Raw genomic sequence first — 144,179 nt, 5'->3', positions numbered from 1 at the left:
ATAAAGTACCTATTCTAAAATATCATTATGAAAATATATAATAATAATAGACTTACGACATATATAGTTTTCTCTATAGATTTTATGTGTATGGGTGATTTGGTTAGTTGAAATTTATTTCTTATTATAGTATCTTTTACATAAAAAGGCAACAAAATATAAAAGTATGATATACGTATATGAAATATATTAAACCGTTTCAACACAAACATTATTTAATATCAATATGTAGAAACAAAAAAGGTCTGATATTTTAATATATTTTAACGTTAAATAGTATTGCGAGTACGTATCAGCATTTCCAAAGTCTTTAAATTTGCAGAAGTCAGATAATCACCACATGTAGCACAATGTGATGGCCAGTAATTCGATGAGGACAGGACCTAATAGAATAAGGTACTTATATTATTTAGTAATCACAATTTTTCTTCATAATGTCTCTTGATACCCAAAGCAGTGTAGATTATATTTTTAGTCATTATTAAATACAACACAAAACACTTGAACAGTTTATTTAAAAAGAAGGCCTAATTCCAAAGCAAACAGAATTTCTAAATTGGTTGTTTCGTTGCATTTCCCTTTATATTGCAAAGATTGTCAATGTTCACAAAATTTCTTTTCCTTATTGAAAAGCTACTAAACTTGTGTTTTGGGTTGTTGTAATCCTCTCTGTGCCCAAAGCGTGAAAAGAAAATCGGGTTCAATCATATGGAAAATTATAAACAGTTACAGCAGTTTAGGATCGGTCAAAGTTGAAGAATAATTAATTTGTTATGAGAAGGATTTTCTAACGTACGTCTTCCAGCAACTTTCTGGATTTTTTGGTCAGGCTAAATATTTAATTTATTTGAAATTAGCGTATTTTACTGGACTAACATTGTTAATACCTAACTAATTTGTGTTTGATGTAAATATAATGTTTGATAATTAATGTGAAATACGGTTTCCAAAACTTTTGCAGAAAAATACAGTCTATATTTCCAAATTTATTCAGTAAGTTAAGTACAAAACCAAAGCACGTACCCATAGTATAAGTGATAAGACATAGCTAATAAAAATTATACATTAATTATAATTTTAAATTAAAATCCATTTCTATCTTCTAATAGTCTCCTCCCTGTAACGAATAATAATTTACCTGTTTTTTCATGGCAAACTTGAATAAATCATTCAAATACAAATGGATCAGCAGAACTTCTAAATTGAGGGACACCTTTGTCAAGTAAACCATACCCCGAATGACCCCAGTACACAACTTTGTTTAGTAATGTGAATTTCCTAACAGTATCAATACCTACAAATGATAAAAGAAGTATACTGTTTATTTATTTATTTTTTATTCTAAGTGATATATTACTGGTTTTATTTCTGAGAATAACATTTTAATCACATCAGATTATAAAGCATTTATTAATGGTTAGAACAAATACTTTTAGTTCTGAGCCCTTACATACGTGTACTTTTCGTAAGTTTTGTTGGTTTTAAGTACTTGAAGCATCAGAGTTCAACCTATCGACTTTGTTTCATATTTGTTTTACAAAATCTACCTTAAAATATAAATGCTGGTCTGATAATTTTATGCCGTGATAGAAATGCTTCTTGGCATGTTTTAAATTCTAAGAGAACTCTCAAGCAATGAGCAATGTGTAAATTACATATATTATTTACTAAGGAGCTGATAATAAATGTCTCTACATTCGTACGCAATGTAAAATGTTTTCACACTTTTCAAGACTCTATTTCCAGCTTTAAATAACAAAACTTGAAATATATATTACAAATTCATAGGTATAGAACATTTCTGGATCTTAATGTACTACTAATAGTTAGAAATGTTACCACCAACTGTTTTTGATGAAAGGTTCAATTAAAAGGACCACTTAAGGGTAGCCATAGGGTAGCGTCCTTTCTCCTAGTTATGGACGACATATTTAGGTTTGTAAAAGTAGTGGGTCTTTTCCCACAGGTATATGCGGATGAGCGGACATGATAATTCTTGTGAATGGTAAGTTTATAAAACCACAGTTACGGAATCGACCAAAGCAGCCCAAAAGAAAACAGTTAACTGGTGTTATAGGATTGGTCTTAGTGCTAACCCGGCCCAGGTTGCCCTTGTCACATTTGGAAGGGGGAACATTGGGGGTCATCGGTCTTTTTATTACCAAGGAGGCTCTACTATCAAGTTCATGTCTATAGTTAAGTTCTAAATGTTGTTGACAGGTGACTGATTTAGGGACTACAACTGCGAGGGGAATGTAGTTATTTATACAGTGCAGTCTTTCGATCGGAGAGTCTTGCGATATTCAGCCTGAGCTATTGTAGTGTCTTTATATCTCCGGGATTAGACCTGGACTAACGTTTGGGGCTGTTGTCTGGTGGTTAAATACTCATCCTCACGTGGGCTGGCCTGCATCCTAAGGATAATCTGTCTCGCAATAACCGGAGGTACCCCACAACTGACCCGGCTATTGGCTTAGATGGTTGTCTTAATCTAGATCGTTTCTGTATTGTAAAATTAAGGATGATTGTTGTTTCCCTTCACTAGGAAGCGCCTTACCTACTCTTAAGCTATAAATGAGTTTTTGAATTACCATGCAGATTCAGTGTATAGTGTGCTACACATGATTTCAAGTATATCTCAATGATTTACCTTTGACAAATCCTTCAGGATTAGGATGTACTCAACGAATATTTGTTCAAGGGGGTATCACAGATGAACACCATACACGGTGATCCATTTTAATTTTTTCTTTCTAAAACAATAACTAAGACAATAATACACATTTAAAATTTTGGAAATTGTGCGTAGCAAGATTTTATTTACAACAAAACTGAATCTGTAATAATTTTATGGGAAAATGGTCTCGAATGCTGACATAAAATTTAATTATATTGATAAATAATATAAGAAAATAGTAATAATCTATAATCTGTGCTTTAACACCCTCATAAAAACTCTTAAGAAAAGCATAAATCTGAAAATTCCTCTTTTCGATTTTCATTCTAAAACGCACACTACAACATAGCGGTTCATAAAGGTTTTACTAGCAAATAGTTTAGTTATAACAGTTTTTTACCTGATACGCTTACATCATATGTAATTAATAATATCTCCAGTGTCTCAACTCTACTTTGAGGTATTACATTTATTATGAGGCACAATGATTTTATTTATTCATAAGGAATTTATTTCTATTGTATGCTGATGAATCGACGTACAATATTATTATATTAATACATTGAATCACAATGCAAGCTTATTGCCTATTTAGACACTCGCTTATTAAATACGTTTTGTGGAAATGCTCAACAAGCTAAATAATATAATATGCAAATTGTTTTAATATGTCATTGGTGCCATCTATATAAATACCATATTATCGTACTTGACATTACTATTTTTATCTAAATACGACATTTGATTTTTATTTACTGAAATAAAAAAAATTGGGATAAATTGCATTGAGTCATATGACTAACAGCGAAATACTATATTGATAATTTTAAATCTAAATACATGTTGAAGTTTTAAAATGAAACAAAAATGTAAGGAAATATTTAGGGAATATTTTAAAATACAAATGCGCATGTTTTCTTTATACCTAAGTAATGGACATATCAAATTTAGTCAAATCTATCTGGTAAGTTTAAAGGGAATATTACACATATAAAAGTTTGCATATATAATATAAAGGTAAATAAGATTATTGACGAGTTATAGTTATGCTACTTACTGAAGTATTTTTTGAAATTTAAATCTACATATTACAGAATAATTAACAATAGTGAAAAATGTCATGACGCATAGTGTCCTGAATATTGTGTTTAATCAATAATAATGTAGCAGATAAATCATAACTTGAGTCTAGGGACAATACTCATTAAAATATTAATAACTATGTTTTATTCACACGTTTGCCTCCTTAAATGTATGTGATGTGCTAATCAGTTAACAAGCATTCTGATTAGTGTTAGTAGTAGTCGTGACGTCAGCGATATAAGGTGACAGATGAGACGTAAGCAACAGTTTACATTAAATATTATTTTATATCCATGGTAACAATACAGCATTTATATAATTTAATGTTTTTAAATAGTTCTAAAGTGTAATGTCACCTGAATTTTCAAACTTTGTTCAATTCACATTAAGTCCCGGAAATGCCACTAGGAACACGGCGGGACAGCTAGAAACAGGACCAGGATCAGGATTTACTTGGATGAGTTACTTTAATTCTTTATTAATTAGAATTATTTTACCCCCTATCTCTCGTTACCTAAAGCGATATTTGTCCTATTTTTAATGACTATTAATCACAGCTCCAAGCACTAGAACTGTTCATCGGTATTGCTAACAGTAATACAAATTAAATATAGTTAACACAATTCATTTTTATGTTTCGTGTAAAAGCCCCTAATTTGTGTTTGGTGTTGTGTATAATTCTCTCAGTACCCATAGAGTACATGGAGAATCAGTTATCAATATTTCATAGCATACAGTACACACTCATCCAAATATTTTGTGAGTTTTCAAATCGTTTTATTAAAAATATTTATATATCCGTTTATGAGAAACATTTTTTAACTTTATTTTTTGTTATGTTGTTTTATGGATATCTTTGTAGAATTTCTAGAAAGCAAGATATTTTTTTAATGAAGTGAAATTAGTTCTTTTAAATTAATATATAAAAACAATAAAATTGTTTTCATTAGTAATATTTAATAATTTAAATTCAGTTCAAAAACATTATACACATAAATATGTACTAGAAATTTCAAGTCATTTTATTAGTTACTGAAATTCACGCCAGATCTCTCTTCCACAGTACAAGAGGAATTAAAGGGGCTATTAAAATTATGGAGTGTTAACAAAGTCTGATTAAAGTTCTATGTTACATTTAAATATTGAATGCTATCTTTATACCTAATAATAATTTAATTTCTGCTTTATGATTAAATATAAATATATCGTTTTGGAGAATAATGTTTGAGCTAAAATCGAGGGGGCACCCTGCTGGATTGAACCATTGCCTGAATAACCGAATCACACATCTTCGTAAACAGTGATAGCTTTACAACAGCATCAGTGCATCTTTAAACTTGTCAGAGAATTAATTTAATTTTTATTGAATGATAAAAATACAATGTTCGTTATTAAAGTTTCCTGTATAATACAATATCCCCTACAAATACAGTTTACGCGTACTAAAATTAAGTTGTTGCCTTGTATTTAGTAACATCTCCCGAGCTAATGTTCCTTCTATACTCAGAAAAAATAATTTAAATATAAAAATAATTCTTAGCAATTTTTTATTTTTAAGAGCACTTCTATAAAATGGGTCTGTTAGTGCAGGAGTTTAAAGCCAATTCGCTTAGTATTATGCACTCAACCTGGATATCACTAGACAAATTTACTATAAAAATAAACCAATCAATACTTTATGCCAGTTGTTGTGGAGTTCGAAATAGGAGAGAAAAAAGGGTGAAAAGTAAGAATTTTATTTTCTTTGCTTAGTACACTTAAAAACAAGTTATACGTAAATAAATTTTCAATTAATGTCAGCAAACCATCATATACAGTCCGAATATTGTCAACTTCATATTGTCTGATTGTAAATAGCTGTTATTTATGCGTATCTTGATAATTTTTAATTGTGTTAAGTTAAGAAAAATGTATCTCTGATAAAAATAATTGTTGATATGTTAGATTCCTTCTTCTATTATGGGATTAAAGATTTATTAAATAACACACACGTTTAAGAATAACTGATTTATTAGGATAGTTTAGCACACTACATTGTATATCTCACATTGATACATCGACAACTGGATCTCTGCTAACAGTCCTTTTCATATCCGTTAGTATTTCAGTGATACCAAAGTGATACTTTAATTAACTAGGGTTTTCAAATATGTTATTATATTAAATATATAACAGATATTTCCTTGATTTTCGATACTCTACGATTTCGACTTCCTCTAAGTTTACATTAGCTGAAGATACATACCATTATAGTTTTAAATTTTTATTAAACCACATCGTCAATGAAATAAAACTTGGTATGAGATTTTAAGAATTACTAGGATTTGTTACTATAGTGTTATACGATGATATATGCCAGCCGTCTCTAATAGTAAGTTAGTATTTATTATGCGGAGGTTATCATGTATGAATGTTACACTGGCTGGGAGTTATAACAGTTTGTCACATCAGCAATAATACTATCAACGTTTCACACTGAATCAGTTAAAATGTGAAGGGTTCGATATATTTACAGCTTTAAAACAAATATACATTACTTTGTTCATGATCAATGAGGATGAAATCGTAACAGTCAGATTAGATTTATCGAAGACTATAACTCGGGAAGATATAAAATTGCATATCTGACTATCTGTATGTCATGATATATAGAACGTTAACTGTCATATTTACTTCATAATTTAATTTTGTTCTATATCTGTGTCATAGGGATAAACCATGGAGTATGTCACTTGATGGGATTTGGATGAGTGTTAGCGAAAAGTTTTTAATTGTATTTATAGATGATTGTAATGACGATGGGTAAATCGCAGGCTAAGTAAACTGGTAGAGTACTGAAAACATTTAAGGTATTTTAAAGTGTTATATATTTACCAAAATATCTTAAGTTTTTGAAATAGAAATTAATAGACAGACAGCCAGGCAGACAACCATACAAAGAAACTTTTACATTACCCCAATCAGGCTAAAGAAAACCTGAGACACCATTCTAAGTGATATGTTTCAATGATGGATAGATGGATGGATGGTCGATCAAAAAACGCATTATTATCTATGTAATAGAATAGGTTTATCTAGCACTTAAAATCAACGTATGTAATCTTTTACAAGAATCGTAAATCTTAATGAATCATAATAATAATTTGCTGACTAATTCATGAGATTATATAAAGATTACGTAATAAGACGTCAGTAGTTGTCTGGATATCTTCAGTTTAACAAATAAAATTTTAAATTTATTTAATTGTGGTTGCAAACTGAAGTAAAATAATGTACAATGTACGATTTGTGAAATGGATGTTTCTTTGTTGTCTTTTGGGTGTTTTGCAATGTTAACTACAAAATTAATTCATTCGGCGGATCCAGTTTTATTATTTACGTTTTTTTTTCGTTTTTGCTGATCATGGAGTTATATTCAAAACATGTAACTTTTGACAACAGTTTAAATCTCCTTTTCACTAATGTTTCAAATAATTTATTGTTTATTTAATAACTTATAAATGTATTAACTTGTGTATCATAAATAACTGTAGAAATGCGGTTCAAATTCAATGTAATGTATACTACTGGAATTAGATACATCAGAACAAAAACTTGGATGAAATCTCCGTTGGTTCTTTTAGTTGCAGATATACTAGTCATAACATGACATCGAACAGTGTCTCTGTATACTGTATCAAAACAGTAATATTTAATATTTACACACTAATGTAAGACTAGTAACAAAACATACTGCTCTCAATGTTATGTATGTGATTGGGTAATCAGATAACAAGAAACGGTTTATAGCCGCCGTACACATGACGTAAAAACCACGTTTTTGCAATGGAAGTAAAAGTAAAAACTAAAATAAAATAAAAACAGGCGAATAATAAATAATTGTTTTTTAATTAATATTTGTTAATTTCTATGGAAACAACAAATGTCAGGTACTTCAGTGTTTATCGATAAATTGATAGTGTAGTGTATAAAGTCCGTTGAACTTATTAAGATGAGTTTCAAAAGCAGGACCAGGAACAAATGCGATGGCTAAAAGTTTGACGAGGACCATGTCATTTTTCAATTTAATGTTAAAAGTCCTGAACCACGCAGAACGAGGAAATCTACAACATAAGTACGAAGGCAAAGATTAATATCATGCCAAGCACTTAAAGATGAGTTACTTTTATTATTTTTTTTTTATATACTTTTATTTAGAAGCCAAAGATTTTTCTCTAAATATTCTTCTTGCCAAAAGTAGTTTACATCGTAGTTTTAGCGATTATAATCACAGCAACTATGTAATAATAACGTGTTTACAATTAATAGGATTTAATATTTAATCTTTAGATTGCAGAAATCCATCAATTGCACAAATTCAAACCATATTGTAAATATAATTTTCTCAAAATTACCAGATTTCCTTAAGGTACCAAATGTTTACAAACCCAACACTTATTAAAATAATGTAATCTTTTGGTCACTAAAGGTGAATTATAATATTTTATAACTATGTACATTAGCTAAAATGTTGATCCTATATTTATCAGGATAATTGAAAGTGGGTTGGCGTATGCTAGTGTTATGATTTTGTAGCTTTGTAGGATTGTGTGTTGAGGGAGAGTGTCTTTTGATAGTAGTAAATGTAGTGACAGGAAGGGGAGAGAGAGAGAGATATATTATGTTGTGTATTATGTTGCGTGAGTATATAAGTGTGTGAGAGGTTTCAAGTCTCCTAATAAACTGTTATCGATATAATCTTTTTCTTTGGTGTAAATTAAGTTCATATTTTCTTTATTATTTATAAATCATTCATTATCACGTAATCATTTCTGTTATTATTAGCTACAACAAAGCATTAGCGACAACAGTAGCAACAACACCTTCTTCATTAAAAAACTAGCCGTACGTTTACATATTTCTTTCTTGCATAAACGTAAAAATTATAATAATACTTAACCAAAATGTGAATTACCTTACAAAAATTGTTTAGAGGATACACTTATTAACGTTATAACATCCGCATACAGATAAAGTAAATATATTTTCTATTCTAATATGGGTGGAAAATTATTTGCCTAAAAAAATTAAACCTGAATTATGTACGCTTTAATATAAATATTTAACTTTCAGAAACGTTATATACAGTTTATGAATAAATGTTGGAATATTCTGTGTTAAATGTTTATAATATTACATATCTATTTTATGTATTTTGTGGTTCTGCTATAATAATTAGTATTTAGTTTTTATTAAGTGCATGTTTTAGAGTAATAGTGCATGGAATAAACACACAACAAGGCTGTTGTAGTTCCAGACTTATGCGTGTCAACGCTTTAGCTTTTTTCATTACTTTAACCTAGATTGTAGTTAGAATGATTGAATTGTATCACTGAGCAATGGAAAATTTAGGGAATAATCCTGTTTCCTTAAAAAATGTTACTAGTAATTCGTGAAGTAACGTTAGGAATAATTCTTAGAGGACATTTAAAAGAGCATTGTATGGCAGACTACTGGAATGTGATATGATGTTATGTAGGTTTTGTAGATGTAGTTCTATAGTAAAAAGCCATTTCAAACGTGCAGTGGGTTGGATTTCGAAACAAGCATGATATAAATATGTTTATTGATGTATTTGTAACTAGAGAATGTACGAATATGTTGTACAGGAATTTTGTTGCCTTTCAGTATTAGACGTAGCGTAAGAAATGCCTACGCAGTTAAAAATTAAAAGAAAATAGGGAAACAGCTGAAACATACCCAACAGTAAAATATGTACAAATTACGTATATCCATGGAAACAAAAATATATAGGTTATATTCAGTAATTGTTCTATAGCTCAGATTTATGATGAAAATTATTCTATTTCGAGCGAGTCCGGGAAACTCCTCCAGGATACATTATGGCCAGGACCAGGACCAGAACTTACAGATGAGTTACTTTTTTTATTTTCTTAGAAATCACAGCATATGCTCCTCGATCTCTCACTAACAAAGCAGTTTATACATCCTAGTTTTAGTGACAGAACATCGGAACAGTTGCATTGTCAACACATTAACTAAGTAACAACATTGAAATACGAGTTAATCATTTCATTGAGAACTATACCTGCACCTTCTCATCTATTGGGCGCACGCTAAAGAAATATTACATATTCTACTGTCTTGGTAGTATGTGTTTACCGACTCGGCTATACCACGTAAAGGGTCAGAGTTTAAGTTCCGAATCGGACGTTCTATTCACTAACTGGTGTACTTCCTGACCTCCAGCCTGCAGAAGAACAGAGTCCGGGCGGTGTAGACATCAGTAGGAGGCCGGAGCCCATCGCCTCCACGGAGGGTGATGAGCCACAGGCTGGTTGGTTGTCCACGTCTTGTCTTCAGGAGCTTGGCCTCCACGATGCCATAGCCATCTCCTTGGAAAGCCTCGACGACCTCTTCCGGCGATAGGGTGGCTGGGAGACCTTTGATCAACACCTTGAGGAGGCGCTCAGTGGTCATGGCGAAAGTGTGGAACTTCAGCCCCTATATTAAGCTAATTTTTATAACGACATCGAGCCTTGAGGAAGCTGCAGAGTCCTCACCGTGGTATCACATCCGTGAGCTTCGCGCCCAGGAGGTCCCCCAACTGCCCAGGAGGTCTTCCATGGATGACTGATGACATCGACTACAACTTCGACTGCACCACGACACTTCACCCCACTGACAGGTAGCGAAAGCTACTAGGGCTTTCGAGTCACAAGGCAAAAGCCTAACTGGCAGAGGCCTTGAAAGATGTGGGGGATCCATCCCCACAGTGACAGCGACTTGGACTTGGACTTGGACATTTAGATGTGATTTTGTATTTGATTGTAAACTGATTCATTCTGTACACTTAGAGTACTTAAAGGATTTAAATCAATACACCAGGGGTTCTTTCTGTTTGGTCACGAAATATAAGAAAGTTATTTGTTGATTAAAGCCTTCAATAACAAATACAATATAATAATATTGTATTTCCTTAAAGATTAAAATCCTGTTAATAATTACATTATTACATCGGAACTGTTTCAATGTGTTTTTCTGTAATTATTAATCGCTAAATCTACTACTTTGAAAGAAGAATGGTTAGAGAAAAACATAGAATTGTAAATAATTAAAGTAACTCATCTATAAGTCCTTGTCTCGATCCTGGTCTTTGCTGTAGTGGATGAATCCCGGTGTAGATCTTCCACGTCCTGCGTGTCTAACGACGTTACTTATTATACTGAAAGACTCCTGGTCCTTATCAAGATTTTTGCTTAATCGCACCTGTTTTGGGTGGGCTTCTCCAAACCAACGTGGTGTGTTGAACGACTTCTGTAAACAATTTTTAAATTTACCGAAAAGCATGGAATTACATGCCCTTTGTTGTTTCTATGGATATTACAACAATATTATATTCACACTGTTTTATATGTTTCACCTGTATCTATTTATTATCATGTCGTGTATTATACACTATAATAGGACTGATAAACTGAAGGCTATAACTGTTTTCATAATCACTCTGCAATGTTCAGACTACTGCCACAACACTAGAAGGGTTGTCCTACTAGCTTAATTAACTCCCCATACTTATTGCATGGTGTACATTGATTACTTCCCTGTACTTTAACTAATTATAGTTTTATTATTATCAAGCAAGTTTCCGCAGTAGCATTTTTATTGTTTGAATATAAAAATGTAAACTATGAAGACTATTTAAAAATACATAATTTATTTCTCAGTATAAGTATAAAAACATTAGAATAATTAAAAATATTATGCTGTTATATACTCGTTTTCGGGTTTGAAGAGGTCTTTGGGCATATTCGCACAGGACGTAAAGGAATTTAGCAATTATACTCTATCTTTTTATGAAGAAACAACTTGTATTAAATAAAGCTATTAGAAGTTTCAACTACAGTATTCAAACACTCTTGATTATCAAAAATATGACTAAAATTTCACTAAAAATTTAATGATATTTCCCAAATTAAAATGGAATCTTATATTTAATGTGGAACTTTTTAACTATTGCGAATTTGTAGCTTTCATTTTTATAGAACAAATGTGCTATTTACCTTTACTGGAAACGTTATAAGAATTAGGTCCTCTTTCGCAGTTAATTTGCGAACATACAGTATAAATACTAAATTACTTGTAAATTCTGTCGATATTCTATACTTATATTAAATTTAATAAACAATTTACTGTTCATATCACTAATGACTACAAGGTGATTTAATGACAACATTACAAGAGGGTTTTACGGTTTCTAATTTAAACCATTAGCGCATGGTGTGGTATATGTGTGTAAAACTTTAAAGTGGCAAATACAGTATAATTATTTCCCCACCACACTAACGTCGATGAAACTTCGCACTGGGAAAACTGCTTTAACCGAATTAGTTCATTCCTGTTTCTATCTGTATGTCTATATGTCTCTCTGTCTGTATGTATATCTGTTTCACTGTCCGTATCTGTTTTATGTCCACATCTTAAATACGAACTGACTTACAGACAAACTGTGCATTAAGCTTCACTACTATGTATCGAAAATTATAAAAAAATATGATCACTGCTTGAACTTTTTGCCGCACGGTCACAGATTTAAGACTGGAACTAATCTAGTGTTAGCACACGTTCAAAGTCTTTGCGTGACATTAATTATTGTCAGTACCATCGGCCTTGTATTTGTTGATTCTCCTCCTTCTTCTATATGATAATATCTTCACATAGGCCAGTGACCCATGGAAATAGGCGTGACAAGCCTTAAGAGGCAATCAGCCTTTCTTGTAATGCAAAATTTTCAATGCAAGGCGTAAGTTATAACGACATAAAGATCCATAGATGAACATGTCGGCTGCCAGAATTTAAGAGCTCAGTGTGTTGTACTTGCTAGTGTACTGTGCCGCACTGCCTGGTAGCTATAGTGTAAAAGTAGAATTTTATAAAATTTCGTGTAAAAATGTACCCATTTAAATGGCTTTTTATAGTTTGACAGAGTGTGCCAGTAAAACGGGTTAGCTTTGAAATTTAAAACTTTTGTGAAGGTTCAAAATAAAATAAAATCTTCTGAAATAAATAAAGTTCAAACTAAAATAACACTTCTTCTAAAAATAATTACTCGAAATAAAATTAAAACAAAAACTTTCTTGATGAATTTTAAATTCAAACTTGTAATATATTATTCACTCCCAAAAATGTACAAAGTTCTTACAGCTAGTCTTTTATTCAATTTTCAAAATTCAAACATTCACACTCTAATCTGATCTGGCAATTCTTCACTTTAATTTATCTCCAAAATTAAATTATATTTCTTACTAATTTTCTTTATTTTAATTTTAAAGTATTCTTCAGTGTTCAGAGATTTAATAAATCAAAAAATTCTTCACGGTTAGAGATTTAATAAATCAAAAAATATTGCAGAAAGCATCAGTAACAACCACAAACCCTTTTAGTATTTTTACATAACATTTTATATACATGTGTTCACTGCACCAACAAGTTTTATATTGCACCGATCAAAAGAACAAGTTCCTAAATTCCCATTAAATTTAATTGTTACAATATTTCTTTCTCAAAAATTATTCCAAAATAACTAAGAATGTATATTGACTGGACTCCAGTTAAAAGTTCACTTACCCGCAGGTTCGATGACGATTAGCAAAAATACTTACTCTAAGCACTGTTAACTCTACTCGTTACAATCACTTACGATTATCTGAGACGGAGGTACGGTACGTCTACTTCACCCCACCTCTCAATTCCGTTATCAAACACTGCCATCTGCGATGCGCGCCTCGCCGATAGCAGCCTCTTTTGTACAGTCCAGTCCTTATCATTCATCTGGGCCTACTCCTTCCACCGGTAATCCAGTTACCCCAGAATTATTATTTAATAGAATCGGTAAAAGAGGATTATAAACTTTAAATTACTTTTTATTCACAATTTACTTAGAATGTACGTAAGAAATGAACTACACATTTAGTGTTGAATTTTTATTAGCACCTTATATATATATATATATATATATATTATAAATATATATAAATATTAGCACCTTATATTTATCATGTATCTTTCACGCGTATAAAGTAAGTATAGTAAATAAAGAGAGTATGCATGTAAATTAATTAAATCAATTAAAGTAAGTAAAGTCTTATGTTACCAGACTTTTGTTGTTGTAAAAAGCATTTTGTTAAGTAAATGACAACTTTGGTACATGTTTAAGGATTTCAAGTGGGATTTTATATTTTATTTCCAGTTGTTTCCAAAAATTGTCAATATTAAAATTTGTGTTCAAAAAATTATTTTGTCTTTATTTTTGATATTTTGGGGGTGTGTTTGGTAATATGATAGTAATATGCTGTTCTAAATAGGAAAAAAATGCGTTTTTTAAACTAATGAAATATCGGTTGATTGTAACTTTCTTATTCTACAGGTTTTGCTGCAAAAAATTTACATAATATTTTACACTTTGTTCATTCTAATAACATTTGCATTACCAACCGTAATCCATATATGAAGTTTATACTTAAAATCATTCTGTCCAAACAAATTTATTTGCTGATTTCTTTAAATATGGGCATTTAAATATTAATGTAATAAACTGAAGCTCATTTAAATCTCACAAACATCCGCTCAGCTGTATAACCGCTACATTACGAGAAAGGATATGTGTAGTATATATTCAGTTTAGTCTAATCGCTTTTTTACTTTGATTTCTCAAAAATAATATATAATATCCATAATATTTAGTACGATTGACGACATATGCCGTACAAAAACTGCTACTTTTTGAATTTATTATTTAAGGTTATGTAAAGCTATTTAAAGGAACAATAAGGTATATGCGCAATCTCGTTTTTCTTGTGGCATTCGAACTTAGAGGCGAGAGCTTTTTATTTACATCTTTAAAATTTAGTTATTGGTTATAAATTATCTGAAGGCTGGGTTTGCGAAGAGTATAAAACCCTATGATATATTGTTTCGAAAAACTAAAATTATACATGTAGAAAAAGGCAAATAAGTCATTTACTCATATTTACAAAACATTTTTTCTATATTCTGACAACACCGAGATATGTGAATATAGTTAAAATTAAAACTTTTAACTAAAAAATCATTGGTGATAACAAACAGTTTGAATCAAAGAAATATGATATTATAATTATTTTACACGTTTTAGAAATTTAAAGCTAATTATATGTTCATTTCTTAATGTTTTTAATAAAAAAGTCAAGGAGTAGTTGATTCTTAACAGCAGTATCTATATAATTATATAATCTGATTTTGGTTTCATGTACTATGAGAGTACCAAACAAAATAAGGTAAACTATTGTTTGTTTTATAAAATGTTTTCAGTTATATGAAATACTACATATTACTAGCAAATATAACTTAGGTGATATTATTATTAGTCAGTTATTGTCCACTACTTAGAACTCACTGTTAATATTTAGCACACTACAGAATACCAGAAAGATGGCATTAATTCAAGTATAGAATTTTTAAAAAGGTTTTCGTAGTTACATTTTAATTACTAAGCTAAAGTATATATTTAAAGGCCAAAATGAAATATAATAAGTTTTTTCTATAACTGTATAATTTTATAGGCCATTTCAAATCTAATGTAAATTGGAAGAGAGCTCTGGTGGTAATCTCATCAACTAATTGAATAAATTAAAAGATATAGTCCTTATTTCTCATCAAATATGTACAATTCAGTTTTTAAGAATGATTGCGTTTAAACAAATTAACGCAACATGTTATGAATTTTATATCTTAGTCAGCTAATATACACTAATTTAATATTATTTTCAACATTTACACTACTCTAAGACGCCTAAAAGATGTTTCTAAGTCACATGTAATTAAATAGTTCTCTTAGTAATCCTTAAACTTTGTAGAAAATATGTATGGACGGATTAAATATTCTTAACAAAATACTTTACAATTTAATACAAATTATTATAAACTGATTCTTTCTGTACACTTAGAGTACAGACAGGATTATAAACCATAAATCACAAGTTCTTCCTGTTTGCTTACAAAAAAAAGAATTCTTAACAGAAAATAAGTGTTTATATAACGCTGTATGAACACCCGTGGGATTTGCCTGTTCGTATTTATAAAACTCCCGTAGGCCGGCACAGTTTCCCTTTTCTTGAAGGATTAAATATCTGCAGGACTTAAAACTCTCATGCAACCTCAGTGAACCGTGGTGTGACGTGGCACTACCTTGTACTAGACCAGTGGAGGAATCGATTACAATGCGAACGCAAGGTTACTTCGAAATACCTCTAGCTAAGAACCAGTCTTCGTTGGAAGATAATACTAGTAATATAGAGTAATCGTTAATATACGGAAGAACCGGTTATATTTCCAATCGCAAGCATACAATTACATTCAACAAAACAGTGCTTGAAAAACAGCAAGGTGTGATAAGAAAACGCCTTAGAAGTAACCAAGAAAGAAATCTACTCTTCATATTAGTCAATCTTAAACTGGCGAATACATAGTAAGCTCTTAAGTTGAGAAATATGTTTTACATTGTTTTTACTTAAAAGAAAGATATATGTATATCAACTTTATCCGATTATTTGAAATATTCACAGTATTTTAGGAAAACACTGATTTTTTATTTGAAGAACTGCAAATTGGAACTGTTGAAAAGATAGTAGACGTGATAAAGGTCATTAGAATATATTTCTCACTGTTTTACTTGTTTACTTTCTAGCTTCCTAAAAATATTGCAATATTTCTTTGAGAGAATAACACGCAAGTATAGCATATGTAAACTCTTATGAGACTTTACTAAATATTTGAGATAATAAGATAGTAGCTAAACAATACCGATCATTCAGTAATATCATTAACCCATCAATTTTACTTAATAAGTATATAACGAGCATAGTCTATATGTGTAGTTATTAAATAAAAATAACTCTTCCGATATATGTTGGAGACAAAGAATGACACAACATTCTTTAGGACATACAAGAGACTGAAAAATTACTTTAAATATACTTTATACTACCGCAGTGTCTTTGAATAACCTTTCACTTGTGGATTAAACATACCAGAGTGAAAGTGTTAGTTAAAATGAAAGATATGAAAATCCGAGGCCAGCGGCACTTAATGTACTTTAACCTTTAAAGCGATTTTTTTTTAATTATACAAGTTAAACCCTAATGTTTCTGAAAGGTAATATTCGTAGGAAAGTGTTTTATACAAAAGATCCACAGAGAGTATACATAGAGAGTATTTATACAACTACTACTCCACAAGTTACAACATTAAATCATGTCGATTTACTAAACATAAAATTTAAAAAAAATTAAAATAAATTATTTATCTAATATTTATATAACTATGTTGATTCCTACTGTTATTTAGTGGCATAAACGTTTAAACATATGTAAAAAATTATTTACAATTTTACTATATAAAATAAAAAATATTAGTATCCAAAATTTTTCAAATGATGATTAAATAATTACTTAATACAATTGCTTCTGATATTGTATATTATAAATTATGATATACATTTGGTGGATTAGATGTTCCAAATTTGGCTATCATTTCTTATAAGGAATACCTATAAAACACCAAATTCAATCGTTTTACTAATCTTTCAATCATAAAAATTACTAAGGATTCTCTTAACTGCTCAATAAAACAAAACTTAACACCGTCGTATGATAACACTGAAAATCATTAATTAGCAATGAATATGTATCGCACTATAAAGTACATTAATTTTATTCAAACTTATTTGCGTTTTTTATGTACTTAAGTGAAATTACTCTTTAACTATATTAAGTAACTATAAAGGTGTTGTTATTTACGATTTATGTTATGTTGTGTAACTCTGAACAACGGTATATTTAAATTTAAGATAATGACACCAATACTTAAGCAATAAGAACAAAGTAGAAAATTAGTCTGGTTTACGAGAAATAAAGCCCTTCTATTTAACGATCTGATATGTGCATCAAGGTAAACCGTTGGCTGGTCCATATTCACACACAAACAAAGAAAGCAAAATTAACCACCAGTTATGAATGAATACTATCGCAATTGATATGTATAGTGAAAAACATAAGAACAAATATACGTGTAAGAAATACTTGGCTATTTTATACTTTTAAAGAAAATGGTTTTAAAATGTAAATTTGTAACTTTTGTAACACTCTATTCTCAAAAAAAAAATTAATTTCTTTTGAATTATATCTATTTATAGGATCTGAACTTAAAAATTTAAACTTGTAATTGACGCCAAATATCGCTTCTTTTCCAAGAAGTCATCGTTTCATCCTTAAATTTAACTTAAACTCTTCATTAAGCTCTTTGTAATATCTCCCGTTTATAACGTGTCAAACAGCTTTTTAAATATTTAACTGTCATTACGGCAGTCTTAAAGTTTCTGACTGCTGTTAAAAATAAGGTAATTATTATTATTTACTGAATAAATTTCACAAAAAATATACTTATATGCCTCAAAAATCTAATATCTCAAATTTATATTTAAATTCACATTGTCCATAGTTGATTTTGCTCTACGTCCAGATAAAAAAATCTATGCAAAGAAAAACTTGCTTCGACTAACAATTTACTTTCGGCTCTTTTAGTATAATTTGTATCAAATATATTTCAAGTACCATAATTACAGTTTGCTGGTTTGTTCCAATGAAGAAAATATATACCTTAATTTACCTACGACCAAGAATTACTGAGCAAATAATTTTCAGTTTCAGCCACTTCAGTTCACTTCCAGTCTGATTCCTTTATATTTCTACATTTGGGTTTATCATGTGACCAAAATAATAGATACGCATGTGGGTTTTGGAATCCAACTTAGATTAAACAGCACATATTACCAGCCTACGATACTTCTGGTGCTATTATTGATTTATATATTTTATCCCAATCAAGAAAATATTTGCATTCACGAGCTTAAAACGACTACTGTGGTTAAAAATCATCTACCTGTGATTGTGTACATTTCCAGTATAATGGAAAGAAAGTGCAATCCCTTTAAATGTTCAAGACTCACATTATTTATATAAATATTGACCATCGATGGTTACCAAGGTCCTGACTTGACGTCGTTGATGCCAATAACCCTCGTAACATCAATGACTGTAAGAAAAAAAATCCTCGAAATGGAAGTGAAAACTTGTAGTATAACCACATTGAATTTCATGGACAGTTTTGCTTGCTAGCGCAGTAGAGGACGTAACTGCACAACATAATTTTTCGTACGTGGTATACGATCATGTTGATGATTAATGTTTGGGTTTTTATTTAAATAATTCTCTTAATTTATATTTCAAAACCGGCGCTCTTTTCGAATCACCCTTTATAAAAAATGTGTTTGCCTATTTGGTGAACCTCAACTGAGTTAGTTTTCGTGTTATTTAATTTAGATTGAGTTATTTAAATATCATAATTGTAAGTTTTAAATGTTATGGCAAACTTTTCCTATTTAAAAAGTTTCTCAGATTACAATGGACATATTAAAACAAATTAGTCAAATTAGTCCACCTATTTTGGAAATTAGCGATTAGCAACAAGTTCAGCGGTTTATTTTTATTTATAAAAGATAAAAGTAACTCATCTATTTATGTACTTCAACTAATTATTGTCGTGCTTCTACGAATTTCGGTGAGTTGAACGTTCATTTTTTGACCTCGAACTAAATCTCAACTGTGGATAAACATTTTCTCGCGATGTTTCCATGGATATTAATAATTGTAATCTAAGGTGTGTTTCACTTAGGTTCCTTAACTTTGTTTTTACTTTTAATTGAGTATTTATATCAGTTATTACTTAAAACATCACACTATACATTACAAGAAATTTCAATATTTATCACAAGAAAATATTCTTGATATAATTCATTAATTAGCCTAATTACTACATGATGTTTAAAACAAAGCATCTAAAATACTACAAATTTTTTATAATAAACTTCACTTAATTAAGTAGTGCGCACGTTATATCCATCTAAATAATAAAGATCTGATATATTTTACTGATTGTTTGCTATATCTAAATATAACCCCATCATTCCGCACATAATTAAATCCATAGACAATCATTAATTTATAAATTTTATTTATGGGTACTCGTACTATGTGTGTATAGTATTTCCTTACTAGTTTATCTGCCTATTAATCATAATTTTACTAAGACAATTGTATCTAACAATGATACTTTGTGTGTCTATCATTTGTTAGCTGCAGGTATGACAAATATATCTAAGTTCCACTTGAGCATATTACCCGAATTAAACCCAGTTTTACAGTAATAAGAACAGTCCACTAACACAACACAGGTTAAGTTTTACAATAACTCGAACTGAATGTTTTTGTTGGTTTATTAAAAATACTAAACTCCTAACACCTAAGACAATTGTTTGGAAGGTGACGGTGGAATTTATTTTACAGTTCTTGATTTTTATTTACATCTAGATACGTAATTTGACCTTAATTGTTTAACTCTTGTATACATGCCTCATAAAATATGCCATAAAACTGTGAAACTCACAAGCCGAGGATAAAATCTAGTTAAAATACATGAAATATGGTAGAAGCAAATAGCAACGAAGTCCTTATAACTTGTAACCAATTAATTTTACTAATTTTCATCAGTTTCCTCTGTAAGCAATATAGTAAAAAAACAAAGTTTAATGCAAATTATTAAATTTTTAAACATACGCTATCACCTCTTGAACGACTAGTTTAGATTTATAAAGTGTAAACCTACGGTATACGCAATCGTAAGTCTTGCCGATATGATTGTGGATGGGCTGAGAGGTCGAAATAGTGCAGTGGGTTTGTTTCTAGGTTTTGATCGCTTAGACCACTTCATACTACTGGCAATCTAGAATATTATAAAAATCGAGGTAAGCCTCTCTTGTGGCTTGGTTTAATTTCTAATTCAAATAACTGAAGTAATCCAAATTTAAAACTATGTATTAAATCCCATTAAGATATGCTTTTGTTTCCCTAAAGTATCTATTCTGAGTCCCATTCTCCTTCTGATTTTTGTGTCACAAAAATTCATCGCTGACGCATGGTACAGTTGTTCAACTCTGCTTCGTCAAAATTAAAAATTATGTTTTGGAACAAAACGCCTTCACTGGTGTCAACAACTGCGTTCAACATTTCTATAGCCTCAATATAAATACAAAATCTTCAAAGGCCAATTTCTGAAGTTTAATTTGAGCTCGGTGACATTGATTGTGGTCTAATCATAATGTTGGCAAATACCAGACTAGATGAAATTGACCGAACATCGTCATGTGTCATGGAATTCACTTAGGTCGACCCTTGGTATTGAATGCTCGCGTAGATCACGTCTGCTCCAAATTTACCTCAGCGATTCATGTTTTTAGGTTCTTAGCCTAATACTTCACTACTCAGGTTCTGAAGACGGCTTACTATGGCTTGATTGTCCCCCGCTTAACTTATAGACTGGCTTTGTGGTGTACTTCATCCAACACATCCGTGTAATTTTATAGTTCAGAGAGCCGTGCAGGCTGCTTTCAAAAGTTTGTAACTGTTCACTTTTCTAAGATCCTAAATTCTGGAGACATCATTATACTGTATGAAAAAAGTCCATTGAACAATGGCCCATCCATACAACAGTCACATACTACAGACAGAGGAACTACCGGACTGTGGGTCCTCGCAGGCTGCGGTCCATTTGATCAACAGATTGCCAATTGATATAAAATCTTCCTGATACTCAACGCGTTTAAAACTAGTTTGACATGCTGTTTAGCGCCATACGCATTTTATAATTTAGATGAGTTTTACCAATAAACTGGGAGACCATTATAATCATTAGAATTATCTCGGATTAAAGGGTAAGGAATTGGTAATGAACGAATGAAAAGAACAAATTTAATTTTAATTTTAAATTAATGCCTATGTGAAAGAATTGTGATACGGGTAACCTGATATCAGTATAACTGATTCGACATGACTTTTGGTATCCAATTGTATTGTAATTACGATTTAACTATTGACAGATTATGAGGAATAATTTTGATTTAATAAAGTTGATATAGCGTTTATTCCAGAAACTGGATTGTAAAAACTTTTATATATCCATAGATTTTTTATATCTCTTCGGAGGAACGTTGATTCCATATTCTAAATCTTTGATAGCATCAGATTTCAGGTGCTGCACACTAAGTGGAAGGTGAAATTGAGCTGAACTCAACTTTCGAGCGGCTATATCAATTAATTTATTCAATCAATAATTTAACATAAATCTATAAGGCATAGTTCATATTTTTATTTATCACAAATTAATTTCAACTCATTATAATAATTTTGGGGTAGTACATATTATCATAATTATGGTTGTTAAGAAAAGGTCTGACAACGTCTCACTTGAACAGACAAATGTATTTTTGCAATTATGTAAATACATTTTTAGAAGAATAAACTGCGTATAACACTTGTTGCTTTTTATAATTCGTATGTAAACTTCAAATTAAGAAAATTCATCTTTAGGTTAAGGTAAATGAAATAAACAAAAATAGTAATTTAAGTCAATTAGTGTGTTAAAACTACATTGGTTGATACATTCATTATTTATTTTAAGTTTAAATAAATATTATTTTTTTGTCGATTAAATAATACATTTTTGTTATAAGCTTTTTTCAGTTATTAGCTACATCAGAATCTATTCGGTACTTTTAACTATTTCAAAACATTCCTAATTTGGCATTAGGCGTTTTTTATTGAATTTGTAAAAGAAATTAACAAAACATATTTTCAATATATGTGAATTAATGGCCAGTATAATTTTAAATGTTCCTTAATTCTAAATCTAGAGTTTATACTACTAGTATGTAAAAATAAATCCACAATTTATGTTCTTCCATTTATATTGTAAAAGCTTATGCTCAGTGCAAAAGAGATTTGTAACAGGCCGTACAATAACATTGACGATTACAATTTTGTAGATTAATAGGAATCAAGTTTGATATAGCTTTAAAGTAGAGTAATGACTTGAATATAGTATGAATTTAACATAGTATATATTATATACATATTCAAAAGGACGAATCGCCATAGTTAGTTACCAATAGGAATTGTTTAAGGCTAGATAAAAATCATGTTCACGCTTTAAATTCTATAATTTCAATGATGATAAATGTTTACATTTTTACGTATAAAATACAGTTTCTAGTGTAAAAAATTATTGGGCTAAACCAATAATGCCAGAAAACATTTAATAGCAATCTATACTAGCATTTTTTAGGTGTAAAGTAAATTGTGAGCGTAACTTCCAGAGCTTCAGTTACCCCGGCATCTGGGTAAAAACTGTAACACCTCTAAGTTTAAATAGCTCGTCATTTCTTAACAAATATTTAGCCTTTTCCCACCTGAATTTGGAGTGAATTTCCTTTACCGAATATTCATTACTGTTAATATTAATATACCCAAATAATAACAGTCTCGGTTTTTTTTAAGTTTTAAAATAACTAGATCTGGTATTATTTTAAAATATGACATATTTGAACTTTCTACATAGTTAAACTACAGTTAATAGTGAATTAAATATTTAAAGGCGAAAATGGATGTAAAAATGTTGTTTCTACAACTATATAATTTTACTCTGACATTTGTAATCTCTTTTAAAGTGGAAGAGAGCTCTGGTTTTTAATCTCATCAACTAGTTGATAAATTTAAAGTAATAGACCATATTTCTCCTCAAATATATACAATACCGTTTTAGAAATGATTTAGTTCAAATAAATTAACACAATACGTTATGAATTTTAATTCCAAAGTCAGCTTAAATTCGCTAATTTTAAATTATTTTCAATATTTACACTAATACAAAATGCTTGAAAGATGTATCACAGACGAATTTAAGTAAATAATTCTCTTGCTTTACTCTTTACACGTTTTATAAAATATCTACGAACGGATCGTAAAACATCTGAGTTCTTTAACAGCGATAATAATTGTAAACTGATTCTTTCTGTACACTTACAGTACTGAAGGGATTTAAAACTATAAATCACAAGTTCTTTCAGTTCGTCCACGTAACATACAAAAGTTAAAACAATAATAAATAATAATAAAAAAATAAAAGTTGATAAAGGTAAAATAGAAATAAACTCTTAGTAAAATTCAATAAGATTTATATCCTGCTTATTTTAAACCTATTACAATCACATAGGGACTGTTTTTTAAAACTGTTTAGCTGTGATCAATAATCGAAAAGCTAGAATGTAAATTGCTTTGATTATGAAGAATAGTTAAAGAAACAACTTTAAATTGTAAATAATTAACTCATTCATAAGTCTTGTTTCAAAAACTGTGGTTAGTTGTACCGATGTAGCTTCAACTCGGTGCAGTTCTAGGAAGGAACTGACATCAAGATGCCAAAGAACCTCCTGGAGACGTTTCTCAGACACATTGGTTTAAATAATTCTCTTGGTAATCCTTATACTTTTTATCAGATATGTTTGAAGGGGTCTTAAAATATTTGGATTTTTTATAGTTTATTAATAATTTTTGTACAATTAGAGTACTGGAAGATTGTAAAACCATTCATCACACAAGTTCATTCGGTTTGTCTTCTGTTTTCTTTCAAATATAGGATCGATAAAGTACGATGTATATCGTGAAGTATTTTTTTAAGGAGCTTTATGAGAAAATAAAAACATGTTGAACTCCATATTTACCGTTATAATTAAATGTTTTTGTTGTTATCTTAGGGCAAGAAGCTTAAAACAATGCACCTAGTCCTATAGGAGTGCGCCGCTTCTGGAGTGACCGGATATTCTAGATGAGTAAGGTTAGGGGAACCGGCTGCCTCCTGTCAAGATTCACGAGGAAAAATTTAGAGCACTAATCTTAAGCTATGTCCCCTCGTAAGAAGGGAAAGCCAGCTCTGAACTAGCCTCTCCAATCAAAGTAGGTTGAGGGTGGTACACCCTTATGTCTATGCTGGCGAGAACCTTTGACTTTTAGGGGACGAACCCTACAAACTCCAACAGCCATATCCCGCAGTAGACTAGACCTATCAAATTATCCTCGCATTCCTGAATCTCGAAAGTAGAAACAAATTAGTTAAATTGTTTGTTTGCTAAACTGTTCACAGTTAAATGAATTATTACATATAAGCATTTCAAGATAACTTAGTTGGGTGTTATTAATATTAGTTAGATTATAAACACTACTTTAAACTTACTGGTAATATTTAGCATACTGAAGAACACCTAAAAGATCGCTGTAAGTCATTCATAAAAAATGGTTTTCTTAAACAATTATATGCTCGAATCAACTGTGTAAACCTAATCCAAAATTCATAGCATCATTCCATACTTTGTAGCAAACCGTTAAGCTGATTATACATTTATGTTTTGTGTACAGAAATATTTATGAACAGCCCTAAACGCAAATATAACAGAAAAACTTACCGTTGATTTTATGGAGAACGTAGCAGTTGGGTATACATAGTAATCATCCTAATACAAGGTATAAAAGGAATGAAAGCTTCAACAAACATTAAATTACAGTTATTTTTTTATGACTTTATTATTTTTATTAATTGTTTAAAGATATTTATTTTAATGATTTATGTATGCACTGTTATATTAATTTATGCTGTAAATAATTTTGTCGATAAAACTAGGATGTAAACTACGTACTTTGTATGCCAAGAGATAATGAAAGCAACTATGATCTATAAACAATAAAAATAACTCACTGTAGGTCCTGGTCCTATTCTTCTCTCTAAGCCTCACACCGTGTTCCTTGTTCGGTGGATCTCCGAGGTGCTGTTTTTAGAATGACTTAAAAATAATATTTAAAAAAAACGAAAAAAAACCTAAATCATTATTTCCTTGTTTTCGTGGATATAAGTTAATTTAGATATATATTTCTGTTGGAAACATATCAGCTGGATGATTGTAATAAAATTGTCCATATCTACTCCTACGCAAGTGCCGTTCTTTATAATTTTAGAAACACCATCATAAGATTTCTTTGCATTTCACTTTTAGTAAAAGGGCCAAGCATTTAAAAATATTGCAAACAGCATTGAGTTTCGTGAAAATTGATAAAATTTTGCACCTAAAAATGTAATTTATTGTCAGCCAAACTTAGCTTTCATACGTAAACAACTACAAGAGTAAAATGAGCTATAAAGATGTAAAAAAGTATCAAGCATAATTTGTATCAAAGATACAAATTTGTTTCATTAAAAACATTAACAACCAACCTTCAGACACGTAAAGCATAGTGCTATCACAGTCCGCTAACGATATGGAAAGACAAAATTAGCCATTTTCAGCCAGGTATTGTCAAACATTCCAGTATATATATTATTTATGAAGGGTGACCTATGATACTTGAAATATGTAAATTATTCTTTTTTAAATCCACTAGTTTACTTATTTTCGTCCTTAATTCTGATCCTGATCATAAAATGTTCTCAGAGAGTCCCAGTCAGACAGCTGAGTATGTACTATGTGTTTTATTACTACACAGCCAGGCAGCTACAAAGTGAACTAGCTTTTGATTGAGTACTTCCATTACATGAAGGATTTTGTTGGAACTCTTTTTAATACAAAAAGGGTTTAAAATATGATAATTAGTACAGAATATCGTGTCTTGAACAAGTCAGAGACGTAGCCTGGCACAAGTTTGGGCGGGGGGTGCAGACAACTGATATTTTGCCGGAGTCGACATAGAGTAAAGGCCTCAATTTGTTGCATAGAATATTATTGATCCGTTTGTTTGTTCAAAACGATATTCCAGCAATGCATGTCAGTAATACTGAATTATTAAGTAATAATTGTCGATTACTAATGAACTAAACATTTTGTTTTAATTGAAAGTTTTGGGGTACGGATCCCTAGGGGTCACTTTGCTAGATACGTCTTTGGTTCAACTTATTAGTAGTGGATTTACTATTACGACATTTGAAAAAAAAACATTTTATAACTCCATAAAACCTATAAATATTTATCAAGAAAACATGTAAATATAAAAGGTGTTCATTTGGCAAACCGCTATACCTTCTATCATTTTATTACACATTTATAATTCAAGTGAATACATATTACATATATAGGTTGAAACATCTATACATAATTCATCACATATGTATGTAGAGTTATTTGTTGATTTTGAAACGCCTTAGTCAGTAATGCAGGGTGTAACACGGACGTGAAATAAAGAACTGCTCTGCCAGTTGTAGTTAGAGACTGAGTTGGAACCTTGCACTGTTATGAGTAAACGGTATTCCAACTTGGGAAGATGATATGATGTTACTGTAATAACGTTTACAAAAGTATTTCACAGGAATTTAATTTTTAGCCAGGTTTTTTCTCGCATACGCAAAATATTTGCAGAAGTATATAATGTAGCTACGAATATAGCCTACTTTTAAATAAAATATAGCCTCCTGCCTATGCTTCATTAATTACTTAAAGAAACGCATTGACGAATGTATTTTTTATCCAATTTCCAAGAGAAAAAGGCTGAGAAAGTGGATATATCTATTTCCTGGAGAGAATTTATACTTTAAGCATTCTTTGAAAATATTTTGGTCTAATGGGTTTACGTTTAACCATATTAGAAACTGATTTAGGAGCTCGTGTTATTATCCTTTACTCTATGGTTGGTCTGTGGTCACTTGGACTTTTAGTCTGTTTTGTAGACGAGATGGGAAGTGACGTGGGTGAAAGAGGATTTGAACGAAAAAAAAGAGTTGGGTTTAGAAAGCTCTCTCTTGTCACCCGTCTCTCTGTTTGTCAGCACAGTCTCTAGATCACACTGGCTGAGGGTGTAGGGTTATTGATGGTAATGATATAATTTATTTACTTTAAACATATTTGTTACTGTTCTCGAAATGGGATATTTTGAATTGGCACTTCACTTCAGACTTCATAATATTTCAAAATATTTAATGATATTAGTGGCATACGTCAAGTGTCATGGAACAAGCTATGTTGTGTTCGCATGCATTATTTTATCTGTAGTTTATTTATTTTATTTTCGATATATCATGCGGAGAGATAATCAGACAAACAATCATCGCAGAAAAGAAATGTTTACATCTTACGGAGGCAAAAGAGAGATCGAGTGAGCTTACTAAGTGATAGGTTTCTGTAACGCTTCCATGGTTGGACATGCACCATTATATATAACTCATTATCGTCTATGTAGAAATTTCTCGCAAGGTTTTATACCAGTTTTATGGTAAGCAGGCTTCGATACCATAATGCAAGAATACGATAGAGTTATATATTGTCACCAACGTTCTACATTGACTGCAACATATTATAATTAATATTTATTCTGCAAATGAAAGTTTTAATTCTTAAAACCTTACAGCATAGTACTCAGTTTCATTAAATATTCATGTAGTCTACTATTTTCTCATTTCAATCATAGTTACCTATAACTACTTTGCAAAAGAATTCGGTGACGCTCATCCAAGTCCCTTCGGTTAACATACAGTAATATCAAACGCATTGTTCCACAAATAAAAATTAAGCTTCATGCAAATTTTCAAGTCTGTAGGTCAGTTCGTTTTCGGTATATTTTGCCGACTGACAGACAGAAAAAATTAAAATATTTCAAGCCTCAGGAGTGATATGTTTCGATAACGCTCAGCGAATTACTTATTTTTTTAATATAACAAACTTAAAATAAGTGGAATACAGTGTGACAATATAAAGTCGCAGAGCGTCGTGGGTACCACATCCTAAATAGCAAAATTATCGCACTTATCAGTTAAGTTAAGTAGGTAAAGTTTAAACTTTACATTTTTGTCAATTGTGTCGTATAAATTATATCATTATCAATTAAATTATTAGTGGAATTAAGGGCGTAAACTTTTTTAAGGATTTTAAGATTAACATTTAATTTGAAGTACCATGGACATCACCTGTAATAATAAGCTAAGCACTGAAATTAATTTTAAGAATTAAATGTCACAAATATTTATTTGTTGTAAGCTTTATAATGTTTTCAATTGATAAAGATTGTTACGTATTCTAATAACTATTTTAAAGCAATACAAAAATGAAAATAAACTTAGGCTAATATGCTTTGAAGTCATTATGCGAGTTACTTTATCTTCATCATCGAAATCGTTACGTTTTTCAATAACATTAACGAATGCAACGTTTTCATTAATTAGAAATCAAATCTGATAATGACCTTTGTCGAGGGAGGACATTACTGTGTATTTAATATATTGTGTTTTTTTCTACGAATTCAAAAGAATGCAATCACATCCTCATGTTCCAATACGAAATGTTCGCTCTTTAAAGATCTAGTTTGCAATGTACACTATTTTAATTAAAAGCTAATTGAGTTTTACAATTGTATGTATAAATTAAAGATTATAGTGCAACACAATATGGCACTCATTCATTAACAAGAAAAAAAATTGAATAGCAATTTTTCGTAGAATTTAACATTTTTAAAGTAACAACCAGAGCCTTAGTTACCCCGGTATCTGGGTATAAACTGTAACACTTATAAGGTTAGATAGCTCGTCACTTCATAACAATTATATTAATGGTTCCCATCTGATTAAATGCAGGAGGTTGGCTTTCCTGACAGGGTGTGGTGGAAATTATATCCCGATAAATAATTTTAGTGAAAAGTTTTTCTATCAAGTAGATACCGGCATTATTTCCAGTTATAGAATTTTCATTTACTTTCTTAAGAGGAAAATTATCATTAATAGTGTATTTGAACTACATGGTGACATTGAAATCTAAGAAATTGTTTTTTATAACCGTATAATTTCAATTGGTAATTAAAATCGTATATTTTAAAGTGGAAGAGAACTCTGGTGGTAATCTCATCATCTAATTGAAAAAATTAAAAGATAAAGACCATAATTCTCTTAAAATATGTACCACCTTTTTTTAGAAATCATTCAGATTAAACACATTAACGCAATACATTATAAATTTTAATCTTAAATGAGCTAACATTTACTAATTTAAAATTATTTTTAATACTTACACTATTATAAAATGCCTGCAAGATTTCTCTCAGACACATTTAAGTAAGTAATTCTCTTCGTAATCTTTATACCTTTTTATAAAATATTTGACAATAGATTTTAAAACCTCTGGCTATGTTGAAGAAGATAGTTGTAAACTGATTCTTTCTGTACACTTAGAGTACTGAAGGGATTTAATACCATAAATCACAAGTTCTTTCGGTTCATACACAAAACATACGAAAATTTCTTTTTGTTCAAGATAAAACAAGAAAATAAACTCATTGTAAAATTCATTAAAAATGATAATCCTTTTAACGGAAAATGTTCCATTGTATGCTGTGGTTAATTATCGCTAAATCTAAAATGTAAATTGCTTTGATTACGAAGAATAATCAAAGAAAAAACTTTGAAGTATAAATCATTAAAGTAATTCATCTATATTTCCTTGTCAAGATCCTGGTCTTCGTCAGCGTACTCCGAATGTAGATTTTCCGCGTACTGCGTGTTAACCGAGTTAAACATTAAAAGGAATAGTGAAAAAGGTCCTGGTCCTTGTCAAGCTTTTGGTCGTGCTTCTATAACCGTTTGTTCAACAAATTGTGTAAATGACACTATTGAGTTTATCAAAAACTTTGTAGTACCTGTTCTTTGTTATTTCTATAAATATTTAAAATACATTAATATGTACACTGTTGTCTGTTTCTTTTTAATTTTATTCATCTTTACTTGCTTGTTTATGTCTTTGACTATTATTAATATTAAATCGATTTTTGTTATCAGATTACCCGAACAGATACATACAATAGAAATAAACATGTTTTATTTCTCGTCTTACATTAATAACAACGTGATTATTTATCATAATTTAGATCTAACATTCAGGCACAATACTCGATATGTAATGTCGTTGCTAATTAGTATATCTGCACCGAAAAGAACCTTTGCAGATCTGAGTTTTCACTTTGATGTATCTAACTTAAATGGTCTACACAACATTCTATGCAGACCTGTAACATACTTTGCATGTGTAAAGTTCCATAGATCAAATAACTTACTATAGCTATAACTTATTAAATAAACAATAAATTATTTGAAAAGTAGGTTAGAGAGGATGAGGATTAAATACTATTACTTATAATTTTGAAACAGTTTACGCCGATCTGCTTGTACTAATCAACACCTGTATGCCGTGGACAAAACTTAGGCTATAACTATTTTCGTAACCAGTCTGCAATGTTCAAACTTCTGTCCTAACACTAGTAGGATTGTAGTACTTGTTTAATTAACTTTCTGTACTCATTGTATAGTTGACATTGATTACTCTCCTGTACTTTAACAAATTATTATTTTACTTTATATATGTTCAATATTTAATTTAATATAGATAAGCATAATCTAGCCCAGACGCATTTAGGTATAAGAGAGAGAGGGAGCGTGGTCCCAAATCAGTCGTCCGCTGTTCCAATCAGCGCCACACCCCCTGATATCTTAAAGGGTCCTGTCCTTGAAGTATTCTGGGCGCTCTTCCGCTTTGCGACTGCTGCCCGTTCGGCGAATAGCAGATACCCCTCTAACCAACCAGGGCGATAGCGTCCCCTGGAGCGAGCCGCTTCCCGGCATTTCTGAGTGGAATCATCGGCCGGAGACCATGTAGCTCTACAGTTCGTGGGTCACTCTTTGTGCTCGACCCTTTCGTATTGACTTTGTTTTCAAGTGTTTTTCTTTAATGTGCATTACCATCCTCCTCCCACACTCCTTTGGAGGTAATTTCAGGGTATTAGTGGAGAAGACAGTGTCCAGTGCGGATTATTCGTCGTTCTACTACCGCGGCCGCCAGCGGTGACGCCCGTTCGCTACGCGCCAATTACGTCGCGCCTAAGCACTCCTGTCGTTGCTGCTTCCCCCTGTGGATCTCTACACACAGCGAGTTTTCCAAGGTACTGTTAAAACTCCATCACTTGTGTTGTATTCTCCTCTCACCTCTTGTTACCTGCCCACTTTCCCGCCATTCTGCACATTGTTTTATTTTTATTTTCATAATTGGTCCTCCGATTATTAATTTTTAACTTCTGCCCCGTACATTTTTGGTCCTCCGGGCCGGATGATTGTGAATCAGTCCTGTAGATTACAGTAATTTGTGTTGTAATTAATTAATTGTAACAGGCGTCGTTACGCCATTTTGAATCTGCCGTACCGACGCTACCGGCTTGTAATGGTGGCGCTGCGAACGTGTTGTACTGGTAACATTGTTTCTTCTCTCGCGCAACTGGATCGTTGACGTCAACAACTATTACGTAATTGTCCGTAGGCAGTCTAATTTTACGACCGCCCCTCAACAGCTGATGGCCCGATCGATACTTGAATGCACGGCCTCCGCTGCAGTCAGCTGTACCGGTTTTTGATACTGCATTTCTCTCGCCGTAACGGAACTCTGTTTATATCTCTGAATAGAGACTCGGACACGAGTCCACCCATACTCTCTCTCACATTAGTAATATACTAGTAATGTATTTAGTTAACAACAGGGCAATATCTGGTTTAGTTAATTGACCACTCTTTCTTTGATAGTATTAATTAACTCACAATAATTCTCCATTCCATTAATGTAACTTTGTGCTAGTGGAAATTTAATTGTTCCTTGTAATTGTTTCTAAAGCAATATATTGCTCACTATTCAATTTGCTATTGAATAACATTTCGCTTTGTTCCATTGTAATTTACTTGTTAAATAAGCAACCAATTAATTGCCATTCTAAGTTCTCATGTCAATTTAAGATTTAACTTGAACTGATTTGCTCTCCTTTTCATTTCAATTATATCATTGTTGTTTCATGTTCTAGCGTAAATTATGTTAAGAAGTGTTAGATTAACTCTCTGATCGATAGTATTGGTGATTGTAGGTCAATTCTATGGTGTACTCTTGCCAAATTATTGAAAGCAACATTTCTTATCTCTAACCTACATATTAGCTACTTATTTCTCTACACTCCATTGTATTTTGTCAATTTTATTTTAAAAGGTTCATTCACCGTTCTCTACATTGTGTCTCTTTATCAACCTGATTAACTTAGGATATCTCTCACGGGTTACTTAATTGTTTAATAACAATTATCACTGTCTCTCTTATATTATTTTTACTAATAATTGCTCCATTTAAAATATTTTCTCGCCTTAGGGTTACATAACATTGGTACTTAGATTAGCTATTAAGGTAGCTTAGGTGGACATACCGGCACTTAATGTAATCTAATTTTGTCTTATCTCAACTTAACTTGTTCCCCCCTTTCGCTTACATTGATTTGTTTACATTACGATATCCCTCCATTGTTTTTTTAAATTATCTTTGTTAATTGTCTCATTTTATTGTTTTGTGGCACTATCGGGAAACCTTTGGTAATTCTCATTTGTAAAACTGCTTTGCCCCTTTCGATATCACAATGGCTCCCAAGGAATTCAAATACGAAACTTATCGTAAATCAACAGATCTTATCAAATCTCGTTTTGCTTCTCTTAACGAAACCGTCACGAAAATCACTACCAGCGCTCCACCTTTGACACCAGTTCAAATCAGACAATTAAACACAGTGTTCGCGGAACTAAAGAAGAAACGCGCGGACTTTGAACTTAACCTTCAACGTGTCATCGAAGGTGACAGTGAAGCAGCGGATCAAGATACTCTTTCCAAAGATCAGGATGAGGTTAACGACCTATATGTCGCTATTTCTAGCTTGATCGAGGTTCATCTTGTCACTGAACCCACAACTCCCGCGTCCTCATCACATTCTGATCATCCCGCGTTGTTCCCCACGACGGTAACTGGAGTCAAGTTGCCTAAATTAAACTTACAGACGTTTGATGGTTCTCCTATGAAATGGATTTCATTTATCAACCTGTTTGACACTACAGTACACCGCAGTGCTTCACTCTCTAACGTCGCTAAGTTCCAGTATTTACTGAGCATATTGGAAGGCGAACCTCTGAACTTAGTGAAGTCGCTCAATCTCACCCCCGCCAATTACCTCATTGCTTATCAGTTGTTGCGGGACAGATATCATAACATACGCCGCCTCACTACTCTCCATCTAAATTATATACTTGACATGCCCGCAGTCGCTAGCAACAATGCTAAACAACTTAGAGCGTTCATAACAACATTTTATGAACATTCAGAGTCCTTGAAAGCCCTGGACTGTGATATCGCCTCTGATAATCCTCTATTGTCAGCTCACTTGTTGCGCAAACTTGACAGCAAAAACTGTCCAGAAATTGGAACAGTATCGTGAGTCCCAAAGAGAGCCTGGCGCCGCTCCGCATTCCCTCCCCAAGGTCACGGAGATTATAACATTTTTAAATCTGGAATGCTCCCAGATTGAAGACGCTAGCCTTCACACCCACTCTGAGACGAAAATACTGTCTACCTCTTCCAGACCGAGGGTTGAAAAGCGTGTTCAGTTCGCCTCCCCCAAGCAAATGAATTTGTTAGCTACTGACGCTAAAATTAATTCAAACTACGAAGCTCTTTGTTTTTGTTGCCGGAAATCTGGGCACAAAATTTACCAATGTCCTCTGTTTAAGGACAAGTCTCCTAATGAGCGGTACAACCTCGTTAAAGGTAACCAGCGGTGCATTTCATGCTTGGGAAATCATCCGATTAAAGAGTGCAGATCCAAGAACACATGTTCGACTTGCCACAGGAAACACCATTCGCTTCTGCACTTTAATAACAGTGCCGATAGGCCTAGCTCTTCCGCCACTGCGCCTCTACCCCCCCCCCCGCTAGCTGTCAACACAACACTGACTTGTGCCGCGCGCTCCACCTCTCTCACTGAAACAAGCACCGTGCTGCTCTGTACAGCACTGGTCAAACTCACTGCCCACAATGGCCAGTCATATATTTTCCGCGCCTTATTGGATTCTGGCAGTATGTCCGACTTTGTTTCTGAGCGTGCTGCTCAGCTGTTAGGCTCACGTCGCCAGCCTTCTAACCTCACTGTCATTGGGTTAGCCCAAAACATGACTAACACCAGAGGGTCACTAGATCTCAATCTTGAAACATTATCGGGACACTTAATTGCCCAAAAACCATTCCTTCCATGTACTGGAAAAAATCTCTCTCGAACTTCCGCGGGTAGAACTTAACCCGGAAGTACTCATGCGAACAAAATCTTTTGTTCTCGCGGACCCGACCTTTGGCAAGCCTGGTCCAATCGATGTCCTCATCGGCAACTCTCTCTTCCCTCAACTGCTTACCAATGAGCGACACTCTCTCGGGGCGAATATGCCTTCTGCTCTTGGCACTATTTTTGGATATGTGATTGTTGGAAGTGCGCCGTGTCTCTCTACCGCGCAAAGAACCTCTAATCTCGCCATCTCTCTCCTCTCGACCACAGATACTGACCTCCACTCCTCCCTTCAACGATTTTGGACACAGGAAGAACTTCCGATCTGTAGTAAAAAATCGGAAGAAGAAATCGCGTGTGATAAACTGTTTGAGACATCGCATACACGTGACTCGGAAGGTCGCTATGTAGTCAAGCTTCCCTTTGTTGACAACCTCGCCCACACTAAATTGGGAACGTCAAGGTCAACCGCCGCTCATCGCCTGGAGTCTATGGAGAGGCGGATCCACGCCAGAAATAACTCCCCCCTGAAGGCGCTCTATATCGAGTTCATGACCGAGTACGAGGCGCTCGGACACATGAAATGTCTTCCCCATCCTGATTTATCTGCTCCGCATTATTTTCTCCCACATCATGGGGTAGTGAAAGAGTATAGTAGCACTACCAAGCTTCGTGTTGTTTTTGACGCCAGTGCCAAGACCGGCTCAGGCCTATCCCTCAACGACGTACTTCTCACCGGTCCAAAGTTACAAAATAATATTTGTGATATCCTTCTCCACTTCCGGCTGAAAAATTTTGTTTTTTCGTGCGACATCCGGCAGATGTACCGCCAAATTAAGATTCATCCAGACGACCAAAGGTTTCAGCTCATCCTTTGGCGTGAAAACCCCTCCCTTCCGCTCTCTACTTACCAGCTGACCACGGTGACGTATGGTATGAACTGTTCACCCTACCTCGCCATAAAAACTCTCCGACAATTGACACAAGATGAAGGTTCCAATTTCCCTCAGGCAGCTCACATTCTGAAACACCATAGCTATGTGGACGATTTGATAGCCGGAGCGTCCACTGAAGACGAAGCTCTCCAACTTCAACATCAGCTGATCGAGCTTCTCCGCTTAGGCGGCTTTGAACTGAGGAAATGGGTTTCTAATTGCCCAAAATTACTTCAACCATTGCCTGCCTCTCATCAAGAATCCCCTGTGTTTCTTCAACCTTCGTCGGACCCTCTGTTCTCCATCTTAGGTATCCATTGGTCACCTGTGACAGACTGTTTTAAATATAACCTCAACTTCACATGTGATGCCCCGACTAAGCGGAAAGTGCTAAGTCTGATCGCTCGGATTTACGACCCGTGCGGTTTTTTGTCCCCTTGCATAATGATAGCAAAGCGCTTCATGCAAGTGTTGTGGACTTCCGGTGTATCTTGGGATGAACCCTTGTCTCCGGACCTCGCGCTAAAATGGCGAGACTTTGTGATCGACTTAAAAAACATTGTTGAAGTGTCGATCCCTCGGCCGATAATGGCCACCCCCTCTAGCTCATGTGAACTACATGGTTTCTCGGACGCATCCGAGACCGGTTACGCCGCTGTTGTGTATATAAGGTGCATAAACACTGATAGTGAAGTGAGTGTGACCCAAATAATTTCAAAAACTCGTGCTGCCCCGCTAAAACGAGTAACTTTGCCGCGATTAGAGTTGTGCGCGGCTCACCTCCTGGCTAATTTAGTTCATTATGTACAGTCTCAGTATTCCAGTGTATTAAGTATTGACTCTACAACTTTGTGGTGTGATTCGACTGTGACTCTGTCCTGGATACATACTCTCCCTTACCGCCTCAAAACGTATGTAGCGAATCGTGTAGCTCAAATCCAAGAGCTCATTCCTCCCTCTTCTTGGCGTCATGTGTCTAGTGCTGACAACCCTGCAGACTGTGCTTCTCGTGGGATCCTCCCTTCGGAACTTGTTCATCACACTCTTTGGTGGCACGGACCCTTGTGGCTGCAACTACCTCCTCCAGATTGGCCCACTTCCAGTTTTTCTCCGCTCGATGATTCTTCCTTGGACGAGTTGAAGCCCGTTCCGCTGTCCGTCTTCGTTGCAGCCTCCCAGCCTCCTTGGGATCTACTCACTCGTTTCTCCTCCTGGACCAAGCTGCTCCATGTGTTGGCGTATCTCCTCCGGTTCGTCTCTCATAGCCGCCGGCAAGAACATCATGTGGGTCCTCTTTCTGTCGTCGAGGTGCGAGCTGCTCAACTTCGCCTCTTCCAATTAGTTCAACGAGAATCTTTTCCTGATGACCTGGCAGCCCTTCGAGACAACAAGAACTGCTCCATCAAGCTACAGCGCCTTGCTCCCTTCATTGATGCTGAAGGACTCCTCCGTGTTGGTGGTCGACTAAAGCTTGCTGACTTGACGGAAGAAGTGCGCCACCCCTGTATTTTGCCTAAATCTCACCATGTTGTTAACTTACTAATAGACCACACTCACCTACAAAACTTACATTCAGGGGTTCAATTAACCATGTCCCTTTTAGCCCAGCATGTCTGGATTCTCTCTGCTCGTAGTGTGGTGCGCTCGCGCATTTTTCAATGCCTCCCTTGCTTTAAACAAAGACCCAAGCCTTTGTTCCCTCTCATGGGTGATCTACCCAAAGCCCGCATAATTCCCGCTCGACCTTTCTTGTCGACAGGCATTGACTATGGTGGTCCCTTCAACGTCAAGATTCACAACCTCCGCTCTATCCGACACACTAAAGCTTACATCTGTCTCTTTGTGTGCCTAGTGACTAAGTCTGTACATATAGAAGTCGCCACTGATCTGTCCACGGACGCATTTATAGCCGCACTCACACGTTTTGTTTCACGTAGAGGCCTATGTACCGACATCTATAGTGACTGTGGTACAAACTTTGTTGGTGCGAGAAACTCTTTACAGCAACTAATCACTTCCTCTGGCAAGCTCCAAATTCACCAATTTTCCCTCGGCCAGAAAATTAACTTTCATTTTAACCCCCCTGCAGCTCCCCACCATGGCGGCCTCTGGGAAAGCGCCATTAAGAGCGCCAAATTTCACTTGAAAAGAGTTCTGGGCACCTATGTTCCCACTCTTGCCCAATTTACCACCCTCACTTGCCAGGTGGAAGCAATGTTGAATTCCCGCCCGCTTACTGCGCTCTCCAGTGACCCCAACGATTTACAACCTCTCACTCCGGGGCACTTCCTGATTGGAGCGCCGCTAGTGGCTGTGCCCGAACGCAACCTTGCAGATTTGCCGGATAACAGGCTGGCTCATTGGCAGCTAGTGCAGGCTTGCTCCCAGCGAGTGTGGAAACGCTGGAGCAGGGAGTACCTCCATTCCCTCCAGCAAAGACTTAAGTGGGAGCGGCCCTCCCGAAATTTACAAGTTGGCGATCTAGTATTGGTCCAACAAGACTCTCCCTCGCTGTGTTGGCCCCTCGCTAGAATAACTAAGCTTTTCCCTGGACGTGACAGTGTAGTGCGTGTGGTAGAACTCAAGACCCCCCAAGGTACCTTCACACGCCCGGCAGTCAAAGTGTTCCTGCTGCCGTTCTTGTCACCAATAGCTTAAGTCTATCTCAACACTTTAGGATAGATAGTTAAGACCTAGTTTAAGATGTTAGTCTTTAGCTTTATTTCTCATGTTCTTTCTCGATCATGCCACTTTGATTTGTTGAATCCTGATGATTCAAAGCCGCCGGTATGTTCAATATTTAATTTAATATAGATAAGCATAATCTAGCCCAGACGCATTTAGGTATAAGAGAGAGAGGGAGCGTGGTCCCAAATCAGTCGTCCGCTGTTCCAATCAGCGCCACACCCCCTGATATCTTAAAGGGTCCTGTCCTTGAAGTATTCTGGGCGCTCTTCCGCTTTGCGACTGCTGCCCGTTCGGCGAATAGCAGATACCCCTCTAACCAACCAGGGCGATAGCGTCCCCTGGAGCGAGCCGCTTCCCGGCATTCTGAGTGGAATCATCGGCCGGAGACCATGTAGCTCTACAGTTCGTGGGTCACTCTTTGTGCTCGACCCTTTCGTATTGACTTTGTTTTCAAGTGTTTTTCTTTAATGTGCATTACCATCCTCCTCCCACACTCCTTTGGAGGTAATTTCAGGGTATTAGTGGAGAAGACAGTGTCCAGTGCGGATTATTCGTCGTTCTACCGCGGCCGCCAGCGGTGACGCCCGTTCGCTACGCGCCAATTACGTCGCGCCTAAGCACTCCTGTCGTTGCTGCTTCCCCCTGTGGATCTCTACACACAGCGAGTTTTCCAAGGTACTGTTAAAACTCCATCACTTGTGTTGTATTCTCCTCTCACCTCTTGTTACCTGCCCACTTTCCCGCCATTCTGCACATTGTTTTATTTTTATTTTCATAATTGGTCCTCCGATTATTAATTTTTAACTTCTGCCCCGTACATTTTTGGTCCTCCGGGCCGGATTATTGTGAATCAGTCCTGTAGATTACAGTAATTTGTGTTGTAATTAATTAATTGTAACAGGCGTCGTTACGCCATTTTGAATCTGCCGTACCGACGCTACCGGCTTGTATGGTGGCGCTGCGAACGTGTTGTACTGGTAACATTGTTTCTTCTCTCGCGCAACTGGATCGTTGACGTCAACAACTATTACGTAATTGTCCGTAGGCAGTCTAATTTTACGACCGCCCCTCAACAGCTGATGGCCCGATCGATACTTGAATGCACGGCCTCCGCTGCAGTCAGCTGTACCGGTTTTTGATACTGCATTTCTCTCGCCGTAACGGAACTCTGTTTATATCTCTGAATAGAGACTCGGACACGAGTCCACCCATACTCTCTCTCACATTAGTAATATACTAGTAATGTATTTAGTTAACAACAGGGCAATATCTGGTTTAGTTAATTGACCACTCTTTCTTTGATAGTATTAATTAACTCACAATAATTCTCCATTCCATTAATGTAACTTTGTGCTAGTGGAAATTTAATTGTTCCTTGTAATTGTTTCTAAAGCAATATATTGCTCACTATTCAATTTGCTATTGAATAACATTTCGCTTTGTTCCATTGTAATTTACTTGTTAAATAAGCAACCAATTAATTGCCATTCTAAGTTCTCATGTCAATTTAAGATTTAACTTGAACTGATTTGCTCTCCTTTTCATTTCAATTATATCATTGTTGTTTCATGTTCTAGCGTAAATTATGTTAAGAAGTGTTAGATTAACTCTCTGATCGATAGTATTGGTGATTGTAGGTCAATTCTATGGTGTACTCTTGCCAAATTATTGAAAGCAACATTTCTTATCTCTAACCTACATATTAGCTACTTATTTCTCTACACTCCATTGTATTTTGTCAATTTTATTTTAAAAGGTTCATTCACCGTTCTCTACATTGTGTCTCTTTATCAACCTGATTAACTTAGGATATCTCTCACGGGTTACTTAATTGTTTAATAACAATTATCACTGTCTCTCTTATATTATTTTTACTAATAATTGCTCCATTTAAAATATTTTCTCGCCTTAGGGTTACATAACATTGGTACTTAGATTAGCTATTAAGGTAGCTTAGGTGGACATACCGGCACTTAATGTAATCTAATTTTGTCTTATCTCAACTTAACTTGTTCCCCCCTTTCGCTTACATTGATTTGTTTACATTACGGTATCCCTCCATTGTTTTTTAAATTATCTTTGTTAATTGTCTCATTTTATTGTTTTGTGGCACTATCGGGAAACCTTTGGTAATTCTCATTTGTAAAACTGCTTTGCCCCTTTCGATATCACAATGGCTCCCAAGGAATTCAAATACGAAACTTATCGTAAATCAACAGATCTTATCAAATCTCGTTTTGCTTCTCTTAACGAAACCGTCACGAAAATCACTACCAGCGCTCCACCTTTGACACCAGTTCAAATCAGACAATTAAACACAGTGTTCGCGGAACTAAAGAAGAAACGCGCGGACTTTGAACTTAACCTTCAACGTGTCATCGAAGGTGACAGTGAAGCAGCGGATCAAGATACTCTTTCCAAAGATCAGGATGAGGTTAACGACCTATATGTCGCTATTTCTAGCTTGATCGAGGTTCATCTTGTCACTGAACCCACAACTCCCGCGTCCTCATCACATTCTGATCATCCCGCGTTGTTCCCCACGACGGTAACTGGAGTCAAGTTGCCTAAATTAAACTTACAGACGTTTGATGGTTCTCCTATGAAATGGATTTCATTTATCAACCTGTTTGACACTACAGTACACCGCAGTGCTTCACTCTCTAACGTCGCTAAGTTCCAGTATTTACTGAGCATATTGGAAGGCGAACCTCTGAACTTAGTGAAGTCGCTCAATCTCACCCCCGCCAATTACCTCATTGCTTATCAGTTGTTGCGGGACAGATATCATAACATACGCCGCCTCACTACTCTCCATCTAAATTATATACTTGACATGCCCGCAGTCGCTAGCAACAATGCTAAACAACTTAGAGCGTTCATAACAACATTTTATGAACATTCAGAGTCCTTGAAAGCCCTGGACTGTGATATCGCCTCTGATAATCCTCTATTGTCAGCTCACTTGTTGCGCAAACTTGACAGCAAAACTGTCCAGAAATTGGAACAGTATCGTGAGTCCCAAAGAGAGCCTGGCGCCGCTCCGCATTCCCTCCCCAAGGTCACGGAGATTATAACATTTTTAAATCTGGAATGCTCCCAGATTGAAGACGCTAGCCTTCACACCCACTCTGAGACGAAAATACTGTCTACCTCTTCCAGACCGAGGGTTGAAAAGCGTGTTCAGTTCGCCTCCCCCAAGCAAATGAATTTGTTAGCTACTGACGCTAAAATTAATTCAAACTACGAAGCTCTTTGTTTTTGTTGCCGGAAATCTGGGCACAAAATTTACCAATGTCCTCTGTTTAAGGACAAGTCTCCTAATGAGCGGTACAACCTCGTTAAAGGTAACCAGCGGTGCATTTCATGCTTGGGAAATCATCCGATTAAAGAGTGCAGATCCAAGAACACATGTTCGACTTGCCACAGGAAACACCATTCGCTTCTGCACTTTAATAACAGTGCCGATAGGCCTAGCTCTTCCGCCACTGCGCCTCTACCCCCCCCCCCCGCTAGCTGTCAACACAACACTGACTTGTGCCGCGCGCTCCACCTCTCTCACTGAAACAAGCACCGTGCTGCTCTGTACAGCACTGGTCAAACTCACTGCCCACAATGGCCAGTCATATATTTTCCGCGCCTTATTGGATTCTGGCAGTATGTCCGACTTTGTTTCTGAGCGTGCTGCTCAGCTGTTAGGCTCACGTCGCCAGCCTTCTAACCTCACTGTCATTGGGTTAGCCCAAAACATGACTAACACCAGAGGGTCACTAGATCTCAATCTTGAAACATTATCGGGACACTTAATTGCCCAAAACCATTCCTTCCATGTACTGGAAAAAATCTCTCTCGAACTTCCGCGGGTAGAACTTAACCCGGAAGTACTCATGCGAACAAAATCTTTTGTTCTCGCGGACCCGACCTTTGGCAAGCCTGGTCCAATCGATGTCCTCATCGGCAACTCTCTCTTCCCTCAACTGCTTACCAATGAGCGACACTCTCTCGGGGCGAATATGCCTTCTGCTCTTGGCACTATTTTTGGATATGTGATTGTTGGAAGTGCGCCGTGTCTCTCTACCGCGCAAAGAACCTCTAATCTCGCCATCTCTCTCCTCTCGACCACAGATACTGACCTCCACTCCTCCCTTCAACGATTTTGGACACAGGAAGAACTTCCGATCTGTAGTAAAAAATCGGAAGAAGAAATCGCGTGTGATAAACTGTTTGAGACATCGCATACACGTGACTCGGAAGGTCGCTATGTAGTCAAGCTTCCCTTTGTTGACAACCTCGCCCACACTAAATTGGGAACGTCAAGGTCAACCGCCGCTCATCGCCTGGAGTCTATGGAGAGGCGGATCCACGCCAGAAATAACTCCCCCCTGAAGGCGCTCTATATCGAGTTCATGACCGAGTACGAGGCGCTCGGACACATGAAATGTCTTCCCCATCCTGATTTATCTGCTCCGCATTATTTTCTCCCACATCATGGGGTAGTGAAAGAGTATAGTAGCACTACCAAGCTTCGTGTTGTTTTTGACGCCAGTGCCAAGACCGGCTCAGGCCTATCCCTCAACGACGTACTTCTCACCGGTCCAAAGTTACAAAATAATATTTGTGATATCCTTCTCCACTTCCGGCTGAAAAATTTTGTTTTTTCGTGCGACATCCGGCAGATGTACCGCCAAATTAAGATTCATCCAGACGACCAAAGGTTTCAGCTCATCCTTTGGCGTGAAAACCCCTCCCTTCCGCTCTCTACTTACCAGCTGACCACGGTGACGTATGGTATGAACTGTTCACCCTACCTCGCCATAAAAACTCTCCGACAATTGACACAAGATGAAGGTTCCAATTTCCCTCAGGCAGCTCACATTCTGAAACACCATAGCTATGTGGACGATTTGATAGCCGGAGCGTCCACTGAAGACGAAGCTCTCCAACTTCAACATCAGCTGATCGAGCTTCTCCGCTTAGGCGGCTTTGAACTGAGGAAATGGGTTTCTAATTGCCCAAAATTACTTCAACCATTGCCTGCCTCTCATCAAGAATCCCCTGTGTTTCTTCAACCTTCGTCGGACCCTCTGTTCTCCATCTTAGGTATCCATTGGTCACCTGTGACAGACTGTTTTAAATATAACCTCAACTTCACATGTGATGCCCCGACTAAGCGGAAAGTGCTAAGTCTGATCGCTCGGATTTACGACCCGTGCGGTTTTTTGTCCCCTTGCATAATGATAGCAAAGCGCTTCATGCAAGTGTTGTGGACTTCCGGTGTATCTTGGGATGAACCCTTGTCTCCGGACCTCGCGCTAAAATGGCGAGACTTTGTGATCGACTTAAAAAACATTGTTGAAGTGTCGATCCCTCGGCCGATAATGGCCACCCCCTCTAGCTCATGTGAACTACATGGTTTCTCGGACGCATCCGAGACCGGTTACGCCGCTGTTGTGTATATAAGGTGCATAAACACTGATAGTGAAGTGAGTGTGACCCAAATAATTTCAAAAACTCGTGCTGCCCCGCTAAAACGAGTAACTTTGCCGCGATTAGAGTTGTGCGCGGCTCACCTCCTGGCTAATTTAGTTCATTATGTACAGTCTCAGTATTCCAGTGTATTAAGTATTGACTCTACAACTTTGTGGTGTGATTCGACTGTGACTCTGTCCTGGATACATACTCTCCCTTACCGCCTCAAAACGTATGTAGCGAATCGTGTAGCTCAAATCCAAGAGCTCATTCCTCCCTCTTCTTGGCGTCATGTGTCTAGTGCTGACAACCCTGCAGACTGTGCTTCTCGTGGGATCCTCCCTTCGGAACTTGTTCATCACACTCTTTGGTGGCACGGACCCTTGTGGCTGCAACTACCTCCTCCAGATTGGCCCACTTCCAGTTTTTCTCCGCTCGATGATTCTTCCTTGGACGAGTTGAAGCCCGTTCCGCTGTCCGTCTTCGTTGCAGCCTCCCAGCCTCCTTGGGATCTACTCACTCGTTTCTCCTCCTGGACCAAGCTGCTCCATGTGTTGGCGTATCTCCTCCGGTTCGTCTCTCATAGCCGCCGGCAAGAACATCATGTGGGTCCTCTTTCTGTCGTCGAGGTGCGAGCTGCTCAACTTCGCCTCTTCCAATTAGTTCAACGAGAATCTTTTCCTGATGACCTGGCAGCCCTTCGAGACAACAAGAACTGCTCCATCAAGCTACAGCGCCTTGCTCCCTTCATTGATGCTGAAGGACTCCTCCGTGTTGGTGGTCGACTAAAGCTTGCTGACTTGACGGAAGAAGTGCGCCACCCCTGTATTTTGCCTAAATCTCACCATGTTGTTAACTTACTAATAGACCACACTCACCTACAAAACTTACATTCAGGGGTTCAATTAACCATGTCCCTTTTAGCCCAGCATGTCTGGATTCTCTCTGCTCGTAGTGTGGTGCGCTCGCGCATTTTTCAATGCCTCCCTTGCTTTAAACAAAGACCCAAGCCTTTGTTCCCTCTCATGGGTGATCTACCCAAAGCCCGCATAATTCCCGCTCGACCTTTCTTGTCGACAGGCATTGACTATGGTGGTCCCTTCAACGTCAAGATTCACAACCTCCGCTCTATCCGACACACTAAAGCTTACATCTGTCTCTTTGTGTGCCTAGTGACTAAGTCTGTACATATAGAAGTCGCCACTGATCTGTCCACGGACGCATTTATAGCCGCACTCACACGTTTTGTTTCACGTAGAGGCCTATGTACCGACATCTATAGTGACTGTGGTACAAACTTTGTTGGTGCGAGAAACTCTTTACAGCAACTAATCACTTCCTCTGGCAAGCTCCAAATTCACCAATTTTCCCTCGGCCAGAAAATTAACTTTCATTTTAACCCCCCTGCAGCTCCCCACCATGGCGGCCTCTGGGAAAGCGCCATTAAGAGCGCCAAATTTCACTTGAAAAGAGTTCTGGGCACCTATGTTCCCACTCTTGCCCAATTTACCACCCTCACTTGCCAGGTGGAAGCAATGTTGAATTCCCGCCCGCTTACTGCGCTCTCCAGTGACCCCAACGATTTACAACCTCTCACTCCGGGGCACTTCCTGATTGGAGCGCCGCTAGTGGCTGTGCCCGAACGCAACCTTGCAGATTTGCCGGATAACAGGCTGGCTCATTGGCAGCTAGTGCAGGCTTGCTCCCAGCGAGTGTGGAAACGCTGGAGCAGGGAGTACCTCCATTCCCTCCAGCAAAGACTTAAGTGGGAGCGGCCCTCCCGAAATTTACAAGTTGGCGATCTAGTATTGGTCCAACAAGACTCTCCCTCGCTGTGTTGGCCCCTCGCTAGAATAACTAAGCTTTTCCCTGGACGTGACAGTGTAGTGCGTGTGGTAGAACTCAAGACCCCCCAAGGTACCTTCACACGCCCGGCAGTCAAAGTGTTCCTGCTGCCGTTCTTGTCACCAATAGCTTAAGTCTATCTCAACACTTTAGGATAGATAGTTAAGACCTAGTTTAAGATGTTAGTCTTTAGCTTTATTTCTCATGTTCTTTCTCGATCATGCCACTTTGATTTGTTGAATCCTGATGATTCAAAGCCGCCGGTATGTTCAATATTTAATTTAATATAGATAAGCATAATCTAGCCCAGACGCATTTAGGTATAAGAGAGAGAGGGAGCGTGGTCCCAAATCAGTCGTCCGCTGTTTCCAATCAGCGCCACACCCCCTGATATCTTAAAGGGTCCTGTCCTTGAAGTATTCTGGGCGCTCTTCCGCTTTGCGACTGCTGCCCGTTCGGCGAATAGCAGATACCCCTCTAACCAACCAGGGCGATAGCGTCCCCTGGAGCGAGCCGCTTCCCGGCATTCTGAGTGGAATCATCGGCCGGAGACCATGTAGCTCTACAGTTCGTGGGTCACTCTTTGTGCTCGACCCTTTCGTATTGACTTTGTTTTCAAGTGTTTTTCTTTAATGTGCATTACCATCCTCCTCCCACACTCCTTTGGAGGTAATTTCAGGGTATTAGTGGAGAAGACAGTGTCCAGTGCGGATTATTCGTCGTTCTACCGCGGCCGCCAGCGGTGACGCCCGTTCGCTACGCGCCAATTACGTCGCGCCTAAGCACTCCTGTCGTTGCTGCTTCCCCCTGTGGATCTCTACACACAGCGAGTTTTCCAAGGTACTGTTAAAACGCCATCACTTGTGTTGTATTCTCCTCTCACCTCTTGTTACCTGCCCACTTTCCCGCCATTCTGCACATTGTTTTATTTTTATTCTCATAATTGGTCCTCCGATTATTAATTTTTAACTTCTGCCCCGCACAATGTATATTTACAAGTATTTAGATGAGTATCCAAAAAGACAGACATCTCGATTAACGAGAACTGCTCAATATGATCTCCTATATGTGCCAAATTATGCAAAAGAAAAATGTAGACACCAGTTTTGTTATGCAGGGTTAACTTTATTTAACAGGTTTATTACAGTATATGGTAATAGTGTATTTCTTGACTCTAAACCCAAATTTAAAATGAAAGCCGTGCAGTTTGTATTAAACCTTGGTCCTTGATAATTTATTGATAATTTATTTCTATTTGTTATATTTATTAAAATAGTTTATTTATTTCTTGCATGCTTATCACACCTTATGTTATATTATGCCTGTTAATGATTTCTATATTGTATTTATTATTGTTATTGTTGTTGTTATTAATTTGTTATTGTTAATTAATTATTATTGTTATTTATTTATTTATTGGTTGTTTTAATTTAAACTCATGTACACAAATGTACTCAATATTGTTGTTTACTTTTGTCACTCATATTTATTGTTATATTTGTTAATATCTAATCTATCTGTGACTTATGAGTAGCATCTATTTATTACAAATTAGTTTCGCATTGTTATTGGTTTGCCAACATAAAGACTAAATATTTTTGACTTGTAAGCTGCATTCCCGCACGCGCCTTGCAAGGTGCCTTGGGGTAGTATATAAATGTAACATGTCTTTTTCTGAATAAACGAGTTTGAACTTGAACTTGAACACACGCACGCACGCACGCACACGCACACGCACACACACACACGCACACACACACACACACACACACACACACACACACACACACACACACACACACACACACACACACACACACACACACACACATACCATAATAATACCATACTGAATCCTATAATATTATGTGTCAAAGAAATGCATTGAGAACAGTTTTTGGCATTGGGCGTATGGGTAGAGTAAGCAGTTTTTTTTAGCGATAATAATATTCTTAATTTTTTTCAGTTGTATAAATTATGTGTATTAATGTATATTTACAAGTATTTAGATGAGTATCCAAAAAGACAGACATCTCGATTAACGAGAACTGCTCAATATGATCTCCTATATGTGCCAAATTATGCAAAAGAAAAATGTAGACACCAGTTTTGTTATGCAGGGTTAACTTTAATTTAACAGGTTTATTACAGTATATGGTAATAGTGTATTTCTTGACTCTAAACCCAAATTTAAAATGAAAGCCGTGCAGTTTGTATTAAACCTTGGTCCTTGATAATTTATTGATAATTTATTTCTATTTGTTATATTTATTAAAATAGTTTATTTATTTCTTGCATGCTTATCACACCTTATGTTATATTATGCCTGTTAATGATTTCTATATTGTATTTATTATTGTTATTGTTGTTGTTATTAATTTGTTATTGTTAATTAATTATTATTGTTATTTATTTATTTATTGGTTGTTTTAATTTAAACTCATGTACACAAATGTACTCAATATTGTTGTTTACTTTTGTCACTCATATTTATTGTTATATTTGTTAATATCTAATCTATCTGTGACTTATGAGTAGCATCTATTTATTACAAATTAGTTCGCATTGTTATTGGTTTGCCAACATAAAGACTAAATATTTTTGACTTGTAAGCTGCATTCCCGCACGCGCCTTGCAAGGTGCCTTGGGGTAGTATATAAATGTAACATGTCTTTTTCTGAATAAACGAGTTTGAACTTGAACTTGAACACACACACGCACGCACGCACGCACGCACGCACGCACACACACACATGTATACACACACACAAAAAACCATTATTAAAATATAAATCAATTATCCTGAAAAGAACTCATCAAGTGAATATAAAGGAAGTTTTAACAAATGTTCTTTTAATTTCCTTTTGAATTTGCCAAGATCTGGTTCTAATCTCAGATCCCTTGGCAAATTAAATAAAAATTTTGTTCCCATGAATGTAGTTTTCTTTTCAAAAAAGTTTAATGTATGTTTTTCTACTTCTACTTTGAATCAACTTAATATACTGAATAGTGACACATATAGAAGTTATGACAGATCATTTGATATGAGAAATGAGACAACACTCAATAAAAATGTAAATCAATACAAGAATTTAGGACATAGAGATACACCATATAGAGGGACACAAGTTAGAGGGAATATTAGAGGAAATAATTTGACTAGAGTAGGCTCATACTACAATAGGGACACATATAATAGGGAGAAAGTAGAGTTTGAGAATGATAGGAGAAGACAAAGTAATAATAGGGGTAGAGATACAAATGATTATGGAAAGGAGAAAGAAAGGTATGAAAACAACGAAACGAGGCATCAGAGAGATCAATATAAATATACAAGGGGAAGAGGAAGTATGAGAGGTAATAGATGACTAGAGGAAAACAGGATGGAAAACAAATGGGTAGGACAGGCTAGAATGAAGGAAACGATTGAGAAAAAGGAACCTAATTTTGAGGGATACCAAATGATAGGAGATTCTTAACTTAGGAGATTTGGGGAGAAAATAATGAATTTAAGAGGTGAATATAGAGAGAAAGGAGGAAAGAGAATTAACTTATGCATAGGAGGTCAGACAATTGAACAGTTAACCAGAGAGCTAAAACATACAAATAATTTAGAAAAACAGCTAATAGTAATGATAGGTACAAATGATTTATTAAGGGATAAAGAAGTAAAAAACATTTGTAATGATTATGACAAACTAGTAGAGGTTTTACTGGAGAAAGCTGATAAAATAATCTTGGTAACAATTCCACCCATACCAAAGTTAGGTGAGAATGACAGATATCATTTAAATAAACTTGAGAGAATAAATGAACATATAAAAAGTAAAGAAAATAATGAAAAAGTTACAGTTTTAGAAGTGGCAGAGAAGTATTATGATAACTATGATAGTACAGACTGTAATGTGAAATTATATGAAAAAGAAATATTTTATAAAGGAAAATGGTGTGAAGATTTAATACATTTGAATAAAGAGGGTCTAACAATTCTAGCAAATGAGCTTAGAAATCTGATAAGATCAGATAAGAAAAAATCCGGACTAAGACTAGGGGTGAATACAGCTTTTATACCAGAAAATGACATCTTTGATGAATTGACCAATGAAGATAATTATAATAAAATTCCCATAAAACCAGTAGCAGAAGCACTACCTAAAATACTTGGAAAAATAAATAAAGAGGAGTATCACATGATAATAGATTCAGGAAGCCAGGTGACAATAATGTCAGAAAAGTATTATAATGAGATAAAAGAAAGAAGTGTACTTGAAATTTTAGAGCTGCCGGTAACAAATTTAAGTATAATAGGGAGTAACAGGTATTAGAAGTAAAAAGATTGATAAACAGGTCATGATAGAGGTGGAAATAGAGAATAAATTATTTCAAATAAATTTTCTAGTAGTTAAAGCAGTGAACTTGGGAATAATACTAGGATGCGATTTCTTAAGAGAACACAATGCAAAAATTGACTTTGAACATGGTAAGATAAAGTTGGAGGTAGATAAAGAAGTATTAAATGTTGAATTTACTGAATCAAACAGTGAATCAGAGGATATAGTCAATGGTATAAAGTTAATTAGGTGCAATTACATAAATACATTAGTAAGTGAAGATGAGCTGAAAAATTCTTGGAACAACATAGAATTTCTATGTAAAACACATACAGAAAATATGAAGGACAAAGTTAATGATGAGAAGGATAAACAGGTTTTAGAAATATTAGAACATTGTGAAGTAAAGGAAAATGAAGATTTAAATAAATTAAAAAGTATACTGATGAAAAATAAAGATATTTTTTCAGATGAACCAGGTTGTATAAAGAATTATGAGGCCAAATTAAATATAACAAATGAAAAGCCATTTGTAGGAAGATCCTATCCAATACCTTATTCAAAGAGGGAAGGTGTAAGAAAGAATAGATCATATGTTGAAAGGAGACATAATAGAGGAGTCTGATAGTCCATATTCTAACCCATTGGTGTGTGTAGTTAAAAAGGATCTGTCATTGAGAATATGTCTAGATAGTAGGAATTTGAATCAACACATAATACCAGATAGGGAATCACCAATAAACATAGATGATGTATTAAAAAAAGTTTATAGGAGTCAAATATATGACATCATTAGATTTATCACAGGGATTTCTACAAACACAATTAAGTAAAGAGTCCAGAAAATATGTAGCGTTTGTCTTCGAAGGGAGGAATTTACAATATAAAAGACTACCATATGGTTTGAATGTTAGTACTGCGTTGTTCATTAAAGGGTTAAACAAAGTATTAGGTCATGACTTGACAGAATTTGTAACTACATATGTGGATGATATATTAATCACTTCAAACACATATGAAGAACATTTAAAACATGTAGACCAGGTCTTAAGTAGATTAAAAGAAGGAGAAATAAGAGTCAAATTAAAAAAAATCACAATTTTTAAGAAAAGAGATAAATTATTTAGGATACATTATTTCAGCTGAAGGAATTAAAATGGATAAAAATAAAATTGAACAGATAGTGAATTTTAAACGACCTACAAACATAAAAGAACTACAAATGTTTAATGGATTATGTTTGTATTATGCAAAGTTTCAAAGACATTATGGCTATTTAATAGGACAGTTAAATCATTTATTGAGTAATAAAATAGAATGGAAGTGGACAGAAAAAGAAGAAAAGGCATTTGGACAAATTAAAAACAGAATTTTTAAATGCAGTCATTTTAAAACATCCAGATTTTAACAAACCATTTTATTTAAATACAGATGCAAGTGACCTTAACATTAGTGGAATATTATATCAGTTAGATGAAATCAATGAGGAACAGGTGATATCATTTTATAGCAAGGCTTTAACACAAGCGCAAAAATTTTACACGATCACAGAAAAGGAACTGTTAGCTGTAGTATTAACTTGCAAAAACTTTAGATCATATTTAATAGGACATCCCAGAGTGATAGTGAGAACAGATCATAAAGCATTGACATTCTTAAAAAGTTGTAAATTAACAAATGGTAGATTGTTGAGATGGGCTTTAGCATTACAAGAGTTTAATCTTGAAATAGAATTTGTTAAAGGGAAAGAGAACATTCCAGCAGAGATACTGTCAAGGGTTACACAAAAGGATAGTCAGAATTCAGTAGAAAAATACAGTATCAAGGTTTTGTAGAACAAAATTGATTTAGGTTTTAAAGATAGTGAGATAAAGGAAATATTAAAGAATCTAGATAAAAAACAAGAACAGGATGAGTATTTGAGAAATATAAAAAAACATCTTAAATGACAGCGAAGGACTTCATTATGGAAAAATAAATAAAATATTTATGGAGTATAGAGGAATAATTTTTAAGAGAAAGGATGAAAATAGTGATGTATGGAAAGTATGTATTCCAGAAGGTATTAAAAAGGATTTAGTTAATTTTACACATTTAAAATATGGACATTTAGGAGGTCATAAAATATTTAATATACTTAAAGAGTATTGTATTTTTAAGAATATGGAAAGAAGTGTAAAGGAACAGTTAAAAAAGTGTATATTGTGCCAAAAGAGTAAACATGGGAATGTAAGACAAGAAGGTAGACAAATGAATATAATATCTCAGAATGTGCTAGACTTGGTGTCAATAGATTTGATAGGTCCATTACCAAAGGGAAGAGGAAAATGTACAATACATATTAACAATGGTAGATGTTTTTTCAAAATTTGTGAAATTATATGCCATAAAGAAACCAAACAGTAGAAGTGTATTAAGTAAAGTAACTAAAGAGTTTATAACCTCAAGTAGGAAAAATGAAAGCAATAGTCAGCGACAATGGTCCATGTTTTAATTCAAATTTGTGGAACACAACTCTTAATAACTTAGATATTAAAGTTTATCACAGTACACCTTATCACCCACAAAGTTCAATAGTGGAAAGGACAAATAAAGAAGTAAATAAAATTTGTAGGATATACTGTCATAAAAGACACACTCAATGGCCTGACATTCTGTTATTTGCTGAACATGTGTTAAACAATTCAGTACAGGACACCATTGAAGCAATACCATATGAAGTAATGTTTGGAAGAAGATCTGATAAATTTCTAAGTAAAATAATTAAATTTCCAATTGAATGTAAATTTAATCATTTGAATAAAATTTGAATGGTAAGGGAAAACTTAATAAGTAAGGCAGAAAAAAGGAATAAAAGACATGATGAGAAATTAAATCCAATTAAGTATAGAATAGGTGACAAAGTATTAGTAAAAAACCATATTTTATCAAATGCATTAGATAAGAAGATTAAAAAATATTTCTTACTTTATGAAGGACCATATGTAATCGCAGGCATTAAAAGAGAAAATGCATATGCATTAACCAGACTAGACAATAATGAATTCTTTGGGATCCGTAATGTAAGGGAACTAAAGAGGTTCATAGAATAAGAGTATGAAAACTCTTCAAGTGTGAATGACCATACTGATGCTGAATGAGACCATTTTGTTTAAGAAATTTTTAAAACATGGTCTATAAACTGGCTTGTGTGGATGGATGAGTGTACAGAGAAGCACATAGAAAACAATACATGCTTATGAAATAAAACTTGTGACCTTCTCTTTAATGAAATGTGCCAATAAAAGAATAACCCCTCCAATTATATAAATATTTTTTTTACCTGTCAAAATTTAACCTTGAGGGGAATAAGCCAGTTTTTCTTTTAAAATATTGTAGGCTCCCATGTAGTCAGCCTATGCCCCGTCATAATAATGACAAATAAACCTTTTCTAAAAACGGGCTGACATAAAAATATCTGACCTTAATGGTCAGATAAAACAATAAAAAATATCAAATTCATTTGAACCAAAAAACTGACAATAATAGTCAGATTAGTATAGGGTTGTATAAATATTTAGAATAAGATGTGACAAGGATAATGTAATATAGTATATAGTGTATGTAATATGTTTCCAGTAGGAGATGACAATATAAGGATATTACAATATTGTTTATCAGTAAGAATATATTTAGGATTTTTACAAGGTATTTGTGTATTATTATAACTTGTGAGTGTATAATCTAATAGAGTTAACTTGCACTGAACATTATGTTATGTGAAATGGACACATTAAACATTATATTCAAAACGTATAGAGGTTACATGTATTCAATTTAAAAATATTTAAAACTTTAGTACTGTTCTTATATATATATATATATATATATATATATATATATATATATATATATATATTCATTGATATTTGTATTAATTGTAATTTGTATAATTGATTTATATGTACACTGTAATTTGTGTAATCATTTAATATTAATTGTAATTTGTATAGCTGATTTATATATTCATTGATATTTGTATTAATTGTAATTTGTGTAATTGATTTATATGTACACTGTAATTTGTGTAAACATTTAATACATTGTAATTTGTGTAATATGATTGTAAGCATTTGCTTTGATATTTTACTTTCTTTTAAGTGAATACTTTTATAGGTGTTAACAAAATTATCAAGAAATTTAAATAATAGCTTAATTGGACAAAAATTTAAAAGATTTAATTGGAGGAGAAATATAAATTGATAACAAATATGTGATCAATTTATATTTGGGGGTTGTGTAACAGGTCAAATTACGACATTTGAATATTCTCGGGGAATTGGCAGACTGTGACGTCAATGAATCGGCAGACTGTGACGTCAGTGAATCGGCAGACTGTGACGTCAGTGAATTACATGTTGTCGGAATTGAAGTTTATTTAACTAATAACGAAGAAATTTATTGAACTTTATACGGGAAAAGATTTGATTAATTAAAATGAAGTAAACATAACCAAAATTCGTGTTTTACAAAAGCACTAAATAGAATTACGCAGAAAAGCCAATTGTGGGATGAATGACTTGTATATTGATGACGTCATAAAGCACATGTTGCTAAAAATTTAAATAAAAAGCTTTGAAAAAATAATAAAAAGAAAATAGAAAGACTTAAATTGATTAATTATAGTAAACGTGATAAATTTCGACAATTATAAGAAAAGAATCAAATTATATTTATTCGTGAAGACGCTGATTTGAACGAGAGAGGGGATGAGTATTGTTTTGAGTCGATATCCGTAGTTTTATACGGAGATTCGGTCTTCTCTCACCAGACTTGAAGCAAGGAGGTTGTGTTGATTCTCCTGGGATAGTAGTGATCTGTTGTATAGTGTATTGAAATATTAATGAAGGATGGGATATTATTTTAGTCTTTTAAATTATCAAAGCATTGCAAGGTGAGTGAAATTATAATATGTATTGAGAGTGTGACATGGAATAAATTAATCTCATGGTCACTTGGTTTGACTTTTCTTTGAATATCCCCTTTATAAAAGTGTGATGAAGTGATATTAAATTTTTTAATCACTACTTAACATATTTTTAAAACCTGAGATACACACAGACTTGTTGTTGGTGATAACACCACAGACATTCAAATTCAATAAGTTTTAAGCAGTACCAAGGGAATGCAGCTAGCATTGGGCAAGATGGCGACCAATACCATGATGAGCAACATGGTACAACAACGTGCCACTGGTGACAAAAAGGCGTACAACTACATGGTGAGTCAACAACACTAAAGAACCGACTCACAATAAATTGACACAACCACGTAGAGGGGATCCACAGCAAATTGACGCAGTCAAGGTAAAGGGCTTTCAGCAAAATACAGTAGTCAACGTGGGGGTGACACACATCAAATTGGCGCTACAACCTGGGACTCTCATCAAATTGACGCTGCCAAAGTGGGGCTCGCATCAATTGATTACAGAAGTTTATATTGCCAATATTTATTGTTCTAGGATTTGAACCGTTTAATGTATCAGAGTGACTAATCAGAGTGACTACGTTTAATATATCGAGCTCTAATATGCTCCAGTTTCTATTTAATCATGAGTATTATTAGCAGCAATTTACTTTAAGATTGATGTTTATTTTTGGAGTTTTATTACAACTAATGTATTCTGAAACGTCTCTTTTGGTGGTTACCAAGACCTTCCACAGCTTATACAATATCAGGCCTTTTTCTTGTTCAGGTCCAAATAACACTCAAACTTACTAATTATCTTCCTACCTGATGAAGAGAATAGATTTCAATCCTCGAAATGTTATGTTATACATTTTGTACAAATAAAAATGACAAATGTTTGAAATCCTTTTATCTTTTAAAACAGTCACAACGGATTTTGTCTCTTAGGTACAGTCCAACCTAAATCCTTTTAATATAGACTGTTTATGTTCCTTTCTTTTAAAAACTAATTAGGTTTTAAAACACATAATAGGTTTGAATATAATGTTATAAATACAGAGATAATTCCTGCACACTGGACATGTTTGAGATAATAAGTTAACGGTTTGCTACACACAGGTGTATGACAGTGTATATCCACACTAACCTGTTGTTCCTTGTTGTAGCGAGTTTTATTACGGCTGCTGAGCGTAACAGGACGCTCCCGCACGTGTCGTGCTCGCTCCATCCACTTGTAGGCCTGTGCCTCCAACGAGGGCAGCTGATACAATGAACTCTCTGCCATCCCTAGGTCCAGTGTGTACAGGTTGATGTTATCTAGGAGCCCTTGCAGGTGACGGCCTCTCTGCTCGACATCGTGCTTCACCCAGGCACATACCCTCTGTCACGCAACAGGACATGTCATTATGAATTCATAATAATTACTATTTTTGGTCGAGAATAAACCATTCTTACAATAAAATAAATTTCAAACCCTCTTCTGGCCATAAAGCTTATATCGGATTGTACTTCTCAAAGCTAGGTTAGATCATAAAGGGTGTCATAAACTTCTGTGGGTGATAGTATTAATCAGTTCAACCAAAAAATTCCATATAAACATAGGCCGAGAAATGTCTCGTTTAGCCACTAGCCGCAATTTTGTGTTTTTTATAAAAAAAATAATTATCTCTTAAACTAGTCTTAAGCTAAAGAAACCAAATTTTGCATGTAGGTTTATATAGATAAGAGAACATTTTTTTTTAAATAGTCGTGTTATTTTCTTTTATATAAAAAAATGGCGTTTGTTTAAAATTTTTAAAGTGAAATAACAAAAAAACTGGAATAGTTATAAAAAATGCATAAGATACTAACTATTTATATTATTTTTATACCAATTCCAACGGTAACCTTTGCAAAGAAATCTGTCAATGTATAAGCGAAAACGATCATTTTATAGTCAAAGTCAAAGTCTTTATTGCACATTACATTTGAACATTATTACAATTTGTAATACAAACAGGTGCATTGTCATAATTTAATAAACAATGTTAAATTTCAAAGTAAAACAGTGAAATTTCCTAAAATTAAGACAGAAGTATTGAACATACACACTTATTATGCTTGTGCATGTTCTGGGATGTTTATATAAATTTATTTATTTAAAATATAATTGTCTTGTCATTTAATATCTCATCTGTACTATAATAGGCTTTTTTCAATAATATGTTTTAATACATTTATGAAATTGAGCTTCTTCAAGATGTTTTAATGGTGTTGGCAAACTATTGTACACACGAATACCCATATATAAAGGACTTTTCTCTAATAAGGTTTTATTAATTGGAAACAAGAAAAGATCCTTATGTCTGGTGTTATAGGTATGAACTATATATGTTAGGTATATGTTAGAACTATAAAGATTTGGATGTTTGTGGAGCAGATTTAAAATGTCCAATATGTATAAACATAACAGTGTAAGTTTTTTTTTTTTTTTTTTTTTTTTTTTTTTTTTTTTTTTTTTTTTTTTTTTTTTTTTTTTTTAGGTATGGTTGCACAAGCCAGGAGCAACAAACAACTAATGCCTCTCAACTGGGACATGTTTTATGATATTTTTTGTTTGAAATTATTAATACTACCACCCACAGAAGTTTGTGACACCCTTTCGTGAACACCCTGTATAATTCATAAAAATATACTCTACTTTACCAACTTGAGTGAATAAATATTGTTTTCTAGCTATAATAACTTGAATTACTACGGATAGTTCACTATCAGGAATCTTTGTATGTTATATGAACTAGTTACTTTAAAATTTGTTAAATTGTAAATGTAGTGAAAATTTTATAACATTGAAAGTAGTGGTAATGGTTAATAATCCAGTTCTTGTGGTGTAGATGGTGATGTTGACAACCTAGCCATGAGTGAACTGAGTAGAAATAAGGCTGGTTTTAATTCAAGGTACAAGGCAACAAATAAACAATCACTTTGAGGACTAAACAGGCTTGGGTCATGAAAACCTGTCAAGATAACAAGCATTCTGAGAAAAAAATGTTAAAACTGACCTTGAGCAAGGAGTTTTCGCTGTATATATTGAGCACTTTGCCCTCAAGACAGGCTTGCAACATCTCTACAGGCATGTCAAGGAATTCGTCTAGCTCCATGAGGTGGTGGAAGTGTCTACGGGCCAACTTGACCGCGCGTTGTGCCATGTCTGCGTAGCCATGCAGACGACACACCACGTAGACACTGATACAGTTGTGCACAGTAAGCGCACGTTGCAGGAACACACAGCATGCCGAGTGCAGGCTAGCCACGCCCAGCAGGTCCACCACATTCACCACCTCAAATATATTCTCCTCGGTTAGCTGTAAAAAAAACCATTATTTACTCAATGTTCAACAATGAAATTATTAAACAATTGAAAGTTTTGTTATAAATCAAAGCAATACTTTAAAAGATCATGTGGCTAATCCTTTCCTATCGTTTTATTGTCCGTGATGTCCCTCTGAAACCTGTATTCTCACAGGTTTATTCAATGCTGTTACATGTGCATTAGTCTGATCCACAACATCAAAGATCTGTTTTTATACAATCAAAAGTACTGTGAAAAGTATAGAGTCTTGTATCAGTTGTGCCACAATGCCAAATAGAAATAAATGTATTAAATTAAAACAAAACGCAGTATTCCAGCTATCCTCATTATGGGTTATTTACTAATAGAACATGCTCAAAATCCCACAATGAGTTTTAATTCACTAAAATTTAAATTTAAAAATCTTTTCACTATTAAGATGGACGGTATTATTACTGTATAATTATTGTGCCTAATTGCTCTTAAGTGCAGTAATCCATACTAATCTCTGTTTGCCTATCTACCGCAATAAAGATAAGATGATACAGAAATTTTAATCCCTCATTCAGTAGTTTTCTAAAAGTAATAAAGTTATTATTCAAATAGTTTTGTTACCAATTATTTAACAAACTAGACTTCATAATTTCCTTGACTTTTTTACAGTTTAGCTGTAATAATAATAATAAATCAACATAAAAGTTGTCTATGTAAACAGCCAAAAAAATTACAGTATATTTTAGTAGAATCTTCATTTTAAAACACAAATCCCTGTTTATACACAAAAAAACCTGAAACACTTGATAATTTCTAGATTTGTCAATAAAACATATATGAACTATAATAATGTCCCAAAAGTTGAATCAAACAAATTATTTACAAAACAATTTAGACAGGACAATAACATTCCTCAACACGTCCAAATATTAAAACTACTTTAATTCAATTAATAAGCAATTTGAACATATTATAACTAAATGTTAATCATCAATTTATTTATTCTCTTTCTTGAACTAAAACAACTTAAACCTTAATTCCTAAACATGGATTGATGTCATATGTACTTATGACCAAGATGTGATTTGACATTCATATAATACAAGTCGTCAGCCCATCATTTGAGTCTCTCTGGTGTTCATTTCTTGAATTATTTCAACTAAGTAACGATTAATATTGTACACAAAACAAGAAAAACATGTTCATTTTGTTTTGTTTTTTTTTTGCCAAGTTGTTTTATTTAGTTTAATATTGAGAGATTAATTAGGGTACTGTAATCTGTTGCAATAATGGTGGCATGAGTAAACAGAGCAGCAAAACTAAGTTTACAGTGAATCTTTTATGTTAGTGAATTTATGTTTCTTTAGAAAATTGTTTGGGACTCATATATTATCACAAAACTGTAATAAGTTGTAAAATTGATAGATTAAAACAGCAAATTCGATCACTGGATGGACAATGTCTTATCTAACGATTATAATTTTGCGTATACAAAAATAATAATATAATAAAAAATACTACTGTACTATGCATGTATTTTGAGTATCGTTATGAGTATTTTAGTGAAAATATCATGAAGATCTGACAAAACTTAGTTAAGGTATTGTGTTTTTATGCCAGATTTTTTCATAAAATGTCCTGCTTACCATACACACTAAAACATCTATGTTAAAGGGCTGTTTAGTGTTAAGACTAATGACATATTAGAAGAAATAAAACATTTATATAACAATAAATATTAATTGAGCATTTGTAATTGATTTGATGCATAGTTTTTAGAAAACTGTATCGCTCACAGATACATACTTTTAAATCTGTGTAAATTTTGAAATACTTAATACTTTTATCAGATGTTTGGTAAATCACATTTTATTGCTGGTAAATAAGTTGTTTAGTCCTCGCATATGACTGGGTAGCATGGTTCTGAAATGCAGCTTATTATGAATCTTTGGAAAATAATTACAAGAGAAATTTGAATGCTAAAAGTCTTAATCTCAGAATCTCAGAATAAGCTAAAACATATTAATCTATCTTGAAAAACTCTATGGCAAACAGGACTGTTAACTTTGCTTTGTTTTTGTATATAGGAGTTGAGTTTTTGGCAATCCCAAAGGTACAAATTTTTCATCTAGAACAAAAACATAAACTAATGCTGTCACAATTTGGTATCAGTTTGAATGCCAAGAATCTTGACAATGAAATCAATTACTGGTGCCTAATTCAAACCAGTCTGAAAGTGACTAAACAATATTTTGTTATGTAGTGTTTATATTCTGCTGACAGATTAATGAAGAGGACATTTTTTTTTAATTTGTATGTAAAAAACTAGAAAGAGACTGGGACCAATATAAAGCAAATGTTCTGTGAATGAATTTCAGAAACACGTGCATGTAAATTAAAATGAAAGGACAAAAGCTGGGTCTTTCCTTTTTTTAAGCTCTTTTGAAAGCTAAGGTACACTGACTATTACAATACAACTGCAATATCGTTTTGGTCTGTACATATATTATTTTTACTACCGTACTCAAATTTTTTCATTAATTTGTAACTATAGTTAATCAAACTTACTATAATGGATGAGGTGTAAAAAAACTTAATAACACTCTTCATAGCATCATAGTCTACATCGTGAATTGTGATCTCTCTCTGCCCTGTCTCCTTGAGCCCAGCGCAGAAACATTCCTCTGCAACAGAGTATCATTATAATACTTGGCAACGAGGAAAACTCTGACATTTTATGGAGACAATACAATACTGTTTTAACGTTAATACAGTAAATAGTATAGTTTAAACTGTTGTAGCACAGCCAGGAAAGTTTGAATTTTTTTGCAAATTGCTTGAGCTGTTTAGAGTTAAAAGCTCTTTAAACTCGAACATTAGCACACAAAATTTATATTTTTTGCTGTGAATTTTGATACATAATAACAAAAAGGTTTCCTTCCTAGTACTCCATACTCCCATACTTAAAATAGAGGCTGTACAGAATGAGATGATCCTTGCCCTTGAGAAGAAATAGGAGTTCGATACGTTTTGTAGCGTCAGGATGTGCAGATGCTTAGTATGCTGCGCTTTCTGGTTGAGCTTATATGGTCATATACAGCTGACAAGAAACATTATTCCTCGCTACCTAATATTCCAGTTATAATCATCACAAATTTAAAAAGGCTGTTTATTGCGTCAAAGGTACTTTTTCTTGGCTTAAAGCCTAATTGTGGCATACTTAGGAAGCCATTAGTTTCCAAAAAAAAATTATTAATTTGATCATACACCAAAAGTTAAAATAATTTTGACAGTATTGGTATATCAGATACTGGGCAGTAACTATTTGGCTTGTTCTTGGGCTCCTTCTTATAAATAGGAGCTATTTTAAGTTTATTTGGGGAAACTCTCTCAAGTAGACAGAGGTATAAACAGTAAGAAATGGTTCTGCTAAAGTCATTATCATCTGGTTTATAAAAAAGTTTGATATATCATAAATACCACAGCTATTGCAGTTACTCAGACGCTTAGCAGCATTTACTTTATCATTGGAAGATATACTGGTATGTTTCCAAGTAAAAGAAATAGCTGAAATGAAATGTTTCTGAACATACTTTATTTTTGTTTAATATTTTTACAGAGTTTATAATGAAATTGTTAAAATCATAAGGAGGTATACCACTTGTTACTCTACTGTCCGTCTGTCCACACAATACCTCAAGAACAAACTAGCTAACTTATCAGCTTCATTTCTACATAAAAAATATTACTTGCTGGGATTTGGGGAAACGTTAGCAAAAATTTTTACATTGGTCTTATGGGTAACCATGATAAAGGGAAAATTGAAAAATAAATGAATTTATAAACAAACCAAGAGCAAATGTATATGACATTATAACATGTGATCTATATCGTAACATGTATGTAGCCTAATGAAATGAGTTATAGGTGTGAAATTCAACATGTAATCTTAGCGAAGCTTGTTTTATGATGTGTTGTACTTCTACCTTGTATATTAAATTAATGTAGGCTATGTTATTATCAATTCAGTAGTTAAATTCTGTTATTCAAAATATTAGTTTATGAGATATAAAATGCATGTCCACATACCGTAATCTACCGATGGAATTTACAAAGCGATACTGTACTGCAAAATTTCTCAAATACAGGCCAAACTTTAAAATGTCCGACACTAAAATTTTAGGGTTAAACTGTACAAAATACATGTTACTAAGAAAAAAATACCTGGTTTCCTAAAGGAATAGGCTGTTTTTAAAAATATTTTTGTTTATGTATTTCTTTTAAAACACAATAATAATTTAAAGTCAAAATTAATCAATTATGTTCCTTTTTCACGTATAGTTAAAACTCACAGTAAATATCAGACAAAGGAGAATGAAGAAGATTACAATATTATATAATGTTGTAACTTTATTTTAACTTAAAACCCAAGGCCCTAACTTACCTAAAATATAAGGAAGCTGAAGCAAGTATGGATTTATGAGCTTCAATTTTTTTACCCTCTATAACAAGCTCAACATCACACAATATATTGTTCTCATATAAATATGTTGCTCCTTCTAATATTGATCTTGCCAATAACTTGTCTTCATAGTAAAGATTTTCTATTGCTTCAGACGTAAGTGCCATCTTATCTTTCAGATAGTCTAGGTTATGTCTTGGATTGAGTTGTGGTATATAGCAGAAATCAACAGACGACATACGGCTGATAAATCAGCTGTTACAAAGTTTACAATTAACACAAGTTGTTAATATCAACTCAAAGACTTCTAAACCTAAATGCTGAACCATTTTTGTCCCTAAAATTACTTCTCTTAGACAAACAATAAATCCCACACAGTGAAAATTATTAAAAAAATGCAGCTAATGGTTTTAATAGACAGTCAAAGCCAATGTATAGGCCTAAATACTAAATCACTAGTAGCAGTGACCTAGAGCACACGAAAACAGTCTGGCTCTCGCGTACTCCATCACCCGCTGGACGCCTTATCCGCTGCCAGCAGTACTTTCTTGTAATTCTGAAATGTATTTTTTTTCTTATTTTAAAGTAATTTATAACACGTTTCGAAATATTTTTAGTCATTTTCTTGGCAGTCTAGTTTGTGTTACTCTGATTTTAAATAATTTTACATTTAATTTTAAAGTTATTAAAAAAAGTGTTTTATACATAATTTTGTATTATTCTTTTGAAGAGTTCGGAATGATTTTTAACACATTAGAAAGAGTTTTTAAATAGTTTTGAAATCATTTCCCCACTAGTTTAATTTCTTTAATTTTCCTTTAAAAATTATTTTATAGCTCGTTTTGAAGTAAATTCAAGATAAATTTTGTGCATGATTGTGCATCATGTCTTGACAGATTTTTAAACAAGTTTTGAAATCATTTTCCCACAAAATAATGTAGTTTTCTTTGATTTTCTTTTAAAAATGATTGTATAACTCGTTTTAAAGTTATTTCAAAATAAGTTTTGCACATTCACATAATCATTGCGCCCTATTTTAAACAGAATTAAGAGGGTAATATAATATCATAAAGTTATACAATAATATTACAACTTATTTTAAAGGGGGTTTAATTTTAGTTGCTAAATAAGTTTTTAAATTACTTCCAGATATCTATATGTTTAACACTATTTTTATAGCACAGTACACAAGTTTACAATTGTATTAAAGCGTATACAGTTATTTTAAGAAGAGTTTATCATCAGTTGCTGAATAAATAACATTTAAATAAATTTCATATTGAGTTTCAAGTTTCACATCAGTTGCGAAATAGATTACAAAATATCTTCAAATTATTTTTATATTCACTTTAATATCTTTTGCAATTACATTATATAATTTGCAAGTATATCTTAAGTTATTTTTAACTAAGTTTATCACCATTGACACTGGAAAATGAAAATTTCTGGAGCACAGGAACACGGAGAAGCCGCTTGATGGTACTTGTCAGGACCTTGCAGATATCATCAGTGGTGAAGATTCATAGATATGGTGAAAGAATGAACAGTGACTAGGTTATTGTCTAACTCATCCAATACCCAGAAAAGTTTTACTCCCCATTCCCGATAAAGGGAAGAGACCTTATATTAAAAATATCACTACCTACAATACAAGTAAGTTTGAGCATCTGTTTAATAACACTAACCTAAAACTAAATTTTGAAAGAGCAAGTTATAGGATAAAAACTTACACTAACAGGTTCAGAAGATAAGCGTAGCAAACCGAGTCTTTCTTATCTAACGAATGATTAGAAAAGAAGAGCCTAGTCCATGTGCAGTGAGAGATAACTGATCTGTAGGGTCACAAAAACACCTGGTAGCCTTCACAGCAAAATGGACCGATATGGTCTCGTGATGACTTTCCAAAACTTATCCGCTCTCAATATAAGCAACGTTGAAAATATTTTAACTGACCCTACTTAGAATAGAATAGAATAGAAAAGAAAAGAAAACTCTCTTCATTGCAGGAATATACAAACTCAATTTCAAATTAAATGAAACAAATAACACATGATTAAAACAGTTCATAAATAAACATAATTACTTACAACAAACAATAATTACTACTAAAATATATACTATAAATATGTAAATTCCCGCAAAAGGTAGCCCTTACAGGCATGAAGCCCAATTATAAGGGAACCCTATGCTAAGGTTTACCTCCCCGCTAAAACGAAAATTAAATAAAATCCTTATATTAAGTTGAAAAAACAACAACACTTTCATAATAAATTTAATATCATTCTATGTAAAAGAGTCTGCCAAACTAAAAATAAAAATGGTAAAATTAACACAAAATTATTCCTTTTATCATGAAAAATTAAATACATATATTATAATATAGTACTTAATTTTATAATAACATTTTATATAAATATACCATTATATTGTATTTTAAATATACTAGAGCTAAAAAAAAAATAATACTACATTTATAAGGTTTGCGAAATAATATTAAAACATTTTCTCTTAAAATCCATAGTTTTTAAAGATATATCTAAACTATTGGCAACATTGTCTAGCAAATTTAATGCCGTCAACATTGGTAAAGTGGCATGCCCCACCGTTCTAGCAACACCACCCTACACTTGTGGGCGTGCTTGTCCTAACATTATTTATTTATAAACTATTATTATAACTCTGCTGTTTGCGGACATCTCTACATTTTTTTGAAGGGTTGAAACACCAGAAGAATCCATCAGCCTTGCGAATGTTATCTTTGATGAGGCAGTAGACTGGTTCTCTACACACAAGCTTTGCCTTAACACAGAAAAAAAACCCAACGTATGATATGCAGCCTGAAACGAAATGTAGAAGTTAATGTAAAGATACTCGGCTTTACTCTAGATACAAGGCTGATGTGGAGTGGCCACATCAAAAATGTTTGCAACAAGCTGGCGAGAATAACCTTTCTCTTCAGAAGACTTAGAAACATGCTATCTGAGGCACATTTGGTCACGATCTACCATGCCTTGTTTCATAGTCACATTAGATATGGACTTATGCTCTGGGGTCACACGGGCTGTAAAGCTGTGCTTCTCCTTCAGAAGAAAGTACTCCGTATAATTTCATCTGCTGGTTATCGAGATGACTGTGCTCCAATTTTTCAGAGACGTGCGATCCAGACTGTTTTCGGCCTATATATTCTTCAGGGCCTGGTTTATATAAGAGAGAACTTAGACTCTTTCCAATCTAGACAGGACATTTAGAGCAGACTCACACTCTTAGGTGGACAAATGGACTCCAATTTGTGACGTGTAGTATCGTCATCTTGCCTAGAGTTTTATTTTAAATAGTATTTATTATTTTTAAGTACAATGGCGTAATCTATCCAGCTAGTCTGGTCAAAGATGCAGTATTCAAGTAACGGTTACTTAGTTAAACGTCTGAAAATATTAGCACCTTTGGTTAATGACTCTTCTCAGTGATTCCAGTAGCTATCACGGCACACCGGTCCTGACACGACCAGAGACTGACGAAGGCTCTCCTATCCTATCAGTCAGGCAGCCAGGACTGACCTTAGCTTATTCGGGACCCGGTTCAAGTGGGACCCTTCAATTTGATATAGTTAGGACTGTATATCATGTAAACGAACTATGAAACCTAGATAACAAAAAAAGTTATAATATTAATTATACTTGACTATTAAATCAATTATAAAATATATCAGGCTACCAATAAATGAAAACAAACTACCATTGGAGATTTTTTTTCTGGACAGTATTCTGTTGTGTCTATATAATTGATGTGATTTTCAATTGTAAATTAATAACAGTAGTTCATAATCATAAGTTTGTTTTAAATTAGTTCATTAATATCTTACACATTGTTAAATGTAAAGTTACAAAACATGAAAGCTTACAAATTATTTACATATAGAAACAATTATTCTAACATTTTTGTAGCTGATTTTAAATCACTATACCCTTAGAGTCGGATAAATAATGATTGAATACTGTTTTGTTCAAGTTATGCTAATATAACAACACTATGTATATCACATAGAAGACTATTTCCTGTAATAGTAGAAATTGTTTATTTTACGAAATTGAATACTTTTTTAGTGCAGGCCCCAGTGCAGCCACACCTGCCTAAGGCTGGCTCTGCACTCAGTTCACAGACTGCCACGCTCAACCTAGTCCTTCAATCGTTGCTAAAGCAACATTATCAACTGGTCCAGACTTTAAAGAATTCCTATTACCTTAATTTCTACCTGTTTAAACTACTTTCCTGATCCATCATATACCAAGCACATGTGCCTCACTCCAGAATTACTACCAATTATTGTTCCCCATAAAATTCAATGCTGACATAGACTTAAAATATTTAAAATTATGTTATTATGTTTATTTTCTCTCTTCCTAAATAACTTAAAAAATATCATTTATTCTTATTATTGTTCTGTGTATCAGAACTATTGATAAAATGTTATTTCTTAATAATGAATTATTGTATAAGCTACTTTTCTACATAATTTCCATACATAATAAGGCATTTACAAAGTGGTTAATAAGCTTTATAATCACCTAATTATACAAGTTTGTCATCTTGCCTTTCAATCACTTGTTAATTGTCATGAATTCCTCATCATTGTTCAAGTGAACTCTACATAAAAACTGCTTCAGCTTCAGAAAAAGTGGTATTTACCTTGTGAATGATCAGGTCTGTATTTCAAGTGATTGAAAATCTCTCACCCAAATCTATCAATCAGCTCCTGTGTTGCTTCTGGAGCATGCAGCCATGATCATACAAGTTGCTTGTGATAATAGGCCATGCCAAGAGTTCTTGGTGGCACATCACAGCAGTAAAAATCATCATTTATTGTTTCATCTTGGGGAACGAATTCATACCATAATCATCCTAGAAAACAGTAGCAATCAGTTTGCACGTTGAAGAGTTTTGTTTACACTTTTTCAGCCTTGACAGAGAATTTGCATAATGCCATCTCATGGGTTTGCGTTTCATTTCAGGTGTAAATTGTGATGTTAAAGTTTCGTCACCAGCTACAATCATGTCATGCCAACATTTCATCACCTTCAAGAATATTCAGTGCAGCTACCACGCATCTTTGTTTATGGGTCATCAATGAAAAGGATGCCACTCATCATGCACATCTTCCTATAGCCCAAATGATTTCATAAGCACTGGAAATTGGTTACTAAGTTAATTCAAAGAAACATTGGTAGTGCAGTCATTGAAGCATTATTGGTCCGATTTTTTTTACTGTAAACCGAATTGCATAAAATTTTGGAATTAGGTTCATCTTACCCTTAACTTCAAAAGTGAAAATGATTTGAACTCCGCAACCACCCTGGGGGTGGTTGCCACCCCTTCTCAGGGGTGAATTTTTTTTTCAAAATAACCTCGGATATCGATAGAAGGCCTAATTTTAAGCAAAAAATCATCTATAGCATTTTTCGAAAAATCCAATACTTTTTAAGTTTATTGGCAAATTGAAAATTCGCAAGTTTTTCACGTTTTTCATCGGTTGTTTGCAAATATCTCCAAAAATATACGTTTTTATCGAAAATTTTATATAGAACACAATTATAGCAGGTAAATCAGTGAACAATTTGGTTTTTTTATAAAGTATTCTAAGTGCAATATTAAGCTAGATATTAAAAATCAAAGCCGTTTTTTATTTTTTCTGAAATTTAGTCGACGTGGTCAATGCCATCAGCGGCAAGCAGATGCATTTTAGGCATTCTAATAAAAAATAGTTTTATAGTGCTTGAAATAAGCTTTAAAATGAGCACTATTAAAAGTCTTTTGCACGTAAAATAAGTGAGCTGCATTGCAAATAAGAGGAGCATCTAATGTTTTTTTCTTTTAAATCGACGGGTTTCATAAGTGCCATTTCCACCAAAATTAAAATTAATCGTATTCCGCCTAGAATAAAACTTTATTATAAAAAGTTTGATAGATTTTATCAGTTTGGCTGCTTCAGGACACACATTTTTTAAAAAAAGTCACGATTAAAAAAAATTCAAATTTTTTAAAAAACCACCTTTTTTAATAATATCTTAAAAATGACGACATATACGTATAAAAGTGTAGGGATGAAAATTGTAGGTATATTTCTGACAAACAATTTGAATCTTTTTATTTTTATGTCAAACAAAAATTGACGGGAAATATGATTGTTTAAAGAGCGCGTGGCAGCGCAATCACAGCCTCTCTTAAGCCCTTTAACCCTTCACCGTTTGAGAAAAAAGGTTTTTTACTATATGTTACAATAAAGGATGTTGTAACTCTCTTAATTGCCTTTACAATGGTTTTTTATAAATTGTGATAGCATGAAAATTGAAGGAGTTATGGTCAAAAAAACTTCTCATATTTTTTCTACTTAGTAACTGAAAATTTCAGACTGTGAATATTTGGAGCAATGTGAAAGTACGCAGTATAATAGAGATCCAAAAACTATTGTAATGTGTATATATATACATAATGTGGCTCATATATTTTGGAAACGTAGGCATGAATACATACCAACGTTCTTATATGTATATATACCACATTTGAGTGAATTTTATATAATTTGTAAATATTTTATTCAATAAATGGCAATTATTTACTCTAAATTAAAATTATTTTAAAATATGTAATCATATATATTTACGGTTTTATTTAGGGGTAGTTTTAAGGGTAGAAAAAGCGTAAGAATATGATAATCTTTTCGAGAGTGTGGAATAACATTTAAATCCTTTTCATTTTATCAAAAAAAATTTTTAAACAATTTTTTATCAGGGGCTAGTTTTTAAGGGTTGAAAGGGGGTTAAAAAATGTGATAATTATTATAGAGAATATAAAATATTACTTACTCTATACTTACATCTTTTTATGTCATACCAAAGTATTTTTTTTTTTTTGTGATTTTTTTCAATTTAGGGGTTGTTTGCAAGGGTTGTAAGATTTTTCAAGGGGTTGAAAATGATTTTAATCTGAGGTAATTGTGTTAGAAAACACTTTAAAATTTCACCACTTACTATTAAACATGTTTTCTAGCGATAAAATGGCTGAATGTCGATTTTTCCATTAAGGGGGTTGTTTACACCCCTTAAAAAATAATAGGCGGAGTTCAGATCATTTTCACTTTTGAAGTTAAGGGTAAGATGAGCCTAATTCCAAAATTTCATGCAAATCGGTTCACAGTAAAAAAAATCGGAGGTAAGAACCGTATTTTTCGCTTCAATGACTGCACTATGGTTAGCTTTGATATTATTTTCAATTTTTTTCATACCTTCATTAATTAATGAGGGATGGGCAACAAGAGCGGAATACGACATGAATGTTAAGCTCTACATAAATTAAACAGGTTACACCGCCTACTTAATTTTCTTCATTCATCACATTCAGACCATACATTGAAAAAATTAATGATAAATTTCAGCCGATTCTAAATGAAAAACAAAGGAATGAAACTCGGCTATAGTAGAAGGTATGAAGTCCTCTCTTCCACTTAACCTCAATATGTATTGTTTTGTTTACATGTTTACCTTAAAATAAGTAAATGATTGAATTTCACAGTTCAAGAATTTTGTATGAACACAACATTGTAAATGTCAATAAGCCAAAACTGGCAACAATACAACAATGTAACTTTGTAAACAATTAATGGAAAATATATGATGTAAGAGCAGGTTATATGAGAGCTCAAGCCTATTCAAGTTTTTAGAGATAAAGGCTCTCACTTTCTGGTCGATCTTTGTATATTGTAGATAACATTCTTGAAAAAACAAGGTAAAATTAAGAAAAACAAACTGTGCAGAATATTTTATTTTTCAATTAAATTTTGTTAACATCATAAATCTACAATTGAATTAAGTCTACAATAAAGTACTAAATATAAAAAAAACAAAACAACAATAAAACTGGCTACACAACCAATTAATTAAACATTCTTTATTAATTACTTGTAAAAATACATTGAATTAAAATTTTAATTCATCGCTACTTAAATCCTATTTTTATATTGAATATAGATGTGTCCTAGTCAAATATTTTGTGATATTATCTTTTTCAACATATTTACACTTTGTTTGGATTTATTCCCCAATTTATGTTTTTATTCACAAATAATTATTTGTATGAATGATGGTTTATTTACATTTTATTCTCGTACTACTCTGTTGTATATTCATTAAATTTTGTTCAAAATTGTTTTGTTTTGTTTATTTGAGAATATACAATTTTATACTGAGCCTGAACATTATTCATTCTAATTAGTTACAAAAAGTATTTTTTTCACCAACACTGTTAAATTAAGTATAATACTTCATTTTTCTAAAGTTTCCAGACTATTGTTTTAGCACAATAAAACAATAACCATGACATTTTCTTTATTTTATGGTACCACATACAATCATGCCAGTACCATTAAGAAGATTTGTTCATGAATAAAAATATACTATCATTTCGGCAAAAGAACAAGGAAAGCCACTTGCTGGAAAATCAAATAAAACTGGAATTAGACTACATACAATATTTTGGTACATGCATATTAATACATGTAATTCTCTGATATGAGAATTGATAATTAGAGATCTCATGTTTCATGTTAATTTTAAATGTATAAAAAGAATGATTAAATTATTAATATGTTAGATTGGCTTTGTTTTGATATGTACAATTAATTGTATCACAATCAATTTAGATGTTATAACGATTTTGTTTATGTACTGATTACACTGTTTTTGTTTTCTTTCTAAACGTTTTATGAATTTTTACGATTTTTAAGATAAATATTATTTTTATTATACAAATCTATCTTTTTGTATTATTATATTCTATTTTTTTTGTTAAGTGCGTATTGAATAATACTATGAAAGCAAAGAAGATTAATTAAAGATATTTTATTAAATTTAAAATTATTCAGATTTTAAAATACATTTTCCCATATCAAACAAAATTCTGTTCCAACATTGTTTTAAAAAACTGTTTATATATTTATATTAATTGCTGAAAGTTGTTACTTCTTTCATCTCCATTTAAGTTTTCATCTTATGAAGAAAGTAATAACTTACTTCTACAGTACATACAATTAAAAAAATTAAATAAAAGAAGAAAATGTTTTAAAATAAGTAAGTTATCCTCCAGTTCTAAAAATTAAATACAGTTATCCTATAGCTCAAATCACAAAAATATATATTAATATCTCCATGAAAGCAAGTTATAATAAACATATTTTGAGACATCAATCTGCCTTTTCAGGTATACAATATAAATTTGTTTATTGCATATTATAAATCGAGGCTGTTTATCAAGTAAAATTATAGTTTTCGAGGAAAAATCAAAGTTATTATGCTTTACATGGAATAAGGTAAGGGCAAAATTTTGGTCCTGACTGAAATAAGATGTCAAAACTGTTAGAAAATTCAAACTTCAGTAAAGTTTGCACTATTAACTTACAATGAAATTACATAATGATAATATGATTACAGTTATCTATATTGTTACAATATAGTTTATTTGTAGTAAATGGTGTTGCGTTACAGTTTCCATGCTACTATGTAGATTTTTCTGTTTAATATTTTTCGGGCATACAATAATGGTGCAAGTTTTGATAAAAGTCGATTAAAGTAGCTCAGATCAAGGTGAAAAGTTAAAACAGTTTCAGAGTGAATTAGAGCATAATAAATGAGCTTGGTACTTATTTGCTAAGCACCTAAAAGTTAGGCTGAACATTATTGAACATTATTTATTTCCATATTAAATTTATTTAATTATACTGCCCATTGAGTTATGCCCCTTAAAGATTACTGACCCTAGCTGTCTCAAGCACGCTCAAACACACACACCTAATGTTTAGTCTGACCTGTCAATCAACTGTATTCCCAAAGTGTATAAATTTAGTTGTATAAATTCAGTTAATTTTACTACATTTAGAATCTTCATAAGAATATAAAGAACGTGATTTCAATTACAATGTACTTATGAAATAATAAAGCTAACTTTTAAATGAATATGGCTATATTAAAATCAACATTTCACTACTTTAACACGTCACATTTATGCAGTGTTTAGATTAATTTTCTATCACAACTTTGCAGTTGCTTATTTGTTCTGAATCATTTTACAATCAGTTTGAAGTAAGCGTTTTTTTCTTTGTGAGCTGCACTATAATATAACATTTAAATGACCTAGTAACAACATATAGAATTATTTAAGATCTAATCTTCAAGTATACATTTTTCCTTTTCTTGTACATTTTTTAAGATAACTGCTTTTCTTAACAAAACAAGTAAATGAGTATCGTTTGTAAAGTAAGTTCCTAGTTTGTTAAGTAAAAGTCTGTTGTAAACTAAGTTAACTGTCTGTTTTTTTTTAACAGGAGGGTGTAAAGGCATCAGCTGGTCACACCAATTTGTTCAGTACATACTTAGCATAAATGTTAAATTCATTCCACTATTTTGTGCGCTCCAAAATACAATTCAAAGTGGCAACCAGTTTTCAGTCATCACCAAAAAAACCCATTATTAGGATTATTATTAGGATTCTATTACTTAATTCCTTTGGGTAAAAAAGCAATCCATGAAGATTTATAATAAATTGCATCATGTATAGAAAGCACATTGAAAGTGACTTTGCAGTGAGAAATGTTTGTTTCGGGAAGCAAACAATAACATCTATTACAGTGATCTGTGGTTTGGTGACCTCAAAAAAAAAAAAAAAGACAACTGGAGCTTGTCTATTAGAAATATTTTTATTCTCAATTCAGTTCCCTTAATGAAGAATTTATTAAAATTGTATTATTTACCAACTTTTCACAGTTAATGGGTGGTTAAATAGATGACAGAACTTTATTCATCAGGTAATGGGAATTTTATAAACACAGATGAAAAGACTTAAATTGTATGGTAGTTATGAAAAAACTGCTCAATATTGCTCTTTTGTATGTATTAAAGGAACTTACTTTCCAAATGACCTTTACACATCACAGATTTTTCTGTGCAACATTGACTTTCCAAGTTAAATACAAAAATACATAAATCTAAAACTAAGAAATGGATTCAACATTAAATACATTAAATGTTGTCTTATTTGCTGTGATTCTTCAGCCAAAGTAAAAAAAGCAATATGTCTAAGAATACTGTTTGTAATAAGTCTGGACAAAATGTTAAATGCTTAATTTTATACAATTTTTAGGTCTTAATAAACATGATTCTATTTCTCGTAACAATTAGTAAACAGCCACCTTTTTGAAACTGTTTATTATTTTTTGGCAGTATTTAGATTTTATTAAGATCAAACCAAATTGCAACACTATAATTTAACCTATTTTACAGTTATTTATAATTTTTTAAATTAAAAATAGAATTGAAAAATAAGTTACCAGACATGCATTTTCACACCCTAACTTGCCTTGCCTTAACCAAAAAGAAAATATTATACAAAGTATGTCCATAGAGTTAAAAAAAAAAAACGTTTGTTTGGATCAGTAGCAAAAACAAGCCAATCTCTTCTCCTTTGATATTCTGAAAGAATTAATATCATTATTTATTAGTATTAAATGAGGAACTTGTTTGGCCACACATTCAAAACACAACTTACAAACTCCTTTACTAATGTCAGCACCACAATTTAATCCTATATATCACATAATAATCTACAGCATAGCATCTAAGGCAAATCAATGTTCGATATGCAAGTTTTGAATATAATTCACCACAACTTACCCTAAAACTTACCTAAGATAGCAGCTCAAAGAGCCTATTCAACCAGCTTGAAAGTTCAACATTATTAAAATACAAGTAAAATTAACTTAAATTAAATTTATAAAGTTAAACTATTGTATTCTTTTTTGTAGAACACAAATCAATTATAAACCGTACATATTACTTTAGATATTATTTGAAATCACTTTTTATAATGCATAAATCATATTTTGTTTTCAGTATTTTACTATTTAAACTCTAGGTCAAGTACTTCATAATTAATGAAATCGTAAAATATTAAATTGAATAGTGTAATGTTACAAATTAACACTTAATAATTTTAAATAAACATTTTGAAATACAGTCTACCCTGTTGTATCCATATATTAGTGATTTGAATATTGAAAATTCCAAATACTCTATCATATGATACCAAAAACATGTTGATGAATGAATATAAATATAACTTGCATATTACATAAGTCAGGATTGTATTATTTGTGTGTGACAACACAATCACACTACAAAATGTTTAAAAATAATGTTATTGAGATTAAAAATATACAGCGCAAATTTAGTTAGAACTTGACTGTGTATTGAGCTCTCATTTTGGCTAACACTACTTAAACCACAATTCACAAATAAAACCAAGTGTACAATTAATACCTCCCAAGTTTTAATGATTATCTGTATATAATTTAACACATAAATGTTATAATTTTGGTTTAATATAAGAATATATTTTACTCCAGTAGGTTATTGTCAATCTTACAATCACTAAACGGACTTCCTTTTTCTACCTTATTGGTTTGCTTATGAAGCCATGCCAATATTTAACATTAATAACTAAATTAATCAACATACACTTGTAATAGTTAAGCACATAACTATATATAGATTAAGGAAATTTGGAGTTGTTAAAATGTAGTGTTTTACATTATCTAAGGTCTAGAGTCAATCTTGGTTATTACATTCTTAAGTTCTTTGTTGTAATGTATATCTATCAGAATTAGTTGAAACAATCGCTTACTTTACTCTTGAAGGAGGAATGCTACAGATATACATTCTATTTTAACAACCACTAATGGCTTTCTAGTAGGCAAGAGAAGAATGTAATAGTACAATGCCAAATAAATATCAGTGTTTATTGAAATGTTTTGTATTGCTCCACTTGTGAATCTTTCTGGTTCCCACCCAATTGTGAACAAGTTCCTAAAATAGAATGTTATGTTTCAAAATGATAAAAACATCACTTTTTGTTGAATTAAATAATCATGAAAATTGTAAAAAGCAAAACACATTTATGTTTAGTACCAAAATGACAATCAAATCAATGAATAGCGTAAACGTATGTCTTATACCATTAATTCCTTCTCAGCTTAACATGACAATAATAACCATTTAAAACCCAGATCACAATTTAATCATTGCTAAATTAATGTGCAAGAATGATTTTACTGTACCATTGTTTCAGTAGGCACTCTAAGGACAGACAGACAACAACACGATTTTAAGAAGGACCTGTTGTGTCCTTAATATAGCAAATTAAAATCGTATTACTCACAAGTTACTCGTTACATCATTTTTCACTTAGTTTTTACTCACAACATAACACTTTTCAATATTGAACTAGTTTTTGAATGTGAAATTCAGCCCCTGATCCCAATCTGTAGAGGTGGTGCCCAACTGGCAGACAAAACTCTGTGTCTGGACAGCACTCAATTTTATGTGGACTGTAAGCTTTGAAGAATAATTTTAAGAATGCGGACATTATTTTCATTTGTGATATTCAGAAAAGAACAAGACCAAAGATAAATAAATTTTTTTAGCTCTGTGTGAGTTGAAAGCAACTAGTGATATTATCACAGCAAGGTCAAAATAGCTTAAGATTTTTTAACTCTGTTAACAGTTTTTTGATGTGGTGTGAACTGGAAAACTTAGATGATAGTCTGAATTTCAATATATTCTCACAGAAAAGAGCTCTTGCTCATTTTACAACTTCATAGTGGCAATCAGACCAAAAGCAACTTTTGGTAGCACCGCACTATATTTACAATTTCTCTAACTTTATCTTCCAATTGGAAGTACTTGACTATCTGTTCTGTGTATGTCAGTTTTTTGGATGTTCGCTCTTTGTTAGTACTTTTGCTGTCACTAAGTTTAAACCAGGGACGTTTCTGAGATAGCACAAGTGTTTGTCCTGTGTGGATAGTAGATATTTCTACTCAAGATAGATAAAGACATGAGGAGAGTAGATATTAAAAATAGACAGTTTGTGTCAGAATAGACCTAAGTATTTATTGATTTATACTTCCAGATTCAATGCTGTGTCTGACTGTTTTATTTTTCAACTACAGTATTTAATAAAAGTGGTGATGTTACAGATTTGTTGAGACCTAATAAATACTCTTCGATGCCTTTACCATGAGCGGTTTCACAAATTTGCAGTTGGGAGTTTATTATAAATCATTTAACCTCCGGACAACTTATGAATCGACACAAGCAAAATGTGTTGATTTTAGCTCTTGCAAAACTCATAACACCATTTATCGGTTCAGATAAGAGTAAAAGTATGCTTGTGCCTGAAATTGTGTTATTTGAGAACAAACAAGCCATAATTGACTTTATTTCATGCATTCCAATTCTTTATTCACAAAGATAAATAACAAGAAGTTCTGCCAGTACAAAATTACAACGTTTAATCCACTGCGGATTACTGACAAGATATCTTGTCCCACACTGGCTTGCTCAGCTAGTCATGGTGTATTGCGTTTACATTGCCTCGTAATCGTTATAATGACTGGTAGAATGTGTCAGTGTGTTTTTAAGCAACATAGTATTTTTAACAAAAATGTACATTTAGCGTTTTAAATCACACTAATATGTTAAAGTTGAACAGTATTTAAGCTTATAGAATTTTCAGTTTAGTAGCGTTACTCCTTAGATGTACATAAACATATTACTAACATTTTATAGTAAAATTGCGCAAGAATATACCTAAAACAAAAATTTACTTAATTTTAAAAATAAGTTTAAGTGAAAATGCGAGTGGTGTAGCACTATGTCCCACTATAGTTGAGCCTCCAAGTTGTGATATAAATAATAAGTAATACATGAAAGGGTACATGCACCCAACCATCTTAATATTTACTATTAGCAAGATAAACTAAAGAAAATGTTGGTCATACCGAGATAGTCCCATACAAGAATTTAATAAATCTTAATTAAATTTAGTTGATGTGCTCTACCAACAAGGCCATCATTGAAATTTTCAACAGCCAAAACGTCTCAGTTACCAGTTTTTCAAAAATTATTTTATATGTAAGGAGAGTACAGTTGGCTAGCACTAATAATTCTCCTGTATCACCTTATTAAACCTTTCAATGGCATCATCACTAGACAAAGACCAGATGACCTGCAATTTTGTTGTCCTTTTCATAGCTACTGATTCGCCCACTTAAAAAACACGAGACCATTGAAATAGCATGTTGCTTAAAATGTTTCTATCATAAATCATGTACAATTGATGGAATTCCAGAGCGTTTTACACCACAGAAAATACGTAATAGTGCACACAACAGTGTGTAGGCGTTCTCAATGGCACTGTCTGTTTGAATAACTAGTATTGCTGAACAAAACAAACAGATGAGTAAACTAATGATATTAGTCTGAACTGATTATACAGCAACACTGAGGTTACACCACTACCTCCACTGCTTGATTCATTCTTGATCAAAACTAAGATTACTTCCTGGAAAGCCCTTGCATTTTAAACATATTTCATTCATGAACACTGCCTACACAATTAAAGAAATTGCAGAGCCACCATCGAGACTATCAAGATATGCGAGATGACACATCAATATTTCTAATAAAAAATCAGATATTTTTTAGTGTTCATTTCCAAATTGGGACAGCATAACACCTTACTTGTTTCGTAATAGTCAACAAAACAACTAATTACTTTATTAAGAATTCGGCAATTGTTTAATCTTGGCAAAATAAAATACTATTGGCAATAATGTTTTCAATATTTTTATTTACCTATTCAAACAAATTAAACAATTTTTAAAGTTACTTTAATTTTAACTGTAGTTTGGTTAAAAAAATAACTGGATTTTAAAACTACAACTATGTTTAAAGTATAAAATTTCCAGAACATTAAAAAACATATTTTGGGTTATTTTAAAATAAAAAATATACATCTATATTCTAATTTTTAATCAGCGACTAGTTATACTGATTCAGAGATTTCTTTGGTAGCATAAATTAACAAATAAAAATACTGCTGAAAATTGAGGAACAACGAACTATAGTTTTCACAAGTTTGTTTTGTATGAACATTCTCATTGTAACAAATATTTGAGGTTCATATTTTAAACACCCTACCCTGGATGTGAAAGGGAAAAAAAGGATATGTAAAATATTAAAAATATTATATTAAGTCCTGATCGATTAAATAGTTGATTTTCCCCAGTCTTCCATACAAATATTAAATTTGAACCCATTCTCCACTCTTTTTATGGAAATATTAATGACAACAAACAGCCAAATTACTGAAGATACCAGTTGCTAATGGTGTCATTACAATGAAACCCCAAGTAATTAAGTAGTAAAAAGCTGCAAAGCCTCAAAACAAACTTATGAAATTAAATTACTAATCAAGTATTAACAGGAACTACCATAACAATTTATATTTGAATAAACTACAAAACACAGCCTGAAAAGGAAGGCAACAACAAAATATTTTGTTCACACTTAATATATAAAATAAAGCTAAGCTGAAAGTAAAAAAAAGGAACTCAATTTTATATCTGCTTTGTTGTTTCTATTCAACAAAAACAATTTCATCTCACTTTTAAAATTATCACAGACTAAAGATCATCTGTCAAATTAAATAGAACAAAATTTGAATGTAAAGAAAATCCCAGATGATTTTCTTTATCTTTGGTGAAAGTCAATTTAGGCATTGTTGTGGACGGTTTAGTATCCCGCCCCAGGATATGGATGGGAGGGAGGAGGGGGTGGAGGCTGGTTGAAGTTAAAATTCCCCTGTTGGAAACCACGTGATGTTCCGTTGTTGAAACCATTGTAGCTGCTGCCACCACCACCACCTCGACTGCTGGGAACGTCCCAGCGATTGCCTGGTCGTCCTCGGTCCACTCCTCTTCCCCTTGAGCCACCCCTATTTTCACCTCCCCTGCCCCTGCTCTCCCCTCCTCTTCCACGACGGTTGATTCGTGCCCCTCCTCCAGCACCAAAACTCTTTGGAAGGCCTGTAAAAATGTACAAATAACTATCTTTTAAAACATAAGAGGAACTGAAATAGTTGATTGAAGTCAAGTAAATAATCATTAATACTAATACGAGTGTTATTAGTTAAGTATATTACTTAAATTTTACAATAAATTTAAAGACTGTTATAAAGCTCATCTTATTTATCTTTTTGACAGAAGTAGGCTTCTCACACCTGTGTATTCACAAAGATATGCAGAAACTGTGGGAGTTGCTCATTCTACATGTAAATATAATAAAAAAGTTTATATAAACATGGTTCCGGAAATGCTTTGTTAGCGAGTTCCGCTAGTGAAAGATTTCACCCAGATTTCAGCTGGTGTTGCGTTGCAAGAGGAACATCTTAAAGCAATGTCAGTAATTCTTCTTGTAGAAACTGTATGTTTGATCTGCTAAGGGCTCCGAAAAATAAACGGTCTAATCAGCTGATCATGAATAATACTACATCATACGTTAATGCTAAAACGCTGTTGAAAGTTACATTCAATTTGTGCATGAAGGCTCACTTCTGCCCATGAATGTTGGTTTCATAAATTTTTGATACCATCACAAGTGAACTGTGACTCATTGGTAAATAAAATATACTTAAAAAGTTTACAATGAGTGTTTAACCAAATGCAATACTCCAAGTGATGGGCATTGTCTCCTAGATGTAAATTTTGTATTTTTCGTTTATGATAGGGATGGAACCTGTTATTATTGAGTGTTCTCCATACTTTACTTTGCGTAACCCTGAACCGTTTATAAATACATCTTGTACTAATACCTGGATTATATTAAACAGCAGCCTCAACAATGTTTTCCTCTCCAATAACATCATGTTGGCAAGAGCGATCATACTGGAACTTTGTGCTAGGAAGTGATCCTGTTTCCCGTAACATAAGAAAGCACTAATTATTCTAGCATTTGGAATTTTGCGGTAAGGGTAATTTTGTTTGTATTCTTCAACAAAGGCCATAGCACTGCCTTCACATACACCATAAATAAACACCATATCGACATATTCTTCACTTGTAAATAAGTATGGCGTTACTACTCCAATAATTTAATAATTTTTTTTTGAAGAATTTAAATTTACCGTTTCTTAGTATGAATTTAATTTGTTTAATGGGTAATTAACAAAGTTATTGTCAGTAAAATGTAAAAGACGTGTTGTACTATTATGAATAAAATTTAATTTATTCATGCATCTATTCACTTTCTGTGTACTTTATTTACACAGTTTTGTTCAGAATAACATTTTCTACAGGTTTTATTAAAAATGTTGTATTTTTTTCCTAGTGAAATAAAAACTTGTTTTATTCATGTAAATAAATATTCACTGAAATACAGTAAAAGAAGAATACCTTTATTAAAGAGGTGGAATTTTGGCCAAGAGGGGCTAGGGAGTTAAATATATTCATTTTGCAGTTGTTAAAAAGTTATTGTGATCTGACACTCACCGTACTTAGCCATGGTGGCCATCTCTGCCAGTTTGGGGTTGATACTCTGGTTAGCCTCCGTGAGAACATTGACTAGCTCAGTGGCGTGTTTGGCATTGTGTGGGGTGAAGAATGCATACGCAGTGCCGGTCTGTTCCGAGCGGCCAGTCCGCCCGATGCGGTGTATGTAGTCCTCTGATGATGATGGGTAGTCAAAGTTGATCACAAATTTCACATCTTCAACGTCTGAACAGATCAAAGTAAAAACGAGATTAATATAGTTAGATTATAATTTAAATAAAAAATTGTATAATGGATTTTAAAGTTGCCTTATATGACGTTTGTTTGCCCATTGATCTTTTTTGCCCTAGATCTGATCTTTTTGGGTGATTCATTAAAAGTAACAAACTGCAAGGTTTGCTGAAAAAATTACCAAATTATGTATATTTTTTTCATAAAATTTTAAAGCTTGTTGAATCACTATTTACTTAATTAAACAGATTATGAATATAATGTCAGTTCTAAGCTTCTGAGGGTGAAAGAGATTTATTTTAGGCAAAACAAAACAAACTCTCGGTCACTATCTAAATGTAATAAATCATTTTTTAACAATTTGTAATAAACACAAGCTATAATTATTTCCTATCACCCGTTTTATCACTGTATACATTATGTTTCTGGGTGAAAACACTTTATTTCATTCAATCGTCTGAATTGTTATAAATTGTTTGATAGCTTTTGTAAAACAAAAAAATTATTCTAAAAGATATTAATTTGTCATCGTACAGTTAAAATCATAGATCATAGAAAGAATTTATCATTTTGTAGCTATTTATTTCTTTACAATTTAATTGTTCACAATAGAATATTTCCAAATTAAAATGAAAAATATTACAAAAGACTTAAACAACATTTAATAAAATTCTACGATGTTTAACTCGGACACAAAATCCACAATATCCAAGGTGTTGACTGACTAAAGAAGCTTTAACATCTTTTTTAAACTTACCATATCATTAAGAAAAAATATCAATACCCATTAGTGAAAGAGCAGAATTATAGTCATAGCATTTATCGGTGAATTCAAAGCATAATTAGTTCTGGACTGCCTTAACCATAAGCGCTCGCAGGACGGGGCCAACTCACCTACTGTGTAGCTGCCGGTTATTGCATCATAGACAGAATATTTCACTGAAAACCTAATAAAAAAGTATCTTAACATATATTTCGATACTTGATACAATCAAATAAAGACTTTCAGAAAACTTGTTGCTTGTAGTACAATTTCTTACTATCAATATATCTTACTAAGTCATTTTTAGAATTTGTACATTTATTTGAAATTATTTATTGCACAAGTTTTTTTGGTCATACAAGAATTGAAACAATATTTATATGCATTAACCCTTTGAGGTCTCAATAAAAATTGCTTCGACTGTCCTCAGGTCGTATTTAATTTCTGTTAGTTTACAGTTCTTTGAGAATACACAAATGCAATTTTTAAATCCCTTTTTCAGCAACTTTTTTCTCTTTATATATCAATGTAAATAACCTAAAGAGAATATTTACATTATTTTATAGTATTTTTTTATAACTTTAAGTAACATTTAAAAAATATAAAAAAGAAGTAAAAAAATATAAAAACATAATTTTTATTTTTTTTATACATATGTAATAAATCAAAATTACAGAATACAGGTGAAAAGGCACTAGGATCTCATCAGATACATGTTATTCATTATATTATATTATAATATTATATTATATATAATACATTATATATATTATAATTTTGCCTTGTTCCAGCCTTAGGCCTACTTTGGGTAACATGTCTAGCTCTTCCTCTTAGTCTTAGGCCTACCTCTATTATTTGCATCTCCTTGTCCTACTTCTATCACATTATCCACGAATTGATAAAATTCTTTCTCATCATTACCTAAAGTTTCCAATCCAAACACATCACTTTCGTCGTCTAGGTTACCGGCGTCTAGGTTACCGTCATTTACCACAATGTTTCAGAAGAATTTTCACTATGATTCAACTTACAATCACTATCACGGTCTTTTTCAATAATCTGTTTTTCATTTTGGATACTAATTTCACTGAAAATACTATCACAATCATCTAATTTATCTAATATTTCGTCATCGTCAGTAAAACTTGTACTTGGACCAGCCATATTTGTAAACACGGCGCAAGTGGAGACGTCAGTATTGGTCTTCTATTTTCACTTCCAATGCCTCCTATATCGTGAATAAAGAACGAGGTAGCATTCATGTAACCAAAATAGAAGTCAAAAGTACTGAATAACACAAATACCGAACAGCAATAGGTTAGAAATGGCCAAACAAGCAGTGACATTATCCGGTCGACCTATTGTCGACATGCGAGCGTTCAGCGAAACTGCCGCGGTCGACCTATAGTCGACGACCGATCGCAAAGGGTTAACACCATCAATATAATGTGGTATCCTGAAAGAAACGTGTACAAAAAATAAAATTTAATGTTTTACAACTTTACATTTTTTATTTAGTTTTAATTTTCAAAATTTTTATAAATGCATCTAAATTACTAAGATCAGGGCTTTTATGTAAGTTAGTAAATATCTTTCAAGGACGAAACTGTCAAACCTCTAAAAGAGGATGAAATATAATAAGAAACACCTAAAATACAAAAATATGTGGAGAAAATTGCACAAAATCATATGATAATCCGGACATGTATAATTTTCTTAACAATAAGTTATGTCAACTTTATCACATGGTTTTGAAAAACCACCGTAAATTACATCAGTCTGAGTTCCTCTTTCAAAATTTGGATGTATATATTCACAAAAGTTCGTCAAATTAGAGACTGTACAGCGACCTGCTATAAAACCATTATGATTTATCAATATTCTTGATTTAACGAAGGAGAATTTCTTTATAAAGTAAATAATCACAAAACTTAGCTGGTGTACTTGAAACTGCCACAGGCCTATAATTACAAATGTGTGAACTTTTACTTTTCTTAAATAATGGTGTGACATTAGTGAACTTCCATACACTTGGAAAATAAAGTTTGTGTAAGCAGAGATTGAATACACACGTCAAAAGGATCTCCCAATAATTCATTACATGCAGTTTATTTTCAATATTCTTATACATTGCTGAATTTAATTTGTCTTTCCCAGGTGGGCAATATACATAATATGCACACAAATTGTTTAAACAAATAAATGATGATTTACATATAACACACTCAAAACAAAGCACAAAATCTGATACTGATTTGTACTAATCAAAACAAATTTGTTCTTAACTGATAAATCAACTGATAAAAATACACACAAATGTATTCCAGAACAGCACCAATAAAAAATGGTTAAAGGAGTATTGTTGTGCTGAAGCATTTTACAAATGAATCAACTTATAAGATTACCTATGTTTATAAAATATTACAAGAACATGTGAGGCTTATTAATACGGTGATGAAACGCACATTGTAATATAGTAAAGAGTGCTATAAAGACGTGATACTGAACATTGTAACACTACAGCGGTGTCGAAACGTCAGCTGTTATTGAGGATCATTTGACTAGCATTCACATCATTCATGTATAAACTACATAGTCTGTGTTCTTCCACCAAAAAACTCAAAACTTTTAACTACAAATAACAGCATAGCTAATTTTAATAACATGCACAAGCACATAGTAAGGTTGATACAAATGTAAAAACTCTGTATTCGTCACAGAATCAATCTGTGGTGGGGGTTTTCGCAACAGTCAACACTGAACCACTCTGAGATAAACGCTAAGTTCATTCGGATTAGAAGACATTAGTTAAGTTAATGTTTGTCAAAACTGAGCCACTTTAAGCTACATTACAAGTTGTTAGTATTAATCTCACCTAGACCCCTGGCAGCCACATCAGTTGCTACTAAAATTGGTGATCTTCCACTGCGGAACTCTGAAATCAAATTTGAACACTAAATAAAAACATTTATTCCAAAGACCAAATTTTGTTGAATTTTGTTGTTTGTCTTGTGTTTGTTGGTACCCATCAATTTTAGATAGTCATATTTTGTTTCTACCATTAAACCTTACCTTGGAGAACGTGATCTCGTTCCACTTGGTTTTTGTCCCCATGTATGCTCAGAGCTGGCCACCTGAGATTAAAAATACTTTCAAACATTGCTTTTTATATTTTGCTACATTAAAAACAAAGAAATCATCAATTGATCTAAAGGGTCCCTTGCTTGTTATGTAATGTACAGCGTAGAAGTCGATCACATAATAATGATAAATAATTTGGATTCTTACAAAACCTTTTTCTCCAATCATTATCTAGACTTTGTATATAAAAACAACAGTGTTCTCATAAGACATGATAATTCTGCAATTTCCATTGTACTGCTTGATTCTCTAAGAAAAACTGAATAGGTCAGTTATACTTACCCATCTCTCCTAATACAACGGGTAATTTCATCAACTTTACGCTTTGTCTCCACAAATATAATTGTTTTATTTTCCTTTTCTGATCCAATTTCTTGCAACAGTCTCCTCAGCCTGGAAATTCAGAATTATTATGAGATTTCAAATAATTTTATAAACAGTACTGGTCCTAGAGTTGTTGACACCAGGAACAAAAGTAGACGTCACCCCCCCCCCCTCCTCCAATAATAATATGAAAAGTAAATATAACAACATTATCATTTTTTAAATTTTATCATATAATAACAATACAATATTTATAACACATTTTGTTATTAAGGACCTACAGCGCCTTCTAAAAATCATTTCATAATCTGTCTGTGTAATAACTCTATAGAAAGGTCCTAGAGACTTGAAGCCTGTGACTTGAAGCACAGTGTTTCAGATCACCCGTCTCAAACATCTAGACAGCAAACGGCTAACTGCAGGGATTTAGTTTAAACAGATTCCCCACTAAATCGACTGCATTAGTTTAAAATAATTTTAAATGTGTCAAAATACGTGTCCCATGCTCCCAAACTCAAACCTTTCACATGCAAACACATATAATTTTGTACATTATATTAACATTGCATACTAAATATTTTGGCGAATAAAAAAGTTAAATATCTCTATGTTTCTCAAAATAGAGGTCTAAAGTGTCTATAAACAGTGTGTTTTTGTTTTTTATTGCCACTTCTATGATATAACTCCACTTTAAAATTATCTTTACCGATACTTCATGACACAGTCTTTCAAATTATATTATGCACAGCTGTATTTTTCAAAATTTTTCTACCACTAATAAAAAATAACTTCTTTTAAACATACAGGAATGCCCATAATCCAAACATTTTAATTGGTAAAGGGGACTTCTGCCACATCAAAATTAAAGGCCGTACAAAACTTAAAACTTTCAAATTTAAAGTTTTTCTCTATCTCTAATCATTACTAAAATATAGTAAATAAACTGTATTTATCAGTACCAAGTGGAAGTTTACATTGTCTCTACAAGTTATGAAATTAAAAGACAAGAAAATAAAATAAAATATTTAAAAAGGTGTATTTACTATGTTAATAAATAATATCAATTTGACCACATGAACAAAGTTATTTAGTTTTCTACAGCCTTCAATTTGATAATGACCTCTGGACATTTCAGATGGGTGATCTGAAACACACTGAATATGCTCATCTATCTAGGTTCAAAGAAGTATTCTTTCAATTTTTGGGTCAAGAAGTCAAGATAGAACCTTAACATTTTAACATTGGTCTTATGTAATGACAACGAGAAAATTGCAACATAAACAAATTAGTAAGCAAACAGAGTATAATCATATGACGTTTTACCATGTGGCATAGTACAGTAACACATGTGATGAAATGCTGTAGATGGAGCTTATATTGGTCACTGTTAAATTACATTAAAATACAAAACCAATATTTAATACATATTATTGTGAGGCCTTTCGATATCCAAGATACCTTCATCAGACACATCACAAAATAAATACAAAAAGTAAATTTGATTATTAATAATAGTTAACATATTGTGATTTAATAATAATTTGTCTTGGGTGGCGTAGTGTGTAAATATAATTAAATTATTACTGGTATGATACTATATAAATTTTGAATGTTATTTTTGTAATTTTCGTTTTAGTAATATTGAATTTTGAATTGGTCCATCTTCTTGATTTAATAGATCTTCTGTGTTTGTTTGATTTATGTAATATGACTCCCATGCATTTAAATATTTTGGAGTGTTAACATGTTTTAATAGTTTTAAGTTTTTCTGTGATATAGTATGTCCGGTATTGATGCAGTGGTGTGCGACGGCAGATTTTTCTTTTCTGTTGAATTTAATGTGGGAGCAATGTTCTTTATATTGTGTATGAATTTTTCTTCTTGTTTGTCCAATGTATTTTTTGTTGCAGTCATCATATTTAATTTGGTATATACCTGATTTATTAATAATTTCTTCTTCATCTTTTGGATTTTTTAATTTATTCTTCAATTGACTTGTTGTTTTATATGTGATGTTTTTATTTGTATGTTTTTTGAATGATTTTTGTACATCTTTAGATATATTTGTCCATGTAGTGCTTATCCAATTTGTGTTTGTGTCTTTAATAGGTAAAAGTGTTGTCTTTGACTTTTTGTCATGTTTCTTTTTTGCTTTTTTAAATATATGTTCGACTAAATCTGTTTTATATCCATTAAAAACGGCAACATCTTTTATATACTGAAGTTCTTTTTTGAATTTTTCTTGTGATAAAGGAGTGTTTAATAATCTATATATCAATGAATGGAAGACTGCTCGTTTTTGTGTTGGTGGATGGTTTGAGTCATTTGTTATAAAACGATCAGTGTGTGTTGGTTTACGATATATATCGAATTCTAATCGCTTTGAAATTGTGTTTTTTATTACTAAAATATCTATATCTACTAATGGAATATCTAATAAATTTTTAACTAAGCTTTGATTTGGGAATACATTTTTATTATTTAATCAGGTTTAATTTGATTCTTTAAAATAATAAAAATGTATTTTCAAGTCAAAGCTTAGTTAAAAAATTTATTAGATCACTTCCATTTTTAGATATTTTAGTAATAAAAAACACAATTTCAAAGCGATTAGAATTCGATATATATCGTAAACCAACACACACTGATCGTTTTATAACAAATGACTCAAACCATCCACCAACACAAAAACGAGCAGTCTTCCATTCATTGATATATAGATTATTAAACACTCCTTTATCACAAGAAAAATTCAAAAAAGAACTTCAGTATATAAAAGATGTTGCCGTTTTTAATGGATATAAAACAGATTTAGTCGAACATATATTTAAAAAAAGCAAAAAAGAAACATGACAAAAAGTCAAAGACAACACTTTTACCTATTAAAGACACAAACACAAATTGGATAAGCACTACATGGACAAATATATCTAAAGATGTACAAAAATCATTCAAAAAACATACAAATAAAAACATCACATATAAAACAACAAGTCAATTGAAGAATAAATTAAAAAATCCAAAAGATGAAGAAGAAATTATTAATAAATCAGGTATATACCAAATTAAATATGATGACTGCAACAAAAAATACATTGGACAAACAAGAAGAAAAATTCATACACGATATAAAGAACATTGCTCCCACATTAAATTCAACAGAAAAGAAAAATCTGCCGTCGCACACCACTGCATCAATACCGGACATACTATATCACAGAAAAACTTAAAACTATTAAAACATGTTAACACTCCAAAATATTTAAATGCATGGGAGTCATATTACATAAATCAAACAAACACAGAAGATCTATTAAATCAAGAAGATGGACCAATTCAAAATTCAATATTACTAAAACGAAAATTACAAAAATAACATTCAAAATTTATATAGTATCATACCAGTAATAATTTAATTATATTTACACACTACGCCACCCAAGACAAATTATTATTAAATCACATATGTTAACTATTATTAATAATCAAATTTACTTTTTGTATTTATTTTGTGATGTGTCTGATGAAGGTATCTTGGATATCGAAAGGCCTCACAATAATATGTATTAAATATTGGTTTTGTATTTTAATGTAATTTAACAAGTTACTTTGTTGGATTAGTTAAGACTTTCATTACGTTTCGCCAAGTTCTTTAATAGCCTGTTATATTGGTTGATTTATTAGTCAAAGAAGAATAAATCAGTAAAAAAAGAGCGAAATCTCATAAAGAATTCAGTCTTCACTTTCATGTTAAACAATTTACTATTAAAATTCTTCAGCATCTTCCTATAATTATCTAAGTATTATATGTGACAATTATTGTTATTAAAGTTATTGCAACCATAAGTTTAGGTTATCAATCATTGTATATAATTCATTGTGAAATATATATTTTTCCCATATTGATTTCAGCATGGTGGAAGGTTTGACCCAGGGGTAGATCCAACATTCTTTACTTATTAAACAAGTATTGAATTACTAAACAAGCATTGAAACTGGCTTCTGACTATTAATTCAAAAAAATCATTAAAGCAGTATTACTTTCCATGACAGCTATAACTAAGGAAATTCAGAAACCAAAAACAGAACAACAGAAGATATGTGAGGCTTATTGTCAGATTTTTTCTTCACTGCAGGAAGAGATAATAACTTTTGCTTAATGTTAATAAACAGAATATTTCTTCACCATACAAGTCAGACAATGAAATTGTGACAAGAAATTATACAGGAACATCAGTGTTGCTTACTTGTATTCCTTCTCGTGTTCCTGACAGACTTCGACGATCTGCAGGATATTATGGTTGGCTGCTAGCGTCAGGGAGCCAATGTTCAGCTGGATGTAGTCAATCAGGAAGTCCTCCGCCAGTGCTCGCACTTCCTTGGGCCACGTCGCCGACCACATCAGTACTTGCCTGTCAGGCTGCACGCAAGCATTTCATCAACCTCTCTTAAAGAGTAAAGTGCGTATTTCAGTGATACATATTAGCGTTAAGTTAGAGTAACCTACCTTGAGTAGTCAACTTTCTGCTAACTAATCAGACAGTAATAAAGCAATAAGCTTTAAAACATTTAAAGAGATAAATTACACAATGCTTTTCTTGTGTGGTGTGGCAGATAATCCACCTCACTTAATAGGAATTGTCTTTTCATCAATACAATGCCATCCATTATTCTAAGCAATCAATCCTCAGAATTCTTGGGTGAATGTTACAACAATGGCACATAAGTAAGGAAAAATTAATTTTATTTGTATTGTACAAAATTATATCAAAGTGCAACTTGTTAGTAAATATTTTTACATTGGTCTTATGGATAACCACAATTGCAACGAAAAGATTGCAGAATAAATAAATGGTGGAAACAAGCTAGGTACAAGCTTATGATATTTTACATGTGACATATCACATATAGATTATTTATGTAGTAAAAAGCAAAAAGATAATAGACTGAAAGTCAATGTTAAAAGTTGATGACAAGAGCTGTTTTAGCGCTCTCTTGCGTTGCGCACTCCTCCTTACCTCACCTGAACATTTATTATTTTAACACTGCTATGAAACCAACGTAACTCAATTAACAGAATAGGAATGTATCATGTGGCAATATGTCTCAATAAAAATATCTGCAAACTTTAAATTTTGCACAAAACTTTCTTTCTACATTATTATATAAGAATAAGTTCTATGAACAAATTTCTCTTCTGTATGTCTGTCTTTCTATTTGACCGTAAGAGATGTTGAGAATAAAAAGAGCTATCGGCTTGAAATTGTACATGCAACCATAGTGAAGCCTATCACACAACACATGGTTTGGTGTACTCCTACCTTAACCTTTGAATAGTTATACAGGTACTTTTTCTTTGGTAACTTTTCTTTGAATTTCGCCTTTAAGTAACCAACTTTATGTTCCAACACATGAGCAATTGGTTTAATGTGGATTGAAGGATACAAAAGGTCATGATATAGTATTTTACTAAAGAGAGCTCCACAACATGTACCATCAAAATAACAACAGATGGTATTACAGCAATCACTATTATTCCTTTCAGGACTGATTAAAACATGCTAATTTCTCTAAATGGTTTATTTAAATATTCAGTTAAAGTACAGTGTTGTATTTTTTTTAATTAACACTTTTTATTTTGAAAAAATATGGTTTTGCATTATTACTTTTTAATTAGGCTTTAAATGTAAAGTAAAACAAGGTATAAAACAATGATTTTTGTTATATCATTATATTTTTACTTTATAATTTAATACTTAAAACAAATACTTTTTGTTGTTTTTAAACAAAATCCCAAGTTTAATGTATATTTTAAAGCTGTTTGCGCAACATATTTGTTTTATTTAATTTGTGTACATTACTTATTTCTTTTGTTTTGTAATATTATTACTAGTTTAATAGAGTGTAAAAAATAAAATTTATACAAATCCCTATTGTTAGAGCTATCTAAGCTATCAGGTGGAGGCAAATCGGTCTCTTCATCACTGAATGTTAAATCCTCATATATTATGTCACTAATGTCATTAATTGGTAATCCACTTGTTTGCAGCCATCAGAAAAATAAATAGTACTAAACGAATTCACGCATTGTTTCAACACTATAACCTAGCAATTCAATTTAAAGTAATACATACAATTTACATACTTTCACTTGAAAATGAGGCCTAAAACTGATTACTTTATTTAATTGCACTTTACCCCCATATTTACAATAGATTAAAAACTAAAACAAACTTGTATTACAACAAGAACAATCATAAAAGTTCAAAGAACCCGATTCACATTGGCTCGACTAGTTTGTTTACATCAGCAGGAAATTCACTTAGCTGGAACTTTTGTTAACAAACCAGTAGATGTACTGTGAAAAACCGGTTGCAATATTGTTTGAAATAGTTCAAACTATTCCCGAGAGGTATCAGCACAATTCAGAACCAGTAGAATCCACCGTACATCAGTGAAATGAGTTGTAGTATGCCAGCCATGCAGTGCCTGTAATTTGTATCCTAAGGACTACAGCAAATTGACTTATACTATTGACGATTGCGATACGATGTAAAAATTGTTAAAAGAATGCAATAAAGAGATTATTATAGCACATCGGGCAATGTCCGTGTTTCGTCCAGAAAGGGTTAATCATGTTACTAATATAAGTACCCTGATCTGCTCGATGATTTTGCGTATCTGTGGCTCGAAGCCCATATCTAACATTCTGTCGGCCTCATCCAGTACCAGGTAGGTGCAACGTCGCAAGTTTGTTTGGCCACGCTCCAGGAAGTCTATCAGCCGGCCTGGTGTTGCTATCACAATCTCCACCCCTATAACCACAAACCCATTATCACATCACTTAACCCTCTGAAGTAATAAACTTTTTCATAAATAGAACTTTTGTCACACATCATATTTTTAAAAGAGCTTTATTTCATATAATTATTTTACTCAAAATACTAAACAAAATTTTAATAATAAAAATGAAATATTAATTGGTTTGTTTTAAACACACATATGTGTTAATAAAACATAATTTGAAGTTCAGCACCTGGGGTCAGCATTGGCAATAACAATGTGTTGGGTTGACATGTACAACTTATATGATTCCATTGTTAAAATATAATTACATAGTAACGTACATATCTATGTAAGAAAGAATTACACAGATACATACATATATATGTAAAAAATAATTACATTGATACATACAAATATTGTTTTACAAGGCATCTAACCTGCAAATGAACCCAATGAACTACACAAGTATCAGCAGTACAGAACTGAACTCTGAAAAACTTGCTTGGATGATACTACTATTAGCACTGCAAATATTCATGCCGTTGTGTATATTTGTTCAATGTATGTACCTGTATATATATATATATATATATATATATATATATATATATATACAGGGTGTACATAAAGTCCTGCACTGGTGTAATATTTTCTAAACGATAACAGATAAATCAAAAAGATTTGGTACATCAATAGTACACCTAAAAATCTACTTTTTGAAGGAACTATCAGTTTTCTGTAATATCATGGGGACGTCCCGCAAGGAGTCAGAAGGAAATCTTAAATAGGAGCATAGGTCAATATGCACACCATTTTAAAGGGCTTATCTAGCAGAGTTTAATGCCGCAAACCGCACTCAAAAAGATTGATCCAGTACAAAATGGCGACTGTTCAAAGGTTTTACTTGGTTACATTTCATTAGTAGGCATAACCCCGTTAAAGCAAAACTGCAACCAAACGAATACTGCAGATAAATACTACATTATGATTGTCAGTTGTACAGAAGTGAATTATGACGTAGGTTATCCTCAAGGGGTACAAATTTGGTCCTAATATATTGATAACAGTAACAATTAGGGGAAAACCTGATAACAGTAACAATTAGAAAGCTCTTATCTTTAGGTCGCAGTTTGGACTTTCCAATTAGCCAGTCTATTCATAGTAGGCTATTCTAGTTTTCTTGTTTTAGTAGTGCTGTCCAACCTTTCTATCAGTGCACTTTAGTACAAAAGAGTTTGTTGTATTGCTTGTAGTTCTTCAACTACACTATGTCGTTTGGCGAACGTGAACGTATAACACTTCTTATGATGGTTGGTTGGGGAAACAACAGACGATCACACGAGGAAGCATGCCATTTATTTCATGACTACTTTCACGAGAGGCAGCCAATTTCTAGAACAACTGTAGGGAGAACTGTTCAACGCTTTATGGAAACAGGAAGTGTTTCCGATCGTCATAGGACAGGAAGGCCCGCTACTGCGACAACTGAAGGCAACTCTTTAGATGTATTGCACTCATTTATTGAGAATCCGCAAGAGTCCCTACGCTCAGCAACACAAACTCATGACATCTCTGTTACGTCTGTTAAAAAGATTCTGAAAGGGTCTAATTTTAAGCCTTATAAAGTGCATTTGGTGCACGAACTCAACGAAGATGGTTTCGATCGACGTATAGAATTTTGTGAAACTATGATGGCCAAAATAGATCGCAACGAAATTGATGCAAACAGTATTGTGTTTTCAGACGAGTGTTCATTTATGCTGAATGGAAGCGTAAACAGGCACAATTGCCGTTACTGGAGTAGCGAAAATCCTCACTGGATGCGGGAGGCACATACGCAGTATCCACTAAAGGTGAATGTCTGGCTTGGTGTGATAGGTACCCAGTTGGTAGGTCCTTTCTTTATTGAAGGAAATTTAAATGCAATATCATACCAACGTTTGCTAGAAAACGAAATTACACCAGCACTTCGAAACATGTTTGGAGAACATTACCAGAATATCTGGTTTCAACAGGACGGAGCACCCCTACACTACGGCATTGACGTAAGAGCCTATTTAAACACTGTTACCAATATATTAGGACCAAATTTGAAACCCTTGAGGATAACCTACGTTATAATTCACTTCTGTACAACTGACAATCATAATGTAGTATTTATCTGCAGTATTCGTTAGGTTGCAGTTTTACTTTACTGGGATTATGGCTACTAATAAAATGTAACCAAGAAAAACCTTTGAACAGCCGCCATTTTGTACTGGATCAATCTTTTTGAGTGCGGTTTGCGGCATTAAACTCTGCTAGATAAGCCCTTTAAAATGATGTGCATATTGACCTATGCTCCTATTTAAGATTTCCTTCTGACTCCTTGCGGGACGTCCCCATGATATTACAAAAAACTGATAGTTCCTTCAAAAAGTAGATTTTTAGGTGTAGTGTTGATGTACCAAATCTTGTTTATTTATCTGTTATCGTTTAGAAAATATAATACCAGTGCAGGACTTTATGTACACCCTGTATATGTGGATAAGTTACATTCTAATTGTAAGAATTAACACCACTGTATTGTCTGTGCCAACAGGAATATAAGCACAGCTTTGGAATGAGACAAACTCCCCTCTATTGGCGTGTTCTTTCTACAAAAAGCATATGATCAATTATTTAAAAGTTCGGAAACCTTACCCTGCTCAAGGTCGCGTGCCTGAGGTCCCTTGGGTGCTCCACCATAAATACAGGTGTTGCGGACACGCGTCGAGGAGCCAAAATCAGCGGCAACCTGCTGTATCTGCTGTGCAAGCTCTCGGGTTGGCACCAGTATCAGCACCACTGGACCGTCCCCATAGTTCACAGGGGGCTGGTTGTTGATGTGGACAATAGCTGGCAGAATGTACTGTAACATCCATTGTTAAATCACAATTCTCTTGTACTTTGGAATACCACAACATGAACTGAATAAAACATCACTAATAATGTGAATTGTACTATAAATTTACTTTTTCTGATTAGAACTATAGTAACTACTTTGTGTTCAACCTTAACTAATTGTATGATGAATAAATTCACATACTAAAAGTTACTGGCATGGTATAGTTAAATATTTTTATTATTATTCATCATAATTTAACTACCTACATTTAAGGTGAGAAACAGTAAAACAATAAAATTTTCTCTTTAACTTGCACTTGTATACTATTCTTCTGCATTAAGCTATTTACGCATTACATTAATTGTAAATAATGGGTTAAATTTAAATACTTATGAAAACATGAAACCAATTAATAATACTTAGTTTAGAGGGACTTTATTATGTAACAAACACAATCTAATTTTATGAAATTTCATTTCAATTACAACAAACATTCAATGATCATATTGTTAATTCTGGATTAATTACATGTTTAAAAATCAGAAAATCTTCCTTACGTTTGGAAAATACCTTAACTTGAAAATTATAAATTAAAACCTTAAACAACAATTCAAATGAACCACATTTTATCTTTTTGGAAAGGTGTTAAACTACTTGACATTTTTCAATGTTCTTCAGTATTTACAATGCATTATGCTCCACATTTTGACATGCTCAGTGCATTCCATGACACTGGATTAAAACAAACAACTTTCTTAATTACATTAAAAACATAAAACCAATATTTAATACTTTTATTTTTTGTGAGGCCTTTCGATATCAAGGCTATCTTATTCAGACACATCACAAAAGTATGGCCTTGCTATCGAAAGGCCTCACAAAAAATAAAAGTATTAAATATTGGTTTTATGTTTTTAATGTAATTAAGTTAACAATAACCAATATAAGCTCCATCTACAACAAACAACTTTCTGTTTTAATAATTCTATTCATGTACAAATACAACCAGAATTGTTGAAATTCATACGGTAGGAGGTTGAGTAGGTAGAACGAATAGGTTTTGAGGTGAAGCATTAAAAGAAGAATACATTTAGAGCCATGTAACTGTGCCTGCAACAGACCAAAGTTGTAGTCATGCATAAAAACATCGGACTGTTTACAATCGGGAAGATAGGTGGTGGTAGTGTCTAGTTTATGTGTACAGAAACCCACATAGTTCTCCCCCGCACCTTGCTTCAAGACCACCCTCACTGCCCAAAGTTGAGGGCACAACTACATGCTTCTTACTGTTCTTTGCTAGTGTCTACTTCAATATTAATTATGGTATAACTTTTTGAGACAATTCATTCAACTATTATCTAGCTATAAAAGTAATTCACTATTTAATAAATGTGAAATGATAACTATTTGCAATTTAAAATATAAGTATTAGATATAAAATTTATTACAATAACAAGAAATAACACAAAAATAAGATTAAACTTGATTAAAGTTTTCCGCATTTCTCCTTCCTTGTGATAATCAAAGTTTTTTTTATACCTATTACTTATTTTAATTGTTTAAAATTACTACAATGAACTGCATGGAAATACTGTAATAGATTCCACGATTATTCCTAACCTCCTTTCAGCAAATAACTGAATACCTACCGCAAGTGTTTTTCCTGAGCCAGTTTTGGCAATGCCGACCATATCATTGCCACTGAGAGCTATTGGCCAGCCTTGAGACTGTATTGGAGTTGGCGTCAAGAATCCTTGCCTCCTGCTCAAACAAAGAAATCCAACATGTTAGTTTATACATAATCTAAAAGAAATTATTTAAGTTTTCATACTATTATATTAGTTTATTATATAACATACATATATAATAAACACACACACACACACACACACACACACACACACACACACACACACACACACACAGAGTTATTTTGCAACAAAATAATAACACTTTAGGTTGTATTTACTTTTTTTGTCCAAATATACTTTGTTGGGTTGCTCTTATCTGACTACTAAACATATCTGGTATTTCTGATCTGGATGAATGGAGGTAATACCCTTAAGCCCAAACATATTAAAAAAATTAAGGTCACTTTGAACTGCAAAAATTTCATACTGCTAAAACAACCCAAGATTAATAATTCTTGTCTATGTACAAGGCAATATTATAGTATAAAATTAAAACATTTTATTTTACTTTAAAAAATTGCTTTTCTTTTATGAGTGCTGTCCACACACAGACATTTTAAAATAATAAAATTAACAAAATTATGAAAAATCTTTCATTACATACAATTTAATACTACATACTTGCTTTATTTCTACTTGATCCTTGTTCAAATTGAGGCACACAAGTTATAGTGTGGAAGAAGTTTATCGATTCCACCTTTGAAGAGATCCACCACATGGGATTGCAACCACAGGTTAATACCAGCGTGAAGTTCTGCGTTAATATCAAAGTGAAGCGATGCGATGTCACAAATAAATACATAATGTTAAAACATATTCAAAGTAAATAAAACTGTATAATGTCATAATACATTACCATAATCACTTTATACATGATCTATTTAATATGATATTAACATACAAACACCGTATTTTCTCTTTTTGAAAAACAACAATACATATGGGAACAAAGCTTAAACAAAAATGTTTCCTATCAACATTGAAAATGACAGGATAAAAATAAAGCTTAAAAGATAAAAAAACTTTGGTATTTGAAACATCCTTTCCTAATGAGTTTTCAGGTAATGCTTACCTAATCCTACTTAATTTTATGTTACAGTAATCTACCTGTACTTTAACCCTTTTAGCCCCAGCGTCCGATATATCAGACAGAGGTGGTCTAGCTAACATGCCCAACGTCCGATATATATCGGACGTCTCGAGAATTTAATGTAGCTGGCTAATAATATGTCCAAATGCCATCAGTTTCGGTATAGTGGTCAGTGAAGAAACAGGCTACATGCAAAAACAATAAACCTTCCAATTGGCATTGTATTTCGTCGTCGTTGAGCGTAGTTTATTTGTCGATGTCAGCCGTCAGACGACTTCAGTTGCATTTGTTGTTGTATGGTGAGTTATATAACCTCAATTAGTTTGCGTGATTGAAAGCAGTTGTTTTTCGTGTGATTTATTGTATAAATCACAGTAAAAACAGGAGTAAACATCGTAGAGAAAAGTCACCAGTGAGTTAAAAACACTTTGATAAACAATATTATTAGTGGTGAAGGTGCTATTTTTGAAGACAATGAACTGAGTTGTTTGTATAAAATGTATATATTGTAAATATTATATTATTTCTTTTACATTTTTGAAAAATAAACAAGTTTTAGTGTTACAAACAATTACAATTGTTACAATTAGTTTGTGTTATATTACAATTGTTATTATTTCAAAAGTGCAAAAACAAGTATACATATCTGTATACTTTTACTGAAGTGTATGTGGAAATATATGAAGAAGTGCTTATGCAGCAATACAATGAATTGGATATATCTCCTGCATTTATCAAGGAAAGTTCTTCAAATTTTGTGTGTGTAGTAAGAAATATGTGTACAACAAAACTGTTTCATTTTTCAGGGGCTACAATTTTTTTTCTACCCTTTATGTATGTCCAAACTATAAAAAATAAACAATTTTTTATGTACATACACGCTAAAAAAAACCATTCCGTAAAAGTACTTTTTAACCTATTACATCTAAAAGTACTCTTATTTGTGAACAGTTTAAAACAAAAACCTCAAAATTATCTTCAAAAATAAGAAAACTAGATGTATTTTCCCTCAATTCTGCACTACGGTCCCTTATCGCCATGGGCTTTATGGCAAGTCCATGGAAAAATGGCTGGGGTTAAAAGGGTTAAATTAAGTAATGTAATGATTAGTATTACATATTCAATAATATTTATGTACACAATGTCTGATGACAAAATTAAGAATTTCTTTACTTTGTTACAAGATGCTACAAGCAATAGGAAGACAAGTATCAACTGAATTCCAATACTGTAATTGGATAACCTATCACCTTGGCCTACTGCATAAGCTCAGACTAAAAGGTGAATACTTGCTTACCTGATATTATCCATTACATAAGGAGGAAAGTTTGCTTCTTCAAAGTCTTCAACGGGATGTGGCACATTGTTTCCTCGGATTGTCATCTCATATCTTGAGCGAAAGTTCATCACGTCATGTTGAGACCTGAAATATAAATTCTGTATAAAAAACTAACAATCATTGATGTAGATATTTACCGAACTACTTTACAGCTAATTATTCTCATTCTGTTCAAACAAAGGTAAACAACTTTTATTTGTAAAACTTATATCTGATCAAAAAGTAAAACGTAGAAGTGTTAACACATTTACTACCCACGTTAATAGTATAGTTTAATGTGGCTCACACATTACTTACTGCATCGATCAGAACTCAAAGTGTTGAACATGTAGTATTGACAAGTAATATATAATATATTAACTCCGACATTTAAATAAAACATCAATAGTGATTAGATAAATAAACCATCGATTTAAGCAACATTTCTGTATACTAATTATAAATAAATAAAAAAAATATATATATATTATTTGTGATAAAACTGTAGTTTTCTTATGGGAAAACTTGTTAGAATTTTGTACCAAAAAAATATTTTCACCTAAATAAATATTCTTTTAGATTGATTCCACATTATAAATAGAGTTCCGATTAAATCTTTTTAAAGTAAAACCCCGATTACTGGAACTTCCTACTATCTTGGTACTGTTTGGTAAGCTTGGATAAAAACTTGGGATTTGCAAAAGTTTTAATGCGGTGATAGTAAAAATATTGTGAAACTTTGACATTCTGGACCACCATGTGTATAAGGAGTGAAATAAATTAAAACTTTGTTATTAAAATTATTAGTGAATAAGATACCTTTAAAATGAGGTACGGCTCAACCTACCTGTACATTTGAAAAATCTTTAAAAAATTACCCCTAGGAATTCTTTGGAGTCTAAATATGGGGTTCTTTTGTTAAAATAAAGAAGGTAGATTTCTCGGTTCAGCTGCTATACATTGTGGACGGGTAATGAAATGAAATGAAATATGCCTTTATTTAAGAGACGGAGTTAGGGCTATCTGTCTCACCCTGTATACCTTTTGTAAAATAAACCTTTTTAGTTGATTATTCAATGTGTATATTCAGTGCATTGTATTTAGGGAGAGTTAAGATATGAAAAGTAGTCATAATGAATAACTAAATTTACATACAATAATTTTTTTTTTAGTTTCAAGAAATAGAGAACTCGTAGCCAGTAGCAGTAGTATTACAGAAAAATATCTCTTTTCACAATCATTTACATGTTACTTCTTTATTATTTGCTTCCTTCAATACAGTACATTAGAAAGAGGTTCTAAAACTATATCTATTTATTTTTATACCTGCTTGACACATTGTTGTGTGGAGTGTAGAAGTCTTTCCGGAATGGAGGAAGATTGTCCCACCTTTGGGGGCGTAACTGGGACCCCGGCTGTTTGCTTTTGAAGCCACCCCCTCTCCCTAATCTGGGTCCTCCTCTCCGATCATCCCTAAATCCTCCAGACATGCCTCTTCCACGTGGACGGTTCATTCCTCTATCACGATACCTGCAATGTAAAACTATTAATTGGATACCAATAAAAACATGTTGTTAACGAATATAATCAACACATAAATCAGTTTTCAAACCTAAATTTCAAATAAGCTGGTATATTTTACAAGATTATAAAAGTACTTTTTATTTTAATACGATTACAATAACAATTGCACATAATAGGCCTAACTATAAAATGAAAAAAATAATAAATACATCTGAACCAACAAAGATTAATAAAACTGTGATCAATAGCAAGAACTGTTGTATAAAAAAAGATAACAATTTCTTAAATAAATAACAATAGTAAATTTTTTTTAACTATGTACAAGGATTGCTTCCAAAGTAAGTTTCTTTGATTTACCCAGCAGGTATCACTTCTGGCTGGTTTATACCTTCCAGTTGAACCCACCACTGGGCACAGCAAAAACCGATGTGTCACTTATAAATAAAAAATATACATAACCTTTACAGGTATTTTTATGATATACCTTTGAAAGAACAGCTTTTAAACTATTTTTTAACATAGTTACCACTAGCACTTATGCACTTATCGTATCTAGGTAAAAGGTTTTCAATACCTATTGAATAAAATTATGTCTCCTATTCACATAAACGACCATGGTAGTTTTCACAGTGATGAGGTGTGGAATCACTCCATTGATTATCTTTTTTATCTGATATTGACATACAAAATCCGTGTTTCATCACCAGTGACTATGTGGTGAAGGAATCAATCTTCTTCATGGTACGAAATAAGAAACTTAAGAGCTGGTCTCATTCCCTTTATTCATAAGTCAGGAGTTTAGGTATCCAAAAGGCACAAAATTTGAGATATCCAAGGTTCTCAGTCACAATTTTTTATATACTATAGTTCTTGATATCCATGGGAAATTAATTTAAAAACCTTGCATTAAACCTTTGATTTTCCCTAACCTTATTATTTGTTACTCGACAAGGTCATTAGAAACCACAGGCCACTTCACTTTTCATCGTGAGCGTTAGTTTATTCCTCACGTAAAAATTGACTCCATTTTTAACTGCAGTATAGCTCATAATGTCTTCTCCATACAGACAATACAGTTCATGACGAATATCCACCGGTTGGCTTTAGTTTATTAAAAGAAATTTAATTATTTAGCCATTTTGAACACTTGTTTTAAGCACTTCAAATGGCATACAGACCTTCACTATGGACTCCCAGATGCACACTGAAAATAGCTACACAGCACCTTCTTCCTCTTCTTCTTCTAAGGTGCACTGCAAAGCACTTAAGGGCCTTTTGCACACTCCGGAAGTGTACCATGAGGCCAACCAGTTTACGGTTTCAACTATTCTGCAAACCGCTGAAAAAAACCGATTTAGGTCCTCCTACCATAGATGGTAGCGCTCCCTTGCTACTGTAGGACAGTCAAAGAGCAGGTCTTCAATAGTTTCCTCCTGCTCGTCACACATTCTACAGAGCAGATCTTCCTGACTCTGTGAAGATGCTTTATAGGTGACTACATCCCATAATCAGACCCAAAGCCCGAGAAGACACCGATGATTTACTTAAGGAGACACGGTCAGATGCCACCTTAGAGGAAGGTGACTGTAGGGCAAGCGCCATCACTCAGATTGTGCTCCAGATCAGATTACTCTGCAACTTATTTTTCAAAAATTCCTTGTATAACAACAAAATAATGCAACAACAATAAATCTATTAACTAAAGAACACTGAAGTTAGTAGCCACTAACACTGAAAACAGGGTAAAAATACTCAGCTTCACAGCAACTTCAGGATATCATTCTTGAAGAACATTTCACCTTTATGGCTAGAGTTGTCTGGAAAAGACTAACCAAGAGTGTGTGCCTCTTGAGACGGTAAAGTATATGCCACACAGTGGATTAAGACAGCCTATGAAGCCATCACAATTTTATGGAAGAAAATAAGAAATTAGCATCTCAATCATGAGGCAAGGGGTTGTAAGGTAACCTGTACATCAACAGTATGTATCAAGAAGTGTACAAATATCAGAAGCTGGAACTCTGATTTTGTAATTACATAAATATACTTTCATTTCATTCCAACTAGATTAAATGGCAAGATACTTCAAGACGTTGAACTCAACGGGATTCCTTTCATTTTATTAATGGAGCACTGAAGTTTATTTTGTGAGGTTAGCTTCCATCACATTAAAAAATAAGAAATTCCCAACCTGAAGCAGCGATCCAAAATTTCATAGCTGTCATTTCTGTTATAATGATTACTGCTTAATTATAACAGAAACAATCATTCTGTTATAATGTTAGCACCATTATAGGACGCAAATATTATATTTATTTCATTTGTCTTTTTTGTTTGTTAACACGTTTTTAAACTGTTATTACAATTTCTTGGGTAATGGTTTTCAAGATTTTATTTTGTGTTGCTAGTGCACAAATGCATTAAAGTGGAAATACAAGTCACTTATTTTGTGAATGTTTAGACTGAAATAAAATGAAATGAAAATATATAATATGACGAGTGACAAGTGGTACTGTCAGCTACTTAGTACTAAGAATAATTCCTTGGCCATAATAACTTACCCAAAATTGAAAAGTTATGGGAATTTATACAATTTTACATTTTAATACTTGTTTAAGATTTAGATGGGCTGCAGTATAATAAGCATCCAACACTCGAATGATCAACAATATCGAATCATCGACATTTATGAGTAAAGAATCCTCGCTAAAACTACTTAAACCAAATTATGATATAGTTATTTCAAATTACAGTATAAAAATAAAGTGTAAATATAACAAACAAAGCAGAATAACATTTACTTACTTTTCACTATTTTGATTTGTGTCTCACACAAATAAAACATGTGCATAACCATTGCACTTGCTGCCATTACAGATCTGCAGTATTAGTGTGAGTAACAGATAATTCATTGATAACCTACTACCGGTATACTGTTGTTTCAGTAACAGCTAGGCTGAATGGTTTGAAATGTTCTCAAAGATTTGTTGGGTTTAGGTTACACAGTAACCAGTAACAGCTGAGGCCATTTCATCCAAGCAATGAGGCTAGGAATGGAAATATACTATGCAATGTTATCATGCGATATAAGTAGGTTTAGACTAGGTTTTGGTAAATATGTTACTAGTACTACCAAAGTTAAACATAACCCTTACAAGCGTTCACATGATCTGAGCTTGAATTTGGGTATTATATCAAGGGACGGTTTTCTTATTTCACCAGATGTGTGGGGTAGCACCGAAGACATTACCAGAAATGCCCCTGGCCATCAATGCAGGCTTCGGCGGCACCACTCCGCACTTCTGGCGAAATAAGAAAAACACTCCTCAAGATAGTATGTCCCAATTCGAGCTCAAATCACGTGAGCGCTTGTTAAGGTTATCTTTAACTTTTTATATTTATAATACAAACATGTGTATAGTCTAATAATAAATAGTAGATAAGGACTTCCTGGGACTACCCAATAATTTTGTTGTATAGTCAAATTTGAATTAACATGTTTATAAATTTATCAGTATATGTGGCATTTTAGTGAGTTAGTTAAATTGTTGTATACTAAAATGATACCATGGTAACAGGTTACTGGAACGTATTACCTCAAACACATTATTTTGTAATAGGTAATTGACAAACAACAGTATTTCCCGTCTCTAGTGGCCATTACTTAAATACTATACACACGATTTAACTTTGTTTCAATTAATTTAACTAATGTTGAACTGAATTGCGTTATAGACTTTTAAGATCGTATTACAGTGAAGCTATATTTTTATATGTCAAAGAAATATATGCATTTTAGATTATATAAAATAATACAACTTTATACTAAGTTTGAGCAGCATAGTACTTACAATTACTTGTAAAATGTCTGATTTAAACCGTTCTAATTAATGATTTGATATTATTGATCATTCAAGTATCCCTGCGGATTCAATCATTAAAGCTTTAATCATTAAACAAATGCAGTGTCTGTTCTCTTAGATCATAGTATCCACTTGATCAACGTTTATTGATTGATAGTGGAATGTGGCCTTCCCAGTGAAGACAACTCAATAACTTCATGAAATTGATCTTTCCAAACAGACAACACAAGAAGGCTACATTGGTGAACCCAAGTTGCTGTCATGTACTGATTGGCATTCGGACAATTAAATAAAAATGATAAAATTATTGCAGTATGCACTGTTTGCTGGTAACTCAAAACTGTCAGTCACTCCCATAAAATAAAAATGGATTTTCAGCTATTTATGTTTTAAATTATTAATTTCCATGAATGAATTTGGGAAATATGTAACTGATAACAAATTCTCTGGAACTGTATCACAACTGATAGTGAAGTGCAACTGATAGTGAAGTGACACATTTAATTCATATTTTAAAGATGAACTTCTGCTTCTTATCAAGTTTGTAGGAAAACAGGCCAATTTAAGTCTTATATGAATATTATGGCCTTGATGGAGTAAAAATAAGTACAAATATGCAAAATTCCAAACACAAATTTTTAATTTTATGCATTATTCTAATGGTAGCCTAATTCAGTAAACTGTATAGATCAGTAAACTGCTTAAAACCAACTACTATTTAAACTACGAAATGATAACAAAACTTCTCTAACCTATTATTACAGCATACATTATTGGCTATAAATTCGCTTATTCAATTATAAGTTATACCAGTTTATGAACAAATCAAAACAATTAAAAATGTTAAACTCAACATTAGATTATGATTGAAACATAATAACTTCAAGTGATTTTTAAATAATTATTGCCTATTAAAATAAAGGACTATAAAACAACAAAATCCTCGACAGTAATTAATACACAGTTGTTAAATACACAGTAAAATATATAACTTACATTTATCTTCTTGTTCCTAGTCGGACAGATAAGTTGGATGTGTCAGTGCCGGCCGGCTGAAAATATAAAGAACTTAAATGATATAGTTTATTTTATTGCACAGTTCAAATGCTTCGTTATATTAATAAATTAAGTTATGAAAAATTCAAAATTACTTACTACTTCAGCTCTGAAAATTAAATCTAACAAAATCCTGATTGAAATAAAACAGATCTAGCAGAAAGCTTACTTGCATCCGGTGCAGGTGCATTAAATTGCACTATAAAAAAATCAAAGAACAGAACTGGAGCCAGCCTTTATGAAGTAAATTTCCCATTAAAATAATAGGTTTCCTAAATGGCAGCACTGATTACTATATATAAAATACAATGTGTGTATTTCGTCTGTTTTCACGAATTCAATGACAATCAGAGTTTCTCTTGTATTCTTGTAAAGTTTCTCTTGTCCCTTGGATAATAATAGAGGCATTTTATGCCTTAAAAACATGTTCTGCAATGGGCTATTTTATCGTGGCTTGACGTTAAGCGTGTATATACACTTGGGTGGATATTGACTCCCTGATATAGACTTACTTAGCCATACCTACAAGAGATTTCGTAGACTCCCGGTGTACAAAGTGGAATTTTGTTTTCCGCTGGTCTAATACAGATATTCGACTTTTGAACTGACTTCAGTACAGTTTTAATAGTTATCTCCTTTATATCATCTCTACTTTGTCGATTGTTCCTTGTATGTAAGTGAATTAGGCCAGTTTTGGACGTAATTCATTATAACTGATCTAAATGTGATTGATACTGATACATAGTTTTTACTGTTTGTTTTTAATTTCCCAACTCTTATCTGTGTAGTATTGTGCCTATTCGGCCTGTAGGATCTTGTACTTTGCCCTCTTCTCTTTATTTTAACAGTCTACATCTGACTTGAAGATAGCCTGATCGTATTTAATACTCCGAATTTCTGGGCTAGATGATAACCAGGACTGGCGTTCAGAGATCTAATGGCATATGTTGATTTCAGTTACCGATATACTTAATGTCGTACACATGTGTGGCTTATAGAGTTTAATTAAGAAAGAAGAGAGCTTTATAAACTATAAATCTTTGGTTTACCAACTAAGTGAGAATGGGTGACTGTAGAAAATCTTGCTAAAATAAAGATAAAGGTTGTCAATATTTTCCCTTAACAAATCCTAATAAAACGAATTCCTTGTATACGCCAATAAATAAGTGAATGTGCTACAAACTGATAGGAAGATTTGCTATTGAGAAGGATTTGTTTTTCTAAAAAGGTTTAAGTTCATCTTATCGTATTAAAGACTCAAGTAGGAACTTATACAATTGGAACTTGAATACTAACACACCATTATCTCCTTTTTTCATCCAAAGAGAAGATACTGTCTCTCAGACATTATCAAAATCATGGAAGGTGTACCATACGGCTTACAACTCTTAGTGTTGAGAAGGTTTAGCTATTTCCAACCATCTCACAAGGTATAATTTGGATTACAGTGGGGTCAATTTGAAGTATTTTTACTATTAGAAGGAACGTGAGGTTAGTAATTTGAAAAGATAGGCGAAAAGCAATTGTTTTAATATGTTAGACATTTATTTTGTATCACTTATAAAATCTAACTCTAAAACATACGTTTTAAAACGAGATTATTTCAACATGTCTTGGAAATATCAAGTATGTTGATACTATATTTATTTACTTTGGTACCTTAATTGGTAACAAATCGTAATTGTTGTCACTGTATTTTAATACTTTGTATTGTATTTCGACGTTCTAATATGAGAAACTTTATTGTGTAACTTTTTATATTCTTTATTTTGTCTTCTGAATAATGTTATACTATATATATATATATATATATATATATATATATATATATATATATATATATATATATATATATATATATATATATTAGAGTATAAAAGAAAATAATAATAATAATGTTCATATTGAATAAGATAACTGACAGGCCTGACAGCATAGACTATAAAAGTCAACAGTCCAGTGCAGAACTCAGTCAGTTAAAAAAAAGTTTTCGGCGTTCTGTTTTGTCGATTGGTCGGTAAGATACTAAATTGTCAATAAGAATAAACTGAAGCTACTGATTGAGTTGAGTTGTGTTGAAAAAAGTATTGTTGATCGGTGTGTGGGCGAAAAGTACACTGTGTTAGTGCTTAACAAGTTTAAAGTTTTAGCATAGAAGGATAAAATAAGTAATTCAAGATGGGCCGGCGATCAATTAACACAACTAAAAGTGGGAAATATATGAATCCTACAGACCAAGCTCGTGAGTATGCAGATCTAACCTTCAAATAATGTTTATCAAATTTGGTGCTGCTATAGGCATATTTTATTGTAAAGAAATTTTAATTAACATTGTTTTTTCGGACTTTTATTTGCCATCGAATTTTTCAATAATATACCTAATGGCTAAAAAACCGTAATCGATTTTTTATTTACATTAAATGTCTAGGCATAAATGAAAGGTATTTAGGCATCTCAATTTTGCACAAAAACTATGATTTATTTATATGTTTTTCAATTTTGCACTGTGTACCCTAAGGGGTACCCAAAAAATTAATTTTGCTTAAAAATGAACCCTTTCCACTTCGTACTATGGGATATATTAGAATGGTGGACTTGGACCAGAACGCCAAATACAGTTATATCCAAAAGCCTATTATAGATTAAGTCTCGGGTAGGGTACGATAAGCGGACCCGGTTTTTTATATTGAAAAATGTAATCATCGATACCTAATATTCGCATCTCAAATCCTAGACTATCAATCAATATAAAAGTATCTATAGTCCTCAATTACAATCATATGTTTTAAATTAAAATATGGATTTAATATTTACAGTGATGAAACAAATAACTATTATAAGCAATATTAGGAAAACTGAAGATGACCATATCTGCTCCTCTCACAGTAATGTTACAGTTGTTTCTTTCCCACAAATTTCACATAATGGATTTTTCGGTACGAGTCCAACATGTTGAAGCCACGTAAAACAACATGTCATCATCTTTCAAAGCAACGTCGTGTAGTTTTCTAAAATTGACTGCCATTTTTAATAATCAAATGTTACTTATATGTAAATTTGAAATATTACCTTACGTGTTTTATTTGAAAGTGTTTACAGCTGTTGATAGATTATTTAAGTTATTTGTTCAAAATAATTAATCATTATCGATTGATTATATCGGTGGTTATGATTAAGTAATATTGTTTGCCAATTTCGATATAAAAAACCGGTTCCGCTTATCGTACCCTACCCTACTTGGAGTTTTTTAGTTCATAAAAGGCCTTCGGAATGCCTGGTCCACGCTCAAACTACCTTCACTCTGTGGCAGGGGGAGGTGAGCAACCTTTGTCTAACTCCGACCACCCGCTTGTTAGTTCTGCTTCTCCTACAGAGCCATAACCAACCATATTTGTGGCTTGTATTACTGCTTTCTCGGTTGTCACGAGTGCACATCTACTACATATCTCATTTTTATTCTTCATTGTGTGGTAGTGCTGTAATTGGTTTTAAATATTTATCTTGTTTTATAGTAAAATGTAATTAAAGTTTTCAATTTAGTTATATTTTACAATTAAATTAAAATTTATTTAAGTTAAAATAAACAATTTTGTAGATAGTTCATTTTAATTTTTATAAATAATAACACTAATTTAAAGTAAAACGGCCTGTTTTATACTTTTTATCTTTTACCTTTTATTATTTAGTTATAATAAAAATTAGCTTTTGAATTTAAAAAAACAAAGTTCTTTTACTTGTAGGTGTTATAGGAATGTTAATTTATTAGTGGCGTGCGCAATAGTTTGAGATCATTATTATAAATTTTGGGCAGAGTATAATGTATGTGGACCGGTTTCTATTTTGAATAACTACCAATTCATATTAACATATTTAAAATTCAAAATAAGTCATATACCTACTTAAATTAATTTAATATAATACAATGCTATATCTCCCAAATAATAAAGGCATCATAACCATCAAGCAAACAATTAGGATAAGTAATAATAATAAGAACTATAAAATTTATAAAATACTGTCCATTTGGCATTGTTGATGTTAAATTGTTTATAAATTCAAAGTTTTAAAAGTAACAAGAGTAGGAATAAGGGTTTATAAGAAACAATTTTAATGATTTCATAACGTTACTATGTTTAACGTAACTCAAGTATCCTAAGCAATGGAGTAATTATAAAAAGTATTACTCTTCAAATAAACAATTTTAACTTATGTTTGTATATCTGTGTTTCTAGTCTGTACATAACATATCCATGTTAGACCTATAAGTGAATAATTTTAAAATTTAATTACATGTAATTCTAGGTCAAAAACTAATGTCTCATGTTGCTTCATACTTTTAGTTTTGCTAAAGAGTAAGAAAAGCATGATTTTTAATTATAATTAGTAATGTAACAGAGTTGTTAATAAATCCCTAGCCCCTCAGGTAAAAGGTGTTCCTTAATGGCAGTTTTAAGAGATGTGATATAGAATCCAATAAACATTGCATCACAAAAAGTTCTAACTTCGCCAGATATATTATTTTTATGAGGATGTGTATAGGCAGTCACGTCTGTAAAAAAAAAAGAATGGCTAGGTGACAAAATCGCAGTAGATTGTAAATCCCATCAAATGATACATTTGTTGATTGCGTTTATTAAAGGATGTGAAGATGGGGTATCAAACCCCGAAATTCGGATTATCTAGTATTACACGAAAAGAAGTGTATTGGATGAATAGGTATTGTAATCGTATTTATTCAACTTAAGCACTTCTGGAACCAATGTTTAAAAGAAACAGTCTATAAAGAAGGAAAGTAGAAATTCCTCATGGTTTGTAGGAGGAAAAAGTGAATCCTTGTTAGATTACTTCCTTCAATTAAATGTTATGCTTATTTTGAGTATTTTTTGTTGCATTTTTCTTTATATTAAACAGACGCATACAAAGATGGTGAGTCCTTGTTTACAACAGCCATTTTTAATACCTACTCTTGTATTGAGTGAGGTGTCTTGCAACTATTGACTTAATCCGAGTAAGAGTTAATTAAGTAAACCCATCACTAGGGAAAACAAAGTGTATATACAGTTAGAGTATGTTCCGAACCATTTAGAAGTTTTTTGCATGACTATGAAACTTGTGTTTCTCATTCACAGATCTCTTATGTTAATAATACAGTATTAAAGTGTTTATGAAGTTAGCACATTCATAGAAATTGATGTAATTGTAGTCATTATTCCCATAATGAAATATTATCAAGAAAGCTATGTTGTTTATCAAAGTTCTTGAACCTTTTAGGAGAGACAGCTTTACATGAGTGTATTACCATCTCTCACTCCGCTTCATAGAGGTGGCAAATATTGCTCCCAGCCCTTCCCGTCTTATGTTGGTGATAGTTGAGACTACAATGTCCTGTGAGGAGTCTTGTCAGACACCTTAGGTCCTCCTTAGGCTGTAGTTAAATTACCAGTAATAATTCATTGAGAAATAATAATGAAAATTAATTTATTCTGTCATAATCAAGTAGGCCTGCTTAATTATTTAAGTCAAGGGTAGTGTATTCTAAAGTTTATTTAAGGTAACACAGAATTTAAATTATGGTTTTTTAACCACCCATATTCTTTTTTTTCTTAGGACAAGAAGGTTAGAAATTGCCCCTAGTCCTCTAAGGACCATTTTGCTGCATCGGGAGTGACAGGATATTCTGGATGGGTAAAGTTGGGGTTAGGGGCGGCCTCCTATCGAGATACATGAGGAAGAATTTTGGGCACTAATCTAAAGTCATATCACCTCAAAAGAAGGGAAGGCCAGCTCTGAACCAGCCTCTCCAATCAAAGCAGGCAGGGGACGGCACACCCTTATGTTGAGGCTATCAAGAACCTTTGACATTTAGTCAACGAACCCCACCAACTCCAACAATCATCTCCTGCAAGTAGACTAGACCTATCGAATTACCCTTGCACCCCCTAATCTTGACATTTGCGTTTAGTGATGTGCTGCTTCTGGACATCCATAAGGTTGACCAGATTTAAGGGACACAATTGTTTTTTGCTGTGCCCAGTGTAGATTCAAATGGAAGGTATAAACCAGCCAGAAGTGATCCCTGTTGGGTTACCCATATTCTTAGGTACCATATTAACCACCCATATATATGTAACAAATAATTATTTATTAATTTTTTATTTGAATATATGTATTATGTTTATTATGATAATCAGATTTCGTCTGATGGATAGCCTACTTTGTAACTATGGCATATATTGTATACACAACAGCTCAAATGACAAGGATTTTCCTGTTGCAGGCAAAGAAGCAAGGAAGAAAGAGCTTAAAAAAAACAAGAGACAGAGACAAATGGTAAGAGCAGCAGTCCTGAAAGGAAAGGATCCATTGCAGTTGATTGCAGAAATGGAGAAAATCGATCAAATGGGTAAGACTTTGTGTGTAAAACAAACCTATTGTTAATGTCCATTCAATTATTCTATGGCTTATTTATATGGTGAGAATTTAAGCTCATGAAATAGTCCTAACTTTGACATCTATTGTTTTCTGTTTTTTTTTCCGGATCTTGACTAATTGTCTTAGAAGTTAGTGTTCAATCCTACAAAGTAAATGATAAGCATATTGCAAGTTTGTAACAGTGAATGGAAATTATTGTGATAATATATTTACATTATACTATTCAGTTATATAACAACTCAAAAAAGTATAATAATTTTTGTATAATAAATTACATTTATATTCATAATAAACTGAGTTTAGAGTAAAAAGGCTTAACACATTCACTGCTGCCCGAATATGTGCAGTCTTTCCCCATGTGCTGCACTCTTGATTAGTATTTATACATAATATATTTATATAATATCATGTATATATATATTAGCTATGTTATTCTCACAATATATATATACATTGATATATGATGGACGCACATGTGCGTCCATAGCACATGACCTAGAATTTTCATTGTCATATGCTGAAAGCGCATTTGTGCGTCCATGTTTATTTCACCATGACTACCAAAATTTCGTCTTTGGATATTCTATTATTAGCCAGTTTATGTAACAACTAATTACGATTGATAAAATTTTTGGTCAATAATGTAATTTTGTTCTCTTTTAAACAAAATCGTGGTATAGATTTTGTAAAATACTCGTAGTTTGACAAATGGAAAATAAAAATAAAACATTCTATAATTTACAAAAATGTATTTTATATATTTACAGTAAAATATATGTACAACGAATCCTTGAATTTGACATCTGAATTTAGGAACTGGCGCTTCATTTGTGGTATTCCGTAAAACATGCCAAACATAGTCCGGGATAGCCGGGACAAGCTAGGCAGTGATAAATTGTATCCATCCTTTTGCCCTTTGATTTGCAGTTCCTACACTTCTTCCTCATCGTTTTGCCATTATTTCCTGAAATTAAAGAGTTTATGCAACATGCTATAAAAAATGCTATCAAAGTTATGAACAAAGTGGGTTTATTTACAGTAATATGGTACATGGTAATATGGTACTAATTTGCTTATTGCTAATTGTAAATTATATAAATGTATCTTACCTTTTTGACATTTAGATGGGAAATGATCCTTTTCCTTGGGGCTTAGAGCTAAAGCTAAGCGGGGTTTATTGGCCAATAGAGCTTTGATAACAACAAGTCTGTAATCATACAGAGTCATTTTCGTGCCAATAGCATATTTATTGCAAAGCAAATATCCATTTATTATCATCATCTGCAGGTAGTGTACAAAAAGCTTTTTGTACCAATGCAATGTTTTACGCTCACAGGGATAGTAGGCCATCAATTGATCCTTTCTATCTACCCCTGACATGTATGTATTGTATTTAATTATGGGCAAAGGTTTTTGCACTCTAGCTCCACGTTTGTTTGTTGTATCAGTAAGTTCATTGCTGTGTTCAGTAGAAATATACATCACTGTCCTCTTGTCTTGCCATTTTCCTACCATAACATGGTCCTCAGAGTACTGAGCAATGGTTTCTCCTTTCCGCAACTTCTTCTTTATAACATCTGGAGGGTTCAGTTGCCGGTTTGCTTGCAAGGTTTCTGTGCAGTATATGCCCTTTTCTAGAAGAGATTTTGACAGGTCATGGGAAATGTAGAAATTGTCCATGTAAATTGCATGGCCATTGTTTTCTTTCCCCTCTACCAAGTTCTTCACCACTTTACTAGTATGACCTTTGCCACCCAATTCGTCTTGTTGGCCAGTATAAATCAGAGTGTTGAGGACGATTCCATTTGGCTCAGTGAGGGTATAAATTTTTATACCATACTTGTGGCGTTTATTCTTTATGTACTCTCTAAAAAACAAACGTCCTCGCCACAGTACCATAGCCTCGTCTAGGCTAAGTTCCTTTCCCGGATAGTACACATTTTTCATTTTGTCATTAAAATGATCAACAATCATTCGAATCTTGAAAAGCCGGTCATCATTTTCTTCATTGTTGTTGCAGAAATGTAAGCAACGCAAAATTATCAAGAAACGATCACGACTCATGTAGTCAGGAATGATATTTTTGAACAATTGATCTGTTTTCCAATAATCATATATACGTGGAATGATGATATTTCCCATGTGAAGGAGTAATCCTAGAAAAACCTTGAATTCATTCACTGTCTTGTCCTTCCATTTATGTATACGTGAATGTACTGCCAAGTCTGCATTAGTGAAAAAAACTTCAGAGGCATAATTGTTTGTCATGTCAATAATCTTTTGCATGAAATCCTCATCAGCTATCAAATTAAAATAATCAATAGGTGTGCCATCCCCTGGCAAAGGTACAAGTAGTTCATTTGGTCTGGTATGGTGTAAATTAGCAATAGCACAGCCAACAACCTAACGAACAAGTTTGCATTACCCATAATTCCACGAAACTGTCAGCTGGATATTTGAAAATGGCGGACAACCACGACGCTGCACGAAGCGCGCAAGTGCGCCTGCAGCACATCGGGCGAGCATACGCCAAGCACGCATGTGCGTCCGCAGCAGTGAACGTGTTAAGTCAATATATTTTAATTGGTTATACATTATTCCTGTTACAATTTTCCATACCAAAACCATTATAAGATTAGTTGCATTAGTTGAATCTATATTGATTGCTGAAATTACATTTTCATTATCTAACATTAGTATTCACTTTTTTTACAGTTTGTAAAATTGTTGATGTTTTATAAGTGCATTACATTTTTTGTGTTGTTGGATAGTAGTGTAGCAAATTATCCCATTTTATAGACAACTTTTGAGATTTTTCAACCACTCTACTGTTTTAGTGTTTTTGTAATTTATGTCTCAATTTGTGGGTAATTAGTTAAATTTTGTTCACAGAGTATAATGTGATGCAACCATCTCCTCTGAATGAAAAGGTCCTGAAGGACAAAAGGAAGAAGTTACGAGACACATTCGATAGGGTCATGAAGATTTACGTAAGTAGATTATTGCTTAAATGCTGTTAACAAATGTTGATTGAAATGAAGATTTATTTTAGGATTATGAAATGGCTAATGGCTTCTCACAAGCTATTTTAGTATTACTAAAAGGTTTTCCAATATAGTTTAAAGCTTTCGAAGTTGAAGAAAAGTTGAACTGGTGTATATGATTCAAATTTGTAAAATTTTAAATTGCACAATTTAACCATACAAACACTTTGAAAAGGTCAGGAAATTAAAAAATGTGTTGATCTCCCCTCTATAATGCACGGTACAGTAAAATGCAATTATATAGATCAGTTAGAATAAGACTAAATATTAAATAAATAACTGGGTCTTGTAAAAAAGAAATGAAGAAAATTACCAAACTAATTTATGAAGTAAGATCATTTTATTGATAAATCATCCTGGAAATCTTATGTATATCTATGAAAGTATTGTGCATTTGCAGTTACATCTCTATTTGAGGGAAAGTCACAAATTATTACCATTAAACCAACTGTAAACGAAAATTAATGTTAAAATGCTTTACAAATAAGGTACAATATACTGAAATTAGATTAATTAAAATATTGTTATTTCTTTACCGAGAAGTGTAATATTGTTTTATTAATACTTAGAGTAAACTTTACATATATTGCAATTATAACAGTGAAAATATTAATGAAAATAAATATCATTAATATTGACTAATGTTCCCATGCAAAAGATTACAAACATTTTTCATTATTTCTGGATGAATTTTGTATAATGTACTACCATATCAAGATATATATATCTTTATATAAATTGAATGCACTTCTAGCTCATTTAATCCTCCTCATGTTTCATTATTTTTCATACTAAAAGAATAAGTTTAAAAATTAAAAATGTAACATTTTAGAAAAACCTTAATGTATTTATTGTATTGTAAGTAGAAGTCACTGATTAAATCCAGATTTAAAAGTACAATCACATTTAGTTTTAATAAAGATTTATAATAAATATGCTAAAATATAAAAGAAAAAACTTAACCTTGGAACTAGGGGTAAAATTCCTTTAAATGGTGAAGTGTTTTTTGTACCATGGACTTTGCCTTATATATACACTTTATTATCATATGTATAATATAAAATATATTATATTATATTAAGAAATACAGCAACAAATAAAAATGTCTTGAAAGTTCTCGTTGTTTTGAATGTATTAAAAAAATTTACAAACAACATAAATTAATAAGACGATTTAAATTAGAATACATTTAATATTCTCATTGATGTATAGTAATCTTAAAAGTATATATAGGTATTAATAATTTTATTTTTTTCAGATAAAAGAGGATCCAGACAAATGGGAAGAGTTGAAACGTGCTGAAGCAGATTACGAAAAGCGCAGATTTGCACTCAGCACGTACTGTGAGGCAGTGAGGCATGCACAGCAAGTACAGGTGAGAATAAATTTTTTGTATCACTGAACAATGGCAAATGTCCAGAAAAATCGTGTTTCTTTCACAATCCTTTCATTGTCAAAAACAAACTTCAAACAAAGGTGAAATAGTTGTAATTTATATTTACATACATACACATTAATAGTGAGAATTTAAAAGTAAATACATTTTGAGTTTTTAACATTAAATAAGTAGGTAAGCCACTTTGGATTAAATAGTTGCCAAATGCTTATAGTTGTGGGAATTTGTGTATGCCAATTTGAGAATTGATTAAGTATTTCTCTTCAATTGTATAGTTTTTAAATAAAACATTTTGAAAATAGATTTTTTGTGATTTATTATGTACTTCATTTTTGACTCAATAGAGTAATATTTTAGTGTTAGTTTTTAAACAACTATTACATTTTAATTGATTTGTTTTTTACATTCTTGTTGTACTTAAAAACTCAATATTTTAATAACCTTGTAAGAAGAAATTTTTACATATTCTGATAATCTTATGTACGTTTTAATGATGTTCTCACTTCTCCATTATAAATGCAGTCAACATAAGTCATGAAATAGCAGTGTAAGGCCTTGTTTAGTAAAGCACTGAATTTGTCTTTGTTGGAAAAAAGGGAATTCATAGCTTATTTTTAAGGCAAAATAACTGCTCAAAAATAAGACAATTATAATAAAAAATTATATAGGATCAGAATTTATTGTTTGTATTATAAAAAACACCTCTTTATTACAGAAATTCTTTCTCGTACTAAGTATATTTTCATTTATGGATTAAAATAAATAGTAAATATGTTTATTTGTTAACATTTAAAAGTTTTGTTTTAATATTTTGTTAAATTTGACCACAAAACAAATGAACTTAGTCTGATGAGTATCAGCATTTTAAAATATCCTGTTGAGTAAAGGCTCAATTATTATTAATCAATTTGTAGATTTAAATTTCTGCTGATTGAATATTTTATAAAAACTGGCTTAATTTTAACTTTTGTTTGTAAGTTTTGTAAAAGTAATGTTTATTGATTTAGAAAATTATGATTTTTACGAGATAAATATGAAGTTATTGACACATGAGTATTTTCTCAGTTTCTTTGTAGAGATAATTTAGAGACCTCTTAGCTTGGATTTTAGTTCAGTTAGTTATTTGACATCAGGTGGATGACATTCCATTGCCCATCAATGAGAGCATAGCTGCGCTGGCGGGCCTCACGTCACAGATCCCTCTACCCGCCGACATGCCCTTGCCTCTCAACATTCCAGTGCCGCCAGTTCTGTTGTCTCAGCTTAACCTGCCTGCCGCTCCCCAGGGTATCCTCAGGAAACGATCAGCATACAGGTTAGTTTTCCTGGTTATCACTTGTTTAACCCTTTGGAGACTAACCTCCAAATCATTGGAAGGAATGCGATAGAGATTATATTTAAACACAGAGTAGTTATATGTATCTTATATTTTATATCTGACACATTTTCCCATCTACTAAATCTTTACATTGTTATTTTCCAGTTAGAACACCTAGTTACTGTGTTAGGGATTAGCCCTTGATGTGGTTTTCTGTGCACGTTACATAGACTTATTGCAGTATCCTATACAAACGTATACAGTAATAATCTGCCATGTAGTCGTTGGTACTACCCAGAATTAATCTTCAAAATCACAAAAACAATCTTCTTCACAAAATCATTCAAAGTGTAAAGATAATTTTATCATATAGTAAGTTGTTTACCACGGTTTTAAGATGATCAATTTGTTATATATTATTTACGCTACTATACAGAATGTCCATCCTAACTGTGACACCATTAATTGATATCTCAAAATCATTTTATTACAAGTGTTGATATGGAATAACATTCTAAAACTTTTTTTATTATACGTTTTTACATGCTTAAGAGCCATTGTGTGAATAAATTCAAACTTATTGTTAAGTGAACTATTATGTATTGTGTTTAAAATCATTAATAAAAAATTAGTAAAAAAAATAAATCATCAAATTTAATCAACCAACATTAAAATTGAATACTAAGAAAATAACCATAGTAGTCAACAAATGTTAAATTGTATAAGGATGGCGTTCATGGTCTATTCTAGAGTTGGTTAACCTTGTACACAGTTTTTGTGGTTCTAACAGATAGAAAATATACAAATTGTATTGTTGAATTGAACAAATGTTTTTTTCAAAATAATATATTTATTTATTGAGTTGTAGACTCTTGGAGCAATTGGAAATTCTTTAAATATTATTAAATATTAATAAAAACACTACTTTTCCAAATTGTTTATTATTTCGGGCGAGGCCTTTCAAAACCAAAGGTTTCATCTTCAGGCAACTCCACGCCAACAAGTGGAGTTGCCTGAAGATGAAACCTTTGGTTTTGAAAGGCCTCGCCCGAAATAATAAACAATTTGGAAAAGTAGTGTTTTTATTAATATTTAATAATATTTATTGAGTGTTGAGTGTTATCTGTGTAGTCCGCCACCGAGAGCTAGGAGTCCCCCAGGGTGTCCCCCTGGTGTTCCCCCTGATCTGCTCAGTGAGGATGAGAAGGATGACAGTTCGGACGAGGATGATGATGACGAGAAAGGTAAAACTGAAGTTTACAAGTAGGTTACTCAAGTGCTTGAATTATATTCAGGAATAGAAAGAGAGAGGTCCTTAAAACATAGTTTTATATTCCAGAAGTCAGGCATTGTATAGTAATAGTTTTTATTAAGGTATTTACTACAGTTTTACATTTAACTTTAGTTAGAAATTTAAAAAAATGTATCACCTTCAGAACAATTATCGGGAAACAATTTATTTGCTTTGTACTTCTGAACTCAACTGACTGCAAATTTAAAACTGTGAGTGATTTTCACACTGCTTAAGGGTAAATAGTCTAGACATACATAAATTTGTATCACATTGAAAATAATATTTGTACAAGAAATGAATGTAACTATAAGAATAAGTAACTGATGAAACTCTTTAACGGAAAAATATTCAATATGTAGGATCTTTGTTATTTAATTCATTAGGTCCCTATATTTATTTATACGAACATCCATGATCCAATTCATATGAACAAGCATCATTAATTACATTAGCATGTAATAACTGCAAAACTCACAGCCTGTATGATGGTTGTGGCTTAATCTTTTATGCCCATACATTTATTCTCAATTTCCAAGAAATGATCCTTTGTGTTGCATTAATACTTGGCCCTTAAATTGATTCTTTTTTTAAATAAGAATTAATTTTGTTCTGTACTTTTAGTTAAATATTGAAAGTTTATAACAAAGCTTTGCAAGTTTGTACAAATGTTTTAGTCCATATGTAAAATTAGTTTGACTTATATTATTTATTTTTATTATTACTAGGTCATCAGATTATGGTAAACAATTTTAAGACTCTGTATGTTTAATCCCTGTGGGAATTGTGGTCATGGCTTTAGACTAAAATGTGCTTGATGTTTGATACCAGAAGACCATTTGATTGATGAGAAATCAGAACGGCGCAATATCCGGTTTGCAGACAGCAGTGACAGCGAGGGAGATGAACCGCCCGGCACTCGGACTACCTCACTGCAGCAGCGTATGTTGGCTCTAGCAGGGCACAATTTGGATAGCTTCATGAAGGAGGTCAGTCTAATCTTATCACTGTGACCATCGTACATGTCATTTTTATAATAAATGTTTAATTTCAGTTTTGGAAAATTCTCCAGCTTGCTATCATTGGCCATGTCAGAATATTGTCAGATTTTAGATTGATTCTTTGAAAGCTGTCAACAAAGTTGAAGTTGATTCAAATGATACCTAATCAACTTGCTGTCTTTTCACATTTGACTCCTGTTGTCTCCTTGGACAGGCATATTAAAATGATCCCCTTTTAACCCATTGCGGATCGTGAAAACGGCGCGCGCGCGGGCCTTAGAGTACGAATTAATCCGTATTACAACTCAGCACCCGCAGTGTTTGCACGCCTACCTGCCTGCTTAGCGCGCTCGCTAATTATACATGTTTTGTTTGTTTATGTTGTTATTTATGTTATATAAACATTATACAGATCATATTAGACAAGTATATTATACTAGAAGTATATTCAAGTATATTCATAAATATCCTCGGAAGCACTACTTTGAGCGTTTTTATTTATATTGAAATGATGTTGAAATAGAGTTTCCACATCCGGTGGTGTCCCAGGAACAATGTCTGAAATAGTCTGAACATCTGAATCATGGTCACTAGCCCGCTCGTCACTGTCAACATTAGTATCCGCGTAATTATGAAAACGTGGACAAATACACGTGATAGAACCGTCTCCATCCTCAATAACACTATCGATATCACTTTCGTCACTTCCACTTTCTAATAATAGTCTATCTAATTCAGATGATCGTAAATCGTCACCCATTTTATTTACGTACGCGCACACGAGGCAAAGGAAAATCGAACGCCACGACTGTACGCCTCAGACAAGCAATTTGTCGCAAATAATAACGTTATTGACCGATAACGAGGGGAGTGTTTGTGGACGAGTACCAGAGATAAGATAGGAAGCCAGTCCAGGAAAACTGAGTATAAATATCTCCGAGGCTTATAACAGCGATAAGCGTTCAAAACAAATGAGTCATTCATACCACGTCATCCGCGTGAGGGTCACGTCATTGTGCTTTTGGTCCACGCCTCGCTCCGCGACACCCTCACGTCGTTGATCCGCAATGGGTTAACAGAATCCCAGAACTATACTGATTATTAATAGCTCCTCAAGAATTAGGTTGTCCTTCATAACTCATCTACCTAATATTATAACTGGGTTTTCAACATTATTTCAGATTGAAGATGTGCAGAAGAAGCGAACAGCTGAGAGAAATGAAGGCGACAGGATGACGCAGATGATGGACCCTGTTCCTTTACCAGTACCACCTCCAGGTGTGTGGTTTATTATTAGGCTATTGTTAAATTGTAAAGTTTTATTATGATAACTTAACAATGAGACAATAATGTTCAGTTCAAAGGAAGACGATCAGCAGACTGATGACTGTGATAGAGAAGTAAAGTGGGTGGCAGAAAGAGATACACTAAACCTTCAATTATCCATGAGTGTGTCAAACTTATTGTGGTTTAACCCTTTGAAGATCAAGGGCTAAGCTGTCAGCCTGAGCATTTTTTTCTTATGGTCCACTGAACCAATTGTTGGCCTCTGAGTGAAAAGCCATGGGTTGATTCATCTGTCCACTTGGGTATCAGTAATTTGGGCCTTGCATTTATTCAGTTTATCAATTTATAGTAATAAGACTAAGCAATTCAAACACTACTTAACCTCTCTTGGACAATAGTCATGACGAAGAACCTGGCATAAAAGTCTAAGCACCTCCAACTGCTTTATCACTACTCTTTGTTTTGGAATTGCTAATTGAACTGACTGTTCAATAAATAATTTCCTGATTCTGTGAATGATATGCTTCAAGTCATAGACCAAACGGTTTACCAATCTTTCCATTGGCAGTAATTTAGTAATTTTTCATCATGATTCCTTCTTACTGTTGCTACTATCTTACAAAATTATTGCTATTTATAACTTGATGCAACTATAATGTGATACTGTATTAGGATATAAAATGTAGCAGGATATAGAAAGCATAACTTATTGGAAATACTTATTTGGTTCCTATCTTGGGCTGAACAACTTTTTGTCAATATTGCCAACCTTACTCATTGCATGTTCCCATTCATCCTGAATTTGTAAGTTTCTGCCATCAATTAGTGTGGGTTTTAAGTTTGGAATTTAAGTCTTTTAGATCAAAAATGGTAGTAACAAAGGAGGAAAATTATAACTAAAACACTGGTTTTGTTTGTTATTTTAAATTGATTGTCTTTTCCAGCACCACCTATGGGTGTGCCTCCTCCTTTGATGTTCCGGCCACCACCACTTGGAATTCGGCTTCCCCCCGGACCTCCACCTGGCCGCCCCACCCTGCCGCCAGGGCCTCCACCAGGACGACCTCCAACATTGCCACCAGGGCCTCCACCCGGTCTCCCTCCCAGGCTCATGGGCATTCGCCTCCCCCCCGGACCTCCACCTGGTATGCCAGCTGGACTACGTCCCATGCTAAGGCTTCCGACTGGAATACCACTACCTATGGCACCGCCTCCACTTCTTCCTAGCGCTGCAACCCCCAATGTGGTCTCTGCCGCTCCCCAGCTCATCAACCGTGGAAAGGATGACAAATCGGAACAGAAAGGGGCGACGATCGAGGCTAAAGCCCAACTCAAGTATGTTGTTTAAGTGTGTTTTTAATATTTATTAATATAACTTATGTCTTTTATGAGGTATCATTGGATATACCAAGGGGCTTATTTCTATTTACAAGATTTTGACAACAAGAAACTAATTCAGTCATATTATTGAATGTATTTTTAATTATTTTTTTATTGTTATAACTCTTGTAATGTGTAAAAAATTGTAAATGCTACAATAAAACAAAGTTGAATATTATTTACTAGGCTAAATAATTAATTGATGATAATTTTTGCAGGAACCTCAGTGTGGATGTTACGAGATTTGTCCCGACAGCTTTGAGAGTCAAGAGAACAGAAGACCCCAAAGTGAAGACCCAGACCATCGCGGCAGATCATGCCAAGCAAGAAGCCAAACCCACCGTTTCAAAGGACGATGCTTACATGCAGTTCATGAGGGAGATGGAGGGCCTTTTGTAATATATTGTATATAAGTTTATAGTGCTTTTAAGTATAATTAATAAACACTTTTTTGTGTTTTTTATTAAATTTGTTGTCTGTGTTATTCGTCTGATTTTGTCCTATTGTTTCATTCCATTTTACAAAGTTTATTCTTTGAAGGTAAATAAATATATATTAGTTATTTTCCTTCCTCATCATGGTTGAGTGATTTAAACGATTTAAAGATGGCTGTGAAGACATGAGTGATGACACACGGATTGGCAGACCATCGACATCAAAAACTGATGATAACATCGAAAAGATCAGTAACCTTGTTCTACAAAATTGTTAATTATCTATCAAAGTGTTCCGATACCCTACAAGAGCATGTAAGGAGAAAACTGAACGATTTGTGGAAAAAAGTCATGGATTCTCCACCAGGACACTTGCTCACAAAGGTTTGTCCGTGAAGACGTTTTTGTCCAAACACAACATCCCCATCTTAGATCATTCACTCGACTGAGCCATCTTTGAGTTTTTTGTTACCTAAAGTCAAGCCAGTTTTGAAAGGAACAACAAGATTTGATTCTATTGAAGCAGTAAAAAAAGCAACAAAAGTCATGACATATGGTAATGGAAAAAGATGTGCAGTACTGTTAAGCACAGTGAAAACTTTGCATGAAGCGGTGTAAAGGGGGTAACATCAAATTGTAAATATCTGTACGAAAAATTTGTTTTCAGTCTTAGTTCGGTTATATTCTAACCACACCTCGTATAGATAGCTTCTTCATGTTTACAGTTACAAGTACACACAATTACTGTTCCTTCCTCCAAACTCCTTGTATGGATCAACAAATAAATTATAAGCAATAAAAAATTAGATTAATATACTTTTCTTTAAAAAAGTAATTATGATAAAATCTTAAACTTATCACAAAGATTACTACTAAAACTAAAGTGAAACTATCAGAATCTCTGTCAGACAAGGTTAAGCATGCAAGAAAATTAACTGAAAGAACGTGGCAAATGAATGCACCAAAGCCATATTTGGCAAAAAGTTGTGTCAGAAATTCTAACACACTGAAGACTCAGTACCAAACTCAAAAAGAGCAACAACAAAAACACAATACGTAAGAGATACATTTACTCTACACACCACAGTAATTACGTGGAGGTCAGCAGACGTTTTCAACTATCTGCTATTTGAACTGCTGGCAAAAATGAATCATTATGGCTTTGGAGGAGGAGCAATTGAATAGGTATACTCATACTTAGCAGACAAAATGCAAGTTACAAAGTTAAAGGGTGAGATATCAACTGCTCTTAAGAGTGGTAGGGAGGTGTAGCTCAAGGGAGCTGCTTGGGGCCTATATTTTTCAACCTGTATACATCAGATTTTCTAACTTGTGACCACAGCTGTACGCCAAATTTATACACTGATGATTGCCAGCTGGATTTGTCCTATGATCCTGAGTTATTTCAGGATGCCATTTTCCAAATTAACAATGACCTTAAAAAGATCTTGTCTCTAAAAAAGTGTTCTGTGTTACAGATACCACTACAAAACCACATAAAAGATCCTCAGTGAGAGTGACTTAGAGGCCATTCTTGGTAGTGAAAGCCAATCAATATGTGATAAGTTCAAAACTCTGTCATTTTAGACATTGACCTCTCTTATGCAGACCACTTCTTAGAATCTCCAACACGCTATTGGTAGGCGGCTGAGGGGTTTGTATCGGTTTAGAGGTATCTCATGCAGTCTTTAGTCTTATCAAGGTTTTTATTATTGTTACCCTGCCTATGGAAACAGTATCGCAAGGCACAACGCTCAGAGAATTAAAAAACTCCAAAACAACGCTGAGGTATGTGTTCTCTCTGAGACAGAATGGTCATGTGTCACAGTATCGTGATAACTTACAAAGTCATACCACTCACCAATTATATTTTTCTTAGCTTAACACACAACAATCCAACCTTCAGACATGTATCTGTTTCCAAAACGAGATGGACCGATTGCTCATAAGGATGCAGCAGGCCACACATCTGCGATCTAGCGGAAAAACAAACAATTACATGATTGTTAGCGTCAAGCGCCAGCAACAAGTAATGCTTGGGCAGGATCCGCAAAAGGTTAAAAATTATAATAATGGAATAAAAAAACTTCTGAAGGAAGGAACTGAAAATATCAAATATGCAGGGAGCCCCAGTATCTGAGTGAGAAACTACAGTATCGGGGTGAGGTCAGCCGTGACTGGAAGCTTCACTTCCATAGAGTAAGGCTTAAGTTGAGGCAATAGATTTTCCTATTTTGGGCCGACATTGTATAATGACCTCCCTGGTTTCCTGAAGTCTCTTTCCACTAGTTGTTTTAAAGAGAATGTAAAAGACGCGGTTAGAAATTAAGATTCCACTTGAGTTGTCCTGAAAACCACTTTGTAACTGAAGAACGCTTGTAAATAAAAGCCTTTTTATCCATTTATTATTTGCTGATGGCAATAATAAAGGCAATAGAAATCTTGTTATCTTTTTAAATCGTGTATCAGTATCAATTCTAATAAGACTTGTCATTCTCAATCATGACACTTGGACTGGCTCTCTATAGCCCAAGAGCCAATTTTCATTGTATAGACACAACCTGACTTTCCTCAACATTGGTAGAGAAATTTCCCAAAAAAAAAAGAAATCAATCATCAGTTGCACTGATTTTGGTGGAAATCGAAATGGGCGGATGTCAAAGTGGTTAAATATATGAAATGATATTTTTCTCATATAAATTTTCCTTAGTTAAGCATACTTAAAACCAACCATCAGACATGTAAATTAATGTTAAATCAGCATCAGTGAACTATATACAAGTCTTAAATTGGCAACTTTAAGTCTATTTCACTAGTTATCTGACAGAGATATAACTATTATTCATGTGCCTGATGGTTGGTTTAAGTGTATCTAGCTATGAAAAACATATGATAAAAATGATCATTTAATATATTTAACCCTTTCAATAACACTGCCATTTTGACCCCACCAAAATGAGCACTGCTGACACAGAGATATCTGTCTCAAACATTTCTTAATCAATTAAAAAAGGGGAAAAAACCAGGTTTTGTACGTATATGGTGCAAAATGGCTCTCGACTCCTTAACTACTAGGATCTGTTCACAAGTTTGCAGGTTCAAATAAACTTCAATTCCATAATATTTGTCCAAATAATGAACACATTTTGTCATCATTATAAAAACAAATACATGTTATGTATAAAACATAATATAATATACAAAAGTACATAACAAATTTCAAACTTTAAATTGATTGTTTGAGATGTTAATCTGCCTTGCGAGGTTTGAGCCTCAAGTTGGGTTTCTTGACTGTGGCCAAGCAAGCTCCGTTGGCGAAACTCTTGTGCGAGCCGGCCAACACTACGATAAACAACGAGTTGAAAGGTGGACTGTCGTGGATCCGCTTTAACCAAGTGTCAACCTGCAACCAAATAATATTTTAAGTAAATTGTATCCTCTGTTGGGTTATACACGTTTGTAGTGTGCAGATGTATGAAGAATGTTTTTCAAATTTCACTCTCATCAGATGAATCTATTGTTTGAATAAAACTATTGAGGTGGTTTTAATTTATGTCCTGTTTTGAGACAGTCCTATGGGAAAAGGAAAACTTTTTTCCCAAGGTAACCCTAAATTAAAATAAATATTTTGTTTTGATAACGTGATGCATAAGCATATTTTGTTTTATCTTATGTAGAAGGAACAACTAACATTTGTATTCTAATGTTCTGATTATTCTTTCCGTTTTTCAGACCCCTCCCTTTGCTCAAATGAGCAAACACAGAAATATTATTTACCCTCAGATTGAATGGAAAATTTAAAATTTATATTCATATGGTTTTTTACAAGAACGCAATCATTATTTGTTAACAAAATTTTCTTGTTTCACACTGATTAGCATCAAGAGGTTTTAATCAATTTATTTTCTTTAAATCCTCAATCCAATATTACATATATAAAAAAAATGTTCAACAATCTTAGTGAAAGATTTTCTACGGTTTTGTTGTTAATTTATAATAGTTTCTAAATGTTCTTACCGCAGTAATGTCTTCGTCATCACCCAAAATGACATGTGCCAACGTGAAATTGCTGCTCTTACACTGACGACAGGCAATGTCAATGGTTTCTGTATTGCTATTGGTTGTTTCCGTCCTCACTAGGTTCTTGTTTTCACGGTGTGCTGCTGCCACGAACGTTGAATACTCAGCAAGTTTCTCTTCTGGTGCAATAACTGCAACTACAAAGAAGTTTTATTGGCTTTTTATAGGAGAAAAGTAAGGAGTAACTAGTTTGGAAATCTCGGATTTCATTTTTAGTACACATGTTTGATAAATGTGCCTCAAGTTAACTACTGTATATCCTACCTTTGATTTCACACACTCACAGGTGTATATGTCTTATCGTTATGATTAGGCTGTAAACTAATATGCAGTCTAGTGGTCAGCAAACTACTCCATGTTAAAGCAGATGGTTGTTAAAATTTTTCTATAAAGCTGATTCCCTTTTAAGCCTTATTCTGCTTGCATTCATGGACCACTGACCAATTTGAGAATCAGAATAAGGGGAAAAGTTAATACAGTACAAGGTCGATGGTATTGATAATAAGTGCAAGTCATAGACAGGATTTGAACCTGAACTAACTCAAACTTAGATCCAAAGTTTGACATCTCGGACTGGCTCTCCCAAATCCATATGTTTGCTTAGGGAATGTGTATACCTGAACATGTTTGTATAATAATGCAATTCTATCAACAAAATTTACTTTTTTATTAATAATGGCATAATGCTGTAACCTTTTGGTGTTACTAAGAACAAAATCATCAATTAAAATGAATATAATGCTTGTTTTGTGTACAAAGCATTTGTAAGTCTGAGGTTTTAAAACTTGTTACAACCAAAAATTGTCTACCAGTGTCAATTTATATAATCTAAAATATGTTTTGCATACATACAAATAATTAACTAGATACCTTCAGGCTAAGTGATGTGAATATTAAATTTATTATATATTAAGCTATAAGCTACACATAACAATATCACACGAGTGGCTTATTATAAGAATGTTTAAATGTTTGATAAGATTCCTGTGAAATTTAGTTGAGAAGCACTAAATAAAACTTAAAAATATTGAGAATATGAGTTGGCTTTATTTTAATGTTTTTATCAAACCTAATAGTGCACACTTAAATGACATTTTTAACAAAATGAACTTTAATCAATACAAAAATTTGACTAGTAGCTCTCGTTTTCACTCCTTTCCCCTTAAAATATTATTTTGTATTCTTTACAGTGTTGTTTATAATGAAATAACAATTTTACAAGTTATTCTAAAATCATTAAATTATGACAAAAATCATTCTATTTTCAATGTAATCAGAATACATTAAAAGGAAGTATGCACTGACTCACAGTCAATTTCAGTTAATTTAATTAGCGAATCAACCCTCAGTCATATCTGGGTGTATGTTAGCGAGACAACAACTCACCTGCCCGTTTCCCCATGGTGATGTGCTTAAACAAGCTGGTTGCCATCATCGGCCCCACTTCCAGCTTGAGGTCATCAAACTCCTCAGCATTGTGCTCCTGGTACACAGCGGTTGTTCCGTTGGCAGCATTGCTCGTGTTAGACGTATTAGTGTCATCTCTCAGCCCTGACAGCACAGCGTCTCCATACTCTATACCTGCAGAACCCACATCTTGAGTAAACAACGTTTTAAAATAACAAAATTAAATTGCTACTACAAAAAATACATTAATTACTAACCTTTTAAGTTATAAAAAGTAATGAATATTTAGAGGAGATCTAAATTTAACTGAATCCGATTCATATACTGAGTTGTCAAGAGAAAGACAAAGTAGAACAGAGGTACTTATTTTAACTTATTAAAACTATTCTTTAAACATACAATATAGTACATTTAAAAAGGAAGATTTAAACACACTGTGTAACTCTATAAGACTTATTTTCAGAAAAACATTACCAGAAGAACTCTGGTTTGCGCAACAACCTAAATTTACTACAAATAATCTGAACATTCCCTGATGTGAACCGTACTCACTCTTGGTTAGTTTCAGCTGGACCAGTTTCAGAGCCGCCAGACTGTCCTCCACAGAGTCGTGCCCCTCCGCACCTCTATGCTGAATTTCCTCATTCAGGAACTCCATGGACAGCCGAGCCAGCTTGCTCTTGAACCTGCGGTTGCCTGTGAGATTGAAGATCACGCTGGTATCGATCACATACGGGTGCATCATCTGGTAACAGGCATTTCTGAATTACAGAAATTATCGAAGAAATTTTCATATATGCTTGTATAAAAGTTTGTTCTTATTCATTAAAACAATATTAAGGTGACACAGGAATACTGATGCTTTGTATGTATGACTAATTACAATTAATTTCAATCTGCACTAAGTTGCTAACTATAAAAAAAATAATAAATTTTCCCCCTCAGGACTATTGAATTTGTGATGCTATTTATTATATTCAGATTTAAACAGTCAGTATTGGTTATTATTTTTAACAGGTTAAGATAAACCTCCTTTTTACTCATTATATTTCACTTATTCATTAATAAATACAGTGTCCAAGCTAATGTTTTAATTGAATTATCTGAATAATCCTTTTCAAGACCAATGGTAAGGATTTCTCATAAAAATGACTGTAAATTTCACATTATTCAGATTTTGTTTCTCAGCAAATAAAAATTTGGTGTACTAAATGATGCCAATGTAGGTGATATTGTAGTAGTACCATTAGTTCCACTATGTTATCACATATACGAGGCATATCTAGAAAGTAAGTGTACTGGGGCTCTCATGGCCGGAGAGACATTTTTCAACAAGTTGGCTACACTGCCCTGAAGCCTGATTCCTCCATTCCACAATGAGACCGGTTCGAGGTCAGTACGTTGAAAACTGATGATGTGACAAATATTACGTGAAGAATGTCAATACAATCTCCCGTCCAGTGCAAAAGACACTGTGATCCGTTATCTCGTTTGGAAGGGAAAAACTCCAGTTGAGGTTCATAATCCGATTAAAACTGTATATCGTGATAAAGCTATGAATCGTACGAGTGTTTTGAAGTGGTGTCACGAGTTTAAAAACGGTCATACATCTATGCATGATGATCAGAGGAGCAGAAGACCTTCAATTGTGACTGAAGTTCAGAAAAAATTGAAAATGCACTCCACAACGATCGCAGATTGACTGTGGATAAACTTTATAGGATATTACACAAATCTCCATATCTCTGCTATACAAAACCATCACAGAAACCTTCATATATTGGAAAATGTCCTTGAGGTGGGTCCCAAAACAATTGATAGACCAACATTGGATCACGTGGAGGCCAGGCAAGAGTTTTTAAGACGCTACAAACTCCATGGAGATAAATTTCTCCACTTCATCTTTTGGTATTATGCATAGCATTTCTTTTAAAGACAATTTTAATTATTTCTGTTTGATTATCTTGGCAGTTGTTAAAAGGTACTATATTGGCACTCAACTTAATATATTTTATTTTAACAATATTTTTTAACACTGTTATCTTTTAGTCACACCAGTGATCAGAAATGAATTTTTAGCAAATTAACAAAACATTTATTAATTGGGTTTTACATTAAACTAATACCAGACACATGTGAAGAAACACATATTTGTCACTCACTGTTTGAAAAACCCAACACAATATAAACTGGTGACAATAGCATTAAACTGCACATGCCAAGTTGAAACTACGAGGGGTATTAGAAAAATAAGGTTCCCATGATTTTTTAAAATAGACAGCTCTATATTTGTACTTAGTGTTAATACATCAATTTAAAACTTAAAAGTTAAGCTATTTTTCCACATAATCATCGTTTCTGTCCAAACACTTTTGTAGACTATGCTCCAACTTTTCTATCCCCATGTTGTAGAATTCTGCCGCCAATCCTTTGAGGAATCGAGTAACCTCTTCCTTGACTTCATCATCGGTACTGAAGCATTGGCCACCCAAGTGTTCCTTTAATTTTAGGAATAAGTGATAATCACTTGGGGCTAGGTCTGGGCTGTAGGGGGGATGGGGCACGATAGTCCAACCAAAATTTGTCAGCAGTTCTTGAGTTTGACGTGAGACATGAGGTCGAGCGTTGTCATGGAGAAGCCTCACACCACTGGACAATCTTCCTCTCCGGCAGTTCTGGATCGCACGTCTCAGTTTTCTTAATGTGTCGCAATATCTGTCAGAGTTCACTGTTGTTCCATGAGGCAAAAAGTCTTATCAAAAACAGACCCTACCTGTCCCAAAAGACGATTGTCATGAGGCCGTCCACTTCGGTGTTCATCGTGAATTTCCATGCGGCCTTCACTGAATTATCCACACCATTTCGAAACGTGTTGAACAGATATGCAGTTTTCTTCATAAACTTCGATTAACTGACGATGAATTTCAATAGGTGAAATCTGTTTTGCATTTCAAAAACGTATCACAGCACGAATTTTGCATCTGGCGGTAACAACGGTAGGGAGCTCCATCTTCGAAGGCAAATAGGCCGGCACTGTTGGGTGTAGCGAGACGCGAGTGGTATGGATAGAGAGAGGGACAGCTGATGAGTAAGACAGTGTTGCCAGATTTCTCCCAACATATCGCATTCTGTCTCGACAGCATAGGGAACCTTATTTTTCTAATACCCCTCGTACAAGGCTTATGTAAAATTTAATATAAATAAATCTGCAGATGACGCCGCATATTTCGGACATGGTGGGATGCTGGATAGATATTAATTGTCACTAAATGTATAACAGTTCTCAATGTACTGACCTCGAATCGGTCCTGTTGTGGAGAGAAGAAATCAGGCTACACGGTAGAGTAGCCAAAATGTCGGAAAAAAATCCTTCTAGACGTGAGAGACTCAGTACACTTACTTTCTGGATGTGCCTCGTATAATTTTACAGCTGTGTTATAAATTAAAATCAATATTTTAAAAATCTTAAAATGACTTTTACAAAATTGTACTAATGAAATTTCAGACCAAATAACAACCAAACAACAGTCACCTTCAAAGCGTGCAAATCACCTCCAAGCGACTGTCCTACTAAGATGACATCAGACGGAAACAAGGCACGCAAGTCCTTTTGAATGTCTTCTAATCTGGTTGTGACTCCCTTTAACGTCTCAGGTGTGATACCAGAGTACTCTGTCAGATAGTTGATGATGGGGTTGGGAGGCAGACATAACGACTCGTACACGGTCTGTAAAACATAAGTTCATTGAGATTAGAAAGTAAACCACAATCTGGTTGTGCCTCCCTTCAACGTCTCAGGTGTGATACCAGAGTACTCTGTCAGATAGTTGATGATGGGGTTGGGAGGCAGACATAACGACTCGTACACGGTCTGTAAAACATCAGTTCATTGAGATTAGAAAGTGAACCACAATCAGGTTGATTACATTAGATATACTTATGCTGTAGTAGATTCTAGATCTCTTCTATATTAATGCTGTACTCAACCAAGTGGCCAGTTTATATCATTATTACTTTAATAGTTTAATAATATTCCTGTTTGGCAGTCTGTTTCCAAAATATTCCCTTCTGAAAAAAATTGAAAGAAAGGTAGATTTCAAATGCACCTGTCGTCTAAAACTCCAGATAATCCTAAATAACAATAATTTAGAGATGTTTTAAATTAATCCACCTATAAATTTTAGCTATGACAACATTTTAAAATACTGTACTTACTGTAAATGATTTACTAATTTTTAAACATTACATTATTGCTATAAGGATACTGTTACTCTACAGTTCAGTTATAATCAAACTGCTTTTTTGAAACAGAAAACATACTGAAACCTTATAAGGTTTCAAAACACTGCAGGTTTAAAACACTGCTGTTGTTAAATGGTTAAAAAGATATAAAAAAACGTATTGTAATATGGTTACTTTTACTTTCTGTGGGTTAGTTACATAAAACATACTATACACAGTAACAACTCAACATAGATTTCAAACTGAACATTGACACTTTAAGCAGGACTTTTTTCAGGTTTTTCTGATCATGTGAGATCGTCCTGCAAGTTGCTAATTTTGTAATCAAACAGATTAGAGAAAGCTCATACTTTAAATTAATAAACATGATTTGCATTTCTAACAACTGTCAACTCACTGAAATCATATGAATGATGCAAAGTCTAAAAATTTAGACAAGGGGAATTTCTGGATGGGAACATTGCATTGGGCAAATGAAGACTATAACCATGACAAAATCATTTAATCTCATGGCTTAACACCTACGGATTTCTTCTTACAAAATAAAGATTAAATACATGTTATACCCAAAAGCAGATATTCTTACAGATCTAAAAAATGAAATGTATGCTACAATAATAACAATGTGGTGTTAATTTTTTGCTAGAATTGCACTCTAGCAATTCTAAAAGTTATCTCAATAAATGTCTTAGAGGATCGTTCAGAAAGTAAGTTGCTTTAATAAATAGACAATATTCTTTATTTGTAATTTCTTAAATAGATACTATAGCATAATTAAAAATGAAATATTTCTTGCTTTACATTGTTTTGACTTAATTTATTTTAGGATTGATTGTATGATTTTAGTAGGTGATAGGATTCATTTATTGAGTACACTGGTTGTTCCAAGAATTAAAATCCATATTTCTGGGAATATTCAGATTCTTTGTGTACTCAACAACTGTATGGATGTAGAGTGTTGTGAAAGTTAGAAGCTTTGGAATTTAAAAACTTCCCTACTTCTGTTTGTAGGGCAAAAGCTTAAGAGTGTCCTAATGGCCGTTTTCTAGAGTACTGGGATTTTGCTAAGGTTTATCTCTGATGCTCCTCCCCATGAGGATAAACCATTATCCATTACTTTTACAGTTGTTTATTTTATACATTTGATAGAACGACTCAAACTATTTTTCAATATAGTTTGGGTACTCATTGGGCATAACATTTATGATACTCAAGTTTCTCAGTCACAAGAATTTCATAAACTAAATTTTTTTATGGCTTTGAAAGATCTGTAATTATGATCCTTCTTTTTTTCCAAACTTATATGTTTGACGAGGTTGTCAGTATCCACAGGTGGTCAGCAACTTCGTTTTTTGTTGTAAACATTAGTAATTCTTCAAGAAACAATTTTTAAATGCAGTATAGCTCATAATGTATTCTGCTTAAACAGAACACAACTCACAATGATTTTCACCAGTAGATTTTTATTTACCAAAAGAAATCTAATGTCATTACGTACTTTACAGTCAGCAGGAGAGTTGATTGGGGGGGTCATTTTGAACTAGTTTAGAGTGCTCAGAATGGCATAGTGACTTCACTATTACAGTGTCAGATGTGTACTGAATGTAGCTATAGATCGCCACTCAGATCATGCCGCCATCCCAACCTGTTTGGTGATCAGAAGCCTTGGCACCTTACTTTACGAACAATCTTACTTGGATATGATTTCAACATTGTAAAGTTCTTTTTTATTCTTATATGGAGCCCATGTGAACATGTTTTAACACATAAAAACATAAATGGAACCAAAATGAAAATTTGTTACAACAAATGGTAGGGGCACCTGGCCTAACAAATTAAATTAGCATCTGGAAAGGAATTACATTATTGTTTTGAAACCTGTTGGGCCAAAATCAGCAGCCTACCATCTTGAGTTTTGCTTCTTCACATAAAATATCATAAACCCAATCTAACTTAAATACTCTTAAGGTAAGAAAATTCCGGAAAATATTTACCTTGTGATTCTCATCGACCACAGAGACCCGCGTCAGCTCATTGCCAGCTCTTGTCAGGCACATCTCACAATCCAGTGCCCACATTGGAGAGCTTGGCGTCACCTCCGTGTACTCATCCTTTGTCATCACATAGTCTGGATACCTGCTCAATATTTCTTACATGAGTTTCAAGGGGTCAAATATTTCCTAAACCCATTGAGGAAGTATTTATTAGGGCCTCTGCAGGATCAATAGCAACAATTAAATTGGGGGAAAATGTAAGACTTTGGTTAATCTTTCTAAAACAAAATCCTTAAAATCTAGAGCAATTTTTTACCACTGTCTTTACAGTAAAATCTTCTTTTAATATATAAAATACATTGTTTGTAGTAAAATTATTAATTATTATAATACATTTTATTATTTTTAGTTAATTTCAAACTAACTATAAAATGTATTATTTGTAATAAAATTATTAATTATTATAATGCACTATATTATTATTGTAAAAAACTATATTTGTGGTTAAATTTCATATCATTCAAAAATCTATAAAATTAAAACTTTTTTCACATTTTAACATTTAATAATATGTTAAAATTATTTTGGCACTTAAAACATTTCAAAATGTTCATTTTGTATTATGTGTTTTCATGTCAAATTTTAAGATTTTTCATTTTTGTATATGTGTCAATATCCAGATATGATTGGCCAATATCATTAATATGGTTAGAACATGGTCAGCACATTTTAAGAATTTGAAGTATTTTTTTACATAATACATGTTTTTGTATGTATATGTGGGGGTCATTGAATCTAATTTCGAATTTTCAGCTGATCTGAACAATGTAATAGTTTGACACTCACTAATAAGAAAATATTCATGTTATGTTCCAATTCTGTTCCACCTTCCTGAAGATTTATAAATTATTCAAGAACTTTTATTACGAGGCATGTTTTTAAAGTAAGTACCGTTTTGATATAAAAAATCAACAAGTAAATTTTTCAAACAAAACTTAATTTACCTAAAACAGCATTCTTTCCTCTACTTCTCTACATAATTTCCATTATTGTTAAGGCACTGTCGTATCTTGGGTCCAGGACAACCACTTTTGCACAGACGTTTTTACTTCTTCATCATTGGAATGACGCTTCCACGCCAAATGCGTCTTCAAGTGCAGAAACAAATGGTACTCGCTAGGCACTACATCGGGACTGTATGGAGGATGGTCCAATTGTTCCCAGCCAAATGAAGTGATGAGCTCTTGCATTCGATTTGTTGAATGTGGACGAGCACGATCATGGAGCAAAACAACGCCTGCACTCAGCATGCCATGCCTTTTGTTTTGAATTGCGCAGCGCAGTTTTTTTAAAGTTTCACAGTACGCGGCTGCATTAATCGTATCACCGCGAGGCAGAAAATTGACCAACAACCACACCCTGTCTGTCCCAAAAGACAGTGCACTTGATTTTCTGGGCAGAAATTGTTTGCTTGAATTTGACTTTCCTAGGGGATGTTGAATGCCGCCATTCCATTGACTGTTGTTTTTTGATTCTGGTGTAACGTAGGCTACCCACGTTTTATCGCCTGTAACGATATGGCTTAAAAAAATCATCGCCCTCGTTACTGTAATGCTCGAGAAAGCTCAATGCACTGCCCAATCGTTTGGTTTCGTGCTCATCATTCAACATTTTCGGTACCCACCGTGAACACAATTTCCGATAATTTAAACGTTCGGACACAATTTCGTAGAGAACACTTCTTGATACAGCAGGAAATTTTTCAGATAAGGACGAAATTGTGAACCGTCTGTTCTCTTTCACTTTACATTCCACTTTTTGAATGAGATCATCGGTAATGACTGAAGGTCACCCACTTCGTTCCTCATCATGAACGTTTGTGCAGCCGTCTTTAAAGGCCCTAACCCATTTCCGCACCATTCCTTCACTGTTTTTAATGTAATATTTTACCATAAACTTCACTGATTTGACGATGAATGTCAATTGTTTTTAAGCTTTTAGCACAGAGAAAACGAATCACATCATGCACTTCACAGTCAGCAGGATTCTCGATAGTCGGCAGCATTTTAAAATCACGTAAACAAACGAAGACTCGATCAAACGGCGTCGTAATGGCGTCTGTGGCTTCCCAACTGATGTAGCTAACACTACGCGCATGCGCTAAACGGCAACTGCAGCGCTACAGCGGCGTAATTTAAAAACGGTACTTACTTTAATAACATGCCTCGTATTACAAGATGTATCAGCAATAAAATTTAACCTGAAAGGATGAAAACTTCTCACAAGTAGAGATTGCTATCTTTGGCTACCTGCGGTTAACTTTACTAAATAACCAATGCCAAAGAATTCTGATTGATTCCAAAGAGAAGACTTGTGACAGGAAATTGATCCATTAATGTACTCCCACATTGTGCCTACAGAATAGGATGCCTAAGTACCCTTATTCATTAAAATATTTAACACCTTATGGAAATTTTTCCAGTGGAATCTCAGTCTCTACATTTTATTAACATAATTCCATGAGTTGGTATTCTCAAATACCAGTTCTAGAAACAAAAATCATATTTATATTTCAATAACAGTTTCTTTATCGAGAAAATATTCAGGAAAGTTAGTCATGTCGGGTTAGTAGGTTAGATCTCACCTGTCCCCCAGCTCCTTGCTGTAAGGCAGCGGATAACCCTCTTCTATCAGCTGTAACGCAGACAGCAACAGATCTGTGCGTGGGAACCGATCCGTGGATGGGACACTAATCCGTTGCTCTACATCTTCAGTTTGCGTTCTTGGAACTGATGTGATGGAGAAAGCAGACCGCAGAACTTTGATGATTCGATCAGTTACCAAAGCCTCGGGACAAATCTCTTTCCCAAACTCTGAAATATATGAGAAGCAAACATACATCAGATATTAAAAACATGATCAAAGTTTAATTTAAGGCCAACAAGTTAGAATAAAATATAACAAGTTTGTATCACCTACTTGGTACCCCTATCCTGTATGAATAATCCAAAATAATAAACTCAATAAATTATGCGATAATAGTTAAAAAAATCTTTACGTAAAATTTATGGGCCATCATATGAACAAGGGGTATGGAGAAGAAAACATAATAGAGAAATCAGGGAGCTCTACAATAGTACGGATGTAATAGGAGAAATAAAGTGCAGAAGACTCCGTTGGGCAGGCCATGTTTTGAGAAGAGAAGAGGAATGCAAACTGAGGAGGGTAATGTACGGTAACCCAGAAGGAAGACGACTCCGTGGGAGACCGAAAGTGAGATGGTGGAACCAGGTGAAGGCTGATATGGAGAAGGTGGGCGCTTCAGAGGAAGATGCAGAGGACCGTTCAAGATGGAGGAGCTTTGTTGGTGCGGCTAAATATCACCTCCGATATAAATGGCCCTGGGAGTAAGTAAGTAAGAGTAAGTAAGTTAAAAAATCTAGTATTTATTTATATTTATAAAGTCTTTCTCAAAATTTAGTTTTTAAAAAATTAAACATGATTTTTAGCCAAAGAAGTTAACTTACAAATTTATTTTTACTTTTATCTTGAGTACAACATGATATTTTGTAACTTGATGTTTTGTACTGATTTTCTCACATATATTTGTAATACTAGTGAAAAACTCTTATATCCTTTAGATTTGTAACTGTTAATGGGACATATTCTGCCCATTTCCTACAGGCAACTGATCTGTGAAGCAATCGATACAGTACAATATGGGCAGCATTGATAAAAAGCACTAGAACTATTATTGTTGTTTGATAGTAAAATTTCAAAATACGTAGTCAAAAATCAAGTTATTACTAATATCCAAAGACAGCAAAGTCAGAGTACAGCAAGAAGGTCACGAATGCCTACAAGTTAAACATTTTAGACATAAAAACTATACTAAGTTGAAAACACTTTATGCATAGTAAAAATACCAGAAGTACAATGAATTCATTAACATTGAACACAAATAATACTAACACACACAACATATTGTTTCAGAAAATAATTTCTCAGGGTTGTAGAGGCCTTTTCAACCAGCCAAATTTTCAGTGATGCCTATACATAATAACTGTGTGAACACAAAGAGGCATATTAAACATTTTAACAGGAATCTGATCTAACCTTGCCTGGGTCTTCAAGAGGCTTGCAAAAGGCTGATCTAAGATTGTTGTATTTTGCATTAGCTAAATTGGGGATTTCTATGTCTGTACGGGTGGAGATTCTTTTATTCTTGTAGCACAAACGAAAATATACAAATCATACACAGTCATGTTCTTCTTAAGGAGCTTTGTATGTTGCACTACATATTATCCTTTAAACACACACTTTAAACACTGTTTCTTACTTACGCCATCTATTACTACCAGATTTACCAAAATTAGTACAATAGTATTTCCTGAGTTTTTATGCTATATCTTTTCAGCAGTTAGGCTAAAGTATTTACATTAGAGTTACTACTAAGGGAAGTTGTTATTATGAGCAAAATTTATTATTTATGTTATCTGACATTTTATGGAAGTCATTGATAAGAATTAAGAAAAGAAAAGGGCTTCACACTGATCCTTGGAGCACTTCACTTTCAAAAGTTGCAATATCATAAAGCTTGTTTAGGTGTTCATTCAGGTACGTCTTAAAAAGTTTTAACTCAACACCTTTTACATTATAATAGTAAAATATAATAAGAAGGATATCAAGTGGAAAAGTTGAAAGTCTTGGTAAGGCTACAAAGTAGACAGATCAGATAAGACAGAATTGAAACCGGCTCAAGGTGTTAGATGATTTTTACCATACAGTCATTAATTCTCTTATTACTCAACAAATTTGTAAGTTCAATAACTCTATGAAATAAATTATTAGATCTAAATCATTGCATAATAGCATAAATTTATATCTCATACTTCACTGGCAACTGTTATCTATATTATTAAATTATACAAGGAAACAAAAATACACATTAGTTCTTTAACTACTAAAATTTGAAGCAACTTATTTATTCAATGTTCCACAAACAGTAAGCAAAGTAAATATTACAAGTACATTTCAACATTTAGTAGTGAACCATGATGAGAGTTGCATCAGTTTGGTTTATCCACCTTTTAACTGCCTATGGTTTCAACTTCATGTTTTCTGTTCCTTCATCAGTATATAATAAATATATGTTCAGGTTTTGTTACATGCAACAATGGTGTAAAATTCAAGTTACCCCACTGTCTACACAGAGTTCAATGAAAGAGTGGAGGAAATTTAATTGGATTGCATTCATGTGAGAAAAAAACAAAAGACCAATATAAACTAACTTTTCTCCAGGTTCTTCTTTTGTTGGCGGGTGATGGCAACAGCGCAGAGCTCCTCAACAATACTCGAGTTGTACGAGTACGGTGACACCATCTCAGCTCTTAGCTCCATCTTGGAGAGCGTCGGACAAGCTGACTCCTGGCTGTACAGATCGTAGGCTGAGGCCCCTTCCACTACAAGGACCACCGTCTTGTTGACCCGATTGAACTTCTTCAACTCCGCCCATCTGTACATACCATTGAGAGATGTTTCAACTCTATTGGTAAACAATTAAAACATATGAACAGTTTATTGAACGTTTAGGCAGAATAAGTTACCTAGGGAAACGGGGACAGTCGTGCCCTAACTGTGAGACGAGGATGAAGTTCTGAACGTCACAGGGCAGAATGGGAGTGCGCGGAGTTAGCAACCCCAGGTCCGCTTCCTTCCCCACTCCTTTCAGCCTCACCATGGGGATCTCCTGAACATTATAAGATAGTTAATACCAGCGCTTGGAGGAAAATTCAAATTGTCACTCACCTTTACATGGAAATCTGCAGCGAGGGACATGAGGAGTAGCTGCCCTGGGGAGGAACCGTCTTAGAGGGAAACAATTAAATAGCTATGAACTTACGATACTAAAGAAAATGAGGTATGGCCAGAGTGAATAATCTGTTGTTTATTTCACTGAATTGGGGTAAATTTAAAAGTATCTAGAACTATATAATTTTATTAAAATTTTGGTTTCATTTACCTTTTTTATTCAATGTTACAACATGAACAACAATTTTTATTCTATATAGCACAATAATATCAATACGCCGGCATTACTGAATTACCATTGGAAAAGTTACATTATATCCTAATGTCAAACGCACTTTTAACTGCCTTAGAGCTGGTCATACTCATTATCAAAAGTTGAAATGGGGTTTGGCTCAATGCTATTAAAATAGAATTATGATTAAGTGTTGTGCAGATACCAGTCTTAGAAAAGTAGATTGCCTCTCCCACCAAAAGGATAATTTTATGTTCTGTAATCGCTCACTTCTACCTCAACTTAACACATTCGAGTCTACGCTCGAGCCAGGCACGAGCGCCATTGTTTAAACCCCCGGCCGGCGCTCGAGCGTGACTCGAGCACAGCTTTGCCGATTGATATACGGAGTTGCTCGAGTGATATTCGAGTGCCGTCTGCTGCATTAGAAAGCCAGCTTTAATGGTTAATTCAGAAAAATTCCGCTAGGCGCTACTACGTCATACCCGCTTGAGGCTTTTGTTTATCCACTGACGTGGCCTGGCGCGTCGTCAGTCTGTCTACGACAACAATAATTTTTTTAGCATTTGAAATTTTTTTGGCAATTAAAATAATTATTTGTAAATATGTATATAGTAAATGCCTTTAAAAAAATTGAAATTACTTGTTTTATTTATTCAAAAGTTAGTTTTCAAGTAACACAAGACATGCAGGAGTTTTTATTTTTCTTCAAAAAATGTAAGTTTTGAAATTTTTTAAAAATTAATTAGATTTTATAGGAATACAGTTTTACATATCATTTTAAAGAGGAAAGATAGAACTTTCAAGAAAATATAATATCTTATACATAATATTTAACAGTTTTCTAAAAAAAAAAAAAATCTGAAAACCAATTAATTTATGCAGACCGGGTTATAAAAACAGCAAATAGCGAGCCAGACTCCAATGTGTTAACTGCCTTAGAGCTGGTCATACTCATTATCAAAAGTTGAAATGGGGTTTGGCTCAATGCTATTAAAATAGAATTATGATTAAGTGTTGTGCAGATACCAGTCTTAGAAAAGTAGATTGCCTCTCCCACCAAAAGGATAATTTTATGTTCTGTAATCGCTCACTTCTACCTCAACTTAATGGTTACAAGTAGGGAATAACTTAATGGATACTCAGTATATATATATTTTATTTTTTTATAATTTCAAAAACACCTCATGCCCTACCTATTTATAGCTCATCTGCATGCAAATATACCACCGTTTTCCATATTAAAGGTAAGCAATGAATAGAATTTATGTCCACTATGTGTAAAAGATGAGTGTGGAAGCTGATTATATTCAACTACAAACAAAGTAACAGGGTGAATAGAGATCTGAAAGACATCTCAAATCAAAATATTATTGACTGCAAGTTGTTCTTACTTTGAAGGCATCCCTTACTTAAAATTAATGCTCGGTTACAAAAAAGAACTCACTTTCAGTTGCTTTTTTTCTTTCCTTAAGCAATCTTCTTAGTTCTGCTATCTCCATCTCTTCATCCGCTATGATGGAGTTCTGTAAAATAATTGCCATTTTATAATTAACACAGTAAATTAAGAATTAAATTCACTAAGTAAAATTTGAATCGTTTGAGATTTTCAGAATAATTAAGATTCTTAAACAATGGGAAAAGGCAAAAAGGCTTTTTTCAATTTAAGACATTTGTATAAAAAGAATTACCATGTGGGTCAGATGTTAAACATGTTAATATAGGTTTGATATGTCACAACTTACCTCTGTACTATTGGATACATCCTTTTGATTCTTTTCATTCCCAACCTTTTCCTTAGGTGTTGGATAGGTAGAATTTTTCTCTCTGTGTTTTTTCTGCCAAAAAATGTAAAATTTTTTACAAATGACTAAGTATTTTAGAAATATATTAAGGTTATTAGTTAACTTTCAAGCTTATATATTAAACAAAACAATGATAGCTAATTTTTAAATGATAAATACTGCTCAAGTAATATCCATGTTATACTGTAATAGGTTATTTCATTGTTTTACAAATTACACTATATAATGTAAACTCATTTATTTATTTAGATAGTATATTATTATTTTCTTGAAATCTCTGTTTATTTTTCTTTCAGCTTGTGTTATCCAAAGCTTATGAAACCTTTATAAATGGATCTTTTTAAGAATTTCAAAGTGTTTATAAGGTTGTAGACACATAAGCAATCAAAAACAACTGAGAATAGGAATTTTGATTGCACAAAACATTATATAAATGCTGTATAATGGTAGTAAATAAGCATTGTAATATACAATGGTCATTTTTAAAGTAAGAATCGATTGCGCATTGTACCCACGCATCCTGTCATGTTACATCTGTTCAAGGTCAGCCACTCTTGGCTAGTCCCCCACTAAACCGCCATTATGTTTCATATCACTGCCGGTGTTGGTTGTGTGATTATACTGCTTTGTTTGTCACACCACTAAATACAGTAAGAAACCCTTTTACATTGGACGCAAGATCTACAATTCACTCCATCTGGATCTGAAGAATCTAATTGGAAGACAACTCAAAGACTGGCTGGTGCAGCGACCCTTCTACAATCTAAATGAATATTTTGACTTAGTAAAGGACTCAAACAAGACTTTGTAAAGCAAGACTCAACTTTGTTCTACTTTTGTAATGTATTGCATTTTAAGCTTGACGCCATGCTATTTCTTGAAGAAATTAACAATAAAGAATTCTTTGATTTTATATTAACCATTAATATGGCCGATTGTGTAGTGCGCTCAGGTTTTTAAATACAGAAAAAGTTGATCCTGCTGAAATTCACTGGCATCTTATTGAAGTTTATTGTGAGGGTATAATGAACAAAGAAAATGTGTGAAAATGGTGTAGGC

General features: G+C 33.1%; 3 protein-coding genes across 5 annotated transcripts; 1 reads left to right on the top strand and 2 right to left on the bottom strand.

Moving 5' to 3' along the window:
- Positions 1-79,255: 79,255 nt before the first annotated feature.
- LOC124353856 (ATP-dependent RNA helicase dbp2-like) lies at positions 79,256-106,170 on the bottom strand. Of its 3 annotated transcripts, XM_046803883.1 has the most exons (13): positions 106,066-106,170; positions 105,907-105,962; positions 100,850-101,053; positions 99,503-99,628; positions 97,074-97,185; positions 95,241-95,448; positions 92,427-92,587; positions 90,020-90,192; positions 85,731-85,841; positions 85,380-85,441; positions 85,183-85,242; positions 81,314-81,538; positions 79,256-79,852 (listed from the first exon to the last, which is right to left on the bottom strand). In XM_046803883.1, coding segments are annotated over exons 2-13 (1,737 nt in total). In that variant the 5' UTR covers positions 105,909-105,962; positions 106,066-106,170; the 3' UTR covers positions 79,256-79,559. The 3 variants fall into 3 exon arrangements, with proteins under 3 accessions (XP_046659839.1, XP_046659840.1, XP_046659841.1); XM_046803884.1 differs by lacking the exon at positions 106,066-106,170 and having other exon boundaries at positions 105,907-106,053; XM_046803885.1 differs by lacking the exons at positions 105,907-105,962; positions 106,066-106,170 and adding an exon at positions 105,663-105,796.
- A 1,843-nt stretch (positions 106,171-108,013) lies between these two features.
- On the top strand, positions 108,014-123,583 carry LOC124353855 (WW domain-binding protein 11-like). Its single transcript, XM_046803882.1, has 10 exons — positions 108,014-108,208; positions 112,244-112,369; positions 115,291-115,388; positions 116,701-116,817; positions 117,972-118,153; positions 119,288-119,400; positions 120,279-120,436; positions 121,630-121,726; positions 122,680-123,070; positions 123,334-123,583. Exons 1-10 carry the CDS (start codon positions 108,145-108,147, stop codon positions 123,512-123,514), a joined length of 1,527 nt encoding a protein of 508 aa, XP_046659838.1. The 5' UTR covers positions 108,014-108,144; the 3' UTR covers positions 123,515-123,583.
- Positions 123,584-126,667: 3,084 nt separating this feature from the next.
- LOC124353854 (RNA exonuclease 5) lies at positions 126,668-143,121 on the bottom strand. The gene is made up of 11 exons (XM_046803881.1): positions 143,061-143,121; positions 142,763-142,841; positions 140,879-141,021; positions 140,564-140,787; positions 137,917-138,145; positions 135,273-135,414; positions 132,569-132,763; positions 129,589-129,781; positions 129,016-129,210; positions 127,567-127,766; positions 126,668-126,952 (listed from the first exon to the last, which is right to left on the bottom strand). The coding sequence occupies exons 3-11, from the start codon at positions 141,010-141,012 to the stop codon at positions 126,797-126,799; spliced, it is 1,668 nt and encodes a 555-aa protein (XP_046659837.1). The 5' UTR covers positions 141,013-141,021; positions 142,763-142,841; positions 143,061-143,121; the 3' UTR covers positions 126,668-126,796.
- Between the last annotated feature and the right edge of the window lie 1,058 nt (positions 143,122-144,179).

The sequence above is a fragment of the Homalodisca vitripennis genome, chromosome 2, assembly GCF_021130785.1.
Source record: "Homalodisca vitripennis isolate AUS2020 chromosome 2, UT_GWSS_2.1, whole genome shotgun sequence".
Taxonomy (NCBI): domain Eukaryota; kingdom Metazoa; phylum Arthropoda; class Insecta; order Hemiptera; family Cicadellidae; genus Homalodisca; species Homalodisca vitripennis.
The sequence above is the reverse complement of the archived record's forward strand: the minus strand, read 5'-3'. Positions and strand labels throughout refer to the sequence as shown.

Bases quoted from the DNA above. Each gene is read 5' to 3' on its own strand.
- LOC124353856 (XM_046803883.1), bottom strand. The intron at 95,449-97,073 runs GTAGGTATTCAG...TGGATGTTACAG, and splicing joins GCTCAGGAAAAACACTTGCG to TACATTCTGCCAGCTATTGT. The intron at 90,193-92,426 runs GTACTTATATTA...GCTTGCGTGCAG, and splicing joins AAATCATCGAGCAGATCAGG to CCTGACAGGCAAGTACTGAT.
- LOC124353855 (XM_046803882.1), top strand. From the start codon at position 108,145: ATGGGCCGGCGATCAATTAACACAACTAAAAGTGGGAAATATATGAAT. The intron at 115,389-116,700 runs GTAAGTAGATTA...TATTTTTTTCAG, and splicing joins ATAGGGTCATGAAGATTTAC to ATAAAAGAGGATCCAGACAA. The intron at 120,437-121,629 runs GTCAGTCTAATC...ACATTATTTCAG, and splicing joins TGGATAGCTTCATGAAGGAG to ATTGAAGATGTGCAGAAGAA.
- LOC124353854 (XM_046803881.1), bottom strand. From the start codon at position 141,012: ATGGTGAGGCTGAAAGGAGTGGGGAAGGAAGCGGACCTGGGGTTGCTA. The intron at 132,764-135,272 runs GTAAATATTTTC...TATGTTTTACAG, and splicing joins TGGTCGATGAGAATCACAAG to ACCGTGTACGAGTCGTTATG. The intron at 129,211-129,588 runs GTGAGTACGGTT...TGGGTTCTGCAG, and splicing joins CCAGCTGAAACTAACCAAGA to GTATAGAGTATGGAGACGCT.